This window comes from Desmodus rotundus, chromosome 11 (genome assembly GCF_022682495.2).
Source record: "Desmodus rotundus isolate HL8 chromosome 11, HLdesRot8A.1, whole genome shotgun sequence".
Classification (NCBI taxonomy): Eukaryota; Metazoa; Chordata; class Mammalia; order Chiroptera; family Phyllostomidae; genus Desmodus; species Desmodus rotundus.
Genome location: NC_071397.1, coordinates 19,965,196 through 20,109,374, shown reverse-complemented (window position 1 = coordinate 20,109,374; position 144,179 = coordinate 19,965,196). Strand labels below are relative to the sequence as shown.

At 35.9% G+C, this 144,179-nt stretch overlaps 1 protein-coding gene across 1 annotated transcript; it reads left to right on the top strand.

Annotated features, from left to right (window-relative positions):
• The first annotated feature begins 28,363 nt into the window (after positions 1–28,363).
• On the top strand, positions 28,364–142,539 carry BMP5 (bone morphogenetic protein 5). The gene is made up of 7 exons (XM_024557910.3): positions 28,364–29,572; positions 89,181–89,373; positions 102,918–103,066; positions 125,793–125,987; positions 137,417–137,493; positions 138,728–138,838; positions 142,302–142,539. The coding sequence occupies exons 1-7, from the start codon at positions 29,083–29,085 to the stop codon at positions 142,449–142,451; spliced, it is 1,365 nt and encodes a 454-aa protein (XP_024413678.2). The 5' UTR covers positions 28,364–29,082; the 3' UTR covers positions 142,452–142,539.
• The last annotated feature ends 1,640 nt before the right edge of the window (positions 142,540–144,179 follow it).

Genomic DNA, 144,179 nt, shown 5'->3' with positions numbered 1-144,179 from the left:
ATCCAGTTATGTGGCAAATTTTAAGCATGGAGCATTTAACATAGGGAAATTAAGGGCTTACAAATGTATGGAAGGGGCAGAGGACTAAGCTAGTCCTCCAGGAAAACCTCTCAGAGCATCACAGAAGTGACTTACCAGAATCTTCTCATGCTTCACGTAAGGCTGCTATGGGCTCTCTTACGTTTAAGAGCCTCCCCATGGTGCTGCTATCCAGAGGTTAGAAAGCCGTACCTGCTGCTGCCACACTAGATGCTGGGCACCCAGCCACCTGGAGAGGGAGCAGTGAAATGATTTGCAGCAACATCTCACATCCTTACAACTTTGCTTTCCAGCAGAGAACATTAGTCTCTGATTCAGTCTTTCCTTTCTGAGTATTGTGCAAGTATATCTCATCTGTGGCATCAAATTTGTTTCCAGAATCCTGGGTGCAATATAGACAGAAAAATTTACACCATAAAATTTGGGCAAACAATACACATCAGGGCTACCTGCTCCTCCACCCCAGAGAACAGGGTTTTAAACATTGGCAAACCACTGGCACTTTAACTCAACCCACAGTATTTTCCGTGTTTTGCTCAGAATAGGTAATATATAAATAAAAGTGTAAAGATTAGAATTTTACAAGATAAGATTAGGATTTTCATGAAAGATTTGATGTTGACAGATACAAAGCTATTTCTTTTGTTATTTTTTGTAAAGATTTTCACAAATGAAAGCACTAGAGTTCATAATACCACTCTGGCATCATAGATTAAGGACCTAGGGAAGAAAATTAAATAGCCAGTACTGTGAACCAAATTTTCCCGTATTTATTAAAATATTGTTTCTACTGTCTCTGTCCTGACCCAGTTTTACAGTTTCAAGCTGTCTTGAAATGAAGATACTGTGCAGGTGTAATATGATGTAATGACTAATTTTTTTCTACCATGCAAAAATTATAGATATTATCATGTCCAATTTGAATTGAAAGTATCACTAACAGCTGAGGCAGTTCATTTGCATAAGTATAAATATTATCAGGTTATATATCAATAAAAATTACTCTAATATTAGTCTTTTTAAAAGGTTGTATGTAGGTTGGGGGAGAAGATTTCAATAAGCCCTTAACTTTTTCTTTATAATTAATTAGTTAAAAGTAATTACATTCATTTTTTATTCAAGCCAAAGTAATTCTTTTTTTTTTGCTTTTAAATTTCTAAATTTCTAAGTGCCATATCGTATAAACAGAAGAAAAATCTAAATTCTTAGTTTTCTTAGAATCAAGAAAACTTAGACCTTGTATGGGAAGGCATTCTCCCCTCTCTTAAACTGCAGGTAAGGACACTAAGGAGATAGAAGTTTTAAGAAGAATGGAATTAAATATGCGTTATATACAATAGAATTGATGACAGGAAATAGTTGTGATTATGTGGACTCTATATATTTGCTGAGCACTCAGAAGGAGTCTGACATTATGTTAGCAACACAGATGAAACAGTCATATCATTTTGAGGAGATTCCAGCTGTCTTTCTGTATTCTTTGGGTCTGAAGGTGACTGACACAAATGTTGAAAATTGAGATTCCCCCGGGTAGGGGAGCCTTTATCAGTTATGTTGAGAAATGTTTGAATAAAAGGAAAAATGGTGACTCTATTAAGCAAAGATCTGAGATTATGTTAAATCTAAAGGAAAGAACTCTGGATGTCGGCTGTAGGGTCCGCCTAAAGGACAAGGGTGCAAGCAGCCTGTGTAAAACCTTCCTGCCGGGTACGCAGTGCAAAGCAGACCCTACGAGAAGGGACCGACTTACCTCTGAAAAACTTTATAGCAGGAAATAAAGCGAGCTCTATGAGAGGAGATTCCACAGCCTTAGACTGTGCTTGAGTTTGGGGAGCTTACTTCCCTTGTCACCAGTGAAAGCAGGGAGACTTTCCTGTCAACTGTTCATGCATATTTGCTTGGCTCATTCTTGTTATCATCATGCCAAACAGGAAGGATCAAGCTTGTTTAGATGGGCTGGTTTCCCAAATTTTCCAAGTGAGAGCTTGAGCCAAGAGAAGACTGATACCCCTAAATATAACAAATTCTTGGTGACATTGGCCTTTTTTGATGCTAGAATTACACGAATAAGCAAAACAGACCATGGTTAGTGACAAAAATTCCCTATAAAGTTAATTTGACTTTTTCCTGCTTTTAAAACATTTAATTGACAAGGAAAATGGGGGGATTGAATGGGGATAGGCAGGGGAGAGTAATGGGGAAAATGGAGTCAACTGTAATTGAGCAATGATAAAAAATTTTTTTAAAAGAATAAATTGATCTCAACTGTTTCCAAAAATACTTTAATATTAAGAAAAAGGAACAAATACATGTTTTTAAGAAGAAATCATATTTTTGTAAACTCTTAGAAATTTACTTGTAAGAGGAATCCAACTCCAAATAGTACATTTACCAAATCATGGCATCAGAGAAAATAAAGCTCATATCTACACTTTGGGCTGGTGAGGATCCCTCTCGTGCATTTTAGTAACACTGCACAAGACGTGATCTTGTGGAAAATAACTTGTAAAATATAATTAATGAGGAAAACTATACCCTTGAGTCCTGGAGGAGGCAGAGACAAAGATTTTATGTAAGGAAAGAGAAGTAGCATCATACGTCTTTTTACCCTTCTTGTGAATGAGCAACAGAAAAAAATTATTGAGGTCCAACAATTATTGCTGGTGTATTTGGCCTTTTTAACACATTAATAAAATACCACTAAGAAAGTGTTCTCCTCCAAATTTCACCCCAACCTCAAAAAAAAAAAAAAGAAACAAAAAGTTAGAGAAACTAGAGAAGAGTTTAAATGTACCTGCCTTTTCATATTGGCATGACCTCATAGGCCTGGGCTGCACCTAGGGTCATTACCCTTCATTAGTTCTTGGAGACTAATTGAGAGCAGGACTGGGAGTTTTCTAAGTGGGAAAAAACTGAATAGGTGTTTTGCAAGTGTAAACCGTTTAAATTTTTTAAATAAATAATTTCTAAGTCTATGGGAAATGATCTATTTCAAATCCTCTCAGTTTCTTTAATAAATTGCTTTAAAATTTAACACTCTGGGTAAAATGCTTTAATTTTATTTATCACAATTCCTTCTGAATTCATTATTAAAGTGAATTCCTAAAGATAGAGTTCGTGGCACCATCACTTTATTAATTATATTTATTTTCTGCCTCTCATTTGCTTGCTCTTCTGCTGATAGATACTTTGAGAGTAGTATGACATAGCTTTGCTTTTGTCCTTTGGTTTTCTTTCTATGTTTTTTTTTTAACTTCAGCTAATAAGACCACAAAGATTTTTATCTTAAAAACTGTTTATTTTGGTGTGTGTACTTTTAAAACCTTAATCTTAGTATCTTTTTGCAGAAAGTTGAATACTCAAGTTTGGCTTCCATCTAGTTAGCAAATAAGACTGTGTCATTCCCTGCTGTCATAGGCTTCCTGAATTATTACTGATTTCTTAGTAATAATTCTGAATTATTACTTGGTTTATAAGCTCTCCCTGCCATCGAAATCTCTGTTTGGCTTTTCTGACGAACAGATACTTGCTTCCATGTCTCTTCAAAAACCTGAGGGAGCCTGGGCCCCTTTCCTCAAGAGTGCTCCTTTCCCATTATCTCTTTGGAACTCGACCTCTTTCTCTGAACAAATGAGTCTCGTTTATCTCTAAACCTTACCTTTCAACTCTTTTTTTTGCCTGTGTTTGGGGCCTCTGGAAATATGAGCCTGGGGAAAAGAAAAACAAATACTCTGAACTTTTCCTTCCTCAGAAAGCCTTGGCTCTTACCCTTTCTGCGTCTCTGCGGCAGACACAAAGCCTCCGTATGCATTTCACACAGATCCCTCTCCCCAGAGCTCTTTTATTCCAAAGGAGAGCGAAGAATTTATAGTCATCTGGTGAATTCCAACACAGTATTTCAATTTTTTAAATAGAAATTTTACTGCTTGCTATTTTAGTGAGGCTTATCTTGTTAATCAGTAATATGAATTATACTAGTAATAATGACCACTATCAACTGATTGTTTATATGTGCCTACTACTGAGCTAAGAAGTTTATAGATCCAGTTATGTAAGAAATTTAAATTTATCAAATAACAATTACCCCCCTCATTGTAGGCAATATTGTACTTATGAGCCATGTGGCAGACAGTCAATAAAACATGGTTAGGATCATGGTCCTTGGATCTGGGTTCGATTTTGTGTCTGCCAAGTAGTACGAGTATGACTTTGTATAAGTTATTGCACATTGGTTTATCCAACAAATAGTTTTGAAACATGTGCCATTTATTTTTAAATTACTTTTATTGACTTTATTGGGATGACATTGGTTAATAAAACCATCGAGATTTCAAGTGCACAACTCTGTAACACATCATCTGCACACGGAACCGTGCTCTCACCAAAGTGAAGTTTTAAAGTAATTTCAAAATTTAAAACTATTTGCTGAATGTATATATTGCAGAACCAAAGCCATACCATGAATCCAAAAAAATGATAGCCAACTCACTGAGTTACTGTGGGGAGTAAACAAGACATATATATGCAAGAAACTTAGTACTTAGCACATTCTGGTAGTCAGCTGTGTCCTTCTCCCCTCCCCCAGAATGGTTATTAAGCTACTAACTTGTGGCTTCCTGGGGCCAGAAGTCAGCCGTGATCTCATTCTTCATGTATGGTAATATTTTATAACAATTTCTAGAATTAAACTGGCTAGGATACATATAAACTCATAATCAAATGATAAAGTATAGGCTAGAAATATACTCAATCAGTTCTAAAACAACATCTAAATTTTTACACTTTTCCATTTTGTGTCCCAGAGAAAACCATTATTTTCTCTAGGAAATAGGTGGTTGATTATGGGCCTGATTCTCTCTTTTCAGATAAAATTTAAAAGGCAAAGGCACTGAGGATGGTAACTAGCTGTTGGCTAGTCCCACTGTTTACACTCTCAGATACAGTAGAAGAAGGGGACTTTATGCTTAGAAAATTTTGAGAAAAGTAGCTCGAAAGAGATGGTAAATGCTGACTCATAACGATATTCGGTAGCCCTAATATGTCAAAGAACAAAGATAAGGAAGCAGGGTTTTTTTTTTTTCTTCCTAGATATAATTGTCAAAGTCAGGTCCAAACACCTAAGCACTCAGTTCAAATTTCCAGCCTGCTTTTCCTATGTTTCTATATTTTCCCATGCAACACATCCAGGCGGGACCACTTGCTCCTCTGTGAATATATTATACAAGTTTATGCTTGTAAAATATGCAAATGATGCACTGTGTTGGTATCTCCCCCTCTCCCACCCCACCCCAGTCCTTTCTGTCAACATCGCACTCATCTTTCAAAGTTTAGGTCAAGACCTGCAGCCTCTTTTTTTCCCTTTTTCCTCAGCAATCTTGATGTTGATTTTCCCATAGCAGTTAGGTCTGCATCTCTAGTATGACAATTATTTGAGTCTGTCTTTTCTTATGACTTCTTAAATAGAAAATGTGAGTAATGTATAACATTTATAAAAATCCAGTCATTAGTTAATTTCCCCACAAAGAAAACTGTACTGTTGACTATGTTTTCCTGCCTCAGTCTCCCCGTGGATATCAAATGTCTACAGCTGTGCTTTGCAATATGGTAGCTACTATGTACATGTAGCTATTCAGCTCCTGAAACATGGCTAGTGTGCGCTGAAATGCACTGTATGCATAAAGTACAACACTGTCTTTCAAAGACTTAAAAATTTCAAAATATCTTTGTGACTCACGGACATGGGCAGTAGTGTGGGAATTGACTGTGGGAGTGGGGGGTGGGATCGATGGAGGAGGGCAAAGGGGGGAAAATTGGGACAACTGTTAATAGAATGACAATAAGAATGACTTAATAAAAAAGAAAAATATTTCAAAATATCTTAATTTTTGATGACAATTGACAAGCTAATATATTGGATATATGAGGTTAAATGAGTGTATTATTAAAATTAATTTTACTAGTTTCATTGTACCATTTTAAGCTGTGGCTACTAGAAAATTTAAATTTTCACATGTGCTTCACTGAGTTGCATTATATTTCTACAGGACAGTTCTGGTCTAAATTAGATTCAAGTTGAAGTGCAGAGATAACACAAACACTGGTGGGATGGAGGCAGCTGGGCTCTCCCTTTGTACTCGGCTGCGGGCATTGTGCCTGCGAAGCTCCAGTTCTGCAGGGTGAAAAGCCAGAGCTGAAGATGGAGGACACGGGAGTTGTCCAGTGGGGAATTTCTGGTTCCTTTGTGTGGAGGCTGAGGTGAGGCCACCTTAGCTGCCTCAGATGGCAGCCAGATGAGGACTGTAGCTGGGGCCATGACTGTGGTCCCTGGTGACTTCCATGGACATGTTATGTTTGGTGCTGGGCCTTTGAGGCTGGAGCAGTAATCTCGTGCTATTAACAACTTTCTGTCACTCTCATTAGACTGTAAGATTCTTGAGGAGGTCTGGCATCTTACCATCTCAATTTTCTATTTCACACTAAGTTAACACAAAGTATTTAATATACATAAAAGATACTTCAAGCTATTTGCTGAATCAACTTGGAATTATTTCTTAGTTCAAATCTTTTCATGGGACCATATTCTTAAGTGTTCTTTATGTACTGCTACACTTTTTAGGAAAGTAAGCAAGCAGGACCCTTTGTTTAGCTCCCCAGCAATCCCAAAAGGGATAGAGTCCTTTCACAGTGCTCAGTTCCAAGGTGTGTTTAATGTATATCAGCAGCTCCGCCATTAATGCCATTATTATTTGTGTGTTTTGAAGTCATTGTTAAATGAATTTTTCACAACCCTAATTAATAAGCCTTTTTACATATTATGATCCATAATAATAACAGAGGTGTATTTGACTGTCTTAGTTACTGAACAGTAAGTCATTTTGCAGTTTTGGGCACCTGTTTTTTTTCTCGAGTCTTCTTACACTGATATTGGTCAATTCACATATTTAATGGTGTTATGGAACATGTACTCTATAAGGCTCTGTCAGGACTTAGAAATACACAGGACATATTTTCCATCTTCAAGCTATTTACTGTCTCACTGGGGAGTTAAACACACAACTGCAGCATGCAAGGTGTGTTAAAACTCAGGACTGTTAGGTTGCCAGGAAAGAGTGAGCTCTTCTACTTGAGATCAAAGCGAATATCATCGCGATGACATCTGAACTGTCTGAGACGGTAGGTGGAATTTGGATAAGTGGAGAAGGTGAGAAGGATATTTGTTGGCAGAGAGAAGGACATGAAAAATAGCATACTTTTAGAACAATGAAGTTAAACTCTTTGAGGTGAGCAATTTTGAGGGTTTTTTTCTCTTCGTAAATAAAAATGTTATTTGCCATATTTGTTAAGCAGTAGAAAAGCACCGAGAACATATCGTAAAGGTGTGTGATGTGATCAGAGTGCTACTGCCATGAGATACTGTGAAGCTGTTGTTGATTTAAGGAAGTTTAAGAAGCTACATTACAGAGGAGAGGTGTTAGGAGAGTGAAATAAACAACTGGGGCAAATGTGAAAACTGCCACCTGGAAAAAAAATCACGTCATTTAGAAAATGATTTTGATATTGGTAAGATGGAGAATGAAGAGAAGGTTATAGCCACAGATCTGAGACTGATATAACCAGTGAAAAAATTGTTTTTCAATTTTAAATGCAACAAACTATTCAAATTTTTGCTAACACTAATTTTACCTTTAGTAGCAAAACTCTTCTCTCCTTTCCCTTTTTAGATTTTTTTTTGTAAAATAGTTGTCTTCATTCATTACTTCTGTTACTTGCCTTTCCATACACTTCAAAAATCTGGTTTCCATCATGTAGGTTTCCAAAATCTATACCATCAAAATGTTTTAGGTGAAGTCTTTGATGATCTCTCTGTGGTTTAATAAAGAAGATGCTTTCTATTTCTTATCTTCCTTGACCTCACTGAACTCATTGAGAATGATAGTTAATCCACCCTTTTGAACTCTCTGCTATCTTGGTTTCTGTGACACTACTATCTGTTTCTTTTCCTACGCATCTGGCTCTTTAAAGAACAATGGGTTCTTAATTTGCTTCACACATATTCACGTTCCTTACCTGTTTTCAGCCATTATATATCATTGTTCTACACTGTATTCTCATGGTTTCAACCATCACTTCGAATGTTTTTGGACAAGTATTGATTGAGTACCTATCTTTGCCCAGCATGGGTTGATGCCCCGTATCACCATCTCTTGCTCAGCTCTTTTTCCTGCGCACCACATCTGCTTTCTTGAGTTAATCTCCTGGTTATCTCCCAGGCCCTGCAAAGACAGCATTCTTCACTCTGACCCCTGCTCTATGCCTCTACCTTTTTTCTTAGTGAATGGTAATATCATTCATCCAGCCCTGGCTGGGTAGGTCAGTTGGTTGGAGGGTTGTCCCCATTCTGTACACCAGAAGGTTTTGTGTTCGATTCCTGGTAAAGGCACATACTTGGGTTGAGGGTTTGATCCCTTGTAGGAGTGCATAGTGGGGGCAACCAATCAATGTTTCTCTCTCACATTGATGTTCCTCTCTCTCCCTTCCTCTATCTAAAATCAATAGGCATATTGATCCTTGGGTGAGACACATAATCCTTGGGTGAGGATTAAAAGATATATATAAAATCATTCATCTGGTTGACCCAATTAAAATCTCAGGAGCTGGGCTTGACTCTGCAATTCAGTAGATGGCAGCATAAATAAATACCAATGGCCATAGACCAGATGCCTTTCTTTCATGACAAGGAGTTAAATAACCCATGAAGAGAAAGAGGAGTGGAAGGAAGGAAGGAAAATTGTAAGTAGAAAGCATTTAACTCAGAAATAATCATTTTCTGTAGAATTGACCAAAGTATAATGAGAATAAAAATTGAGATCAAACTGAATTATGGAAAAATGTTATATTTTTGCTTACCTGACTTCATGGTTTAAAATTATGACAAATTACAATATACTTGTTTTTTCATTAAATTGATTGGGATGATATCAGTTAATAAAATTATGTAGGTTGTACGTGTACAATTCTATGATATGTCATCTGTATATTGTATTGTGTACCAACCACCCAAAGTCAAATCTTCCATCACCGTATATTTGACCCCCTTTACCATACTATCTCCCCACCCCCTTCCCTCTGGTAACCACCATATGGTTGTCTGTGTCTATTAATTTTTGTTTGTTTTTATTTGTTTATTTGTTGCTTTCAGTTTTAGATCCCACATTTGAGTGAAATCATATGGTTCTTAGCTTTTTCTGTCTGACTTATTTCACTTAGCCTGGCATTCGCCAGACCCATCCATGCTGTCACATCTTTTCCTGTGGCTGAGTAGTAGTCCAATGCACATATGCACCTCTTCTCCTTTAACCAATCGTCTGTACTTTGGTTGTTTCCATGTCTTGGCCACTGTGAATAATGCTGCTATGGACATAGGTGTGCACATATCTTTGCAAATAAATGCTTTCAAATTTTTCAGGTAGATACCCAGAAGAAGGATTGCTGGGTCCTATGGTAACTTAATTTTTTGAGAAACCTCCATAATGTTTTCCATAGTGGCTGTACTAGTTTGCATTCCCACCAGCAGTGGATGAGGGTTCCTTTTACTGTGCAACCTCTCCATCACTTGTTATTACTTGTCTTGTTGTTAATAGCTATTCTAATAGGTATAAAGTTGTATCTAATATATACCTGGCATTCTTCAGTGGTTTCTCATAACACTTAGGATAAAGTCTCAACACCTATAACATGAGATAAGACCCTTTACCATCTGGGTTATGCTTCCCTCTCCAGCTTTATCCCTGTATTCAATCCTTGCATCCTGCCCTTAAATACACAGGCCTTTTCTGCCCTCTAGGACTCTATATTTGTTTTTACATTTTCCTAGAAGACTCTTTAGCCAGTTTTCCTTTAGTAATTTCCATGAATTAACTTACAATCATTTATAGAATATCTAAAGATGTGCCTAACATTATCTAACACTGAAGTTAGATAGCAAGGTTGCTTTTTCATCCTTGGGACTTATGAAAAAGTCCCAAGGATGAAAAAGCATAAATACCTACTTTCAAGGAGAACATTATCTTCTGAGGTTGAGTAAAAGAGATAAGCGTATTGATAGAGAGGAAATTCACAGAGACACATAATTGGTGGTGTCCCTGGAATTGAGAGGAAGGTCTTGATAGACTTATTTGAAGAGGTGAACATATGACAGTTGCCCATAGTTATTTTTCCAAGTTTTAATGATCAGAAAGTTTTTTTTCCTGCATACACAAAGAAGAAGAATCAGCACCATATATTCAAGAGAAGAAAAAGTATCATAGGTTGACATTGTTATATATTGTAACTATAGTTTCAAATACTGTTGGATTATGTCAGAAAAGTCAAGAATGGGAAATTTATTTTATAATATAATGAGGATATCAGACTTGTTATCTTAGAAAACCATTAAAGTGGTAAAGACAAAATCTTAATACTAGCAGTTGACAAATGCATAGTGACAAAATGGTGGAAATTTGGACAGGAGGGAGAGATGATAATAGTAATGATAATTTGCCAATGATTGGTAGGTAAAAACAGGGAGTTTGTATTATATTCAGGCCAATGTATATTTGGGAAAAAAGCACATTTGTCAGATGACATGGCAAAAAAAAACATTAAAAAAGGAGAGTGCTGGAGGCTGATCCTGGGCGAAGGAGAGTGATAATGGAATCCTTGCAAGTGTAACAGATTGGAGAGATTCAAGGTAACTTTTCACGTGGCATAAAGGAGAAAAGGAAAATAAATGGGGATACAGAACCATGTTGAGATAGAAAGGGAATTAATTCAAAGTTTCTTAAATGATCTCAGTAAATTGTAGAATCAGCTGAAGATGGGTAACGTGAGTGTAGATTTGGTGCAGGAGGTTGAGATGACTAGGCCAGCTCGAGCGCTATGAAGATAGTAAATAACGAGCCAACAAGGGAATAATAATAGTAAACGACTTGTGGTACAGTCAGTGATGAGGGCCCCGCTGGTGCAGCAGGACTCTGTGAACAGAGGCAGAGAATGCAGTCGGTGGGAATGACCTGAAGAAATACCTTGGTTAGGAGAGACGCACTGAATTAGTAACAATTTGGACTATGATGAGTAAGTGAACAGTGAGTGAATGGATAGAGAAATACAGTATTAAGATCAATGGTAAATATACGAATAAAAACAAGTTCAGCAGCTGTGAGGGTAACAGTAGAAGTCAAAGAATGCCAATTATAGTTAGTGAAAAGAGAGAACCTTTGTTATTTGGTGTGTATTTCTCCACATTTTTGTTCCTCTAAAGGCCCATATGAAAGTCATATCATTAGATTCTCTGCAGAATTAGAATTCCCAGACCTCTAGATTTCATAAGTCAATAAAATTTCAATTTTTTCTGACAAATTTGTCAGAAAAATAGCTTTATGTTTGACAATTAAAGACAATAAAAGGAAGAACTTTCATCTGCTTTCACTATAATGTGCTAACATAAAATGCATTTAAATATTAATAAGCAGGTAAGGCAAAATCTCAGTATAAAGAAACAGAAAATGTTTCCAACAAAAACAAAGCGTGCAATTACATTAATGCTTGAACTTAAATTTATATACACATAGAAATGTGTATATATCCATTTATCCATCTTTATTATTGTATCATTATTTCTATAACTTATTTTTTGCTTATTTTCTCATACAAGCTTTGCCTTGGACTGGTAACTAGCATTTGGGTCCTGAAGAAGTGAGTTTTCACCTGAATTCTGAAGGGACAGGCATAACTTGAGTGTGTAAGTATATTCCAGAAGAGTATCCCAGGTAGGAAAAAACAGTAATGTAAAAGCCCGACAGCAAGAGTATGGCAAGTTCGAGGAACTGAAAGAAGGTGAATGTGACTGAAAGGTGGAGCCTGGCATTAAGGGGAAGATGTGAAATCAAGGGAAAAAGGGAATGGGAGGTGAAGTAGTCTGCTCATCTCCACAATTAACTACATTCTCTGATCACCCTGGGAATTTGAACGGTAAGATAGAGAGGGGGTGTACTTGGTTGAATAGTGTCCTCAGAAATAAATGTTTACTCAGAATATTACAATGTCTCTTGTTTTGGAAATAGGGTCCTTGCAGAGGTAGTTAAGGGGGGGTGTTGCTGGTGTAGGGTAGGTCCTGAAGCCAATTAGGATTGGTGCCTTTTTAGGAGAGGAGTCAGAGGCAGCACACCAGGGAGAAGGCCCTAAGAAGAGTGAAGCAGATTTAGAGTCAAATATTTATAGCCAAGGATTTCTGGCAACCACCAGAAAATAAGAGACAAAGAAGAATCCTGCTCCCAGAGCCTTCAGAGAGAGAGCATGGCCCTGCTGCCACCTTCATTTCAGAACTCTGGCACCCGGGACTGTGTTGTGTGTGTTGTTACAAACCCCCCAGTTGCTGGTAATTTGTCAGGGCAGCCTTAGGAGACTAGTGCAGCGAGCTAAAGGCAGCAGACCATTTCTCATTTGCACATTTCCTGTGCTCGCTTTGTATTCTCTTGGCCTAGGGATGTTCAACAACGACCTTTTCTTTAGTAAAGTACTGACGTGGATGCTTCAGACCCATCGCGGACTTCCATCCCCAGGGACCTCTCACCTACTGTCTTGATGTAGATGACACTTTCCCGTGTAGTTTTTTTACTTTTGCTGGCTCTGGGAATCCAGGAGATGCTTTTAAGTTCTCTCTGCTGCAGCTGGTTCACTTTTTAGGTAGCCTTTGTGGGCAAGGCCCTAGCATGACTTAATCTACCGACTCTCCCCCATCTGCGGTCCTCATCTGGTCTATGGAAAACCCTCAAGTATCTTTTGCTTTACTGATCCTGGAACTACAGGTACATCTCAGCTCAGCCAGCTCCCTTGACCCTGCGCCAGAGCCATTCGCCCCAGGACTTTAGCCTTTGACAGTCTCTAGGTGGGAGTAAAACACCGTCTGTTTCAGTTCTCATCGTGAAGGTGCACATGTCAACTTCTCTGAGGGGACTCATCGAAACCCTCTTCGTTAAGTTTGATGTCAGAGGCAGACACCCGCCCCCTCCCCCCACAGTCTTTCCCCTGAAAACAAGGAGGGACCCACCACACATCAGCAGTATTTTCTACTTTTGACCCCATTTCTACTCTTGAGGTAAAGGACTTATGAGTTGTTTAATTGGTTTTTATAGATCTTTGAACATTTTTATGTTTGTTTAGCACCTCTCTTTGATATCTGACATCTGCCATTTTGAGGTGCTGGATAAAGCTTCCACTTTATCATCTTTCTACTTTGGATCAGTTGCTTAATATTTACTTTTTCCTTAGATGTTACTTCTATGAGAGCAGAGACAGTTTCTTCCCCTAATAAATATATTCCAAGTACTATTCTAAATGTCTAATTTGTGATAAGGCAATAAATATTTATTGAATGAATGAATGAAATTGCAGAAGAAACATGTTCCCCTAGTACTAAATTTTAAAATAAAAATTTCATGTGATGCTTTTGATAATTTATTTTCTTTGATGACTAAGATATGTTGGTATCTGTAAAGCTGATTGATGGCAGGCCCATAATCTTTAGCCACCGGACTATCTGATGATATTCTTTAACATTCCATTATGAATGTTGATCAATAATTATCCTACATTAAGGAACATTTTACTCATGTAAGAAACTATTCAACGATGCATGACAAATAACCACCAAACTCAGAGGCTCAAAACAACAAACATTGGTTATTTCATACTTTCTGTGGGCCAAGAGTCTGGCCCCAGCATGAACAGATGCCTGTGGCTCAAGAGCTCTCATTAGATGACAGTTAAGCTATTTGTGGCTGTGGTATCATCTGATGGTGTGATAGGGGTGGATGGAGGGAGGTATTTGCTTCCAAGTTCATTCATGCGGTCGTGAGTAGATCTCAGGTCCTCACCTTGGGGGCCTCTCCGTAGGCTGCCTGAATGTCCTCAAAACAGGACAGCTGGTGACTCAAAAGAGAGACCCAGAGAGTGGAAAAGGGAAGGCACCTAAGGCGGAAGCTACAGTTTTTTTATAACCCAAATTAGAATTAATATCCCATTACTTCGTATTTTCCCCTCTGTTGGAACACTGTGAAGTGATGCTATGTTTGTTTAGTTAGTTTGTGACTAGTTTCTTTATTTCTGGGCTTCAAGATTGTACCACTATCTTGAAAGACTGTATAGTGCCACACAGTCTTTTGTTTTAATTTTTAAAGGAGAACTTTATGACTTCAACTGGGATTCGCAGGTGACATCAAATATCCTTGTTACTTCCCCAGACTGCCCCAGGTATAGTGACTTTATTCCTTTCCTCTATCACTCAGGAGTTGCATCTTCATTTTCCTAGTTTTCTACATAGATCTCAGGTTTTACATATAAATTCATATATGTCCAAGGTTATGATCATATTACAAATAGGTATTTAATCTGCAACCCCTAGAAATAAAGCTTTACTGAGTCTGGGGAGCCTCTGACCATCTACTGAGCCACTTGACAAATCTCTGGTGTTTGCATTTCTTCTTTATTGCCTGCATCTAGGATTTCTCTCTCGTCTTTAAATTCATCTATATGTATTTTCTTATTTCACTTTGATTATATATTATTTACTTATTTCTACTTTTATAGGTGGAGGGGCTCTTTGTTTGTATAGTCGGCCAAGTTGCAGGAACTGAACTGGAGAGAAAAAAGTATAATTTGCTGTCCAACCAGTTCCTTTATTTACTTTATTTATTAATGTTTATCTACATCCCCATTCTTGCTTTTCCTTATTTTGTTTTGTCCCTATGCTTAGAGAACCTCAACATTTCAAGTTCTGCTCCAAATAAAATCTGTCTATATTTAGCCCTTTATTTCTCCTCACACACCAATCAGTTCCTGTATGTGTCTAGGCACCTACTGTAAATTTTTTTTTTTGCCCTGTAACTTAAAATCACATAAAACAGTTAAGAGTGAGAGGCATAAATCCTTTCAGCTGAAAGAAATGCAATTAGTACTTTGGGGGAGTTGGCGTGTGTCACTGCAGAACCCTGGTCTGGTCTGGAGGGTAGTGGCACGGTCTGGCGTGAAGAGAAGCAATAGAACCGCTCCTGACAGAGCCCTGGGGTATAAACGTCTCTTTGTATTTTTCAGTACTAGGTCATTACTTGCCATTCTTCTACAAAATAAACAGGAAAAGCCCTTTCCAGGTTCTAAAGTTCACGAATTTGGGGACAAACTTGCAAAAGAAAACCTAAAATACTTAAAAATAAAGGGCTGCAATTGAGAAACAAAAAAATTTAAAATGGGTGTTTTCGTATCAACAGAGATAGTATTTCTATTTCTAAAAGCTGAAAGTGTGTCTTGATATTTTCATTCAAAAACGCTACAGCAGACTGCAACTTTACAATTCATGTAGCCAAAAGGTGGCAGTGTTCCATTTGATTTCCTTTGGAACCTAATTTTCTAGAGCTATAATTTTCAGATGTATCTGTCTCTAATTTACTTTTAAAACAAATACTAAGCAATATTATTACTATCACATGTGCCAAAAGATAATTATGATTGAAAAGAAAAATATTTTTGACAATAGGAGCTTTATAGAATACTTTGATCTGAACAGCCTCCCCTAAAAAATACGTTTTCAACATCAGCATATGGGCATTTCACATCTAAGATGTTTTGTTTGCTATTAGATGATCCTTTCGCTCTTCTACTCTGTCTTGAATATTGATTGAGTCATTTTACAGCACCGTGCAAAGAGTGATTTATTTTCAGGTCCAACTAGTTAAATGAGGAAAACAGTTTGGCTTTTGTGTTCATTGCAAACAATATATTTTCATCAGTATGATTAAAAGTTTTCTTCAAGAAGCAAATAATGAGTATTTATGGCCATTGATGAGTAGGTGGAAACTATACACAGATATATTAAGCTATTAGTATTATAATGAAAGCAACTAAAATAAATAATTGAAAAGGATTCAGTCCCAAATCTTAAATCTGTTCCAAAATCTTAAATGAAAGCTTACTTGAGGCAAAAATTCTCTTTTACAAGTGTATTCTGGCAAGAATTGGCCTAACAGGCAATTATTATAAACAAAGTCCAGGTTTCTTAATTAAAATACAAAATATTGGCTCTCCTACTTAGCTCGAAATAAGTTGTCTTAAGGAGACTGCAATTACGGTGGCGCCTTCTAATGCCACTGACGGTCAGAGCCTGTCAGTGTTCGTGTGAAACCCCATTTTTTTCTTTTTTAGAGCTTTACAACAGTACTGTGGGTTGTTACTCCGTCAGCTAAGGCTTGACATCAAAATTTTAAAACAGAAGTTCAGGAATTTTGTTTTGAGTTTGGTCTGATCACCAAAAGACTTTCATTTTCATTCTCACGAATATGGGAAAAAGTAAACTCTTGCATTTATTATGGTTACATGTTTGGACTTGGGAATTTTATCTCTATCCATCTACTCTATGTAACTATTATAATTAGCTATGTTTGGCAAATATTTCCAAATACCAATTAATGAATCGTTCATAGCACTTTTAAAACAATGTCTAAAGAAAGCCTTTATGTATTTGAATGATAGCTATTTTCGGTTGGTGAACCAAAATTAGTTTAAATTAGTTTTATAACTGATTTTATCAAAATGAATAAAAATACTTTTTTCATTTATCTGTGTTAGTGACAAAGCCTTTTTGAATGCCTTCACTCATTCTTTTAAAACTGCTTTACAACCTAAACTAAGGAAAATTGCTAGGACAGAACAGGTTTGGCCGGTTTTACTTTTATCTTCTTCCTGGTCTCAGTATTGACAGTGAAGTCGTCTATGGTTGGTCCGTGAGAGGAAGAGAAAGAGCAAAAGTCATGAGCTTATTTTTATAGCTTGAACTCAGACTATGTTTACTTCTATGTAGGATTTTCAAGGTATTTATATAATTTGAAAAAGTAAAACCATATATTTTTCCATTTAAGAAAGTTACTGTTAAAAGCATGCAGTTTTTCATATTTGATATAGTCCATCCAGTGTACTTGGCTAGGTTATAGGTTACATTGGCGTAAGAAAATGTTTTTAGGAGATAAGCATTTTGACCTTTTGCATATTAAATTACAGAATGCATTTTTTGAGCTGTGTTATCAATGTAATAGCAATTTATATAGACCAGTCAAAATCATGACTTACATTTATTAGACTTGGATGCTATATTAATAAGGTAACAAGATGTGCAAATACTTATTAATGTTTACTTAACAGTTGGTATTGTTTAGCTACAGGAAGTTACTTAGTAGATATTTTTAAACAAATGAATGCACATTCATCCTATTGGTTACCTGTGTGCCAAACACTGCTAGGCATGAAGATATGGTAATAAATAAGAAGGTCCTGTCCTCTAGGACTTGGTCATCAGGTAGTGAACTCTAATTGTACCTGACTTTTATTATATACAATATTATGTGCCAGACCCTGTGCTAAGTCTTTTTACATTTATTAGCTCATTTAATCTTCATAAAACCCTAAGGGGTAGGCACTGTTATTATCCCCATTTTACCAGCCAGGAAACTGAGGCAGAGCTAGGAAATAGTGGAGTCCGGATTCACATTCAGTCTGGTTCATGAACACAAACTTTTAAGTGCTGTTTTATCTTGGCTCTTCAATTATAACAAGGCACAGATTCATTCTTTCCCAAAACGTGCAGGTTGAAGACCAGTCCTAGGACGTGTCATGCAAAACAGCCATCATCTCCTTAAATAAATAACTTTACGGTAAGATTTGTTTGGCAAATGCTGCATACTGTAACTTCCCTTTATCACCACTACGTCAAAGTATCTTTGTTTATTCTAAATGTGCACCAACAGCACTAAATGCTTTAGGCCGTCTCTGTATAAAGGTATGGAAGTTGTCCAGGACACCTCTCGATGAAAGCGTTCTGAATGATAAATGCGTCAAACGCTGTCATAGTGATTGCTTTACACTTACGAGAGAACGCTCACATACAGTGTCGTTCAGAATCACAACAATCCTCTAAAGTATTATTACTATTCCATTCATTTTAAAGTGAGGAAATTGAGACAAAAATGTTAAGTGAGCTTTCTCATGTGTAACAAAGTAGGCAGTACCAGAACTATTACTTGAATCGATTCTTCTAATACAAAAACTATGCTCCAAATTGCACAGTGGCAGTGTCTCTGACTGACAGCGCCACATCTTTGCAGGCGTGCTCTGTGTTTTGGACAATCCTTGTCCCCAGCCCTTGGTCATATGTTGCTTACGTGAATCAAAACTGAGCGAACCATCACTTCCTCTCTCTTCACTCACCTCGCTCAGACACAGACTGCCTCCTTCACACTAATGGCAAGCCTCGGTGTAGACAGGCATTTTACATGTTCTTCCTTGTGCAGTAACGAAGCAGTTGTTTACTGAAACCTTTTTTTTTTTTTTTTTTTTTTTTTTGGCACTGCGCTAGGACAAAAATGGGAAGAGATTTGAGGTGGACTGATCAAACAAGGAGGGGGACATCTCTGAGAAGAGAGATGCTTTATGTTTCAAGATGTTAGGAGATTGTGTAGGAAGATAACAGCATAAAATCCCTGGCTTTGTCTAACTTTGTATATTGGTAGACATAACAAGTTTTTTTTTGAAGAATGATCTTTTCATAGTAATTCTCAAATGCTTTTCTCTCCATTAAGTGATTAAATAGGAATACAAACATTGAGTCTCAGTTTATCAGTGCGTGCCAAACAATGGAAAGGCTTACAGGAATCTAAATTCTACAGGGCCACGTGCCCATGACATTAAGTTGTGAAACACACTGGCTATTATGAAGCATTTTCTCATATGTTTTCTCCTTTTAATGGGTTCGGCTACCCATGGTGTAGGTATTGTTTTTTCCCCCACTTCACACATAAAGAAACTTAGATTGAGAAAGATGACCCCTTCTTGTTACTTTTTATTTATGTGGTTCCAAACTGACTTTTTCCAAGGTCATTCAGACAGTAAGTAGCAAAGGCAAGATATAAATCTAGCATTCTTGCTGCCATTCTCTGAACACATGTTTAGTGATAAGATATAGTGAGTACATACTGGAAGATATAAGCATCCAGATGGCATATGAATACTTGCAAAGAAAATACAGGGTCTGGGAGAAGTAAGGCCTGCTTGAGTATGGTAGGTAGGGTAGTAATATGGGTGTAATAACTTATAGTTTTAATTTGAACATTTCACCTAAAATGCCATAGGGTGTGCTTGAGTGTGATCTTGTTATGTTACAGAATTACATGCTTATGATTTTGCAGTAAAAGGTTTTCTAATGGAAAGGGGGTGTTATTTGTGCTGCACCTTGTAGTATACATATTCCAGGGCAATTAAGTTAATAACTTTTAAGCTTATGCCTTATAATTATTAATTGTACCCTTCTAAATTCTGAAACCAGAATTTATGGTTGATTCAGTACTTCGATTTGGTAGAGGTATCATGCCAGCATATTCTTGGGCTTGTAATTGTGGAATCAAACATCCATTAGCGTATATAGGTTTTTAAAAGAAAAGTCTCGGAGTAACTGAACTGCTCCAGAGTTCCATGGAATTAACTTTTGCCACCTACCGAGTGCCCGAAAGCTTGACCAGCTGTGAATGTTGGCACTGAAACCACTCTACCAGACATTGTCAAAAATTGCCTTTGTCTAAAGATAATGAATGAGTCTTTCTCATGGACTTGAGAAGCATGTTTGAAAATATATGTAAATGAGGAATTCCTGAGTAACATTAGAAATTGTAGACAATTTGGCTTAATTTTATTTTTTAAAAATTGATTGGAAGATAACACACAATTAATAAGCATTATATCTAATGCAATTTCTAGGAAAATTCTTAAAGAGCATTTTAGAAGACAGTATTTTATGCTATTGCATATTGGATAAGAACTTCCTCATACGGTAAATGTGTGATGTCAGAATATCAAAATATTGGGAATAAGTCATTATGCTCGGTGTGGACTGTCATCAGGATATAATTTCAGTGGCTATTCAGATTGTTTCCTTGTATTTATACTGTAAGGTTGTATATCTCATTAAAATACAGATTATTATTGTTATCATTAAAAGTTGTGAATGTTTCAGAAGAATGTATATCTTATAGTATAGTATAGAATAAGAATGTATATCTTATTACTCTGAAAACACTGATCTAGTATCGGGCTGATAGGCTCCAAAATTTGCAGCCCTTTCTACAGACGCAGCTTCATAGTAAAATGCATTTGTCAGATGGGGAGAATAGTATTATACTGCAATGTGATGTTATCACTGCCTTGCTAATGAACATGCAGTTGTAGAAAATACAACACTTCTAGAAGAAAGAGGAAAAAACTAGAGATTAGGAGGGAGAAGGGTAGGATTACCCAGCAGGAAGAGAGGGGTGGTGAAAGGTGAGAGATAAAGAAAACAGTTACACACTTGAAAGAGAGTTCTAGATAAGAAAACTAGAGGGGAGAAGGCTTTTAAAAATGGAGACAGTTAGATAAAGGGTTTATTGTAAAATGGAGGAACGGGAGATATCAAGGGAATGCAAGGCTTAAGAAGAGAAAATCAATAGCTTGTTAAATATAGAAAGTAGGAGGGAAAGGAAGAGAGAAAGGAGATCCAGGGTAAGAGGGGACTTCGGATGCACACGCACATCTGAGGAATGTGTGCGCACACATCCACCCCCTGCCCACACACTCACACACACTCACTCACATCCCAAAACCAGGAAGGTAGGAAAGTTTCAGAGCTGCACACATACAGCATCAGCGCGAAGGCCACCGGTTATGTCAGTTTAGATGACAATTTTCACATTGAATTTTAAGGATTGTATAATGGAGCAGGTCTTGTAATTCACATTACATCATAATGCAAGAGACAACTACAAGTGAGAGCAAAGAGTGCTGTGTGATACACAGATGCCATTTTGAGTAATATATTCTTACTCATTCTCTGATACAATAGCATTTTAGTTATTAGAACACTATATTTTAAGCTCTGCATTCAAATATTATTATCTAAGGAAATTATTCTAGAAACAGCTGACCTCTAAGTTTGGAAAGAGCAGGAGGCACATGCCTGCTTTATGTATTGCTACAGTAGGTACTGAATAAGCTGTATTTAGTGTGTAAATGAGTGCAAAAGATTTTCTGCATGCAAGCATTTTGCATCTGTTTAAATAACAATATATTGCTTATCATGGAATCTTAGCAGCAATCAAGGGAAAAATCAAAGGTCTTGTAACTTAGAAATTCTGTTATGATACTGAAACTCTTATCACGTCTGTAGTGGTTTAGATGTTGTCAAGAATATTTGCTAGGGGCTCCCAACTTTGGCTACATATTATTCAGAATTTAAAAATACAGATGCCTGAGCTCCTTCTCAAGAGCTATGATTTAATCGGTCTTTGGTGTGGCCCAGTCATTAGCATTTCTTTACTGTTGTCCCTGTCCCCCATTTGTGATTGTGCAACCTGGTTGGAGAACTTCTGTGTTAGTGCGATATTTTATGCTTACAGCTTGAATATTATTAATAGTTATTGTCCATTGTCTTCACTGTCAGTTGTATTTCCCAAATGTATTATGTTCTGGGAAACAGAGCCATATCACCCAGCTCATGCTGCAGGGTATCAATGGGCCTTGGGTGACATGTGCACACATTTTTCTTCTGTTGCTGATAGACAATTTTTGTGACATAGTTGGGGCTAATTTATTAGGCTCTAAATTTATCCTAAAGCTTTTGATGATGATTCTTTGAAATACTGTTTGTTTCCTGGGGAGAAAAGATGCTATGGAAAAGCAGGGCCATTTAAAGTTAAAGCAGTACAGATAATATTACCTATGCTACTGAAGCAATTTGGCATTAGGTAATTTTTAAATTTCCTTCCAACTGTCTCTTTACAAGCATATCATGATTAGTATGGTATGTAGATTTTATTTTTCACTGAGGATTAACTTGCTATTCAGGGTAATTTGGGATAAATGTGCAGTGGTGTCTTTCATTAAACTATTACATTCCTACGGATTTTGAACTTGTGTATGTGCTTGCTGGTAAGATAACTTGTAAAGTCTAATCTGCAAAAGTGTGAAGTATGAAAAGTGTGGGTCTAAGGGGTTTTTGCTACTCTCCCTCTCGCCTTATCAAGTACCTTTTCCCACACTCCAGGCACTTGCAGACCTCACCTCATCCCAGTGTCCGCTGTGCATCCCAACTCCGTACACAGTAGTCCTCCTCCCTCTCTGGTTTCACTTTCTGCATTTGCAGTGCATGCAGTTGGCCATGGCTGAAAAGTGGAATATTCCAGAAATAGGCACTTCATAAGTTTTAAATTGTGCACCATTCTGATCAGTATGACGAAATCTCATGTTTTCTTGTACTATTCTGCCTGGGACGTGTATCATTCCTTTGTCCGGCATAGCCACACTGTATGTGCCTCCTGCCTGTTAGTGACTTAGTAGCTGTCTCCATTATCAGATTGACTGATGTGGCATCACTGTGCTTGTTCCAGGAATTCTTATTTTTCTTAATAATGGCCCCAAAGCACAAAGTAGTGATGCTGGCAATTCAGATACTCATATGCCAAAGAGAAGCTGGAAGTGCTTCCGTTAAGTGAAAGGGGGAGTACACAGTACAATATATTTTGAGAGGGATCACATTCACACAACCCTTATCATAGTATACTTTTATGATTGTCCTATATTGATATTAGTTATCATCTTACTGTGCCTAATTTATAAGTTAAGTTTTACCATAAATATGTATGTATAGGAAAAAAAACATAGTATACAAGGTCTCTCCAGAAGGTATCCAGCCATGTAATATGAAAAATAGAGACATTTATTGAAGACACAAGATATAAGAAACATTGTACATAGGACAATGATGCCTCAGTCCCCTACAAAGCAGGCACCTTAGGACCACACAATTCTCCCAATCACCATCAGCTGCCCCACCATATTTTCCTGAAATCTCATTGACAGTCTGAAGCCTCTTCCCTTTCAAAGGTGATTTTAGTTTTGAGAAAAGCCAGAAGTTGCAGAGAGCCAAATCTGAGCTGTAGGGGGACTGAGTCACCTGGGTGATTTGATGGTTCACCAAAAAACTCTGCATGAGACACGATGAATGAGCAGACATGTTTGTCATGATGAAGCTGCCATTCACCAGTTGCCCATAGTTGCATCCTTCTCAATCATCCAAATAGTTTCTGTGGAGGAATGTTCAAGCTTAATGCAAAATTCGATGCAGATTTGTTGCTCTCCTTGCTCAATCATGTTGAATGCAATGGCCACACAGTACACATGCTCACTCAACAGCATCTACCGCCCCCACTGACTAGTACAGTGAAGTCATCATTATTCAAGCATGCACATTCCAGTCCACTCTCCTTGGCTGCCAAGTTACATCAATGTGGCATAAACTGTTCTCATTATATTTACAGTGGCTGGACTTTTTCTGGACAGACCTCATATAGGGTTCTGTACTATCGTGGTCTCAGTCACCCACTGGGGGTCTTCACACATAGTGCTGTAGAGAAGGGGAGCCTACTGTATACCTGCTTGAACCTTAGCAGGTGTAGTGTTAACTGATGATTGTGAAACAAAAAGTGGTCACTTTCAGGACTTCTTTCACTGTTATATGGTCCATATAAACAGCACTAAAAACATAAATGAAACAAGTAAGGCACTGCAACTTGGGGAAATGAGGTATTAATTGATAGGAACAGAAGTTGCTCTTCTGGGTCAAGGGCCATTTTAATTCAGTAGGCAATCACCTAATCAGCTCTCTCTGTAATAATAGACCAAGGTGTTTTGCAAGTGCTAACACGATTCATTACATGATGCTTTTCCTTCTAGGTCATTATAATTATCTAGCATTGACCAACGTTAGCACGTCAATTCAAAACTGTGGGATTAGGCATTCAATAGCCAAGTTCCTTATGAAAAGTAGGTAGGGTGAGCCAACCTAATGAGAGGTAACAGTAATTCGTCAACTAGTGTAGTATGCCTAAAGAATCTTTACAGCTGTGCTTTCAGGGAGTACTGACCTTAAAACAAATATCATTTGTTTATTCATGATTGTTTATTCTGGAATATCATTGATCTTTGTTAAGAAAGTCAGTTGTTCAACAAGTATTAATTGAGCTGCTAATATGTACTGTTGCATGCTGGTGATCAAAGTGAACTCACCCCCTACTTTTATGCCCTTTGCATTCTAGTTAATCTCTTAGGAAAAAAGTAGAAATCTTAATTCTAACCACATTTTAATAATTTGATGCCGTTAAATCAAGTGAAATAATAATATCATGTGATTATAAACTCTGTTAAGGTCAGGAACCTCATTGGAATTTTTTGTTGTTACCTAAAGCATACAAACAAGTAGTTACATAGCAGACATTCAGTAAATACTTGTTAACTGAATAAATATTTCCAAGTGCTAAATTGTTGTGAAGGAGTTTTTAAAAAATCCTCACCTGAGGATATGCTTATTGATTTTTATAGGGAAAGGAAGGGAGAGAGAGGGAGAGGGAGGGAGGCGGGAGGGACAGCAGGACAGGGAGAGAGAGACAGAGAGAGACAGAGAGACAGAGAGAAACATCTATTGGTTTCCTCCCACACATGCCCTGACTGTGGTTCAAACCTGAGACCTTCTCGTGTATGGGATGATGCTGTAACCAACTGAATCATGCACCCAGGGTGTGAATGATATTTTAAAATTATAATCTGCTTTATAAATGAAGATGTTTGTTATGGTTTAGCTACATAATGGCTTAATGGTCAACCTACCTATTTAAAATATTCTGTCAATTTGGATAATGGATAAAACATCAGCTGTAATACTTTCACTGATCAAATGTTCAAAGGTCAGTTAACTGGAGTCTATTTTTCAAATAAAATCCTTAGACTGGTATTTTATTAACAATGTTTGATTTTTAATGATTAAATGTTGGTTTATTATCCCTTAAGTAACTACTAGAATACTCTTTTGCCATAACGTAAAACAATCTTAGGAGCATATAATAACATAAAACATACTGAAAAATCCACTGTTCCCTTAAAAATATTCTATCAAGTCATCATCCATTAAAAATAATACCAAACATTTCAAAAACAGTTGTGGTGATTGTATTTTGTTATTCATTTCTACGTTTTCCTTAACAAGTTATTAATGACATAGACGAAAAGAGCAGCCTGCCCATGACTGCAGTCCCTTTCAGGTTCTAGCAAGCAAATTTAAGTCAGACGGTGGTGTTATAGCGCCACTCTGCTTTCCTTTGCATCACTACGATGCACGCCCCTTTCTCTGTTTATATATGCTGTGTTTTTGGCTCAAGAAAGAAAAAAAGAGTTAAGTGAAGGCAATTGAATATCACAGATGCTGCTCTGTTCTGCACTTGTGTGTGTACGCACCAACAAGAGGCTGGACGGGGTGTCTTCTCGAACTCTTCCCTTTACTGCCAGACTCTTCCATCTCCTAAGTGGTCCCTTCCCACCCTTTTCCCTTTCTCCCTCCAACACAGTCTCACATAGCTTTGGCCTAAGAACTTTATGGTCATATTCAAATGATTTGGGGTTGTTTTCCAAGCTTGAGAGATGATGTAGGAATGCAGATACCATTTATATGGGACATCTGTCTTTCACTGCATATCTTTCAAGTAGAAATCTTGTTTCGTGGAGAAACCAATGTAACAACGGAAAACAAGACCTAGAAATGAAAGAGGAAGACCCTCTCAGAACAAAACAGACTTACAAATGCTGCAACTTTTTGTCGAGCAAGTTTCAAAAGACACTTTTGCAGCCTCGAAAGGCTGGGAAATAAAGTCAGTCTATTGGACATAGTCGGTTTGCATACACATGGGTTGGTGTGTCGAATTTTGGGGATGAAAAGAAAAAAATGAACAGAAACAAACGACAGTGGAGAAATGTTTCTACACGCATCCAGTTGTCTTTGCTGGCCTCTAAAAGGTCACGCATATGAGTAAAGACCCCAGTGAAGTAGCACATTTTGTGAGGTGAGTTTTTTTTTTATGAAGAATGCCCTTCTTGAAATTTACTTCTACTTAGAAACAATTCTTGTGTTGCCATTATGTTTCTCCTGTCTCAACTTCTTTCTCAGCATGTATTTATTCAGCATGTTCAATGACTTCTCCACCTTTTAAGTACGTGCTCTCAAATTTGGAATGTTGGTACCACTCAGTTGCAATTCGCTCTCATATACTTAGATACAAATCTACCTGGGAGTCTGAATGATGTGGTGAAACGCTTTCAATTGAAAATGAATCTGACTTTTCCTTTGGTGGTGAGCATTCATTCTGTATTCCTGGGGTTTTTGTTTTCTTTATTTCCATTCTCTCATTGCACATGTTGATCCTTTTGAGAAATGAATGTTTGCCAGATCTAGTCTGAGATGGAAGGGAAGGTAGGGGGCGGGTGGATACTAAAAATTCTGACCAAGATTATTAACAACTGATTTCCAGTATAGAGGTAGGCTATGTGCCTGGTTAAGTAATTAAATTACAGTTACTCTGGTTTATATACATCGTGCTTTGGGAAATGAGTTTTTGAGACTTGTGACCCCTAGACTCAGTTTTATTCTTCGCCGGTATCTTAAGGAAAAAAGCAGCACACGTGAAGGGTAAGCATTGTTCCTTCCTCTGGTGTGGCCAGTTTTTACTTGTAGCTCTGTGCTATGTTCTAGAGCCATGAGCAAATTTATAACCTTGGTGAGTTATCTTAAAGTGTAGAGGAAAAAGTGTTGTGTATTTTTCCTAGGATGTGTTTTATAAATGCAGAGGAGAAACTTTTCATCTCAAAGTGCTTGATTTGAATTTGCACAAATGACTGAAACAGTTCTTCATTTGGTTTGGATATGAAATAAACAACTTCAAGAATTGTAATGGTTTAAACCATTTCTTATTGAAATGGTATTTCTTCCCTCCCAAAATGTCCTGCTATTCACTCGATACCAGTTTTATAAAGGTGCTCCATTTATGTCAGCATGTGGCTCTACTACTATGGCATCCTACATGGCTATTAATAAAGAATTTGCAGTAAGGCAAATACTAAACAGCACCATCAGGTTTTAGTGCAGTTAGTTGTGTAAGAAAAAAATGACGTGTACAATAAGATTCTGCAAGCTTTTTCAGTATCTTGCCTTTACCAATAAACTGAAGATTTGTGAGAAATATGGCTTTGATTTAGACACTCACAGGAAATATTTTTAAAGACATTAAACAAGAAACCGGGTGCTTCAAGGCAGAGTAAAGGAAAAAACATTAAAATTTCATAATCGTTCTAGAATTTACTTGATAAATCTACACTGGTATCAGAATACTCTTCCAGACAATGAAAGTACTGTGAGCCCTTTCAAGGTTAAGTAAGAGCTTGTAAGGAGAATTATAGCTGCACAAAAACATTGTAGACTTCCAAATTTTAAAGGCATTAAACATTAAGGATAAACACATACTTTGCTCATTTCCTCGGATTAAGTATGGCATTTTAAAAAGGTGTGCACTTTCCCCATTATACCCATCAAATTTAAAAAGGCAAATTTCAATCTGTATGTAGTGATGAAGAATATTTGACTTGTGTCTGCTTTCGTGGGTTAAAACAAATCAAAATACTGAGTACAATTAATGGGAAGTACTACCTAATTTTTAAGTCTGTTTGCATTTCAACTGAAAGGACTTAAAAGTTAAGAATTATGACACTATATCTTAGGGTGCTTGTATTTCAACTGTACTGACTTAATGAGAGAAATATTAATATACTTTCTGCCTAAATTTTTGATATTTAAAGACCATTAAACCTAGGCTATCTAATTACCATTATTAAGTTATTATAACTACTGCTTTGATACTTAAAATATAATTACTGGTGATCAATTTTCTACTGTATTTTCTTTTTAAAAGATCTGGCTGTAATTATAAAACAACAAATTAATCTCAATTTACAACTCCTCCTCTTTTTTAATAAGTAAACTTTAATAACTTATAAAAACCAGAAGTAAACTCAAATGTAGAACTGAAACATATCATGTTAATTTAGCCACAACCTGAGACTTAATATAGAAGTGTATTAAATATGTACTATTAAAAGAAAGATCTAAAAGAGTACTATATAAAATTAGCTGCAAAATTTTCAATCTGCTGCTTGAAAATTGGCTTTTTTCCCCTCTAGAATTTATATGCCCCATTCATCACTGTTCTGTGTTAGATGCGTGGCTATAAAATTGCAAAAATGGAGGCTTTTCTGGTAGCAAAAGAGTTAAGTTCTTTTTGCTTTACCAGTTTCAAATTACAATGAGAAGCCTCTTCTTTCCCAGCAGGGTTGTGCTTACATTACTCTTTAGATCTCCCTTGAAGAGGGCTGGTATATTTGTGCCTGCTGGAGGTGGAATTAACAGTAAGAAGGAGAAAGGGATTGAATGGACTTACAGGAAGGTTTTCAAGTAAATACAGGGAAACACATTTGCTTGAATAGTACAACCTTGAGTTGTATTTTACACTAAGACGACACAAAAGATGTTAAAGTTATCACCAAGCTGCCGGACAAATATATATTCCAACACCAAGGTGCAGATCAGCATAGATCTGTGATTCAGAAATCAGGATTTATCTTGGAAAGAGCTTCAGGGTTGAGAAGAACTCAAGAGCAAGTGAAGATAACTCTGGGAGCTACAGCTTATCAGAAGATCAACTTTCATTAATTCAAATACCAAAGGCTTGATTATCATAAATTCATATAGGAATGCCTAGGTCATCTGATCAAATAATTTTAAGCGTCTTCTGCTACATCAATGCAGCAAAAAATCTTAACAACTGTGGATAATTGGAAATTTGAGTTTCAGCTTTCTTAGAAATAACTACTGTTGACGTATTCCAAAATATTTCAAATAGGACAGGAAAGTCAGTGAGGACGTTGTGTTCAGAAATGTCACTGTCATGAAGAATAGGTAAATTTGTTTTTTTCTGCTACTGGGAAATTGCACCTCCTAGAAACTTAGATTTTTTTAAAGAGGACAAGAAGGACTAAAAACATCAACTTTGCTTTTGAACAAAAATGCATCTGACTGTATTTTTCTTTAGGGGTATTGTGGGTTTTCTCTGGAGCTGCTGGGTTCTACTAGGTTATGCAAAAGGAGGTTTGGGAGACAATCATGTTCACTCCAGTTTTATTTATAGAAGACTACGGAACCATGAAAGACGGGAAATACAGAGGGAAATTCTCTCTATCTTGGGTTTGCCTCACAGACCCAGGCCATTTTCACCTGGAAAACAAGCTTCCTCCGCACCTCTCTTTATGCTGGACCTATACAATGCTATGGCCAGTGAAGAAAATCCTGAAGAGTCGGAATACTCAGTCAGGGCATCCCTGGCAGGAGAGACCAGAGGAGCAAGAAAGGGATACCCAGCCTCTCCTAATGGGTATCCTCGTCGAATACAGTTATCTCGAACAACTCCCCTGACCACCCAGAGCCCTCCTCTAGCCAGCTTACATGATACCAACTTTCTGAATGATGCTGACATGGTCATGAGCTTTGTCAACCTAGGTATGTTGTTCATTTCTTTGTTAATCTGTGTTATTACAAGTGGAAGTTTTTCTAATGGTAAAGTAGCTGCCTTGTAGGTGGTCATGTTTATATAAAGTCATTTTCTATAACTCTCCTCTCCAGCTCCTGTTCCCTTTCTTTCATTGATGCAATGTAAGGTTTTGCCTTAGGCAACAAAGTCATATATGTTTTTTATTTTTAATAGAAAAAGCTAAAATTAAACATTTATAGTTGGAGTAGATTTGGGTCTTTTCAGATCTTGTTAAAATATTAACCTTGTTTAATGTATAAATGTATGAATGAACAGGCAATAGTCTTAAAAAAAGGAGAATTTATGAGGATAGCTATGCTCTGGGAAAAAATAATAATAAAATAATTTTTAAAAGCATTTACAGATGGAAAAGTAAAAGTGACACTCTGAACTATTTTTTTGTTAGTAATTTAGGAAATATATAAGTATATATTTATATGCTACTTAAAAGCTCTCATTCAGAGGAGGTGACTACTGCAAAAATATTGAAATGGAATGAACTAAGATCAGTCATGTTGTAAAAGATGACTATCAAATAGCTTCAGGGAGAGATGCTGAAATTCTCTGAAAGACATTTCAGGAGCGAAGCGTTTATCTGACATTGCTTAACTGAAATGATTAAAATATATCGTACCTATGTGATTTTTTTTCAGAAACAAGAGAAATGTAAATCATGCCATGGTGGTCCTTACCTAAACAAAATTTCTTTTTATTTGAGATAAAAATTAATCAAAATTATTTAATTAGTAACATTATTATAGGATCATTTTTTAAATGATCTTTTACTCAATGCTAATACTTCCATGGTGGTTTTTTAAAGATTGGCAACCTCAAATAGTAAATTAATGTCTTAGAATTTATCTTGCATTAATATTAGAGTTTCCCCATTTAAAATTTTACAAGTGCTATAATTTTATTTAAATATTTTAATAGCTGATGCAGGTGAAAATTTACTATCTTCAGACATTCAAAATAATAACAATGTAGAATATATTTATTTTTGAAGACAAAATTTTTCAACAAATTTAATCAATTTGAAACGATGGAGAACATCTTGATGAAAGAACTTTTAGGACTTTGTTTTAAAAATGAAATCTGCTTTGACTTAAAATTGACATTTGATTATACACTTAATTAAATACTTCCTCATAGATCTCAAAAATATTCTTTGAAAAGTCAGATAGCAGCAACTCCTAATAACACATGATGCTTTTATAATATATGTTGCTTAATGTGCTCTGTTCATTTGCTCTCAGCAGTCCTAGCATGAAGGGTAAGGTGCACAATAAATCATATGTTTCATGTTACAAGGGACAAAGCTCTCATTATTAAGTTTTAGTAAGTCATCACTGGTTGCCCTAATTAGGTGTCCTGGACACCTTTTCTTGAACATATAATTAACAGGTTTCATTTGGAACTTTCAATCCATTAAAATATAGCTTAATTCTAAATTAGTTTGATTGTTTTTCCTATAAGTAGCCTACAAATGTGGCTTATGATGATGTATTTTTATTTTTTAGCAAATTTTAAAGCATATTGAATTATTTAAATAAATTTCAATATTTCAATAGAAAAATTTCAACCTAGTATGATTTACACATTAGCAAAATAAATCATTGAAAAAATCAGTTCAGGTCATATAAAATCTGACATATAAGAATGTGTTTTATTATATACTTTAAGAAACAATAGCTCGGTCATGAATCTAATAATATATTCTAACTATATTTTATTATATTTAAATATTTTGATCATTCAGAAATGAAGTGTATTTGTTTTTTAGAAAGGAATTAAGTATGATTTTTAAACCTGTATGCCATTACTTTCTATAAATGAATATAGAATAAGAAAACCCAAAACAATAGTAAACAGTTTCATTCAGTGACTGCTAGAACCAATTTTATCATTTAAGAATGATTATGGTTTTAAAATCAATGAAATTTTTGTTATATTGCTTGCCTTAAAATAACAAGCTAGTTCATTAACCATACCATAAAATGTAATTATTCATTTTACTCTAGAGAAACAATGGAATATAAACTTCAGAACATTTTTATTTATTTATTTTTATCATGCTTGAACTGCTGAGTAATGATTTATCCTCAATAATAAACCATGTTGGTGTTTTAAATTTAATATTCCAACCTAAATGTCCCGTTTCATGTTACATTACTGATAAATTGATTCTGATGCTGAGTTTCTCCAGTAGTCTCTAAGGAAAAAGAACCACAATTTTATTGTATTATCCTCAGACAATGCCTTCTAATATATCCAAACCTTGCAACCTATCATTACTTAGTAAACAGTTTTTCTATATTTCTTCCATAATAAAATAGGTCAAAGCGTACTCAGAAAAGGTCACACTGTAATATCACCATTAACTGTGCCAAGAATCTGAGTGTCCTTATGTAACATTCATTAGCAAATATTGTCCGCAACTTTTTCATGTTCTTAGAAAACTCAAGAGAATTTAATTTAATTTAATTTTTTTAGTGTCTCAAAAGATATGTACATGATGGGGACTTAGGGTAAATGATCAAATTATCAATAGGTAAGGAATTTGTATTGAGGAAGTCACCTGGATATTTAAATATGTGGAAAGAATCTGTTGACATTTCCCATAGTGAGATAAGTTATATAAAAGGGATCTAGTGACACCTTTTTTATTAATGATTGCATGTGCCATTTCAAGTCAAATAATAGATTTTCTACAATAGTTGTCATTCAGAAAGTTATTTTTTCCAATGTAAGCTTTGCTCAAGAACAATCAAGCTTAATTTAAACTCTGAATCCTATTTAACAAAATATCTACTTTTCAAATTTCACATGAAGACAGTTTTTTTGTCCATAAGTGAAAAACAGTGTAGGATTTACTAAAAAGTAAAATGTAAAATAAATTATGTTAAGGTCAATAAAAACAACTAACTATGAAAGTAAACATATTATTTTGACCTTTAAGTTATTCTAGTGACTTATTTTAAAGAAACAGATATTAATTATTAATTATGTGAACAGAAACTTTCCACTCTAATTTTCTCATTATTGTTAGGCCAAATATTGTCCCTTTCCTAGAATCTAGCTTTTCCTGGTTGAATTCTCTGATTGGCCCTGGGGACCTATTGACTGTCAGTGGGATTCTGTCTTAGTTAATGCTACAATATTTTGTTAGAAACAAAAATGTATTTCTAAAAGATTTGTTCTTTTTTTAACCATCTCTTTTTCAAAAATGTTGGGTTATATGTCAAATACCTATGCAAATCAGATGAATGACTAGGTAATTTGCTTGCAATATTTAAGTATAACTCCTGTTTATATAAACATAACCATGTAGTGCATTTCTGAGATCTTTTAGTTAGAAACCAATATTTGATTACTTTTTGAAAGTATAATAGAAATGACATAATGTTTTAGAGGAATTACAAAAAAACAGGAAGTACAGGAAATTTATAGTATACTTAGTCTACATGTAATTTTCTGGTAAAGAAGAGATTTGGATTTATTAATGGCCTTGAATTTCTGAAATACTTCTTAGATTATATTTAGAGAATATATATTAATTTTCAAAATGGAAAATATGTAAATGTGTTTAAATTTATTCATTTTATAATAATATATTTAATATGCTAAGATATGAAATAGAAAAAACTGCTTTCAAAACTTTAAATTAAACCCTTCTCATCTTACTTCCTCAAATCATTAAACTCTCCTGGTACTAGAAGAAAAAAAAAGCTTATGTTATTTGGTTGAAAGATTCGAAAGGCATCACTGATATTTAATGTTGTTTTTGGCTAAAGTCCTCTGCCCAGGTGGAGAGGACTTTATATACAGATCTACCTAAAGATGCCTATCTATGTAATCTCTCCAACTGGGTTATTAACACTTGTGTAACATAAACACACCCATAAACACATGCAAGATTTTTTTTTGACGGAAGAGAAATGGGATGGGGGAGGAAAGATAATCTAAACCCACTAGAGTACATATTCATGTATTATGTCTGGAATCACAAATGCTAATATGGGGCTAAAATATTCTTTAAAATTCTTAACTTTTTAATTGAATTTATTGGGGTGACATTGGTTAGGGGGTAAAAATCTCAACTTCTGAAGGGAGAAGTTGTTGTGGGTGGAGAGCTTTTTCTCTCTTCTTCCAAAACCCTTTGCATTCATTCATGGGACTGAAGGGGGCCTTGTTTTCCTCTAAAGCTATTTTGTTGCTCAGTGGTGGGCATGGCTGTTGAGATACTTACCATTGTCGTTTAAGTAAAAGTGTTTTTGAAAGTTTTCAGGGTCACTCACAAATAGCAAGTTTTAAAAGTTCAATAAGAAGTAAGAGCTGGAAATAGGAAGGTATGATAACATCCTCTAGGAAGGCTTGGGACGTCCTCACCCACCACCCCCAATTTCTACCCTTTCATTCTTCCATTTTCTAAAGTAGTCACCTCCCTCCCTCCTCTCCCTCTACCGCTCTCCCCTTGCTTTGGCCTTTCCTCTTTAGTTCTGTGGTCTCTCTGCCCCAGGCTCTCTTGGCACCCTTCTTCTTACTGCTCTCACCCTTTCTGGGGTCTGCCTTTGGTCCTAGTTTCTTCATAGCTGGAGGCCTAGATTAGCTGCAAATCAATTAGTTACAGTGTGATCATTTAGGTGCAGTGTCCTTTTTTCTCTTTAGTGGAGAAGGAATAGGTTATGAAGTGCCAATTACAGCCTCCACCCATGGGGAGAAAAGCTCCCCAGGGCACCAGAACTGCCCTGGCTGTTGCCACCCCTTGTAATTGTTGCCTTCACCATCCCATTCTTCTTGGCCTCCTCACCTCTCCCTGATGATCCCACTGACAAAGCCTAACAGTTTTTGCCTTTACTATTTTATAGCAGAAATTAAAATTTAAGAGAGGAAATTTAAGGGAAAGTTAAAAAGAGGGAAAAAATAAAACACTGAAGAAGCATTACAAACCGAAACTCTAATCAAAAATCTGATTCTCTTTTAGTTTATAAAACACTTTTGCTTATATTATTTTTATTTAATATTTATATCACTTCTGTGAAGACATTTCCTTCTCCTAAGTTGAGAGGAGATGATGAGAGAGGGTAAAGATGTCAAGATTAACAGGTATGGCACAATGAGAATGAGACAGAGAAATAAATAGAATAGCTGTAAGAGCCCTTGAAAGGAAGAAAATGAGCGGAATGAGTCATTATAGGCTGCTCTTTGGGTGTGCAGGTGGAGGGTGTGTTGGGAAACCCTCAGTCTACCTCACACTGACACAGCAGCTAATTCAACATCCCAGCAACATCAGCTCCAGGGGGAGACCCTTTCATCCTTCCACACTAAAATACCGAAGTGGGGAGGAGGGACGGGCGCTCTCGGTGTCTGTGTACAAGGAGCACACAGACGGGCTACTCACATGTACAGTCATAAATAATGTAGTAGCTCAGCTTGAAAAAACCACAGGTTAAAGGAAGAGGCTTTCCTGACGCACAGAGAAGGGCTGAGATCAGAGGAGCCACTGGAAGGGTCGGCGAGAAACAATGAATCCCTTGTTCTAAGCAATGTTTATGAGTGCTTCTTTGCACCTTAAGTTCATATTTTATTGGCTCAGCTGTGGGGTTTCCCCATTTGCTCATCTCTTAAAATAATGCCCTTGGCCAAGATATTCTTTAAAACACACCAGTCAGCCCTGACAACTGGTTCATTTATTTGGCGGGGAAAGGGATCCGTTGTGATTTTGATGTCAGAGTGGGCTGTTTAAGATTCTGCTATGGATCTTCACGCTATGACAGTAAGATAAAAATAATAGTGGGTGTATTCACCTGCCTTTTTAGAGACATTTACTAGAATTCACGAGGCCACATGGTGGGTGACCCTTTCTATGTCTTGTCTAAATGGTTGTGGTAAATCATAATCTAGAAAAATAGAAACACAATCGATTAAAGTGTAGAATGTTTAAAATGAGAAGAAAATCACTTGTAGATTAGTAAGAAGGATTGGTAGTTGGTTTGGGGAGAAAAGAAAACCTTCACTACTAAAGAAAATGCATATCCTCTACTTGAAAGCAGTGAATTACATAAATATTACATCAAACTTAGAAACCAAGACTTTATATAGTGTTCAATAGTTTGGTATAAAGATTAAACTAGGGTGTGTGTTGTTTTATGATGTCTAAGACAATGAAGCTCTCTGCTTTATAATGGTGTGTCCTCTCATTTTTCTTTCCCCAAACAATGGAGTGTTTGTGCTTGCATGGGAAGACACAACTGGGTATTTTAAAAGTGAATAAATCTAATTAGATTATCTCTTAGATATTGTGTTTGTTTACCTTCTGCCTGGAAGCAAATAACATTTTTTGTTGTTGTTCTTGTTGTCGAACAGCTTTCCTAGAGTTGTTAGGAATAAAGAAAAATGGTTTTAAAATGTTATGATTAACAGATATAAATCTCATTTAGACTTATTTAAGGCTATGAGATGTGTCAAAATCGAAGGGTTTGTGAACGTTTATAAATGCCGTCAGCTATTCTTATGTTGTCGTGACATGAGAAATTCAATGTTACTTGTTCTGCACAGATTCTCTGTCCTTATTGTAACTGTGATCAGCCTTTCTCTATAGGAGACACAGAATATTTTCAGAATCTTAAGTCCATACTACTCAAATGGATTTAAGGTTTAATTTATAATTAAACCAAATGGCTTTCCTCTCTGTGCTTCCATCACAAAGTAGAGAAGCACAGAAGAAGCCAGAACGTCTGAATTGGAATCCCATATGCTCCAATTTCTAGCAGTGTGACCTCTGACAAGTTACTTAAATGTTTTCTGTGCCTCTGGTTTCTTATCTAAAAAGTGCCGATAATAATAGTACTTTCCGCATCCAGTGGGGAAAGGATTTAAATGAGTTAATGTGCACACAATTTTAAGAACAGTATTTGGAACAGAGTGAGACCTCAGTAAAGGGCTGTTATTATTCCTAGAGTTGCATTGTGTCCAACATCTGTGCCGTATTTGCAGGAGTAGCTAAATAACTTGTGAAGCCCAATGCAAAATGAAAATGTGGGGCCCCTTGCTCAAAAATTATTAAGAATTCCATCCAAGGTGATGGCAGCAGAGTAGTAGGCCAAACACGGGCCTTCGGAGTGCAGGGCTCTGTGCAACCCCCCAGGTCCCATGCCAGGGAGGCCAGCCCTGTATGTTTGATTACATATTGTTGGGGCAGGAACCACGGCCTATGCATCCTTTCTAATCCCCAGAGATGTATCAGGGTCCCAGAAGGAAAGAGCCACCAGGAGTAAAATGAATCATTTGTGGAAGTTTTAACTAATGTAACTTTTTAAATGTTGTAGGCAGGGTTTTTTGTTTTTGCTTTTGTTTTTGACAAAACAGGATAATGCAGCACCTGGATCAGAAGGGAAGCCTCCCTTCACTGCTCCTGGGCAGGAAGCTCAGGGGAGAGCTTTTTCTGGAAGGGAGCTTGGCAGGAATGTGGCCTTCCTGAGAGAGATGCCATTCAGCCACCCCCTGATTCTCAGCAGGGAGGGAGACTGAGGAAGAAACTCCAAGGCCCTACTTTTGTGTCATGTTTTCCATTGGGGGGTGGATCTTGAGACACAAACTGAAGATATTTGGCACAAATGCACACATGAATATTGGCTGTGTAGTCACGAGAGCTCTAGAATCACTTCAGTTTCAGTGCAAGTTACTCATCTGTTAACTTTTGTTCTGGTTCATTTATAAAATTCCAGAGATAATCAGAAGTTAGGGGGAGGGTTTATGCACGAATTGGTGAAAGAAAGTGGCAAAAATGCACATGGCATGTGAAAAAAAACCATGTTCAATTGTATTGTATGTGGCTCAGTAATTTCACGGGATATGTTAAAACTATTTTAGAGCAAACTGAACCTTAAAACAAAAACGAAGACGCAGGGAGAAGTAGCACTCTCAGATTACAATAAAAACAGCAGATTGCAATTGCCAATCAGAAAAACTCGGTACGGAAAGCACTACAGCGTATGCAAATATGTAGAGCAAATACAAAGAGAAATATATATTTTTTTACTCTTTAGATCTGTTCATTCTCAGTCCTGCGTCATTCTTCCTGAAATGACCCATGACTGTCTGTTAAAGGTTTTGGAATTCTGAGTGGAATCATATGATATTCTCCAAAGTTAACGTTGCAGGCAGCAATAATGTCACAATGAGGTAAATTGAGATTATGATCTCTGTTCTTGCTACCTTTCCTCTGGCAGAGTTCCTGTGACGGACAGAGGCAGAATTTGATGGAGGCACAAGTATGTCTGCTATTTAGTTCTCATAAATAACCAACCACTAAGCCTTGAGGCCAGATCCTTACCCAGGCCTTTTAATCACAGACATCATTGAATGGAACAGCCCCTCTCCAGTGTAGCCCATGTTCCCTTTCAAAGCCACCAAGGATGGTAATTTTAAACTGGTTTTACTTCTCTAATTATCAAAAGCAGAAGAAAAGATAATTCAACTTGGAAACTGTCTAGGCTTTTCTGCAAATACCCTTGATACAGGCACCAAAACCTTCCTTCGTGGGGAAGAAGTGAAGGTCATTGACTAAATAGCCTTTATGGTTAATTTTTTTATATTAAATATTTTTATTTTTTATTTTCCAATTACAGTTGACGTACAAAATTATATTAGTTTCAGGTATACAACGTAGTGATAACACATTTATGTAACTTATGAAGTATGGGCAATCACCCCAATAAATCCAGTACCCGCCTAACATCATAGTTATTACAGTATTACTGACTATACTTAACAACCCCATGACAATTTGGTAACTACCAATTTGTACTTCTAATCCCTTTACCTTTTTCTCCCACCCCCCACACTCCTGCCATCTGGCAGCCAGCAAAAAGTTCTCTGTATCTGTGAGTCTGTTCTGTTCTGTTCTGTTCTGTTCTGTTCTCTCTGCTTGTTTTAGACTCCACACGCAAGTGAGATCATCTGGCATTTGTCTTTCTCTGTCATACTTATTTCACTTAGCATAATACCCTTTAGGTCCATCCACATTCTTGCAAATGGCAATATTTCATTTTTTTATGGCTGAATCATATCCCACTGTATATATGCACTGCTTCTTCATCCATTCATCTGCTGACGGACTCTTAGGTTGCTTCCATATCTTGCCTGCATAGCGATGCAGTAAACATGGATACATGTCTTTAATTAGTGTTTTGTGTTACTTTAGATAAAGACCCAGAGGTGGAGTTGCTGGCCCTTCTTTGTCTCTTGTGACATACAGCCTTTGTTTTAAAGTCTATTTTGTCTGGTATAAGTATTGCTACCTCAGCTTTTTTTTGTTTGTTTCCATTTTCATGAAATGTCTTTTTCCAGTCTGTATGTGTCTTTGATCTGAAGTGGGTCTCTTGGAGGTAGTATGTGTATGGGTCTTGTTTTCTTATCTCTTCAACTGCCCTATATTCTTTGATTATAACATTTAAATAATTTACATTTAAGGTAACTATTGATAGTATGTAGCTATTGTCATTTTATTATTTACATTTTTGATTTCATTTTTCTTCTTCTTAGAGAAGTTCCCTTAACATTTCTTGTAATATTGGTTTGGTGGTGATTAACTCTTTAGCTTTTTCTTGTCTGGGAAGCTCTTTATCTGTCCTTTGATCCTAAACGATAGCTTTGCTGGGTGGAGTAATCTTATGTGTAGGTCCCTGTTTTTTACCACATTGAATACTCTGTGCCCGTCACCTCTGGCCTACAAAATTTCTGTTGAGACGTCAGCAGACACTTGTGGGAGTTCCCTTGTGGGTAAGTAACTACTTTTCTCTTGCTGGTTTTAAGATTCTTTCTTTGTCTTTAATCTTTGGAATTTTAATTATGGTGTGTCTTGGTGTGGGTCTCTTTGGATTTATCTTGTTTGAAATCTGTGCTTTCTGGACTTATATGTCTATTTCTTTAGCAGGTTAAAAAATTTTCTGTCATTTTCTTCAGATAGGTTCTCAGTCCCTTGCTCTCTCCCTTCTCCTTCTGGTACTCCCATTAAATGCATATTTATTTGCTTACTGTTGTCCCAAAGGCCCCTTAATCTATGCTCATTTTTAAAAATTAATTTGCTGTTCTGATTAGGCGTTTTCTATTTCCTAATCCTCCAAATTGCTGATATGATCCTCTGCTTAATCTTCTGCACTATTGATACCCTATAATGTATTCTTCATTATAATTATTGTATTCTTCATTCCTGAATTTTTATGGTTTCCATGTTTGTTTTTTCATGCTGTTGAAGTTTCTCACTAAGTTCCTTGAGCACCCTTATGACTATTTTTTGAATTCGGTATCTGGTAGTTTGCTTGCCTCCATTTCACTTAGTTCTTTTTCTGAAGCTTCTCCTGTTCTTTCATTTGGAAACTGTTTCTTTGTTTTTTCATTTTGGCTGCTTCCCTGTGTTTGTTTCTATGTATTCTGTAGAGTGAACTTAAGCATAGTAGGTGTCCTGTAAGGCCCAGTGGCATAGCTTCCCTTCACTTGAGCTGGGTGCTTGAGGTGTACCCTCCATGTGGTCTGTGTGCACACTCCAATTGTAGTAGAGCCTTGATGGCTCTTGGCATGTCACTGGGAGGGATTGACAACCTGCTCCCCGGGCCAATAGGCTAGGAGAATCAGCTGTAACTCAGTGGAGGAGCTGCTGTATAGGGGCTGACTTCATGGAGCAGGAGTCCCTTCAGTGGGGCTTTGGTGCCTGCCATTCACCCCTCGAATATGTTGCTTGTAGAGGTGGGTAAGTGGTGTTCTGATGTGATCTGAAGCTGTGCACTAGGTGCACTGGCTCTGGAACCTCCTGGGAAGTACAGGTCAAGCAAGGTCAGCTACTGCCTGTGCTCTGCCCAGGGCCACCTGGCATGGGCTATATAGAGTGATCTGCAGATGGCTGCTGGCTTGGAGGTGCCCAGGAGATGCCAAGCTGCAAACCAAGCCTGGCTGTTGCTAGTACCAGGCCTAGGGCCACTTATCAAGAGGTACAGGGTATGAAGAGGCCAGATTGCTGCTTGTCAGAAACATATTTGGAAAACCCAAAGCATGAGCCAAGAGAGACCATTGTTATAGAAAAGGCTTGGGTGGGTCTCCAAGCTAGGTGAGGCAGGGTCTCAAGGAATCACCAGGGTGAGGCAGACCATGTTAGCTAGGTTAATGGAGATTCATATATGATGCCAGACTGCACCTGCAGCGGGAGGGCTCAGCAAAGGGGCAATATCTCTGCTGTCACTTCTTAGAGAAAGCTGCTGCTGTAGCCCTCATTCTGAAGCCAGGCAACTGAGTTCCTCTCCACATGCTCCTGGCACCTTTCAAGCTGCTCCCCCAACACTGGGGCTCAGAGGAAGTGTGTCCTAGTAAGTCAGTATGAGGGCCCTTTAAGAGGGACCCTGGAACTCTAGGAGTCCTCCATGTCACTCAACCACAATCCTTGCTGATTTTCACAGCCAAAAGTTACAGGAACTTCTCGTCCTGTCACAGGATCCCTGAGCTGGGGGTTCTGGTATGGGGTTAGGGCCCATGGCTCCTTGGGTGAGATCTGCACAGCAGAGGTATCCCTCCCAATATTTAAACCACCATACATGGATTTAAGACCAGCCCCTTTCACTTCTTTGCCTCTCCTGCAAGTCTTAGTGTGGCTTCTTCTGTATATCCTTAGTTACAAGACTTGTTCAGCTAGATTTCAGGCAACTCTGAATGGTTGTTCTGTAGTTGAATTGTAATTTTGATGTGGTTGTAGAAGATTCTGAGTCATCACTGTCATCTTGAATGAAAGCTTCTATGGTTAATGTTTTATAGATGTTTTCTTTGCTCAGAGATAGAGGGATTTTTTAAAAAAATTAATTATAGATGACATACAATAATATCTTAGTTTCAAATGTCCAGCATAATGATTTGATATTTTCATACACTGTTAAGTGATACCATGATCTCTACTTGTTTGTCACCACACATTTATTACAATATCACTGACTATGTGATCCATTTCATACGTCTCCATGACTCATTTATTTTATAACTGAAAGTTCGTAGCTGTAAATCCCCTCTATCTATTTCACCATTGCCACCTCCTCCCCTTTGGAAACCATCAGTTTATTCTCTGTATCTCTGTAAGTCGGTTTTTATTTTGTTTTTTAATCTCTACATATGAGTGAATTATACTGTGATTGCTTTCTCTGTCTGACTAATTTCCCTTAGAATAATACCCTTGAGGTCCTTCTGTGTTGTTGGGAATGGTAAGATTTCACTCATATTAATCTACCAGTGGACACTTAGGTTGCTCCCATGTCATGGCCATTGTAAATAACGCTGCAGTGAACATAGAGGTGTCTGTTTGAATTAGTGTTTTTGATTTATTTAGATAGATACCCAGAAGTAGAATTGCTAGACTGTGTAGTAGTTCTGTTTATAATTTTTTTGAGAAGTTTTTGTACTATTTTCCATAGTGACTCTATCCATGTACATTTTCACCCACAATGCACTAGGGGTCCCTTTCTCCATATTCTCCCTAGCACTTGTACTTTGTTGTCTTTTTAGTAATGGCCATTTTGACAGGTGTGAGGGTATATCTCCTCATTTTTTTTAATTGAATTTTTTCCCATTAACATTTATCCCCATTATATTCCCCACCCCACACAATCACCACACTGTTGTCCATATCTATGAGTCCATTTTCCTTTTTGCTTTATCCCTCTACCTTCTAGGTACCCCCATAGCTGTCATTCTGCTCTCTATGAGTTTGTCTCTAATTTGTTTGTTAATTTAGTTTGTTCATTAGATTCCACATATTTGTACAATAGTATGGTATTTGGCTTTCTCTGACTGGCTTATTTCACTTAGCATAATGTTCTCCAGGTCCATCCACGCTGTCACAAAGGGTGAACATTTATTTCTTACTAACAAGTAGTATTCCATTGTATGAATGTCCCATAGTTGTTTTATCCACTCATCTGCTGTTGGACACTTGGGCTGCTTCCATATTTTGGCAATTGTAAATAATGTTGCAATGAACATAGGGGTGCTTATGTTCTTTTGAATTAGTGTTTTGGTTTTCTTTAGACATATTCCCATAAGTGGGATCACTGGGTTAAAAGCAACTCATGGAATGGGAAAACATATTTGTTGATACATCTGATAAGGGGTTAATATCCAAAATTTATAAAGAACATATGAAACTCAACACACACAGAAAACTCCCAAACAATCCAGTTAAAAAATGGGCCTAGAACCTGAATAGACACTTCTCTAAAAAGGACATACAGAGGGCCAGTAGATATATGAAAAGATGTTCGATGTCAGTAATCGTCAGAGAAATGCAAATTAAAACTGCAATGAGATATCACCTCACACCTGTCAGAATGGCCATCATCAATACATCAACAGACAACACATGCTGGTGAGGATGTGGAGAAAGGGGAACCTTTTTGCACTGTTGGTGGAAATGCAGATTGGTGTACCTGCTGTGTTCTCACAGTGTGAAGATACCTCAAAAAATTTAATATGGATCTGACTGTTGTTTTGATTTGCATTTACCTAATGATTAGTGATATTGAACATCTTTTCTTGTGCCTTTTGGTCATCTTTATATCTTCTTTTTAAAAAATGTTTATTTAGTCCTAGCTTGTGTGGCTCAGTAGTTTGTTGGAGCATCTTCCCATAGCCTGAAGGTTTGCAGGTTCGATTGTCAATCAGGTTGTGGAATAACCAGGTTGAGAGTTTGATCCCTGGTCAGGATGTGTATGAGAAGGCAACCAATACCTGTTCCTTCTTGCATTGATGCATACAAGAAGGCAACTAATAGATGTTTCTCTCTCACATTGATGTATCTCTCTCTCCCCTTCCTCTCTCTCTGAAAGCAATGAAAAAACTCTTCTCAGGTGAGGATAAAAAAATGTATATTCAGGTTTTCTGTGCATTTTTAAATCAGATTGTTTTTGATGTTAAGTTGTTTGAGTTCTTTACATATTTTGATCTACCCCCTTTTTAAATACAACATTTGCAAATATCTTCTCCCATTAAGTAGGTTGACTTTTCATTTTGTTTGCTTTACTATGTAAAAGCCTTTTAATTTAACAAAGTACCATTTGCTTATTTTTGCTTTTGTTGCCCTTGCCTTAGGAGCCACATCCAAAAACAAACAAACAAAAGATTGCTAAAGCCAGTGTCTAAGAATTTACTGCCTACGTTTTCTTCTAGAAGTTTTATAGTTTTTGGTCTTATATTTAAGTCTTTAATCTATTGTGAGTTTATTTTTGTATATGGTCCAGGAAAATAGTCCAGTTTTATTCTTTTACGTGTAACAAAAGAACATGATGGTTTTCTTTTGCTGTTTTTCTCAGCACCCTTTTATTTAAAAGACTGTCTTTTCCCCATTGTATATTTCAGCCTCCTTTGTTGTAGATCAGTTGGCCATATAAGCATGGGTTTATTTCTGGGCTCTCTATTCTGTACTATTGATCTGTGTTTTTGTGCCAGTACCTTACTGTTTTGATTACTATATCTTTGTAATATATTTTGAAATCAGGTGGTATGATACCTTAAGCTTTCTTCTTCTTTCTCAAAATTGCTTTGGGTATTTGGGGTCTTTTGGGTTCCATACAAATTTTAAGATTATTTGTTCTAGTTCTGTAAAGAATACCATTGGAATTTTGATAGCAATTTCACTGAATCTGTAGATTGTTTGAGGACAAGCTACCATACTCAATAGTGAAAAGCTAAGAGCTTTTTCTCTAAGATCAGGAAAAAGCCAAAAATGCCCACTCTTGCCACTTTTATTCAACATAGCATTGGAAGTCCTAGCCAGAAAATTAGGCAAAAAAAAGTAATAAAAAGCATCCAAATTGGAAATAAAGAAATACAGCTGTCACTATTTGCAGATGACATGACACTATATATAGGGAACCATACAGACTCCACCAAAAAATCTATTAGAACTAATAAATAAATTCAGTAAAATTGCAGTATATAAAATTAATGTACAGAAATCTGTTACATTTCTGTGTACCATTAATGAACTATCAGAAAGAGAAATTAAGAAAACAATTCCATTTCCAATTGCATACAAAAGAATAAAGTATTTAGGAACAAGTCTAAGGAGGTAAAAGATCTGTACACTGAAAACCCTAAAAGGAGGAATTTACTTGATTCTTTAACTATCTCAGTAAGTTTTAAGTGTAATGGCTTTGGAGTCATACTGGTTTGAATACCAGCTTTGAATTAACAGTAGCATATTCTCCAACAAATTATTTAACTTTATTGAAACTATTTCCTTGTTTGTAAGATAGAGATTATAATAGAGAATTGTAGTTGGGGCTTAAGTAAATTTATAGGCCTTTAAATCTACATAAGAAAGTGCTCACTTAATGGTTTCCATGACCACTACAACTACGTCTACCAGAGTTGACTCCATGGCATTCTAATGCTAGAGGAGATCCACACTTGGTCTACCAGACTTTGTCAAATAAATGCTTTTGCTAATATTGTGGAACATCATACACATGACTTTTTCTTCATCCAAAAGAAAATGAACCCTTCGATTTTGTTGACTCTGTCTTCAAGTTGGATTGTTGATGGACAGTATTTGCTCATCTGGGTGTCCTGGGAGAGGTCAGTCTACAACGGAGCTCTCAGGCGACTCTGGGGCTTTTGAGCACCCAAAGGCAACACTGTCTGAGATGTGTTGCTGAGAGGTGCTATTCATCTTCCATTTGGTCAAATTCCTAGAACGAACTCATGGTTCTACTTCGGTTCCAGATATTACCAATTTCATTTCCTTGCTTGTTATTGGGAAAGAAACTGATTGCAGGCTAAAGTAATAATATACAATTGGAAAATATTTGGTTGTAAAGAATGGGCACTCTCAAAATGACCCTTTGCATGAAGGGAGAAAAATTGTTGAAGAGTTTTAATACTTATTTTCATAAGCCAACTTGTTTGTTTTTAGTTTTAATTTTTTAAAAGTTGATTGATGATGAAAATGTTGGTAAACTCCTGCACTTTAAATAGGAGAGCCACTCTGTTCAAATAATCATTCAGTCAGAAGCTTTTGCTATTGTATATAAGTCAAATCATGTTTAAGTTTATGATTTTCTAATTTGCAGCTGTTCTTGTTACTATTGATATCATTATTATAATTCTGTTCCTATTTAACACCATTCATCCTTAAGTACTTTGACTTTCCTAGACTATTTGTTTGGGTTGGGTTTTCTTTTTTTACAATGACAGATCTCTTTATTAATTTTATTGAATTGCTTTCTGTTATAATATTTTGAAGTAAGATGAGGGTTATAGATTTGATCCAAAAAGTCACACAAAAGGTCATACCTGTACTGTGGACGTCTTCTATTTATAATATCATAGCATAAAGATTGACTTTTGATATTTTATAATATGTTGAGTGGGAATATATGGATTTATTGGTTTCTAATTACTTGATAACATGCTGAAAAAGACAAGTCATTAGGATGATCTTTGCTAAATTTTTGCTTGTGGTGAGTAAAGTTCATGTGATATGGATTCCAACTGCATGTATTAACATATTCAAATCAACACTTCAGATTTTTATTTTTCATACTGCTGTGTCGAACAGTTATTATTCCACAGTCATTTACTTTGAGGGAGAATTTATCAGAATTAAGTGAAATATTTTTTTGTGTGTATGTGACACATTTAAAGTATATCACATTGTCAGGTATATATAATTTTAAATTGTAGTATACTTATAGCTGTATTAATCAAAGCAACAATAAAAACAATATGTATAATTACTGTGCCAGAAGTTGGCACTATTTAAATTAATTTGCATGTCAGTTGTATGGGTAAACATTTTTCAATTCCCATTTTATTGATGTGAAAATCGAGGCTTTATCAGGGGTTACATAACTTACAAATGTCACCCAAGTGTAAATGGCAGAGTCAATCCTGGATCCTTGCTCTGTCTGGATCCAGACTGGTTTTTTGCCACTACTCTTTAACTAGGTAATCCACTTTTGACAAATATTTTTAAAATGTGCAACTTTAAAATAATTTAATATTTATTTTATTTTTTCCATTACCATTTAGTCCCCTTTTACCTCCCTACCCCCAGCAATCACCACACTGTTGTCCATGAGTCCTTTTTCCTTTTTGCTCAATCCCTCCACCCCTAACCTACCCCCCACCCTAGTGATTAATACATTTTGAAAGCATCTTTATGTGCATTATGTGCTTTCATTATATTATTGCAGTATATTGCACTCCAGGAGGTAGATATGATTCCAATATACATCTGTGGATACTGGAGTCTGAACGGTTATTCATTCAGTCATTTGACAAATATAAGCTGATTACCTACCATTGGGCCAGGCACTGTGCGAAAGACTGTGCCTGTTTTACTGCCAAAATTATAGGGCAAGAAGAGCCAGGCCTAGGCCTAGAATCCCTGATTCTTGTGCCAGGCTTTTTTGCTCAATGTCACATACTTTACAGAAATCACACCAAAATTCCAGCACCAAATAGAATTAAAAATACTAACAAACACTATAAAAAAGAATGTGTTCTTTTGTTATTTAAATAACCAGGTAGAATTAAAATTAGCCTCCTTTGTATAGAGAAAATACCATTTAAACCTCCATCCCTTTAAAGGAAAATTAAAAATCCTGTTACCAGTAAATAGAACCTTTTAATCCAAAAGACATAGAGCAAAAGTAGAACCAAGCTTCAGCAGATCTTAGGGCCTCTGTCAGAAATTTGCTTGTGTAGCTGTAGGGCCTTAGTGACATGGAGGCTCCAGTGATTTTAAAGGAAATATCCAAAAAGGAGGTTTCTGTTGCCTATTGCACATTCCAGAGCATAAGTGTGGCTTAAACACTCATTATTTATTTGTGTTGTACTCAGGAAATAAGGGTAAAAGGTCATACATTTTTCAAAATTAAGTTGTTTGATCTGTCTAAATATTGACCCCTGACCCTTTCTTCCCCCTTCAATTGTGTGCTAACAAGCTTGTGTTCAGGGTTGACTTTGTTGCTGTGCACACTGGCCTTGATGTGAATGCAGGTTATAGTAAGAGTTAATAGAGACACATTTTATAATGTGGAAAATAACAGAGAATTCCAAGAATTGGTATAAAGGCCCCTTTGATACATTGCTTTGAATCTACTCAGGATATTAGGCAGTAAGCAATTATTGCTTTAAGTTGATTGTTGAGAAAAATTGACCAACATTTTATAACTGCTTTACTTTTTACCAAAGATCTGTTGTGATAGTGAAATGAATATTGCAGGAAAATGTGGATCGCATCCTCCTGGTCCATCCACCACCACGGTTATTGGTGTTTACCTCTCAATTCATATCGAGAAAACACCAGATCTTCAAAGTGAACTCATAAAAGTAGAGGAACTTAAAACTTGTAATGACTGCTCTACTGCTAATTCACTCTCCTCCACTGCTAGCATGTATTCAGTGTGCATGAAGTCCAAGACAGTGTGCTACCCGCATATCAAGGGCAAATTTATTTAATTCTCACCAAGTCACCCTGTTTTATAGATGAGCAGAGTAAGACCCAGAGCTGTTAGCTGATGTTGTCCTGTAAGAGGAAGAACTGGGTTCGGGTTCCAGGCTAGTCACTGCTGTGCTGTGGAGTCTTTGCAAATGCCGTTGGGAAGGTTGTCATGGGACATCGAACTATTTGTGAAGTTCTATATATTTTCCCACATTTCATGTTTTGGATTTGGAATATTTTCACCTCATCAGTAATGCCTTGTATTTCAGGGAAATATCTCTACCAGTGGGTTTCAAAAGAGTCTTACACCTGGAGTTGAGCTCTTACAGGCCTTCTTCTGAATTGGGGTGCTGTGGCTTTTTGAAGGAGGCAAATATAATACTCACAAGGCAGGGGGAAAGAAGCACTTGGCAGACACTAAGGGTATTGCATGCAACCTAACTGGTCATTACTGAGGAATTTAAAGGTGACCTGTGTTGATTTTATCTTAAAAGACTTGGCATGAACAGGAGTAACATTTGGCAAAATAGAAAAGAGGAAGAATATCGAAATTGCGAACACTAAAAGGCCTCAAAAGCAGTGATTGGAGATTGGAACAAACTAATAGTGAGTTCATTTAGATACTGGAAAACTACCAACCTGTTGGCCAGTAGAGAAGGCCACACAAGCAGACAGAGCTGCCCTGCAGTTAAATACGAGTCCTTGCCCCAGCTTTTCTACCCAATCCTAAACAGCCCAGTGAATCTCATGAGAAACCTACTGAAGTGAAGTTTGGGCTGCACGACCATTATAACCTACAAGTGAGAGAATTCCTGCTTCTGCGGATAGGAACTCTGGCAAATAGCCTCTGCTTCATCCGGCTGGTTATGGCTGAAATCCCCTCTGTGTTCCATGTAACACTGAACACTCCGCATCTAATACACATCTCTTGATTTGTAGCAGCCACAGCCCTAATCTCTTGCATGTGTAAAGTGAGTTCCTTTCACATAGCTAACTCTCTGCCCCTCTACCGCACAAAATAAATATATTATTTCTGCTCCTTCAGTATCTTATGAATTGAAGGCTAAGCCTTTTGGAAAATTACTTTTTTCCCCCCAAAAGAAAATATTTCTGAGATGACAATATTTCTTAAAGTAAAATGCTGCAGTACACGAGCACACTGGAGTTTCAGCCCTGCTCTGCTCTCAAAATCAAGCAAGGGGAATCGAAAGAAGTGTTGTGAGAAGTAGATATTATTGTTAACATATCAACTTTTATTTAACTGCCTGAGGACTGATCTCTGCTTTGAAAAGCAAGCCAAGAGGTAACTGCAGAGTAAAGAGAAGCATTTAGGATGCCATCTGCTGCTTTTGAAAAGTTCTATTTTTTTTGTCTCTCTTTTTTTCCCCTTAACATGTCCTACACAGTCTACCTACAGGCCTACTATAATCTAAAGAGAGGAGTAAACAATCTCAATAATGATCTCTAATAATTTAGACTGAAATCTCCTTAGGAAATCAAATAATAAAATGATTGTTTACCAATAGGTCAACAATTAAATTTCATTTTAGTTCCACCAACTGCATTGACATATACTAACTACAGCACATGCTGAATCATAATTATTTAAATCTCTCAGGCACTGTCAATCATTTACTCTTTTTACTCAGAATTCTTTGTCAGTATTTCCTAAAGTGTATTTCAATGAAAGCATTTCTACGTCCTTTTAAGAGGTGTTATCTGAAATTTTGTAGTCAAATAAATTTGAACACCGCAGTGGAGCAGTAATTAAATAGGTTTTAATATTTCCAAGACGAGACTTCTCAGTATCTTTACTGTGCAGATGGGTATTGTGAATCTCTGCCAGGAGGAGTTGGTTGCGTGGTTTCGCATGAACACTGGACTCTGGGACTCTCCTAACAGAGCACCACAGGTACCTGGTGTTACAGGAAACTCACTCTGAGAATCATTCTTCCATGTGGACATGCCATTTTATAAATGCCGCTTGGAAATACTACAAGCCAAGCATGATCTAATTGGTTGACATTGTGGTCTCTTTATATTCAAAATTAAGAAGAAGCAGCAAAAAAAGTTTTAATTCCCTCTATAACCAACCATTAAAAAAAGTTTTAATGGTTGGTTCTAGAAACAACCATTATTGATTCTTTTATATATTCCCTTTTATACTTTTAAAATATACTTTTTCATAAAGTTTAGCTATATTTATGCATTGTTGTGTCCTTGTATTATTTTTTATTTTTTTAGTATATGGCTTTTCTGACTTGTTCATTTGCTCTTTGTGAGAACATTTTTAATGACAATAATATTTTAGCTGAGTAATAATATTTCTTTTATTATTGGGCATGCAATTTTCCCAGTTTTCCCTATCATATACTCTATTTCAATGGATATATTTATATATAAGTATTTTTACAAATTTCTGTCAATTTCCTTTGGATCTATTCTTAGAAAATAAGTCATTGGAGCAAAAGGTTTGATTGTTTTCTGAATCTAAAAAGTATTGCTAAATTGTTTTTCACTAAAGTTGTTTCAATTTTTATTTGCACCAATGCTAAATGCTAAGGCTAGATTACAGATTGAAATATAAATTAAATAGGAATATTTAGATTTTCGATGATCTAAAACTTATCTTTTTTTAGATTTGTATTTCTTCTGAACTTAATTTTTGTATACATCTATGGCCATTTACATTTTCTCTTTGGGAAGTTCTATGTTGATGTTTTTATTCTTTTTTTCTCTTTGCCTTATTTTATTGTTATTATGATTATAAATTCTTCTTGTGACTAGATATTCATCATTATTCACTTATTTTTTCCATTTTTCCTTTAATTTTAATTTTTTTTAATAGCCATGGCAAACCACTTTCAAATATTTAGGAGCTTGGGAAACATACCACCCATATTCCATTTTAGAAAGAAATTCTCAAAGGTCCACTATAGCTGGGTTAAAAATTAAAAAGCATGAGGAATTCATAGTCTTAAAGGAGCCACAGTTTGAGAATTAAAATCAACTGAACAAATGGATTGGTCTAAACCTTATGTCCAGATGATCTTCTGAAATTTGATTATAAAACTTGAATTTACATATGGCCTAAGAATAATTGGGATGTGATAGGTGTAGTAGACAAGTATCTCAATTATTATACTACTTAAAGGTGGCATTTTCACATTGGAGGGAGGGAATACTAAGTAAATGAGCACATTATTTTTAATTGACTAGCAATTGTCAACATTTACCCACAAGTTACATACTTTCTAGTTTAGTATCAAGTTTGATTTTTGAGTTGAAGCCTTTTTCACAGAATCTTAAGATGTTTTGGAATCACTTTTGTCACAGAAGTTATATAAATGAGCACTGTGATGTGGCATATTAACAACTCACTTCTATCACCCTGATCTCTTTAGCACCTGCTAGGTTGGTAGCTACATGTGAGGTTATGGCACAGTACCAGGGTATGTCTTCATTTTTGTTTTGGGTAAATGTAATCTCTAAATCTTGGTTTTTCTTTATAGGTGTTCATCATTATATCAACCTCTCTTAGCTTTGGGAATTATTGGGTCATGCATAACAACTTTCTGAGTTTCAGTGCTATGTCATAGGGTAGGTTTTTTTCATTCAACGATGTTTTATTTTTTTTCAGTGCACAAGTCTTTCACCTCTTTCATTACGTTTATTCCTAGGTATTTAATTCTTTTGGGTGCATAGGGTAGTTTTATAAAGAGACACTTAAGTAAAAGTTAGAAATCCAAATTTTAGTGCAGTAGTGTACTAACTGCAAAAATAACTCAACCGAAGTAACAATCATAGAGTAGATAAATTCTGAATCAAGGAGTAAGACATTTCAGGAAGACACAAGCAGAAGAAAGTAGAGGTCAGAATTTTATATTAGTGAGTCTAGGATTTGAGGGAAAATAAATGACATGCAACAGAATAAGTCACTATGATCACCAGCTAAAAAAATCAACAAAACTCTAGTACTACCATCTCTTTGTGTGGAAAGTAATAAATCAAAATGCATAAAACAAAAACTGTTATAAGTGTAAGTAAAAATTGGTAGAAACAAAATTATGGCGTGAATCTTATGATAATTTAAACTGTATAATAGAGCCCACATACCTATATATATACATAAAGTAATGTACTTAAATAATACAGTTAATAAAGTTGAATTGACATATCTCAAGGGTTATACTTTGAAATATATTGACATGTATCAAATTGTATAGAGAATATACTTTTCTGAGAGTCTATGGAACATTTAAATACTAATTAGATGATATGTAATTTTTTTTTAATTAAAAAAAATTATCATTATTTATTTATTTACTTTTATTGTTGTTCAAGTACAGTTGTCTCCATTTCCTCCCCATCACTCCCTCCCACCCCCCTTTGTTTTGTCCACGTGTCCTTTATAGATGCTCCTGAGAGCCCTTGCCCCTTTCCCCCTGATTATCTCCTCCTACCTCCCCTCTGGGTACTGTCAGTTTGTTCTTATACCATATGATACATAAATCTTAAAATATTATAAAAGATATGGTAGTCAACAAGCACATAAAACTATATTCAACATCATCAGTCATTAGGAAAATGCTAATAAGAACCACAAAAGGATACTACTATGCAACATAAAAATGGCTAAAATGGGAGAAGAAAAAAAAAAAACAACAAAACCTCATAACACCTGTGCTACCAAGGATTTGGAGCTCTCCAAAATTGCTGGTTGGAATGCAGAATGATGTAGCCACTTAGAAAATATCTTGGCAGTTTCTTATAATATTACATGTACACTTACCATTGTGACTCAGAAACTGCACTTCTAGCTACTTACGCTAAAGAAATGAAATCTGAGGTTCACACAACAATTGGTACATGAATGTTTGTAGAAGGCCCATTGATAAGTGACCAAAAGCAGAAAGACCTAGATGTCCTCCAGTGGCTGAATGGTTAAGCAAACAGTGGCACAGCCATCAATGGAATTCTTAATAATAAAAAGGAGAGAACTACTGAGAGATGCTAATATATAGATTAACCTAAAATATATTTTTCTAAGGAAAAAGTATTAAAACCAAAAGGCTACATATGGTATAATTTCATTCATAGGAAATTCTATGGAAAGCAAACTATAGAGATGGGGAACAGGTGAGTACTTGCCAAGGATTAAAGGCAGACAAGGCCTGGACTACTAAGGCGCTGTAAGATGGTGATGGAACACTTCTGTGTCTTGACCCTGGTGTCATGGACGTCTTCATTTGTCCAAACCACAGACCTAAGAGCAGGTTTTATTTGTAGAGCATGCTACAAAGAGGTAGATCTTTTATATGCTATGCTATATTTACAATGAAATGTTCATAAAATAGAGAATAACTATCTTTTCTAAAATAAATCTCTTGACTAAAACAATTCTGTGTTTAAGAAACAAGATCTAGAAAATATTGGACATAAAATTTTATCAAAATTTAAGAGTGGTTACCAAAGCTATATTCTATGTGAAATTCATGCCTTTAGGACTTTTATTAAAAATATTGATAGGAATGCAGATTAATAAATCATGCATACTATTCAATGTGCCCCATTAAATCCTGAAAGGACAACATACAGAAATAAAAATAAAACTTACTGAATTAGCAAACAAACTGTACAATTAGTTAATCTAAGAGCTGTTAACTTGGAAGACCAAGTAATCAACAAGTTTCAGGGAAACATTATCAAAATAGAAAAAGATAAATAAAAAGAGAAATGATATATAATTATAAGTATATATTTAACATGTTATGGATTCGTACATTAACTTTATGGTAATAAGTTAAAATATTAATGAGATGGCTTACAAATTAGAAAAATTAGTAGGTAAACAAGTGGTAGTTACTAAAACTTGGCTCAAAACATCATTTTTTAGAAGACGTGGAGATAGGTTACTTTGTGGGTGGGGAATTAAAAATATAAAGAAATAGAAAAGCAAATGCTACATTCACTGTTCCAGAATGCTACAAAGGGCTACATAGTAATTTTTAATTTTTAAAAATTTATTGATATTAGAAAGAAAGGGAAGGAGGGAGAGAGAAACACCGATGTGAGATTGGTTGCCTCCCATACTCACCATGAGTGGGATTCAAACCCACAACCTAGGTATGTGCCTGGACCAACAATGAAACCCACAATGTTTTTATGTACAGGAAAACACTCCAACCAATTGAACTACCCAGCCAGGGCTACACAGTAATTTTTAGTAAATTAGTAAACTTGGATAGAAAAATATGGAAGAGATCTTTTATTGCACAGCAGAAGTCTTAAAGTTATTTGCAAGTAAAAATCAAAATCTTAATTAAAGTATTTTCAAATTGAAATTGAGTAATTTTTAATAGTCATTTATCTTTACCATTGAGTTTGATCATAGTAATGAAAGAATAATTTAGAATCAAGGAATCTGTGAAATAAATTACATATTCTTAATTGATGATAATTAAGAATATATTGATGATAACTACTCTGATTATTTAATACTCTAGATAAGAGTATTATCTAGAGTATTAAATAATCAGAGTAGTTCATTTGAACACCTCATTCCTCTGTGTCAAATTATTTTCAATAATCATGAAATAAATTCAGTAATATAAGGTCACAAAGAAAATACAGTAAAAATGTCTTTATTGAATTATATGTATATCCATACAGTATATACATATATACCTATGCATGTATGTCACTAAATTAAAAAATAAAAAAATTACAGTATAGTAATAAAAGAGATACTGGATTAGCACTTTCAAATTATACAGTGCATTTTTTTGAAACAAATAAAAATAAAAAATACCAATATCAATATATTAGTCAAACATATAAGAAATAATATTAGAGTTTGTTTTCAAGACTGCAAATCTCTCAATGATTTTATTTAAAATCTTTGTATATTTATGTTTAGTAGTAGCATTGTCATTTTTGCCAGTCCGTATTGCTACTTAATCAAAAAATAATTTTTAGAAGTTTTAATTTTAAGAAGCTCTTTTCACATATAGTCATAGATATGCAAAGTAGTTAAGGAAGCCTTAAGTAAAAGGATAAATTAGTTTGAGATTGATAAAGAAAATCTCACTTTACCTTTCCAGAATTTGAAATACTGTCTGTCTGTGTTTTTTAATTAGTTCTAATGGCTTTCAAGGGTTTTTATATTTGAAAATTCTCTGCTAAAATGTCCTCACCAGAAAACTTATAATAGAATTGTTACATTTGGCAAAAACTTCTGAAGTTCATAATGGTTTAGAATGGTTCAAGCTCACTTTGCATGTTATCTGTGTCTCCAAGTGTTGTGGTACTATTACACAGGCCTGCATTTAAACAGCAGGTTAGGTATAAAAAGTGATACCACAGTGATTGGGAAGGAAAAATAATGGCTTAAGTTCTTACTCACGTGCATTGAGGTTGACTGTATAACCAGCAGTTCTCCACATTAACTTCCACATAATGCAATAGTTATTAAAGTATAAATAATAAAAATGCGGTAATTTGAAGCTTACGTATATCTTATGAAAATACAACAGTAGTAGTAGCAATTCTTTTTTAATTTATTGATTTAGAGAGAGAGAGAGAGAGATTTGTTGTTCCACTTATGTATGTATTCATTAGTTGATTCTTACTGGTGCCCTAATTGGGAATTGAACCCACAGCTTGGGCATGTCACTTTTCACTTAGAGAACTTTATTTCTTCTCTTTGGATATGCGAATTGCCCAGCATTACTACTCTTGCATTTTGGCGTCATTATTAAGTAAAACAAAGGTTACATGAACACAAGCACTGAGTTACTGTGACAGTCACTCTGATAACAAACATGGCTTCTAAGTGACCAATAGGGGTGCGGAGAGTGTCTGCGGCATTGATCAGCAGGACAAAGGCACAATTGCTGTCCCGGGCAGGGCGGAGCAAGATGGTGTGAAATTTCATCAGGAGCCTTAGAATGGTGTGCGATTTAAAACTTATAAATCGTTTGTTTCTGGAATTCTCTACGTAATATTTTTGGACTGCAGTAGACTCTGGGTAACTGAAACTGTGGAAAGCAAAAGTGCAGATAAGTGGGGACCAACATAGCAGGATGTATATCCATAAAGCAGGATAGCTAAGAGAGAAATACTACCATATAAAATAATGTACAATCGGTGCATAGTTACAAATCGTAATGGAAATAATATTCATTAGTCAATTAATTTATTAATATTTATTTTTAACCCCAACATCATTTTAATGTTAGGTTTAAAACATAATAATGTGATGTATGTATATATTGCAAAATGATCATCATAATACATTTAGTTAACAGCCATCCCCACACATAGTTATAAAACTTTTTTGTTGTGATGAGAACTTTTAAAGTCTATTCTCTCAGCAACTTTCAAATATATAACATGGTATTGTTAACTTAGCCATCATGTTATACACATTAATGTTGACTTCAATGCACTCATTGGGGGAAGATGTTCTACTATTAATGAAAATGGAAAAAACCCTGGAAAAAATAGCTAGATTTAACTATATCACAAATGGGCAATTAATTTCTCCACCCAAGAAAAGAGGAATAGAATTAGAAGATCAACAATGAACTAGATACAAATTTAGGATAAATATAAATATTACATATAAATGTATAATGATTTTCTATAAATTAACATAAGCCTTAAGACTATAATAGATTAAAGAGGAGGGAATACAATGCAGATATGGGTCAAATTACTGATGAGGAATATATAGCTACTTATACATGTGTTTTGAAAATGTGTCTCAAAAAATGTCAGAAGATATGAACCAACCTTACAATTAGCTTAATTTTGGGTAACTAAATGTATAGTGATTTAATAATTCTATTCTTTATTTAATATAAGTTCCAAAGTTTTCTGTTTTTATTAAGCACCTATTATTTGGAAAGCAAGATATTTTTCATAACACTCCTCCTGAATGGGATCAATTTCAATATAGTGTGGGTAGATATATAAGCAGAAGAACTTTCTAAAAATTTTAATAAGAAATACTTGGTACACACTAAAGTTTATCTCTAAAAATTTTTTTGTAATGGGAAGCATGAAGTTTTGGGTCAATACCACTTCTTTTTCTAAATTTAGTGGAATATTAATGGAAACTTCAGTTCCCTTGTAAACTCATAAACTCAAGGTATTTTTGCAATGAATATACTTCTTAAAATCTAACATAACCCCAAATTAAAAGAAGGCTTTTATACTTTTTAAGATGTACTTTCTGCCATTTACAAGGGAAACAGGTAGACTTTTTTATCATATGCTTTCTATGACATCTGAGATGAGTAATAACGTAACAGTCATGACAAGTAGTTTTTGTAGTACCTCATTCTTTTAGATGGATTTTAATTTTTTGGCCAAAATTATACATGTACATGTTTTACATCATGATATGAAGACTTGTTAAGAAAAAACAAGTACTGTCTATTTTCCAAATTCACAGATTCCTTTAAAGTCCAGTGACTCTGCTGCCCATCCTCCTTCCAGAAATAATCCAATCATATTCCCTAGTGTTGCAAGCCCACTTTGCAGGCCCCTTCCGGAGATACTACCATTCTCTACCTCTGCTAAGGAATTGGCTTTGAACCCCCTCCATAGTCTCGGGAAATCTGTCTGTTCTCTTTCCCCTCAAAGCATTAGCCTACCTCTCTCTTCATTTCGACCAAACCTAGCATAATCCCCGCAGTGACATTAAGTTATAGGCCAAAAAAGAGCCAGAAAGGGTTACCTACACATAACCTCTTTGAAGTCATAAAACACAATTCATCCCCAGTAGGAAAAAGTAGCACAAAGACCTTTAGCAGCTTGGAATAGGGAAAGGAAAATTCGTTAAGAGAAGAAAATTATGAACAGCTTTTTCTTTTCCTTATTCTATTAAATTAACCAAAGATGCAAACAAAGCACAACAGTAACAGTTCATGCTACTGTGTGCTGTTCTCTAAGAAATGTTAAGAAGTATGGGATACAAAACCTCTAGTGTGGCTCAAGGGGTTGGAGTGTCTCCCCATAGACAGAAGGGGCGTGGGTTTTATCCCCAGTCAGGTCACATACCCACATTGTGTGTCTCCTCTTATCCTCATATGAATATATACATGTATGCATGCATGTATGAATATGTGTGTGTACATATATAACATGGCAGTTACAATGTGATATTTGTCTATTTATCAGTTCTTAGTCATTGTTATCATAGCGTTCACTGGTAGACTATAAACCCCATAAGAACAGGGACTGCCAGTTTTGTTCATTGCTGTACACTGGGTCTTGCACATAGTAGGCTCACAATAAATATTTATTAACCTGGAGAAGGGAAACATGTAGGGAGGCTAATCATTATTCTCGAACACTTGGATTACTTTTATAGAGAGGTGGGACTTAATCTGGAATAATGCTCACTTATTGGTGGTCACGTCTGAGTTCAAGATGAGGAAGGTTCTGGTACAGTCCCAGCTGCCCAGACTGAGGTGGATTGTGACAGCTAGTGTTTATTCCGTTACCAAAGGTATTCAAGCAGCATCCGCCTAGTTTCTCAGCTAACATTTAGAGGGGATCGTGCTCAGACAAAATTAACTTTAAGAGCTGATTTACCTCTATACTCTTTTGTGACTAACAGAAGAAATAATGACCCCCGAAGCATCTTTTGTCACATCTGATACATGACTCATATTTAGAATCACAACATCTTAGCGCTGAGAAATGGGTTCTGATACAAAATGAAGTTAAAAGTTGGGAGATAATATTATGCCTGCAATGAAACCCTCTGTGGACACCCACAGATTGCAGCATGAAGTCCCAGCCCTTCAGTTATCAACAAATATTTATTGAGGTCCAGATATGTACCAGGCACTCTTTTCAATCCTGGGGTTCCATCAGGACATGAGATAAACAAGGTCTTTCTTCTCACTGTGATTCCATCCATCATTTTGGAGCAAGCCTTTCATATCTGTATATACATTGACTTTATGAATAGTATGAATATATTGAATTATGAGCAGTGTAGCAATCAGCTAAGGTTTGTGTGTTATTTCTAAATGACAAAGATAGAGACTAAAATGTAGTGACAGGGATGTAGTGTTTTCTTTGTTTAAAAATTTGCATTCTTTTGGTCTTTGAATGATTACAGCAAAGTGCCAGCAACGGGTCAACCAGAACCAGGACTCGGCCGGTTTTTTGCAGGATATTTATTCCTACATTAGGGTGGTCTTCCAGGAAACAGAACAACAAACAGAACATTTTACAAGCACTGTTATAGAAATATACACAAAGAACCATTATGGTTAAAAGCAGAAACTTTGGGCCTCACACAGGGAAGTCTACTTGTAATTTAGTCTGCACCAGCAGTGTTGGTTAAGAAAAGTAAGTTGGTGTCTTTAAAAAGATTTTAATTTTTTAAATAATAACTTAAGAGTTAATGTGCGTGTGTTGGAATCATTTATCCTTCTAAAGAAAATTAACTGTAATAGGATTAAAAAGCACTCTTCACTGATGATATTAGTGATCTCTATGAAAAAAGCTATGGGAGTGATGTGATTTGCCTTAAAGTCCTGTTTTGAAATTCTGCTGTTTTTATTTTCACAATATTGAGATATATCACTGATATAATAATATTCTATAGAAAGAAGAACTTTCTGTATCTTGCACAAATTTTTAACCCCCTATTGAATGTTCCCACAGGAAAAAAAGAACAAACAAACCCAAAACCTAGTTATAAACCCATTTAACCTTAAAATAAAAATATTATCATGTTTTTACATACATTGATTTTTCCATTAATGTATCTATCTTGTAAGTTAAAAGATGTTTGCACTTTTTGTACTGGGGATTTTACGAAGCACCTTTTTCCATTTTTATAAATAAAATGGCCGATGGCAATGCAACTATATCAGCCTACAGTTGAGGCTGTTGTACTCCTGGGGATGTAGATTCTGACTGTTTCCACTGTACCTATAAATTACTTCATAACGATGATTTTTTACTGATGGTTTGGAAACTATGAGAGTGGGTAGGATGCCTTCTCTATGAGTTTCACTTCATGACAGAAAGTAACACGTGACAAAATGCTCCTGGACATGACAGGAAGTGCTGGGTTGCGTGGGCTGGCAATGAAAGGATGGGATGAGCCCTCGTAGGTTTTAGCTTGGGCCTGGAAAGACGACTGGAGTGCCTCGGTGTATTTTTACAATGGACTGTATTTTGAATCTCAGTTCCACCACTTTCTAGCTGTGCAGACTTGAGTAAGGACATACCTTGGAACTTCAGATTTCACGTGTATAAAATTGGGGCTGTAACTCTCACTCTACGAGATAATTGTGGGTCTACCGTGCTGGGGACAAGCCTGCTCCACAGTCAACCCTCAGGTTACCACCCCTGCCCAATAGCAGGGATCGCATCTTGGAATTACCTTTTAACTATAAATACTTGTTCTTGAATGAAAGTCATGAAAATTTAATCTACCTATGCAAAATTATAAAATATGAGCTAATGCTTAAATGTGATATAAAAGAAGAATAAAAAGAAAATAATTTATTTCTAAGTATTGCATATTTAACTATATAAATACTTGGGTCTTCAGTAGATGAAACAATAAGATAGTTGCTCACACCTACTGGGAATGAAAACATTTAAATTTAAGAGATGTGATGTAGGAATCCATTCTGTTCAAAAAAAGACATTGACATGAAAGAGCAGACATTCAGGGAAATACGTAAATTAGTGTGAGGATAAATAATAAGAAACTGGGCCATTTGCATATCATAAGAGAAAGAGGATGGTCGTAAGTGTGTGGATAAAAGGCAAGTTTAATTGAAGACAGGATGCATACCCCCCCCAAAAAAAAGACCAACTATTGAGGTGGAGAAACCAAGTGACTATTATCATTTCTCCAATTAGGGGGTAAATAACACTATCGTGACCCCTTCAGGCTGTCATCTTTTTAAACTACTTTGGGCACCGTATTTCTGAAATATGTAAACAGGACCATCCCAAGCAACTACCATGCATTTTCAGTAATAATACGTAAAGTATTAACAAAATAAAAAGCATTCAATCAGTACTGGTATTTCCCTTTCCATTTAATTTACTATTGCCACATGATTTTTAAATATACATTGACTTGAGTATAGAGTAGCAAGGAAATCATTCAAAGATTTCAAGACAATGCCTTTATTCTACTTAAACTTCCCTTTCCATGTTGAATTACTGATGTTTCATGTAAGCTCTTATAAAAATCTTCGATATTATTATGTACTAAGGAATGGCCACTTTACATTTGTGGAGGTTTAGTCTGGTAGCATTTCAAAGGCGGTGTGCGGCCTGAGACAACTCTTCCCTGTGAGGGATTCTTGCGTTGCTTTTTCCTGTTAAAGTTCAGGGCTCTGTAAATATCCAAGACTGTCTCTAGGGACAGGGTGGCTTCCTGAGATTTCCTGTGCCTTAGAACATCGGGAGTGAGGGGTGGGGTCCGGGCAAAGAGGAAATTGGATTTGGTGTCCTTCTTCCCAAATACTTTGTTCAATGAAAATATGAGATGAGGAACTAAAATAGCCCCCTAAAACTATAGTACATGCTTCGCAAGATGACCTAGGGGAATCTGATAAAGCCCAGAGTGGGCATAGCATACCCTCCAAATCACTGAGGGACAGAGCACTGTAACCTCTTTGCTGTATGAGAGGAACCAATTCCCACTTCCCTGTGTTTCTCTGAAAGACTTCTCACTGTGGTTTTGTGATAGTTCAACCTCATATTTTAATCCATGTAAGTATATTGGCCATAAAGTAATAGTAGCCATCCTCTGTATTGGGGGGTGGAGGATAAGTTCCAGGACCCATCCCCCACCCCCACCCCCACTGTACCAAAATCCACACAAGCGGGTGCTCAAGTTCTTTAGTAACATTTGCACATAACCTGTGCATGCCCTCCCTTATAGTTCAAACCATTTCTAGATTACTTATAAAACCTAACACAATAAAAATGCTATGTGAGTAGTGGGGGTTAGGGTCAAGGAGAAGAAGCAATTGCATTTGGTGTCCTTCTTCCTAAATACTTTATACTGTGCCGTTTAAGGAATGATGACAAGAAAAATTGTATGTGTGCAGTAGACACGACCATCCTAGACTTGACTACATGGCACATCTCAGCAACAGAGTAATACTTTCTTAGAATATTTTCAGTCCACGGTTGTTGAGTGCAAGACTGCAGAGGGCCCACGGTACATTACTGCTATCTCACATAGATTTGTATGATGAGTAAAACAAATCTTAAAGATGATAGGAGCCACTCATCTTTACAATAAATGAAGTATTGCACATTCATACGTTGCATGGAAATCCTTCCACTTTCTGATTATATCACTGCCACAAGTCCTCCAGACATAATTTTGTTTCAAGAGTTACTCCACAGATCTATTTTAGGTTTTAGGTGAATTTGCTACAATGAGTTAGTTACTTGCAGACGTCAAGTAATTTGTATGGTAAAATCACATCTTGGAATAAATCATAAAGATCCATATTTATTCTTCATTGTCTCAGCATATCTGATTTGTAGTGCAACTTGAATTTTGGGGCAAAAATATAAATGTCATTATAAGTGTCAAATGAAGTAAATATGACAGATCCTGTTGTGCGCATGTGCAGTGTAAAGATGTCAGTCATGAAATTTGGTGAATGTCCTCTAGGGGCTTTCCTATTTTAGTATGTTTCCGATAACTTGTAGAATAGTATTTGTTTATGATTTTCCATGTGTATGGGAAATAATAAATACAACTGACAGTCACATACATGGTAAATTAAACTGAAGCTATGTGATATATACAAGGTGTCCCTTTTTTGCTTTTGAAATGAACTTAAAATGAATTGAACATGTCAGAGTCCATATTTCAAAATGTGTATTTTCAGCTAAACATCTAAAAATATTTGGATGTTTTTTAGAAAATATTTTGGCAAGTGTTAAACAGAATTAATCCTTTTTTCTTGTTTTATGTCTTTATGAAAACGTAAGTGCTACTCTGTAGAATTTCAAAATTACTTACAGCAAGAGCTAAACCATACATTTACTAGATTTTTAAATGCTGAGAATCAAATTTTTAGTGAATCATGTAATTTAAAAAATTATTCATAAAATTATTGGTATTCCTTTATTGAATACCCATTGAATTTTAAAGATCTTCTGTGAGTCTGAAGTTTGGGAAACAATGCAAACTGCTAATTTGTAGAACTCTAAAAATAACTGTCAAGCAAAGAAGTGTGTTATAAAAAGGAAATTACTTCTAGTGAAAAATACATAACATCAAAAATGAGTTTACAAATATGTATAATCTGTTGGAGGTATAAAATTGTGTAGCTTCATGATAAAATATCTTCCCTCTGCTAATAGCTTTTATTTTGAATTTTTAAAAAAAATTTGCTGTCTTTAGACTGATGTCAAAGAAAAGAAATCCTGACACTATGTTAATTCAGTTGTCACAGTCAAAACTGGATGAATGAGGCATGACGGCATGATGACAGCAGCACAGTGACGAGAACTGATGAAGTATAAGCGGCCCATCTCCGAGCTCTGCTTGCCAGGTCTTCTGAACGCAGTATCTTAGTGAGGGGAATGGCTTCATTGAGAAGACAGATCAACCAACCCCTAGGGTCTGGCTGTGTTCACATAAATAATATAAAGCTTTATCCAAAGGATGGTGGGTGAAGATGCCATCATCTCACTTTTTAAATAATTAAAACAATATGTTTCTTTGCAAGATATTAAGGGTATACTCAGGGTAGGATTATTGAGAGTACCAACTTCGGAGTCAGGCAAACCTGCATTTGAGGCTGGGCTCAGGCAGTATAGGAAAGCTTGTTTATTTCTTCAAAACCTATTTATCAAGTAAACTCTATGTTTCAAAATGCATTAGATTTGATCGTGTGCCATATAAGTCACTTTGCTTTTTCAGATTCATTATTTTTTCTCTCCGATTATCAAATTACTCCACTCTGCAGTGTGAAGAATAATTCCTCCATTTTACTGAATAAATAATTATATAAAACTTCACCTCAAAACTAATACCTAATTTTTGTTATTACAATTAAAATATTCTCCCAAGGTATAAACTAGTCTATTATTTATTTCTGTTTTCATTAGTTTTTGTTTTAGATGATATTTAAAACAGTCTAATTTAGAAAATATGTTAAAATCAAATGAAATAATAATTATTAAAGGATCTCTAAGTGAACAGATTACATTGGAAAAATCAGTCAAATTTCATTCCCATAACTACCATGGTATTAATATCTACTCTAAAAGATTACTAATATTTTATCTATTAATGCATTTTTACAAAACAGCTCAATAGAATAGGACTCTAAGATTTGCTCTTCCTGTGGTTTCTGTATATGTAAATATTTGTTAAAGCCTTTTCTGAGTTGTATGAAATTTCAACATGCAGTTAAGGACAAGAGATGCTGAGCATATTTTTCTTGATAATTATAAATTTACACAGAGGTCTGGCAACAAAATCACCATGTAAGTATGTGATTTTATAGATGTTTCTGTGGAGTAATAATAGGGTAGAGAAATATTTTTAAAAAGATATGAATAACTTGGAGAAGGTCCAGATCTGGAGAACACCCGTAGGGGTTTTTAAAGTGGTATTTAATGAGACAGCTTAAAGAGACTGGAATGATTTATCCCAAAGTAAACCACCTACTTATGATCCATCCATATATCTATCTATCTATCCCCTATCTATCTATCTATCAATCAATCATCTGTCATCTATCTATATGTCTGAATTAGTTATGAAAGATATAAACAATTCTTTTAAAATATCTGCTAGTTATACAGTTTTACCTTACTTTCCACACCAAAACTAGCAAAATGTTGTCTTACAAATTTGAGAAATTTTGCTTATAATTAATTTATTATTTCATTATTAATTTATTATCCACAATATTTCTTCCAAATTTAATTGTTATGCCCTTCAAGTTCAATAGAATACATTTTAAAATTATAGAGTGATATAGTATTTAAATAGATATATGGACTCCCTAACACTGATGTTTCACACAAGAACATGGAATTGCAAAAGTACAGCTGTATGAGTTTGAAATCCATAGTGTTCTCTGGAATGCGTTAGTTGGCACCAGTTTGGAGGGAGAGGGGGCAAACTAGGTAATCTTGGAGGTCTCCCAGTGATACCTACTCATGTGTTTGGGTGGGGGGTTTCACATCTCTACAGCCCAGAGCCTGGCAACTGGGAGTCTATGTAGTCAGTAGACAAATTTCATTCTTACCACCATTCATCAAATAACCTGGGTCACCAAGACTTATCACGTTAGATTTTTTATGCTGGACAATGGAACTATTACTTCTAGACCTAAAGGCCTCTAGAGTGATGAAGGAAGGCTTTTGTTTGTTTTGGCTTTTGAAATAAGCTCTCTAGTCATTGCAAAATAGTTCTATGTGTGTATGTAGTCCAGGAATTGGTTAATGTTGACTACTTAATGCTAAAAAATGTGTTGCAATAATTCAATAACAATCAGTTTTAAGGTTAGTTTGAATTTTTGTTATAGATTTTTATATAGTGTTTCATAAAATATATCTTAATTCATTGTATTTCATACTTTATTAATAAACAACTGTAATTCTAGTAATTATTCATTCATCCTCTGGTATTTTTATGAGAATGTTTAGATATTTTAATCCAATTTACAAGTATGTTCATCTGTTTTGTTTTTGTTGGGAAATTGAGCAGCCTACACTTAAATAAAAAAAATGAGATGGCGTTATGATTTCATTTAATATTTAAGAAAGAAAGAAGAAACTCAGTAGTTTCTTTGCTAAATCATAGCATGTTAAATATATATCAACAGTAGCGTACATTGTATGCCTATTATTCTAAGCTAGTACTGTTTAACTTTAAATTCATCTCTCACTTTGGTTTTAAATTTAAATTGAAAACTTTGTAACACTTTTCCTCAAATAGTTTCTGACAGAAAATTCCTTTCTTAGTCCCTTGCCACTGAAGTGTTTTTCATGTATTGCAAATCTGTTCTATCTATTGCCTTTTCTCTTGAACACAATGGAGACTATAGTTGGAATTCTAGAAAGAAAAAAAAAATGGGTTAATGGAATTGGACAGAATCCAAGCCTCAGACAGAGGGAGATGGAAAATAGAACTATATACCCCTGAGCCCTGAATAATGTAGTTTAGTTTTTAGCACAAAAGTAGTGTCTATAGTATGTATTTGGCTCCCCTTTCCCTGTACAAATTCCAATTGAGCATTATGTACAAAATAGGTACTCAGTAAATATGAATGAAATAAGATTTGCAATTTGAGTTTATTTTTAAGATAGTGTGTAGCACAAAAGGTAAAAGAGCATTGCTTAACCAAGTCAAAGTTTTTTTTGGTGCATATGCATTTTAAATGAGAGATGGGCCTCCTCATTTAGGAAGTTTTGCCTCGTGCATGTAATGCCCTTGCTTTTGATGAAATCTTGGGTTTTCTTTTGTTTTCATTGTTAGGGATTGGGTTGGGTACATTTGGGACAGGGTCTTGGTTCTCATGCAATTGTTTTTTAGATATTATATTGACTACAAGGTGAATATTTCCCTCTAAATGGGATTGTGTCAAAAGACTAAAGAGGGACTGCTATTCACAAGAAAGTGTTTTCAAACTAACACACCCAGAGTTTTGTGCCACTCGTTTGGTGTGTTCTGAGTACCCATAGTCTGTTACCGAAATCGCATCTGTGCTGCCAACTTCAATTGTTCTTTTATTTTTTAGATAAATCAGAAGGGTATATAAACCATGAGCTTCACTATTTTTTGGGGGGGATATATTTCCCATGACACCTAGTTATCTGCCATGTGCAAAGATTAATGAAATGACAGTTGATTGAATTTTTATAGCTATAATCTAAAAACATGGATATAATCCTGAAAACAGAAACATAGACTAGCCAAATGCAAGTTTTCTTTTGAGACAATTCAGAACCTTTGTTTATTAACAAAAATAAAGATGCCCTATGTGTCACAGACGAGAAGCAAGTGATATTAAACACATGGGTGTATAGGTTTATTTATTAATCTAATGCAGATAACATTAATAAGATTAACCTTTATGAAATTCTTATTTCAGAGTATAGTTAGAGGTGAATGAAAAGCAGGATTCAAAGAGAGAGAAGAGGAAATGTCTGTTCATGAAATTTAAGTTGAAGTGGCTGTGGAGAGGGAAAAAATGTGGTGTTTGCAGGGGGGGAGGGAGTAGGTACAGGTAGAAGAGGGTATGGGGGGATAAAGGGCAATGGAAAAAATAAAATAAAATAATATTAACACCACAACAAAGTAAAAGGAGGACAGACAATTTCGTATTTCAAAAAGCAAGACACTGATCACAGATGAAAAAATGTTCTAATTAACATTGGTTTCATGCTACTTTCCATGATCTTTATTTTTTCCAGAATTAAGTTACCTCAGACTGTAGACGGTTGCAGGCAGGAAGACATTTGGTTCTTTGTTGCCCCTCTCCTCTCTGTTTTCCATCTTCTCTGCCTAAAATGGCTACTAAATAATAAATATTCAGTAAGTCTAGCTAAATATCTTTTTCTTCCCTCACTAAATACATATTCTATTAAATAAAATTATGTGCCCTTGCTGGTGTATCTTAGTAGATTGAGCGCAGGCCTGAGAACCATACGGTCCCCGGTTTGATTCCCAGTCAGGGCACATGCCTCGGTTGCAGGCCAGGTCCCCAGTAGGGGGTGTGTGAGAGGCAACCACACATTGATGTTTCTCTCCCTCTCTGTCTCCCTCCCTTCCCCTCTCTCTAAAAATAAATAAATAAAATCTTTTAAAAAATAAATAAAATTATGTGCACTTTTAGCATGTCATAAATGTTAGTAGGTATAATTTTATAATTACTGAATGTATGAATATTATAAGATTTGTAAATATATATCTAAGCTTCATAAATACATTAGTATTCCATAATTGAATATGGAATATCTTCTGTTATTTTGAGTAAAAGAGAGACACTATGATTCTTATTTCTTTTTTAAAATGTCTTACAGGGTTTTTTTTTTTTTGTAAATTATACCCTAATAAAGCTGGAGAAAAAAATCAATTCACAATCAACTCAATAAAAAAGTACAGAAAATGTGGAGACACTTCAACTAATAAGACATACAGCTGGCCAACAAGCCTATGAGAAAGTTATAGCTTTTAATTATGTTCCATCATTGCTATAGCTAATGGGCGATTTTGCTTTATTCTGAGTTTGCTCGCCTGTCTACATGTTCTAAGACATCCCTTGAATTTGTCAGATGATGGACAGTAATGAGCTTTATGAATCCCTTACTCTTTCAGATGTATCCTCTTTCTCTTCCAAAAAGTTCCCTCATCCATTTCCATTAATATTGTCAGCTCTCTTCTATTTAATAATTATTTACTCCACAATTTTCAGCTTTAGCTGGTTTCTTTCGAAAGCAAAAAAAAAAAAAAAAAGAAAGAAAGAAAAAAAAAAGACAACTAGTTATAACTGGAAATATGCTTTGAGATGACTTTTGTGTTCACTGTGAGTTAAGAGCAGGGTCCAGTAGAATGCTTAGTAATGCTCACATGCTTTCAGGGCTATGCCTTTGTGTTCTTGTGAACACACACTGAGGGGTGAGAAAATAAAACAGAGCTTCAAGTGCTATTTTCTGTTTATGTACAGGAGCAATGTGCTGTGATCCATGAAGATTACTTAAAATGTTCCCTAGTGGGAGGTATTTCAAATCACTCTATAATTACTTGTAAATGAAAGATGTACAAAGAAAAAGTGAGTAAAAATTTTGAATTAGTATATACATTGAGGCAAAGCATAAAGATAAAAGTTCAAAAAGAAACTTAATAGGCTCTTGGAATGTTTCTTTTTTTCTTATTCCTCTCTTTATTTTTTGTCATTCTTTATGTTTATTCTGTTACATTGTCCCAATTTTTCCACCTTTGCCCTCCTCCACCCATCACACCCCTTCTCCCACAGTCAATCCCCACACTGTTGTCCATGTCCATGGGTCATTCATACCTGTTCTTTGTCTAGTCTCTTCCCCTGCTTTCCACCCTTATCCCCCTCCCCCCTCCCCTCTGGTCATTGTCAGTCTGTTCCATGCTTTCCTGTCTGTGGTTCTATTTTGTTTGTTAGTTTATTTTGTTTACTAGATTCCTCCTATAGGTGAGATCATATGGTATTTGTCTTTCACTCACTGGCTTATTTCACTTAGCATAATGTTCTCCAGTTCCATCCATGCTCTCACAGAAGGTAGGAGTTTCTTCTCTCTTTCTGAAGCACAGTGTTCCATTGTGTAAATGTGCCACAGTTTTTTGACCCACTCTTCTTCTGATGGGCACACAGGCTGTTTCTAGCACTTGGCTATTATAAATTGTACTTCTATGAACATTGGGGTGCATAGGTTCTTTTGAATTGGTGATTCTGGATTCTTAGGGTATATCCCCAGCAGCAGAAGCTCTGGGTCAAAAGGCAATTCCATTTTTAGTTTTATGAGGAAATTCCACAGTGCTGTACCAGTCTGCAATCCCACCAACAGTGTACTAGGGTTCCCTTTTCTCCACAACCTTGCCAGCACTTGTTTGTTGATTTATTAATGATGGCCATTCTGACTGGTGTGAGATGATATCTCATTGTGGTTTTAATTCTCATCTCTCTGATGGCTAGTTATGTTGATCATCTTTTCATATGTCTATGGGCCATCTGTTTGTCCTCCTTAGAGAAGTGTCTATTCATGTTCTTTGCCCATTTTAAAATCAGGTTGTCTTCCTGGTGTGGAGTTGGATGAGTTCTTTTTGGAGATCAAACCCTTGTCCAATGTACCATTGGCAAATATGACCTCTCACATGGTCAATTCCCTTTTCATTTTTAAAAAGATTTTATTTATTTTTATGGATAGAGGAAGGGAGGAAGAGAGGGAGAGAAACATCAATGTGTGGTTGCCTCTTATGTGTCCCACACCAGGCACCCAGACCACAACCCAGGCATGTGCCCTAACTGGAAATTGAACCAGCTACCCTTTGGTTCACAGGCTGGCACTCAATCCACTGAGCCACACGAGCCAACATGGTTCCCTTTTCATGTTGATGATGGTTTCTCTAGAGGCATTGATGTGGTCAGTCCTAGATTTGAAACCACGCTCCATGGATTAATATCTATGTCAACTTGGGTGTCATTTTTCTCTATCTCAAGAACATCTTTTATATTTTACCAGATATATTTCACATATAAGAAAATGTAAAACCAATTAAATAAAACTAATAGAAAGCCCTGGATATTTAAATAAATGTGTTTAGGTGCATGCTTCCAGAAGGTGAGCTAAACAGAACTACTAAATGAAATTCTGATAGTTTGCTTGAAAGTTTTTAAAGACTCCTTTCTGTATTACCCTGGGGGACTTAGGGGTGTTTGACTGTGGTGGAGCTAAGTATGGTCCAGTCAACTGAAACTTGGTGAGAGATCTTCTCTCTAATGGCAGCTTCTAGACTCACCATAGTCCACAGTCAGCTCTGAGGATGATGGCAAAAAAAAAAAAAAAAGAAGGAAAAAACCCACATTTTTCTGGGAAGAAGTGATTATTCTTAAATGACCCAAGCAGCAGGGGTCTGAGGAGAGAGCAGCAGCTTCATAAATATGTGTCAGGAAAGCTACTTATAGTTGCAAGTCTGATCTGGCCTCACTTAGACTTTGTAGAGTTCGAAGGATGGTACCAGATCTTTGTGATGCTAGCCTTAACACATCTTTCTGTTGAGTCATCCCACTCCAATATGGACTGTTTGCCTTCAATGCCTGGAGCATAGCTGTCATCCTGAGAGCTCCCTTCATAATCATTCTGGGAATTATCTTTGTTTCTCTTGTGCTAAAACTTCTCTTTCCTATACCCATGACTTCAGCTTCTTTCTGGCTTACTTGTTTTGGCAGATCAAATTCTTCAGGAAACTCCTAAAATTTTTTTTTTGGGGGGAATCAAACTTGTGATACCTTTCATGTTCAAAAGTATCTTTATTAAACCTTCATATTTGATGGATAATTTAATTGAATATGATATTCTAGGGTAGAAATAATTTATCCTCATGATTTTGAAGGCATTGTTGCCTTGTCTTCTGGATTTTAGTGTTCTTTTTGAGATGCCTAAAGCCATTTTGATTCCTGATTTCTCCTATATAAATGATTTCTGTTCTGTGTCTGGAAGCTTATTGAATCTTCTATTTGTCCACAAAGCAGACATTTTCAATCTTGAAACTTTTGCACTTTGGATTAGTGAACTGAATTCTTTGATGATTTTCTCTTTTTTTTCTCCTGATCTCTCTTTATGGAATCATTTTTATTAGGGCTCATTCGAAACTAATTCCTTCCTTCCTTCCTTCCTTCCTTCCTTCCTTCCTTCCTTCCTTCCTTCCTTCCTTCCTTCCTTCCTTCCTTCCTCCCTTCCTTCCTTCCTTCCTTTGTCTCTTATTTTCTACTCCTTTAAGTAATTGCTCTCCTTCTTGGAAAATTCTCCAAATTAATCTTTCAAACTCAGATTGATTTTCAGCTTTATTTCCAAAAGATGTTTTAGCATTGATTTTTTTTACAGTATCTTCTTCATGTCTCATGGGTGCAAAAGCTTCTCTTAGCTCTCAAAGGGCATTAGGTAGTTTTTAAGTGTTTTTTCAAAGTTCTTTCAAATGTCTTACTTTAAAAATTCTATTTTTGATTCTGTATTTCAAAGTAGAGAATTTTCTCAGGTACCTGGGGATCTTTGCTTGTCTCCTCTTATTTAATAGTGAAAAACTGAAAACAATTAGCAGCTTTTAACATACAGGTGGAACTTAGTATCATTTTCTCTATAAGATATTCTTGCTTTGCCTTTTTTTTTTTTGAAACTTAGTCTTTCTTCTTGGAATGGCCATATTTCAATGGCAGGACTCAGAAGATACAGGCCTGGCTATCAATATTCTGGGGACTAAGTGGGGGAAAAGTCCTGGGAACTGTGTGTGTGTGTGTGTATGATGTGTATGTATGTACATACAGTATGTATAGTATGTACATGTATAGAAGAATGGTGATGCCACCATTCTCCTCTCTCCAGAAAACTTCCAAACTGCACATGTGCAGAAGAGCAGTCATTCAGCAACACAGATGTAGAGGATGATCTAAGAAATCACCTGATTTTAAAAAATGCATTTATCGAATTTGAGAGAGAGAGAGAGAAGGAGAGGGAGAGAGATTTGTTGTTTCACTTATTTATGTATTCACTGGTCAATTCTTATAGGAGCCTGTCCTGGGATCAAACCACAACCTTGGTGTGGCAGTAAGATGTTCTAAGCAACTGAGCTACCTGCTAGAGCAAAATTCACCTCCATCTTAAACATCGAATACTTAAACATCCTTTTTTTACCCTGTACTCATACCTGCTTGTTATACTCACTTCTATATGTATCGCCAGTTCATAACCATTTTGAGGTGGTTTAAATAAGGTTAATGCTCAGCTTTTCTTATTGCTGAATTTAACTCTTTATATAATAGTACAAAAATTAGTTGGATGGAGGACCACATATAATTAAGAATAAGTCAAACTTTTAGCAAGAAAAGCATCAGAAAACAGTCCATCTGATAAAATTAGATTGGCTACTTGAGAAGATATTACATTTGAGTCTAAAATGAGATTGTCAGACTGCGAGCTCAGAATAGTTACTGTTCCAGCTGTGTATCTTAAGAAATTTAGAAGCTTTGTATAGTTTGAACTCAAAACCAGGTACAGCTCAATGATTCTTAGCTAAATTTTGCTCTAACTTTTGTGGTTGACATAAAATCCCAATACAAAGGAAAAGCCCAAGGGCATGAAACCAGATCAACCAAAATATGAGACTGTTCATATGAATGAATACTCTCTGTCCTGAAACCACTAAGGATCCCTTGACTCACTCTAATTACAATGTGGTCCCATTCACTATTGTGTGAATTTTTATTGATTTTGTCAACTGTTACATCTTTACTAAATCCAGCACAAATTCCAATTTTAGAAAACATCTTTTAATACAATGTATTGATTCATCTAAGACTTTTAATATGGTGTTATAAAGAAATGTTAAACAAGTCATGTATTATGTATTCCAGTCTCTATCTGTAAATATACAGACTGATGAAATAAATTTTCACTTTCAAGGATGGCATTAAAAAAATACCATATAAAAGTGGTTATAATGAATTTTTAAAACAAAAAAGAAACTAACATCAACAAAACATTTTCTAAGGGAACAAGTATTTTTATTTTTTTCATTCTTTGATTGTTGTTCAAGTACAGTTGTCTCCATTTTCTCCCCACCACTCCCCTCATTCCACCCATCCCTACCTGCCACCATGGATCCTACCCCCCCTTTGGCTTTGTCCATGGGTCCTTTATACATGTTACTTGATGACCCTTCCCCCCTTTTCTCTTTTCCCCCATTATCTTCTCCCCCCTCCCCTCTGGTTACTGTCAGTTTGTTCTTTATTTCCATGTCTCTGGTAATATTGGCTTGCTTGTTTGTTTTGTTGATTAGGTTCCACTTATAGGTGAGATCATGTGGTATTTGCCTTTCAGAGCCTGGCTTATTTCACTTAGCATAATGCTCTCCAGTTCCATCCATGCTGTCGCAAAGGGTAGGAGCTCCTTCTCTCTTTCTGCTGCACAGTATTCCATTGTGCAAATGTACCATAGTTTATTGATTCACTCATTTACTGATGGGCACTTAGGTTGCTTCCAACACTTGGCTATTGTAAATAGTGCTGCTGTGAACATTGGGGTGCATAGGTTCTTTTGAAGAGGGCTTAAGGGAACTGCAGGACAATGAGAACAGCTACTTTTAATATTTCAGGAAGAAGATGATTAAAACATTATGAGCATACTACCAAAAATTTTATCTCACATATATTTATTGTGGAGGAATAAATTTCTTAACTGTTTTTGTAGAGAAAAATAAATGAGAATATAGGAATTTTTATATTATATTCTAAAAGATATAAATATTATCTTCTATAACACATGATTTATTCTGAAAATTATTTTAAATACAATTCTATTAATAACCATAAAGAAGAATAATGTTATTTAACTTTTCTATTTATTTTAAAAATTATTTTAAAGATTTTATTGATTCTTAGAGAGAGGGGAAGGAAGAGAGAAAGAGAGGGAGAGGAACCTCAGTCAGATGCCTCTCACATGTGTCCCCCAAACAGGGACTGGGCCTGCAACCCAGGCATGTGCCTCGACTGGGAATCGACCTGTTGTCCTTTTGCTTTGCAGGATGATGCCAAACCATCTTAGCTACACGCATCAAGGAATCTATTACTATTTTATCCTTTGCCAAGTGTAATATATCTATTTAAGCATCATAAAAATTCTATTAGTCTAACATATGTTTTTAAGTACCGAGATAGCTAATAGAAACTGAAAATAGATATATAAACATTAGGATTCTAAGCTATCAAGTTTTCATTATTTATTTAAATTATTTTCAAAGAAGAAAAAATACATCATTAGGAATAATAGTATTTTGTCACACGAGCAGGATTCATTTAAGGATAAATGGTCGAGGGGTTCTGTTTTTGGCTAAGTTGGATTAATAGGGTCTACATTTACTCTTTCTTCTGAAACAACCCAAATAAAACAAAAGGAATCCAAATCAGACCTCTGTTTTTGTATTATGTATTCCGCATACCTATCAGACACATACTGTGTGCCAGATACTGAGTTAGGAGCCAACCTGTGCAGTAATCAGCCTGTAAAAGTGCTGCTGTTGTCCAGCTTAAACTCTAGTGGGGAGACAGAAAGCAAAGGATCACTTCTTAGGGGAAAACACAGGCAACCAATAGCAATTTGTGGTTTCTTGCCTAAGCAGAACAGGTAAATCAGCTACCCTTTTATTACTAGAGAGTATATATGTAATATATTCTTATACATCATTTTATTCCTTTTCTTAAAAACCCATACAACCAAGTAATTGTGTCTCTAATAATGTTACACATCATTAAGTGTGACCACATTTCTCTATGACCTTCTTCCATGCACCAAACCTCACTGATGCAACCCATTGGGTGGATAAAAATATATAGTTTGCTTTTGTTTCAAAATGACAGATTGAACCACAGACTGAACTTCAGTGAACTCTATAAAACTTATACCAATTTAAAATATAAAGCAGTAAATTTGAGACATTTATTTGCTCTGCTACAAAAATCTCATATCTTTTGTACTATGGAAACTTAGTCCTAAACCTCCTTCATTTTTTTCCCCATAGAGAAATTCCAAACACATTTAACATAAAAGTTTTCTAGTTTTGCTTCCTTTCCATTAAGTATAATTTTGGGGGGTAAAATATTTGTAAAATTCTCTAAAATGAGCATTGAATACACTGAAAGTATGCTCTGAAAAAAATCGTACCTTAGTATATCATAAAAATATGCAAGCCCTAAGTGTTTAGGGTGAGTGGCTTCACTTTGACATGATGTGTATAAGGAAAAACAGATTATCTCTGAATTATAAGCAGAGGAAGTGAGAATGGATTTCGGGCTGGGGGAACAGCTATTAAGGGGCTAATAGACGTTTGATGTCTGCCTTCTCACAGTAGCACAATAGCTAATTCCTGTGACTCCTGACCTTTCGGTGTCTCCGGACCAAGCACTGGCATTAATCTAGTGCTTATCTGTCACCCACCACATTGGATAGTCCGGTCTCTGTTTTCAATTATCAGTCATTAGAGAAGGCACTGAAAAATTTCAGAAGAACACTCACAAAACCTTTGACCTGGTTTTGTCAGATAACCGCAAATATTCACTGCAGATAAACTATTATTTCATTGTGTTCAAGATATAAAGGAAGCTTCTTTGTGTGTACTGATGTACTGTAACCTCTGCCACCTTCAGGTGGTTAAAATGGATTTTTATTTTAACTTATGGAGAGGAAGGATTCACAAAGTCTTTCAGTGAAATCTGGTGAGATTAGCTGACCTCTAGCTGTCAGGCAATCTGGAAAACCCACAGATATTTCCACTAAAGAAAACATGAGAAATAAATATTTACCAAAAGGCGATATCAGACAGCATGCCTTCCCGTTGATATGTTACAGGCAAACGCACATTTCTCAAATATTTGTACACAGTGTGATTAAAACACATTATTGATATACTAAATATATTTTCTCATCATTAAGTAATCATTTTTTATTTTACAAAATGAATTAATCATGCATCATCTGTATTCTAAATTAATTCTTGAAATTTAATATTAATATTCAACACAGGAAAGTTAAATATTTGTTTTAAATTTCAATTAATAATTTCCTATAGAAAAGGTCTATTTTATATATATATGTCTATTTTATATATATGTATGTGTATATATATACACATACTTCAGGATGCATTGTTTTCTCCAGGGATAAAAATAACTACGTGACTTCAGACTCATTTAAAGAACAGTTGTGTCAGAATAAGCAAATTTGAGCTGATGGGCAATACATAAACATCCAAATATGTGCTCCTTTGTTCTCTACCTTGTATACGTGAAATATGTAGACAAGGTAGCAAGTAAATACAATTATTTTCTATGTCTCCACTGTTGTAGAAATCCAGGCTGAAGATTTTTTAACTTCCTTATAAGTTATTTTTCAAAAGGCAATAACATAAGTCCCACTTAATAAACCTATATTTTAGATAAATAAATTGACATTTTGATAATCAAAGTGGCTGTGTTTTTGGACAGGTAGCAATTTCATATAATTAAACTTTTATTGACCATTTACTATACAAAAAGTCCTGTTTCAGGTATGTGCAGAAATACAAAGAAACAACAACAAAAAATGGTATTTCTCTGAAGTATCTCACTCATGGAGAAAATATAAAGTGGCAGAATAATTATAATGCAGGTGGAAATGATTAATATGATAGCTATGCTTTCAGAGATCTTTATGTTCCAGACCCTATGTGAAAATTCTCTATCTCAAATATCATGCAATGTTTATAGCACACTGTGAGGTAGGGCTTTTATCTACCTTCATTTTAAAGATGGATAAACACATAGGGAAGAGTAGATTTCCTAGTATCACACTCATTATTAAGTTAGAGAACTGAGATTGAATTCAAGTGTTTCTCACTTCTGAGCTGGGACTTTTAACTGTGGTACATATTATTTCCATTACCAAAGGGAGACACAGAAAAAGTGCTGTTGGGATCCCAGCAGGACAATTAATTTGGATAGAAATAGTCAAAGCTGTGTTTGTGGGAATAGAACTGGAAATACTAAGTAGAGGTAGAATTTGGATCTCTGAAAATCAGAAAAACATTTCAATTACTGGAGAGGATGAGCAAAATGATGAAGTTAGGTAAGGGAGATAATTATTGAGGGATCATTAATTCATTCAACTTTCATTCATAACTATTTGGGTGTTGACTGTGTGCTTGCTTGTGTTAGCTGATAATGATTAAAAAAATAAGTTCTTGTCATTAATTACTATAGTATGCATCAATGGGATGGGAATACTGGAAAATATTGATCAATTCCCAGACAACTCTTGCTATTCCTCACATTCTACCCCTGACCCCATAGGCCCCATAATGTGCATGGACAATAAAATATCTGTTTTTTATTACTTTGGCCATAAGCTAGCATGTTTCTTTTTACCTGTATGAACTCTTTGCTGTACTCAGCATAATTCTTTTAGACCAAACTCAAAGTGATCTCCTTTGAAGCCTCCTGCTTAATGTTTTGTTCCATTTTATTCTGCTTTATGTTACACATATCCCTCATGAGCATCCCCACAATTATATCATAATTGTACTTTTCCATGTCTGTTATTTTTTATTCTGAGCTCCTATCTCTTTGCTTCTTATTTATATCTCCTTAATTGTGGGGTTTGGACCAGTTAGCCTATAAATATTTTGGCACAGAACAAATGTGGAAGTAGAGTAGCTATTTTCAGGATGATCAACATTAGTGGGAAAGAGAAAGGCAGCCTCCTGACAGACAGGAAGTAGGCTGAACCTGTCAGCTAGGACGTGGAGTTGCTAGGAGCTGGCTCAGCCCTCACAGTTCTGTTGGGGAGCATACTGGACAAGACCATTCTGAGACCATAAGGGAGGAAGTCAAAAAGAGGACCATTTCACAGTCATATCTGAGCACAGATTAAAAACAAGACCATTGTTCAAATCTTGAAAATGACCCTTGTTAATATGAATGACTGCGGCTTCTTTGCGAATTTTACTTCTTTATTCTACTTCTCTTCATGCAAAGTCCTAGAAAAACTCATTACAATATCAAATATTACCTTTGTTTCCTGAGGGCACCCAGTTCCAGAGCAAAGCTGTGCTTCTTTGAATCATTGCCCAAATCACTCTACACAATCCCAACGAAGTCTTTCTGACAGCTTCTACCAGGGATCTTTATGGCATCTGTCCCATGACATATGTTGAAACAAGTCAATAAACCCAACTGTGTTCTTCTATGTAGGTATATTTCCAGTGTTCTACTTTCTCGGGTATCAACATAATGTAGAGAGAGAGATTGAACATACAGGAGAAAAATTGCTAAGAATGAGCCCAGGAAATTGGGAGCAAGGCTCAAGTGGAAATACTGGCTTTGGAATAAAAGAAAAAAAACTTTGCCCTGAGACCAAAGTGACAGTCACTAGTAGTTGAAATTCTGGGGCACTGAACATTAAATTTGGAGTCATAAAACTGAGATACTGTTCCTGGCTTTGTAGTCAATAGTTAACTCAGTTTGTGACATTGAAGAAGTTAATTTTTTTGTCTGTCCTGTGGAAAAGAAAATGGAGGCTCTATCTATTGCATCAAATAAGGGAGAAGAAATAAAAATTTGAAATATATTAATTTTATGAAATCATCAATTTATTATTCATTATTATCTTAATAATTAAATATATTAATTTTCTTTTTTTTCATTTTTTAACTTTTTTTTATTGATGTTTGAATACACTTGTCTCCATTTTCCCACCACTTTCCCCTGCCCACCTCCCACCCTCAATCCCACCCCCCCCTTGGCTCTGGCCATGGCCCCTCATTCATATTCATTTATATCCTTTTCCCTTCTTTCCTACTTTTCCTCTCTCCTCCCCTCTGGTTACTGTCAGTTTGTTGTTGGATTTCAATGTCTCTGGCTGTATTTTGCTTGCCAGTTTGTTTTGTTAATTAAGTTCTACTTATAGGTGAGATCTTATGGTATTTGTCTTTCACAACCTGGCTTACTTCACTTAGCCTAATACTTTCCAGTTCCATCCATGTTGTTGTGAAGGGTATAAGCTCCTTATTTCTTTCTGCTATGTAGTATTCCATTGTGTCAACGTACCATAGTTTATTGATCCACTCATTTACTGATGGGCACTTAGGCTGTTTCCAGCACTTGACTATTGTAAATTGTGCTGCTATGAACATTGGGGTGCATAGGTTCTTTTGAATTAGTGTTTCAGGGTTCTTAGGGTATAAACCCAGCAGTGTTTCTTGAGGAAATTCCATACTGTTTTCCACAGTGGCTGCACCAGTTTGCATTCTCGCTAACAGTGCACTAGGGTTCCCTTTTCTCCACAACCCTGCCAGCACTTGTTGATTTGTTTATATTGGCCACTCTGACTGGTGTGAAGTGATATCTCATTGTGGTTTCAATTTTCATCTCTCTGATGGCTAGTGATGCTGAGCATCCTTTCACATGTCTCTGGGCCCTCTGTATGTCCTTCTTGGAGAAGTGTCTGTTTAAGTCCTTTGCCCATTTGTTAATTGGGTTGTTTGTCTTCCTGGTGTGGAGTTGTGTGAGTTCTTTATATATTTTGGAGATCAAACCCTTGTCCTAGATATCATTGGCAAATATATTTTTCCCATATAGTTGGTTCCCTTTTCATTTTGCTGATTTCTTTAGCCATGCAGAAACTTTTTATTTTCATGAAGTCCCATTTGTTTATTCTTTCCTTTATGTCCCTTGCTCTAGGGGACATATTGGTGAAAATATTGCTGCGTGGAATATGAGATTTTCCTGCCTACCTTCTCCTCTAGGACTTTTATGGTATCACAACTTATATTTAAGTCTTTTATCCATCTTGATTTTGGTAACGTACATGGTGTAAGTTGGTGGTTGAGTTTCATTTTTTTGTATGTAGCTGTCCAGATCTCCCAACACCGTTTGTTGAAGAGACTATTTTGATTCCATTTTATGTTTCTTCCCCCTTTGTCAAATACTGATTGACCATAGAGACATGGGTTTATTCTGTTCCATTGATCTATATGTCTGTTCTTATACCCAAAGCAATTTATAGATTCAATGCAATCCCTATTAAAATACCAATGACATATTTCACAGATATAGAACAAACACTTCAAAATTTATAAGGAACCATAAATGACCCTGAATAGCAATTCTGAGAAAGAACAAAGTAGATGGGATTACCATACCTGACATTAAACTATATTATAAGGCCATGGTAATCAAAACAGCCTGGTACTGGCATAATATATCAATTTTCATACCAGCATTTGATATGGATAGTTGTTATTGTTACACTATTCTAAATAACCATTGAGGGCTGATTGCTGAGACTATCCAATCTAAGGAAATAGACCGTGAGACATCTTCATCCCAATTATTCCAAAGCTCTCTTTATATAAGACTTTATTCTTTGTGTGTCTAAATTGGCTATATATATTAAAGCAAAATAATAAAAAATATCAGATCATTAATTACATTTTTAAATTTCAAAGTTATATGCACTAAATTTTAATTTTTCTTTAAAAATTAATGTGTTTATCCTATTACAGTATTTAAATTATTTAACCATCTCACCTTTCTTTTGATATTTTCCTTCTTTATAAAACTATATTCATGAACCATTTATGAGAATAAGTAAGAGTGTTTTAACTATTTTAACATTTGAAAGTACATTGAAATTGTTCTTTGAAACAAAACGTGTAGGGGAACAATTTTCTCTCCTCCAGGTCACACTTTGTTATGGTGTTAAGAGGCTGTTAGGGTTTCTGGAATCTGGAGTTTACCACACTCTCTGGAATGGTTATCCATTCAAGGAAACATATAATGTGCATTTACTGACCAATGAACAGGCCTTTATGGGACCAAGTTTATGTTTCTCAGTGGACTAGTGGGTGAGGATGTTTTGTGAAGTGACACATTTTGATAGACATATGATATATTTGCTTTTTTTCTTTTATTTTAAAATGCAACAGAGGTATGTAATAATTCTATGAATAATCTCTTAATGATTTTCTGCACTCAGCAGCAAACAGTGATGTGAATTCTTTCAACAGCTGGCTAAGCTCCTGGGAGAATGCTATCTTTGCCTTTCAGCTACTGATTCTATTTGTGTCTTCCAAGTTACAGCCCTTGTGTGGGAGATTAAGATTGATTGTCCATGAATGCATCTCCTTAAAAATATAGATAAATCACCAAAGAGATAAAACTGCAGTTCTCTATTAATTACTTTTACTCTTCAGATATTGTGGACTTGAAAATATATAGTCATGACATTTCTATCCAATTTCTATTAATGATAAAGTCATTCACAGAGGTGTTTGTTTGGAAAAAAGAGAGTCTGTAATCAGTCATTAACTTCTGTTAAGTTATATCTCAACAATAAAAGGTTTCAGTGTATGTCTTTAACCACAAGAAGTTTAATCTTTGCAGAACTTTGGCAATTTAGAGCACTTAGAATGCAGTTTGATTCTTATGTAAATGGAATCCTGTGTCTTTTCACTATCAGCCCATTAATCAGGGAATGTGAATCCTTTGATTCATATTTTATCTCTTGGATGCTTTGATGTTACCACTTTTTAAACAAAAATATAATAAATTTGTTCTCTGGTTACATCAGTGAATGTGAGCTTTCAGTTGTTTTAGGTAGTTCACATAGATGGAAAATTTTTCTATATACAAAAACCTGCTTCCTCGGAGCAGAAGCAAAGTATAGTCACCATATTCACTACAACTGTGTTTTGAGTGGTGAGCTGTTTACATGTTGCTGAATTTTTAATGGTTTATTTTCAGTGAGGTTGGGTGTGTGTCTATGCAGTAAAGCAAATCTTTTAAATTTGTGTAGAGAGCACTCTTAGCAACCATCAGCTCAAAAAAAAAAGCAACCCTATATTGATGAACTTATTTTAATGGTCATATTCATTGGAGTATACTTAGCAGTCTTCAAAACAAGCATGTACCATAAACGACAATGGAGAAGGGCATGTGGCATTAAGTGCAATGTATGTGTGATTGCTTGGCAAAATAGAGCCTTTCCATCTTGCTACATATGCAAGCAGACAGAAAACAGCAGCCTGGGCAGGTCATTGTGTACTCTTCAAATACGATTTTCATAGGTGAATTTACTGATCCAATATGGGTGCTGTAAATCTAGTTATATTTGTTCCTAAGTTCTCTTTCCACTTCTTGTGAGGAAAATGGTGTCTGTGACAAAGAAATGGTCTCCACTGGAGAAAAGTGATAACCTTCTGATCTTACTGTGTTTTAACACTTGTCTTTCTGTCTCCTTGACAAGTCTGGGTTGTGACTTGAATGAGCTCACCCTCCTGCTATTTTGGTTTTATTTGTTTTTCATCCTTTGTCCAGTAACTAAGAGAGTCTTTTCTACTACCAAATAGGAATGTAATTATGATTTTTATGGAATTTTGCATATTTTAATCTGGTAATTTTATTAAAGATGATTATAAAGATTTTTTAGGATACTGATATATAATGTGTAAATTAAACAACAAATTGAATGAATCAAATACTTAACACAACATGATTAAAAAACAAGAATAATATACATATAAATATTTTCATCTTTATCACTTGTCTTTTAAGCTTTCCAAGCCATTCGCAACTGCAATGGGTAATAGCACACTGTAATATGCATATGTGACAAAGAGTATGCTTAATATTGACCCAAATCATTACCATATAGAGGGGGCATAGTTATCTCCTATAAAAAGTTTACATTTGGGGAATATAATATGTGTGTGTATATTCTTTTTCATCTGTTATGGAAGTGTTGTTTTTGGTAGCGAATATGTTCGAAAAAGGGTGGAACATGAAGGGATCCAGATGGTGAGTTACAATTATTTTAAAATATGGTTGTAGTACAAGGATGACCTCATGTATGAGTATAAATATTAGATAATATTAATTTGCTTATGAAGCAATCACTTGTTTATTCATTTTCTTACATAAGATATAGAATCCATATGAAATAAGGGAATATAATACAACATTTGCTAGGATTGATTGGAAGGAGTGAGTTCTAGAAGAATGAGCAGAATTCACAAAGTACAGCATCCATAGAGCAGGAGCATCTTAGAGGAGAATCAAAGTATTGAAAGAAGACCAACTTCCCTGAGTGATAATTAGATAAATCGAACAAACAAAACTAAACCAGGAAGAACAAACAAGCAAACTGCCTGATGTAGAGGGCTGGGGATGTGAAATCTTGACTTTTGGATCCAATCTGTTCTTTCCCAATAATATATTGTGGTTGCTTAGGCCCATTATAGAAACCTATGGACACACATAACATTGTGTGGATTAAACAAAATATGTTTTAATGAAATAAATGAAAGTTAAATAAATTATTACATCTTTAGTCAATGGGGAATGCAGTAAAGATGATACCGAGTAAGAAGATGGAACCTGATTTTGATCCGTTTATGTAGTTTTCATTCAATCAATATTTATTAAAAGACATCTTTGAATTAGGCAATGTATTATGTTACATGTTAATTACATATTGATGGTCAAACCCCTTATTCTCTATCTTATTTGCCACATTTTTTGTGTATTATTGAAAAACATTGCATAAATATATTAACAATGACCTAGTCTCAAAGTACAGAACAGCAGGATGTCATTATGTAGGTGGTACGGACATTGAACAAAGATTTATAAAGAGCTTTGGAAGACAGACATCTGTTACCACCTAGCTGTCATCACCCAATTTCTCATTCTTAAATCAGGGATATTAATATTTGATCCTCCCTAGCATTACTCTTTGAGGTAATTGAGATTACCTTGTGAATATTTGTGAGCATCATTAGGAGTACTAGGCTATATAAATACAAGTTCTATTCCATTACTCACTCCAACACGTCCCATGAAATTTACTAGTGATATTATAATTCAAAGCAGTAGGATATAGGACTTTGAATCACTGGACAAATCTGCACTGCAACTTTATTCTATGTGGTATATTTAATATAAATTTTTATTAAACTCTTTGAAAATTTGCCCCCTTAAGGGGTTAGGTTAAATAGCCTGGATTATAAAGCTGAAATTTTATAATAACAGTTGAAATTCTAGCTTTCCTCTTTATTACACTAACATCTCACAGGGGATTCCAGAACAGTAGATGACTTTACATAATATATATTCAAAACTCATCTGCATTTTCCAGGTGCCTGCCTGAGATTGGGTCCTAACAAACTCATGACTCAGCCCTTAGTTCCAGGACTATAGTTTTTTGGTCTAAATTTCAAATATGAAATAGATTGTTAATGAAAAATGTCACCACTTAGAATTTTGAATATTTACTTTCAAAATAGACAAAATATATTTCTGAATGGCTGGCTGGTGTATATGTCATAAAGTATGCAACTCCTCAAGCGGAGCTGGGACAGTGCCACCTTGTTGAACAAATGAACATTTCTAGAGCAAAGCAATAAATATTCATATTAAAGTGGAATAAATAGAAACTTTCAATGACCTTAAATCAGTTAATTTCCAACTTTTCTGCCAAATGAACTTGAAGCCAAACTTTTCATTTTCAGAGCTTTTTGGATTTTGAACTTGTGAATATGAGGTTTTAGATCTTCATTAAAGCATAACTACTTCATAAATTAGGACAAAGTAATAAATAGTACATAAGCAGAGGTGGTATATTTGACATTTAAGAACCATAGCCTGGTAGCATTGAATGCTTGGGTTCAAACTTTTTGGCAAGGTACTTATTCTCTATACCTCCTCAGTTTCCTCATCTTCAGAATGAGGATAATGATGGAACCTACATCATAGGTTGTTATGAAGTGTAATATGTTACTCTTTAAAAGTACTTAGAACAGTGCCTGGCATCTAAATTAGTGCTATTTAAAGCTGTTTCATATAAAACATGACTATTTCATAATGTCACCTACTTTACTTAAATTAAGATCAGAAAAGAACAAGTTTACATCGAATTAAATTTATTCTCTCTAAACAAAAGTTGTGGCTAGCTTTGTAGCTTTATATTCATACATATACTTTCTGTTACTAGATACCCAGTTTCTAGGTATTTTCTGTCCTTACCTTTCCCTCTGAAATGGCTCAGTCAGGAGAAGAGACAAATGGGGATGAAGGGGCCAAGTTCATGGCAGTTTACATTATTACCAGCAGAAGCTAACACAGAAAAGAGGTTTGCATTATGGACCAAAATAGGATTCTAAAAATAAGGGTGTCTTCCTTATTTAAAGAAAAGTTGATACATAATCTTCCTGGGAATGGACCTCCCTTAGGACTAAGAAAATGATATTTTAAGAAAATGAAACTTCATGGATCATGTGAGGCTGTGTTAAAGTGAGCCACACAGCCCAGTTGCAACATCCTTGCCAAGCTCCATAGGTCAAAAGTGCTTCAAGGTGGAGCTTCTAGTTCTCCCTTTGCTGGCTTAGGTACCTGTGGTGAAGGTGGGGATGAGATCCTTGCTCTCCTAAACCACTGCCTACTCTTGTGGGGAAAGTAAACCAGAGGTTATTTTGGATAATGAAGGCAAAGAATACTGGGGGCCCTTGTCATGAGCTTCCTCTCAGATGTGGAGCCCATGTGACACTGAAACCCAGAGCTCCAGCAGCCACTGGTCCCACCCTCATTCCTAGATGGTCTAGTTTCTCTCTTTCTTAATGTTAACCTTTTCTTTAGTTTAGGATCCCAAGTTTCATATATTTATAGTAGTGTTGACATAACTTCAATTAATCTCTTAAAGATATTTTTCTATCTTAATCCATTTTGGAACTTGGTAAATTTATTTATACAGCATATATTTTCTTATTTTCTTGGAACCCAATTTTAGCAAGGAAACATGTCACTGGAAAAATTTAAAAAATATTGTAGGCTGTAATTATGAGACACCTTGCATACTGTGTTTTCCAGTGGACTTTTTAATAATCCTGTTCTATATTAACTACATAACTGAGATTTTGAAAAACTTACTAATACTGAGAAACTGAACTCCATCAAATGATATTGCGTCACTGAAAATGAACCCTTTGAACAGGTATTTTTGTAAGAAAGTTTTGGTACCCAGTAAATAAAGACCGTATCAAGTAATAAGTTATTTTACAAAGCCAGATTAATCATATGCTGGGCATCTACTCTGCTGATTTCTTCACCAGCCCTTAATATTCTCAAGAGGAACTTCTGGCCAAGATGGAGGTGTAGGTAGACACACTGTGCCTCCTCACACAACCAAAAGAAGGACAACAAATTTAAAAACAAAAAAACAACCAGAACTGACAGAAAATCAAACTGTATGGAAGTCTGACAACCAAGCAGTTAAAGAAGAAACATTCATCCGGACCGGTAGGAGGGGTGGAGACCGGCAACCAGGCAGAGAGGACTCCCAGCAAGACTGCAGCCGGCAGACTGGGCAGTCCCACATCTGTGTGCGGATAAACCAGGATGAACAACTGGTGAGTGAGACAGACCTTACAACCCAGAGCTCCAGCTTGGGGAAATAAAACCTCAAACATCTGATTGAAAACACCTGTGGGGGTTGAGGTGGCAGTGGGAGAAACTTGAAGCCTCATAGGAGAGTTCGATGGAGAGACCCACAGGGTCCTAGAATGTAGACAAGACCACCCACCTGGGAATCAATAGCAGAAGGGCCCAATTTGCTTGTGGGTAGTGGGGGAAGTGACTGAAAACCTACAGAGAGCAGAGCAAGTGCCATTATCTTGGACCCCTCCCCCACATACAGCGTCACAAGGCAGCAACATGGGTTGCCCTGCCCTAGTGAACACCTAAGGCTCTGCCCCTTGCTACATAACAGGCCCACTGAGACAACAAGAACAACAACAAAAAAGGGCCAAATGAAAGAACAGATCAATCCTCCAGGAAAAATACAACTAAGCAATGAAGAGATAGCCAGCCTATCAGATGCACAGTTCAAAACACTGGTAATCAGGATGCTCACAGAATTGGTTGAATTTGGTCACAAATTAGATGAAAAGATGAAGGCTATGCTAAGTGAAACAAAGGAAAATGTACAGGGAACCAATAGTGATGATGCGAAGGAAACTGGAACTCAAATCAATGGTATGGACCAGAAGGAAGAAAGAAACATCCAACCAGAAAAGAATGAAGCAACAAGAATTCAAAAAAATGAGGAGATGCTTAGGAATCTCCACAACATCTTTAAATGTTCCAACATCTGAATTATAGGGGTACCAGAAGGAGAAGAGGAAGAACAAAAAATTGAAAACTTATTTGAACAAATAATGAAGGAGAACTTCCCCAATCTGGCAAAGGAAATAGACTTCCAGGAAGTCCAGGAAGCTCAGAGAGTCCCAAAGAAGTTGGGCCCAAGGAAGCACACACCAAGGCACTTCATAGTTAAGTTACACAAGAATAAAGATAAGGAGAGAATCTTAAAAGCAGCAAGAGAAAAGGAGACAGTTACTACAAAGGAGTTCCCATACGACTATCAGCTGATTTCTCAAAAGAAACTTTGCAGGCAAGAAGGGGTTGGAAAGGAGTATTTAAAATCATGAAAGGCAAGGACCTACATCCCAGATTACTGTATCCAGCAAAGCTATCATTTAGAATGGAAAGGCAGATAAAGTGCTTCCTAGATAAGGTCAAGTTAAAGGAGTTCATCATCACCAAGCCCTTATTATGTGCAATGTTAAAGGGACTTATCTAAGAAAAAGATCAAAATTATGAACAGTAAAATGATGACAAACTCACAGTTATTAACAAGCAAACCAAAAACAAAAACAAACTAAGCAAACATCTAGAACAGGAACAGAATCACAGAAATGGAGATCACATGGAGGGTTATCAGTGGGGAAGTGGGAGGGGAGAGAACGAGGGAAAAGGTACAGAGAATAAGTAGAGTAAATAGTAGGTAGAAGGTAGACAGGAGGAGATTAAGAATAGTATAGGAAATGTAGAAGCCAAAGAATTTATATATATGACTCATGGACATGAACTAAGGTGGGGGGGGGAATGCGAGTGGGAGGGAGTACGCAGGGCAGAGGGGAATAAAGGGGGGAAAATGGGACAACTGTAATAGCATAATCAATAAAACATATTAAAAAAATAAACCCAAGAGGAGATATTCTGACTTTATTTGGTAGGGAAGTTGCTGAAGGGGAGAAATATATTCCCCTTCAATCCTGAGTGAGAGCAGAGCGAGGCCGTTAGGAGACTGTCCACTGTACCAATGGTGAGGAGGTTATACTAGACAATCTATGGGAACTCATGAAAGTGCATGTTAAAAAAATTCACGTGCTGAAAGGAGAAGAAAAACTTTTCTGGGGAAGACATTTTAGCAACAATCTTTATTCTGAAAATGAATTTGTTTTATGTGTTGGGCCTCTAAAATGTTGTAAACACTGTCCGTGTGTGCCTGCAGTTCCTCAGTCTTTCTTCCTGTTTTCTCCCTTGGCTGTGCTAAATCTCACCACCACCTTCACCTGGAACTCTGGACTTTTCTGTAACATAGTCCTCATTCTTGCATGAACCCTCTGTGTTCTGGTCCTTGATACATACTAGTAAGCACTTTACAACCTTCACGTTTAAGAAATGTTTTTGGATAGCCTTTCCATTTAGGATCCAGGAATTTGTATTAAACCACAGAGGTTATGTTGCTTTTGAAGTAATGGCTGTTGGTTTGTAAAGTTTCCTTCAACTGGAAACACATATAAATCTGCGGTTTTAGTGTTTTCCCAGTTTTATAATATCCTGCTTGTTTGTTTTAATTACAAAGCTGGAGAATTTACCATTAATTTCCATATTTTATAAAGGGCTCACATTCTCTCTCTCCTTTTTCCTTTTATTTTTCAGTTGAAAGAGACAAGGATTTTTCTCACCAGCGAAGGCATTACAAAGAATTCCGGTTTGATCTTACTCAAATTCCTCATGGAGAAGCAGTTACAGCAGCTGAATTCCGGATATACAAGGACCGGAGCAACAATCGATTTGAAAATGAAACAATAAAGATTAGCATATATCAGATCATCAAGGAATATGCAAACAGGTATGGACTTTCTATCTAACTTATTTTAGCAAACAAATGTTAACTATAGTAGAATTAATTGGTAACCCATGTGGTCTATCAAAGCTTTGGGTGCAATGGCATTGAAGGCCAGGTACAGACCCATTCAAAGCAGTTGATCTGGAAAGTGTCTTCTATATTCCACACCTTTTCCCTAATTCTGACACCGATATCCATGTGCTACATGGTTGCGTGTTTCCACATATGGGTTTTCCAGGCCTCTTGTGTCATTTTGTACATGAGAAAACTTCCATTTTATTCTGTACACACGAACTTCATAATTAAGATGATTTAAATCACCTGGCGTTTTGTAAGTTAGCGAAAAGAAACTTGGTTTTCACTGGCATTAAATGTAAATTGTATGTGTTCTTAGGTGTATTTTTAAATTAAATTTATTGGGGTGACATTAGTTAATAAAATTATATAGGTTTCAAGTGTACAGTTCTAAAATACATTATTTGTGCATTGCATTGTGTGTTCACCACCCAAAGTCAAATCTCCTTCTGTCACCATATGTGATCCCGTTCACCCTTTACTAACTTTTTCCTGGTCCCCTGTTCCTCTAGGAACTACCGTATCGTTATCTGTGTCTATGAGTTTTTGTTTGTTTCTTTGTCTTATTTTGTTCATTGCTTTGGGTCAAAGAAGAAATAAAAAAGAGATCAAAAGATACATGGAAACAAATGAGAATGGCAATATGACATATCAAAACTCTTGGGATGCAACCCCCTACAGTGTGGCTCAGCTGGTCGGAATGTGGTGTCACACACCAAAAGGTTGGGGGTTTGATTCTTGGTCACTGCACGTACCTAAGTTGCTGGTTCGATCTCTGGTTGTGGTGCGTATGGGAGGCAACCAATTCCACCTATCGAGGTTTCCTTCTTACATTTTTTTCTTTCTCCTTCAAATTTTAGTAGCATATTTAAAAAAAATTTAGGATGCAGCAAAAGCCGTAATAAGAAGAAAGTTTTATTATTATAGGACTATTTCAAGAAACAATGAAAATCCCAAATAAAAAAACTTAAACATTACATCTTAAAAAAACTAGAAAAAGAACAAATGCAGCCCAACATCAGCAGAAGGAAGGAAATAATAAAATTAAAGTGGAATTAAATAAAATAGAGAACAAAAAGACAATATAAAAAAATAATGCAATCAAGAGCTTCATAAAGAGATTAATAAGATTGACAAACCTCTAGCTAGACTCACTAAGGAAAAAAGGGGAAAAGACTCACATGAACAAAATCAGAAATAAAAGTGGAGAAGTTGCAACAGACACCACAGAAATACAAAGGATCATACAAGAATACTGTGAAAGACTATATGCCACCAAATTCAGTAACCTAGAAGACACAGACAAGTTCTTATAAATTTATATATAACCTTCCTAGACTGAGTCATAAAGAACTGGAAAATCTAGATTGAACATTATTCATGCTGTTGATCTAAGACATCATATTTGCAATAGGTTTGACAGTTAATGTCTTCTGTTTCTACAGTATTTAATTCAAAATGGTACAAAAATGGACAGAGAATCAGAAATACTGAATGTAAGAAAATCTCAGTTGATAACCACTGCAAATGAGCCATCAAAGAGAATACAGCAGGGAGCTTAGTGGAGCTCTCAGACCCTGCATGCAATGACACAATTGCTCAGGTAACACCTTTTACAGGTGATTTGCCACCTCTGTTGGAAAGTTCTTACATTTAGAACAATCTAACAATAGCCAGGGGGGAGTGGGGTGGGGACAGTGGGAAGAGGGGATTACAGGAACTACTATAAAGGACACATGGACAAAATCAAGGGGGAGGGTGGAGGTGGGGGAAGGAGGTGGGTTCAGCTGGGGTGGGGTGGAGGGATGGGGAGAAAAGGCATACAACTGTAATTGAATAACAATAAAAATTTTTAAAAAAGAGAAAGTTCTTACATTAAAAAAAAAACTGTATTGAAATGTTATTTTGAGGTCAACTCCATCTCTGGTAGTTTCTATTCATTAGATCTAGATGTGCCCTTTGGTGAAATACAATGTCCTGTTTTTGATGAGACAACTACTTCAAGAGAGTTACCACAACCCGTCTAAGGCCCCTTTGTCTCCTTGTTGAATGTTTCTAGTTCCTGACATTTAGATTTGTTTCTGTCTTCTGGAGTGCCAGGGTTTCCCAATGGGTGTTCCATGGAACACTACTGCCTCTACAATACTCATTGAAGAAAAAATAAAAAGTCTGAGGTCAATTGAATTTGAAAAGTCTACCAGTTAGTCCATCCTCTAGGAGGATATCAGAATATTAAAGTCTTGGGAAGGCTTTGTAATAAAGAGACCTACCTAGTCTTGCTAAAAACTATTTGATAAGGAATCTTTTTCTCTGGATGTGTAATACTTAATATCCTATAAACCTCTGGTTCAGCAGGACATAATTTAATAAACTGATCTGTATAAGAGATCTGTCCTCAAAAAGTCCAGCTATTATTAATAGAATAAGAACAGCTGCACATCATCTAACCTGGCAGCCAAGGAGAGTGGACTGGAATGCACATGTGTGAACAATGATGGCTCCGCTGTACTAGTCAGTGGGGGCAGTGGATGTCATTGAGTGAGCATGTGTACTGTGTGGCCATCACATTCAAATGACTGAGCAAGTAGAGCAACGAATCTGCATCAAATTTTGCATTAAACTTGAACGTTCTGAGAAAACTATTTTGATGATTCAGAATGTTGCAACTATGGGCAATGGATGATTGGCAGTTTCATCACAACAATGCACCCGCTCATGCATCACATCTGGTGCAGGTTTGTTTGGCAAAACATCAAATCACCCAGGTGACTCAGCCCAGCTATAGCCCATATTTGGTGCCCTGTGACTGCTGGCTTTTCCCAAAACTAAAATCACCTTTGAAAAGGAAGAGATTTCAGACCATCGATGAAATTCAGGAAAATGCAACAGGGCAGCTGATGGCAGTTGGAAGAACTGTGTGAGGTCCCAAGGTGCCTGCTTTGAAGGGGTCTGAGACATCATTGTTCTATGTACAATGTTTCTTGTATCTTCAATAAATGTCTCTATGTTTCACATTACATGGTTGGATACCTTCTGGGCAGACCTCGTACACTGCTATTTTAAGAGCAGTAATTCTAAGGTAGAAAGTTCTGTGCTCCTTTATCAATTTTAATAATTACTAGCTATTTGTATGTGGGTGAGGTGGGTTTTTTTTAATCTTAATCCAGTAGTTCCATTTATAAAATGGGGATATTAATTTCTCTTAGAGACAGGGCCTGGCTTATTACATTATATTTAATACTAAATAATGATGGTATCTTTCAAAATAAAGTGACAAGAATTGCAAATAATATTTCAAATACATATTTCTGTGTCTGTTTTTCCCCTTGGACTATCAGCTGTTTAAAAAGAGGTAGTGTCTTAAATAATTTTATTATTTATTTTATCTCCAGCACTATAAATTTGTTTCATATGCTTTAAAGTTCTGAAATCATTATTAACCATGACTGGAGTACTACTTTCACTAACATATTCTAAAATGCTTGATTATTTTTGCTTGTGGTCATTCACACTTACATTTTTATGCATGTTGAATGTTGAATTTGCACATGATTATTTCACATACAAAGTTTTTTTTTTTTTTTCAAGAAGTGTTGTTATGTCAGATCTCTATTTTCTGGAATATATTTACTGATTTTTAAAAATCTATGTACAGACTTTTACATTGATCATGATTAAAAGTCTTAATTTTATGTAGGTCATTTTTCTGTCTTCTTAGGATATTGTTTGAATATCATCCATTGAACTAGCAACGCCTTTGAGCTGTTCTAAGTATGTGAACTGTATAATTTAAGACATGATAACAATGATGGGAATAGGGGTAATAGAGTCTATTCATAGTAATTTATAGATTTTTTCTGAATGAATCCATGTAGATTTTTACTAATAATACTTTTTGGGAATATTTATGGCTATTGATGCTTAGCTTTTCAGACTTCATAGTTTTGGGAAGTTGCATAAAATATGGGACAAATGTATATCTTGAAACTTTGGTATTTCTTCAATTATACCCATTTAAAAATATTGCTCTCATATTTTTTTTGTTAAAAGAACATTTATTTATTTATTTATCTACAACTACATCTACATGTTCTTTAGGTTGTTGGGTATAATTTGGCTAGGTCTTTATATACTTTAATTTTTAATTAAATTTATTGGCATGACATTGGTTAATAAGATCATATAGGTTTCTATTGTGCACACAATGCAATACACAGATCATGTACCATAGAAATGTACTCATCACGTATTTTCACGTGCTTAAATCTACTCTAACGTCTAAGGTTTTACGGATATTTTTCCTGAGTTTCTGAAAAATGATTTCTAAAATGTAAAGTACACACATATCTTCAGTTGGTGTTCTCTTGCTTTGTCGTTCCAAACTCTAGATGGCATAGATTAAGTAGATTCTATCCAATATACAAAATATTATTTTGAAAAATTAATTTTATAAATTCAATTTGGTATTAATTCAGGTCCACCAAGTTCACATTTTTACCCATTTGCTATTATGGCTTGTGGCTACATTATTATTTTCATCCTGCAGGGTTATGCCATACCTACTGTCTCCGGTGGTGTTTGTTTTTGCTAATGTGTCTGGGCTTTTTTGCTCCGATTATCTTTTTCAGTCTCTGAAACATACACGCTCACACATGCATAGCCTTCATTTCCATTTTACACAGAGTTGATCAGGTGAGAGATCTCTGGCAGACTATCTCCCTTTTCTTTGAAACAATCCCTCGTTCATTGCCAGACCTTCGTGAATCTGCAAGGTGAGAAAATGCAGTCTTCTGCCCGTCATGTTTATAGATCCAGGGTTCACGTTTGGCATTTTACTTTCTCTTCCAAAGGAAGATATTTAAGGGATAAAAATTATAGGAACAATACAAACTCCTCTTAGAATATTTCAGGTTTCCACGTAGGATTCCAGTGTCACCATAGGAAATGGTAATGCACAGCAATAAGCTCATAGGCTTTGGAAATCATACATGGGAAAACTGGTGTACATCTTGGAATCTCAGCTTATAAATCTGAAAAGAATAAAAACAAAAATAAGTGTTTCAGAACAATGAATGATATTTCTGGTCTTTGGGCAAGACTAATGTTTATCACAATGCAATGATCATAGTTCACACTTAATAGAAATATTAGTTAATATATAATATATTCCTCAGTGTAATAGGAACATTTATATCAGTAGGGTTTAGAGGGTTGTATACATAGGGTAAACATAAGTAGGTGGTTATTATAATAACAGTAGCTAACATTTGCTGACACCTACTTTTTTTTAAAGATGAAGTAAGCAAAATGATGCTTATAAAAATATATGTATGATGTTTGATTCATATAGAAGGAATTTCTATACTTTTACACATAGTAATAAAATTAACACCACCCAACCTAACAGCAATACTATTGGAGCTGTCTGTGAACTTGTCCCTGAAAACATGTTTTAGATAAAGTCAAACTCTTCTGTAAAATACAGTTGACATGGTATGGGGATTGGAAACTGCTTATTTATAATTTATTTTACAGAAATATCAGAGATGTAGAAAGGTAAGACAATTTATGTATAAATGTTTATCCCAATATTATTATTTACAATTGCATACATTGAGAAAACCAGTTTTAATCAGAAAAGAAAAAGTTACATTCCATTTCCTGAAAAATGGAAATGCTGTGCTTTATATCACAAGTAGAAATTGTGTATTAAATATATTTAGTAACTGCCTTGGCTGGTGTTGCTCAGAGGATTGAGCATCGGCTCAATGAACAGAAAAGTCACTGGTTCAATTCCCAGTCAGGGCATGTGCCTGTGTTGCAGGCCGGGTCCCAGTTGGGGGTGTGCAAGAGGCAACCAGTCAGTGTTTCTCTCACACGTGGATGTTTCTCTGCCTCTTTCTCCCTCCCTCCCCTCTCTCTAAAAAAGTGAATAATTAAAATCTTTGAAAAGATATTTAGTAACCTTGGAAAGTTCTCAGACTGTACTGTTCATGGACCTAAAGCAGGAAACTTAATTATACACATTATTTTATTAATTTTAAATAAATTCATGTGGAAAACAGAATGGAAAGAAGAATCAAGTGCTCATTGCTGGCTTGTGGGTAATTTTAAATTTTAATTTCTCCCCTTTCCTGTACTTTCCATTTTTTATAATAAACATTATCATTATAATCAGAAACATGCATTTTATTTGAGAGAAAAGATAATGAAACTTTATATCACAAATTTCTTTATAAATTAGCATTCGCACTTCCCCAGTTCAAGAGGTGAAAAATCAAAACAAAAAAACCCAAAAATTAAGATTTCAAAATAAATTGCTTGTTGTTTTTCTTAAGCTATGGAAGACATTTTTTCCCCCACAGAAAATGAAGATAAAAAAAATGCTGTTTTTTCTTTATTCTATGGAAATTTTTTCTGCCAGTTGGGAACGTTGACTTCAATTCTCTGAAAGAGAGGGGAAATAGGTGAAAAATACTTCATTTACATATCTCACATGATCAGAATGAACATTTAATTTGAAAAAGTAATTTTAAAATCTTATTGCTATTGATTACCTGTGGTTTCATTTATTTCTTAAATCAAGAAGTGAAAATGGAAGTAAGGAGAAGAAACCAGTAGTCCTGGCCATTTTCAAAGACAGGGTCACCTCTTAAAACATCTATCTCAAACTTGTGAATTTTATCTACTTAGTATTTTGAACTAAACTCAGAAACAATTGAAAAACCAGTGTGAACTGTACACTTTAATGCAGCGCATTGGACAGTGCATATTTGTGTGTGTGTGTTTATGTATAAATTTTGAGTCCTCACAATAATTCAAACTAATGTTTTTTAGGTATGTTTTATATTCAAGGCATGGATCTATTAATCATCTAGTCTATTTATACAATCAAATAAACAACAATTATGTCATCTCTTTACCTGCTTATTTATCTTAGTAAGGCTTAAAACTCTTAAAAGTATATATTTTATTTTACCATCTACCATAGCCCCCACGTATCCTTACTCATATTTAAATGTGTGTAATTTAAAGGAGTGTTCTGATATTTATCCAAATCTTTATTTTTCTTGGTCAAAAGTTAACACACTTTGCATCATTTCACTTATTTAATCTTTTCATAAAGGTTGACAGCCCCAAATTCTATATAGAAGGCAATGCTCTTCAGTCACACCTCATATATCTGGCGCTATTGGGAAATGAGGTTTCCACATGATTGAATTTTCCAGATAATTCAGCTGAGTTCGGCATGCTTTTGCTGAGTGCCTACCATGTGGCAAGTGCATGGGGCATAGGCCGAGTACGTAAGATCTCAAGAGCTCCTAGCCTGAGGGCTGGGGGCTGTGGTAGGCCTGCTGCGCACAGACTTTAATAACTATAATACAATGTGCTGAGAATTATGATGTAAGTATGCACTAAGTGTTGTGGAAACACACATGAAGGGAAAATTAATTCTCCATGTGGGAGGGTAAGGGACCTCAGGGGAAGCCACTGAGTGGGCTTCACCTTTGTTGGGTCTTTTGAGATGCGTGAGAACTGCTGAGAGAGAAAGAGAGAGGGAGAGAGAGAGAGAGAGAGAGTTGGTCCCTAGAAGAAATATTCCTCAGTGTTAAATTGTTTAAATTTATAAAGAAATTAAATAATGCACATAAAATGATCAATACCAGTAACACTACTACAATGAATAACAGCAAATACCTGCCCATTTAACGGGCACTTTCCATGTGTCTGGCACTGGGCTAAGTGCTTCACTTGAATTAATTTTTTCACAAGTATATGTATTTATATATTCCCCAAAGAAAATCTGCTATGTATAACTCAACCTTTTCCTAGTGCTCTGCTATGAATATAAATTTCTGTACTCCATTGTAAAAACATTTTAAGCTCGCTTGCTCGATGTCATTAGCCACCTTTACTACTTGGATATATTTAGCTGAGCTGTCATCATTCCAGTTCACAGTCAGCTGCATATTTACATCATCTCCCCACTCCTGCTTCTCTAAGATTTGTGATTCTTGTGTGGACTTACTTCAGACTGCGCATCGACAATTTCTTCTCAGGAGGATTTCATGGGCTCCGGAAGCAGTGTCCCAGAGCAGGACACGCAGACGGTGGATGCCGCTTTCTCTGACTCTACAGGACAGCACCCCAGGGCAGCTCGTGTTCCCTCAGCGTGCTGGGATCCTGCTCTATTTCAGTGGTTCTCAACGGGGGGAGCTGGCCCCCAGGAGACATTTAGCAATTTCTGGAGACATTTTTAGTTGTCGTAATTGCTGATTCTAACACTTTTAAGCTAAAGCTGCTCATGAGAGAAGCTTTTGACGTTATAGACTCCGGAGAAAGCCATTTATTAATCTGTATTCTCTTGAAAATGTGCTCTGTCATAAAGCTCTAATTGACTTCCTTAAGTGGTATGGTGGCATTTATGTTACAGACCCAGAGAAAGATGTATGCTTTTTCCTTGGGTGGCCATCATTACATTTTTACTAAATTTAATTAGCTTTTCAAAGATAAAAGGAGATGGAAGGAGGTGAAATACTTATGAGTAGAACTTTTGGGAATAGCGGAGATGTCACTGTGGGCTGTAAAGTTCATTTCTAACAAAAATGGAGTAATAGTACAATGTGTCCTCTAAAATTTGTCCATGTATCTTTCACACAATTTCCCAAAGAAAGTTTTTCTTGGCCAGGTGTACATAATGGCTTTACTTTTGAACTGTTTCTTCTCCTTCTCTCTTTCCCTCTCTGTATATACATATATATGTAATATATAATACATGTTTGTACATGTACATGTACATGTATTATTTATATATATATATATACACTTAAATGACATAAATGTGTTTTGGTAAGAAAATTACAATTATAGTAATTTTAATAGCATTTTTTATTTCTGTTCTTATCTCTGCCATAGACTTATGAGGTAGATATTATTTTAATGCTCATTTAAAGAAGAAAAATAGAAGCTCAGAAAAGTAACTTAATTATTTTTTCTAATAACAAGCAAAGACTAAGTATATAGCAAGTCATTGTTAAAATTAAACAGATACCAACTTCAACTGTAACTGTGATTCTTTGCTTTATAAAGGTAAACTTGTAATGAGACTCCGCAAGGATCTGAGTCCTATAACTTGTTCAAGCAATAAGATACCAATAAGAAATGTTTGCTAATCACATTTAGAAACAAGCAAGATCATTTATTTGCTACAAGTCTGTGATACAGAACCCTTGATAAAACTGATTTCAGCAGAAGATGAATGGGGTTCCATCCAAGGACACATCCAGTGCCTGTTAGTTTACCCAATTCCCCTGCTAAGAAATGATTTAACTTATGAAGATGTTTTACATGTGAACCCCAAGGATACTGTCATAGAACGGTACCAAAGCATACATGTATACTTATTTTGGAACCTTTAGTGTTGTCTATGAACATTTCTTCTTGTGTTCAAATAATGCTAGATGTTCTATTTTATAAATATGAATTTAAGTATGTCCTATAAATATCCTCATGTTTCTTGCATTAACTAAAATGTCTCTGCTTGGTTTTGTTTTCTCCTACCCTGAACTGCACAGTACTTCACTTCTTCGTATCTTAGCCAAGCTCACAGTTTGGAGGTTCTATGTGCAAATTTAAGGGGTTTGTAGGGGCATGCTCCCTCCAATCCTGTAGGCGAGAATCCTTTTTGGCCTCTTCCATCTTCTGGTAGTCACAGAAGTTCCTTGGCTTGTGTCAACATAGTTTCCATCTCTGCGTTGCTTTGATATGCTGTCATCCACTGTGTGCTTTTAGCACTGTGTCTCTTCTGCAGCTTCTTCTAAGGATAGCAGCCATGATGGATTAGAGCCCACCCTAATGACTTCATCATAACTTGATTACAACGGCAAAGACTCTGTTTCCAAATAAAATCTCATTCACAGGAACTAGGACTTCACATGTCTTTTTGAAGGACACAATACAACTCATACCAGGGAGCATGTCAGTTACTGTTACTTCAAAAGAAATAAAGCCATTGTGGATGAAAAGGAATATGGGATTTACTACATGATTTGATTTTCTACTGTTGTGGGGCCCAGTTAAACAATTTGTGGAAGACTGCTGCTTTTGCATGTGGTGGTGGTGTTAAGGTTTGGAGCACAAAATTATGTGCCTCATGAAAAGGGAATATTTGGATACAGAGACATGCACCGAGAAGGAAGATGATATGAACACAGGGAGAAGACAGCTAACTCTAAGCCAAGGAGAGAAGCCTGGAACACATTCTCTCACAGCCCTCACAGCAACCAACCACACTGATACCTTCAATGTGGACTTCTAGCCTCCAGACCGGAGATAATAAATTTCTGTTGTTTAAACCACCCAATCTGTGGAACTTTGTTAAGGCAGCCTTAGGAAAGTAATGAAATATTTGCTTATATACAGGGTTCGGCAGAAGTAACGCCTGCTTGAGTGTGGTTGGTAGGGTAATAACATGGGTGAAATAATTTATAGTTTTAATTTGAATATTTCACCTAAAATGTCATATGGTGTGCTTGAGTGTGATGTTGTTATTTTACAGAATTACATGCTTACAATTTTGTAATAAAAAATTTTGTAATAAAAACAGGGCATTATTTGTGCTGGACCCTGTACATCCATGTAAATGGACTTTTTTATTGGCTAGAATGTAGATTTTAATTTTAGTTGCATTATTATAATTGTATAAAATATAAGAAAGTATATTATGGATTTAATTCTGCTATAAATGAATACATTTTTCTACATATATTTTCTCTCTACTGTATTCCTTTTAAATGCATTAATATTTTAGATTTTTTAATACAGGAGAATTCATAAAAATTTCTTTTTAATACAAGAAAATTTGTAGACATTTCTTTTAAAATGTCTGGTAAAAATGGTAAGACAGGGCAACTTTAACAAGTTTATTTTATATTGTTTTTAGGAATTATTTACTCTATTCTACCATTTCCGGTGAGATGAGTGCTATTTCTTAGCAGAGTAATTTCATACTTCAAAAAAAAAATCTACAGAATGGGTGGGGATTTTTTTAAGTTGCTAAATGAATGAAAATTATGGAATTATTACCATTGTAACTCTTTCTAATATATTTGATTTTCCCCAAACATATTCTCTTGTCTGTAGATAATTCAGAAGGGCTTCTTATATAAGAGAGGTGAAATTAAAGAATACTTATTATCAAAAGTAAAATTTTAAAAAAGTAAAAATAAAGTAGGTTTGCTCAAGAATAGGAAACTATAAAGCTTATGAAAGCAATTGAACCTTCACAACTTTTCAGAGGTGAACTAAAAATACATGAATTTTTCAAGCATACTCTTTGCCTAGCTTTACCTCCCAATGAATTGGGATTTATATTACTAAAATTCAGATATTTGCAGTTTGCTTGAATACTTTGGTTGATGCTTTTTCAATATATATATCTATCGAAACTAGAACCATTTTTCCTATAGACACACTTGGCAGTTTTGAGATTTGGACATGGGTTCTTTGGGGATTTTTTTTTCTAGAAAAATAGAACATTTTAAAATCATAGAGAATCCCATCTTAATAATACCTACAGATATTTGTTGAAACTGTTGTTAAAATTTACATTTGTTCTTTGTTTTTTAGGGGTTTACTTTTTCATGCCAAGGGATGTTATTATAAGTTTTACAGGATTTATTAGAACATTTTTACCATGCTTCAGTCGAAAGCAGGCTTGAAAGCAGGATAGCACTTTGGTATTTCCTAAGATGCAAGATGACTCCTTCTTTTGTTTATGAGATAAAGTTAATTGTCTCAAAGATATTTACTAAATATCTCAAAATTATAAGGATAGCCTTCGGTTGGAGCTTGTTTATTTGGTGGGTTTTCGAAGTTAGAAGGAAGAGGGAGAATTTGGCATTCCACCCTACTGTGAATATCATGGGTTTAAAAAATTCGATGGGGACTCTGAAACTTTTCATTGCTTTGTGGTATATGATTGTCCTATGTCTGCAGTACTCAAATTGAATCATGTGTTAGACATAAAAAAAGTGTCTGCAACCTTCCTTTGGTAAACACTGTGATTAAAAATTGCGAAGGAAAATGAAAGTTGCATAGTTTGAAGTAGGTTAGCCGAACAGTTTAATTGATCATAATCCGTTTATTTTACCTTCTCTAGGTTAATGGAGGAATGGCACAAATCTAGTTGAAATAAAGAAAGGAAGATGTGGCTTCTAAAATACTGTGAACATTTTCGCTTCTGTTAAAAAGTTTAATTTTTAATTATAGAACATTTTATCTAAAAAATTAACATATGTGCATGATTTGATTTCATGATTCACAATTCGCTTTCTACATTTCATCAGCCACCTTTGAAATGACTTCTGTAATGCAGATAGATGGCAAACACAGGGAAACAGTATTTAACACAGCTTATTAGAACATAGTTCTGAGTTTCCTCATACGTATAATAAGCTCTTTAACAGATTCAGCAGAGTATAAAAGGTCATAAAATGCATAATAGTGTATTTCTGTTTTGCTTTGAAGGTCTTCCAATGTTTTACCATTAACCTATATGAGCCTCGGTTTCATCAGCCTAAAAGAGCTGTTGTAAAGATTTAAGTGTCAGAAATATGTGACATTTAGCTCAGAGGCTGCCTGTAGTAAGTAAGAATATAATAAAATAATTCATCAAAATTCAACAAGCATTCGTACATTTGTAAACATAATGCTGAAGTTAAGGGATAAATGCTAATATCAATAACATTATGGAGATTTTTCTTAAACATACAAGTTCATATTCATAGCTATTACTGTCCCCGGGGGACTTCTGCATGCAGAATATGTTAAAGCAAGTTGGGGTAGATTTTTTTTACTGAATCCATGAAATTTATCGCTTAATCAAATAATGCAGTCTCTGACCCTCTCTTAAACCTTTGGTATCCATAAAATAATTTATACATAAAAATGGAAAATGAAGTAAAAATTTAAAATATGTACAACAAAATGGAAAAATATATAATGAAAATTGACACAAATGGAAAACTATCTCTGTGGTCTATCCCTTTGAGAATCCACATTCATCCAAACCACAGAAACTACTTTCACTTCCATCTCTACAGGCAGTTTAATCCTTGCCTGTGAACTTGCTAGTGAGGAGAGCTACTTACAGATAGTGGTTTCAGGGAACATTGATTATTGGGGACCAAATCGAGCTCACTAAATCAGTTTGTAAAGGCCAGCGTAGAGCAGGAAAATGAAAATTGCTTTCAGATATTACTAATCTGTACCAGGTTTGGGGTTAGGAGTCTAGCAATAAAAAAGTTTCTGTATCTTATTACTCATCATTTGAGTCACTTGTTTCCCTTGTTCTTTAATTAACTCCTGTTATTTTACAAAGTGACTTTGTAATGTTTTCACTTAAGAATAGGAAGTGATGGTTTTCGTTCAAACCTTTAACTTTTTTTTATTGTTGCCCTTTTTCTCCTTAGGGATGCAGATCTGTTTTTGTTAGACACAAGAAAGGCCCAAGCTTTAGATGTGGGCTGGCTTGTCTTTGACATCACGGTGACCAGCAACCACTGGGTGATTAATCCACAGAACAATTTGGGCTTACAGCTCTGTGCAGAAACAGGAGATGGTAAGCACTGACTTTCATGTACTTTGCGGCTCTGGTTTTGACACATTGAGAGTTACAGGGTTTTTTTGTTGTTCTTGTTCAATTTAACCAATAGGTTTTATACTTACAATGTGCAAGGTGGTGTATTCCGTAAGATAGTGTACTGTATTAATTAGTTAATTGGTTTATGAACACATTTACTCAACACACATTTATTGTCAAGCTCTGTGGCCGGGGCAGAGAGGCAAAGAAAAAGTAGGTACTGTTCCTGCTCTCAAGGAGTTTTTAATCTTGTATTGAAAACATATATGCAAATAAGGAGAAATAATTAATATAATAATATCAAAAGAAAACTATACGCAAAGTGCTGTGAGGTGATGATAACAAAATTATATAACTTGTAAACATGAATTGAATTATATGTTAAGTAAGAATGAATATCACTGTGTAAATTATATCTCAAAATCTGCTAAAATAACAAAGGAATATATATTTTCAAAGGTGCTAGGGAAACAGACAAAAGAGCTCCTAATAATAACAGAAGGTAGAAGGGAGGTTGGGGATTCAACAGAGTCACAAAATAAACCCACAGAAAATAATACCGAGTTAGCTCTTAACATATTATAATATTTGGTCAAAGACAGCAGCTCCAGAATCATTTATGGGAGGGGTCTGTAGGAAATCTTCATTTGTAAGAAACCCCAGAAGTTACTCTTATGCTCACAAGTATTCATTGAGCAACTATGTGCTCTGTGCCTGGCCAGATGCTAGAGGTGAAACGGTGAGCCAATGCAGAGATGGCTTCCTGAGGCTTGAAGAGGCACAAGGTAGTAACCACATATTAATACTGTTGAACGTGTGTCACTGCACAACGAGTAGAGTCGGGTAGACTTATGAGTATTGAACAGTGAGAGAATTCAAGCTATAATCTTGACTTCTAAAGGTTGGGAACATGTGATTAGGGAAGAAGGGTAGCCATTTCAGGGAGATGGAAAAGCATTTGCAGGCTGTGGTGAAGCGGGTCCCGGCACATTGGACTAGGGCGCCAGGGAAGCCCTGGCCAGCTCATTCAGAGTATCGTTGGTCTTTGATCGCTCAAAGAGTCACAATTTTTAAGATTCAAATCTGGACTTCCAGGTTATTTAAAATTGTATTCGTCATGGTAGAAGTCTAGAACATAATTTATTTAATGATTTATTAGCTTGATTAGTATTTTTTTAAGTAGTAGAAATGTCCCAAGTAGGCCTACATTGTGTTCTTGCCCCATACCCTGCAAATGTTAGGGTCAGGCCTAGGGAGGGTTATGGGTTGGCCAAAAAGCCCACTTAGTTTTCTCTGTGAAATAAAATATACATTTTTCATTTTCACCAATAACTGTATTAATTTGGATATTTGAGTACACTGGCTATCTCCCACATGTATTACATTGATTGTTTTCAGTAAATGTCTTGATTTGATTGCTATCAACTTCAACTGCTCTACCTGACTGGGGAGCAACATCCAGTGAGACATCTCCAGCGCGAAACTTCCAAAACCACTTCTGACATGTTCCATCAGTGACACCACCTTCTCCACACACTGCACAACTCTTTTTGTGTGTCAGTTGTGTTTTTACCTTTCTTGACATAATGAAGCACAATGTGCCAAAAATGTTGCATATTTTCTTTCATCTTCAATATTAAAATGGCTATACAAAATCTACCAATTTTGCAAAGTGAAATAGCAAATGATTTCACTTAGCATAAGTGAAATAAGCCAGGCAGTGAAAGACAAATATCATCTGATATCTCCTATAAGTGGAACCTAATCAACAAAACAAACAAGCGAGCAGAATAGAACCAGAGACATGGAAATAAAGAGCAAACTGACAGTGACCAGAGGGGTGGGGGTAGGGAGATAACAGGGGAGAGAAGGGGAAAGGAAGACTTATACTCAAGTCAAGGAACATGTATAAAGGACCCATGGACAAAGACAACGGGGGAGGATTGTTTGTGGGAGGTGGGTGGGTAGGGCCAGGGAGAGTAATGGGGGAAAAATGGGGACAACTGTATTTGAACAATAAAAAAGTTAAAAAGGAAAAGGAAAAAATGCACGCTGATATGACAGCTGTCATATACAATTTAACAAAATTGTTTTGAATAAACTTAAAGGCAACTAAGCACTCCTTTCCCTAAGAGCCATCTTGGGGGAAAAAACCAATGAACTTTTTGACCAACTGATAGTTTTCAAAGGGATAATAATTAGAGAACACACCTCATTAAATTTTACTGCTTTTAGTTTTTCACAGGATCAGGCAATAAGCACCTTAATCGTAGAATCTGTCTCACTCCTTTCTCCTTGCCTTATTTACTGAACTACAGCTAAGCCTAAGATGTATCTGTCTTTGATCTCTTTTAAGGGGTTCATTATTGTAAGCAATAGGACTTCATGTGCTATTGTCTTACTTATAAGTAAATTCACACCCTGAGAATAATAACATAACCAATGTGGTCACTCCAAGGTTTTGTATAAGGAATCACAGGTCGACAGCCATAAATTAAGTATATTCCAGAGTTAGGGTAGTGAAGGTTTCATGGGCCTCAGATCTTGACTGAAAAAAGAATGTTTTTGCTGAAAGTGTTATAGACAAGTTTCACGCCCTCCCCCAATCCAGACTTTCCATAGATTTTAATTACTATGCTGAATTTTTAATAAACTGTATATATTTTGAATGATAGGTTATTTTTTAGTTGTGGCTTTGAGATTAGTGTTAAGGATTTTCAGAATTCAAGTGTTATAAATGTGGACTGAGAAAAGCCCATATTTAAATAATCTTTCCAAAATCCTTACAATGTTAAGCTACTGTACATTTATGGTGAGAAGTGGGACTGGGAATTTGGCAGTGTCAGGGTGAGCCAGTCGTTTCTTCCCTGGTATGTGGCCCAAACACCAAAACAATTAAATTAGTGGAATGTGCTTCTCCCAGTCTTCTCCTTGGGGATGTGCTCGAAATGTCGACCTAAACAACTCAAGAGATCTATGAAACATGATCAGCCTGTTGCCTTTTAATTCTGTCCCCCACCTACTTGAAAATTCTGAAATTTCTCTTTTGTTTTTTCACTCCTCTTCTATTGGTTCTTTTTCCTTTGCTATCTATATAATTTCAATTTATCTTCTTCTCAATTTATCTTCTTCTCTACCAGAAGTATTTCATATTTTTAGTTTCCCTCCCCTCTGGATTTATTGCTCTTATATTTTAAGCATAAATTTACTTTAAATTGCTGTTGTATTACTTATGGTTTTAAGGCCCCCAAATAAACTAACATTTCATATCTTTCAAAGGTTTCCAAATTCCTCATTTAAGAGTTAGGTTTATACAGAAGAGTTAGGACATATACAGAACTTTGTTGCTCTTCTTTGTCTCTTTAATACAGTCTACTATAAAATATTAAATGGTTAAATGTGCTAGACAAGTTGGCTTTTTGCATTTAAGCAATACTTAAAACAGGTTTGAACCAGAGGTAGAGCATACATGGCCTTAGCAAAGCAAGTGACCTTCTCAGTGCCTTAATTTTGTTAATGGCAACCTCATGGAGAATATACATGTGATGTTTCTCTATAAATATGGATAACCAGATGCTCCATTCATTACTACTGCTGATGTTCTTAACATAATATTGTGCTATTGCTTCAAACGGGGCAGACATACCATCTTTTATTTGAAATAATGGATTCTAAATATGTTTACTTCTTAGCAAAAGTCACTGGAAGTTATAAAAGAATGATACTCAGCAAAGTCTGCTTTCAAATTCATTTGTTGACTATTTTTCATTTATTTGTTTGTTCAACATAAAATTGTTGATTGCCTGTGTATGCAAGACAAAAGTTAAAGGTCAATATAACTTGGGAGACACAGACATATGTAGTTAATCTTGGAAAGAATAAGGTACCATAAATGCTAAAAAATAGTGGTAAAATCAAGACACTAGAAGAAAACAGAAAGGACCATGGTTCAGGTGGCATTTAAACTAGGTAAGCTGGGTAAGATTTCCAGAAATGGAGTGAAAGAGGCGGGAGTTGTGGCAGTACATGGAGTGATGGTGAGGCCGGGAGGAGAGAAATCATTCCTGGATCAGGAAACAATGTGAGTAAATAGATCGAATGGGAAAAAGTCAATAGTCCAGAGTTAGCTAGAACCACTTTCATGCGTAAAATATGATTGCAGATGCTATTAGGAAAGTGATTTGGAGGCCAATCATGGAAGGCACATTAAATTTAACTTATGTATAATATATTCTTGTAGCTTGCTCGCACTTCATAAAAGAATGAGTCTTGCTGCTTTAATCAATCACAGCAACACCATCGTGATTACATGTTGGAATGAATATCAGTTTCATGAGGTCATGGGATGTGTATTTCTTGTTCACAATTACACCCTCAGTGCTTAGTACAATGCAGATTGTAGGTATTAAAAACACGTCTTGAATGATCATTGAATGAGCTTGTGATTTAAAAGGCTCTTTCAAACCACCTGACACTGAACATGTTACTCTTAAAAAGACATTCCATACTGTAAATTTTGGGTGATTATTAGCCAAACCAGTTTGGTGTAACACAGGAGAAGAATTTTGTACCGCAAACCACAGTACAGTAGTTAAAATAGTTTCAATCATAAGGTGAGGAGAAATTCACTGATGAATATTATTAAATTTTACTTATCTTTCTTCTGCAAAGAAAAAAATTGCAGAGGCCTAAATGTATTTTGGAAATCAAAAGACTGTTGAAATCAAAAGTAGCATTATGATTTCTCAGAGGACCTGTGGAAAATATGTTAGTTTGTGAAATGTTCTTTTTAGAAATCTGACAAATGAACTGCCATGGATTTGGCAGGAGAGTTTGAGAATATTCTACTGATATATTTTTTCATACAGAGTAGATTATCCTCTGAGTTTCATAGGTCTGTTTCAGCAAAATAAAGCGATCATAGGAGCAAGTAAACAAGCAAAAAACTGCTGCTATTTAATGGACAAATACAGAGATTCCAGACAAGTGGTTGTATCCAATCATGCAAAATCAAAGTTCTCAAGCAGTCTCTCGTGGTTATTAACAAACCTCCATGATAAAATATATACTCTTTTTTAAAAGCAAATAAGTCAGCTTAGGTCTGTCTTGTAATTTATTGTTAGATTTTCAATTGCCTAAATTATAAAATATATATTAATTATATGACTTATTAGGACTTTATGAAAATTGTTATTGAAAATCGGTAAGTATTAACATTATCTTATACACGTGCACACACACAGGTTTATTACAGAGCAGTTTAATCTAGGTCAAAGACGGGTTTTTCACCCTGAACCCTGTAATCTTCCGTTGTGTGATGCTTTATATAGTTTAACCTTCCAAGTAAATAGATTCTTTTTTCAAACTTGGGTTTATAGAATAATTTAGAGATGGGAAAACAAAGATAGTATTTTTAGGATCATTAGACTGTCTTTTTGAAAAGCCTGTTTTCAGACGTTTTAGGTTTGGCAATACTCAGAATGAATTTTGCCAATGACTTTTTTCCTCCCTATTCAAACCCACTAATACATCAAGGAAAATTCGATCCGTATGTTTCTCATTCATTTGTATTCAAGTCATCAAAGTGTTGTTTTGTGAAGGTATTGTTTAACATCCAAGAAACATTGTAAGGTTCTTTTTTTTTAATAAGACTCTAAAATCCATTTTTCTTCAAACAAAGTTGTGGCATAATTTCCAAGCATATAAAGGTAAAGATTCAGATTTAAAGTCAGAGATTTCAAAGTTTTACTATGTTTTTTAGCCAATTTCAGAATTATAACTGTCAAATTAAATTCCATTTTAATTGATGCTTATGTATAATTTGAATAAATTTAGAGTCATTGCTACAGCTAACTTAGAATTTAAAGTTTTGGTAACTCATTTGAATAAGAAGGATAAGTCAATAGCTCTATTCTGGAAATATAAATTCTAAGATGAAATCATTTGGATAGCTAGATTTCAATATTGGCTCTTACAAAATATTTCATGTTTTAGCCATAGCATCAGCAAAATGAGTGCTGTAGTAATTACCTTACAAGGACAGGGTAAGGCCATATTAGATGATAGGGTCTAGAATACCACGTAATAGGACAGGAACGCAGGTCTTCATGCCCAGTCGTCCACACGGTCATTCACAGGGGCTTTTTATTCACTCCAGGTGGCACTCCTTCAACTTGGGATCAGTTAGTTTTTGTAGAAGTTTTATATATGTTTTAAGGAAGTTTTAGATAAATTCACTAATAATAGTCCACCAAAGACAGCTAAGATTATTGAATATGTTCTTAAATTTTGATTTGGTAGCACAGTGTATATGCAGTTACTAATAACTTTGGTTGATGAAATGATTATTGATAAGAAACTTTAAAATATATTCTGATCTAGGGTATGAAGCCAAGAGAAATGAATGTTCAGAGATATGTGTCAAGATTAATTGCTTGCTTATGTTGGTTTTGTACTCGTAGATACCACTGAATATCAAATTATTAGTGCTATGGTACTATCGTATTATTAGTAATATGGTACTTTTCTTGAGTCCCAACCATTTTATCCTTAAAAAAATAGTGTAGTTATTTTGGGGATAACTAATTACATCAAAAATATAAGTGAAACAAGCTTCCTGTCACTCAGTAGGGTTACATAGAGAGATAAGTACCATCAGGAAAACTTTACAACCCGAGATGCCTCAATGTAAATTACTAGTAATTGACTAGTAAACCTATTAGCAAACTTACATGTCAACATGACTTCTTACAAAGATTGTAGAATTACAAGCAGTATTTTAATCCTCATAGAATACACGGTTAAAGAAATATTAACAGCCTATGGTAAAGAGTAGTGGCCTGATAGTTCCTAATATATGCATGTTGTGTTACTATTTATAGAAAATTGCACACAACCCCCTATTATGTAAATATTTCCTATAAAAGAATCAGAAAACTGAAGCTACCTTTGAAATGATTGGAAGAACATCAGAGAAGATGTCAAGGAAAGAAACCATTGTAATGATTGTCTTCTTCTCAGACTATACCTCCTGTTGGTCATCAGCTGTATTTCTCAGACTTTGTAAATGGGTAAAGTTATATTTTTTTCTCTTGTTAATACACAAGAGTTTTCTCTATTCTGTTTTTGAAATTATATATATATATCACATATATATATATAGATAGATAGATAGATAGATAGATAGATATCATATATATATATATGAGCTTTCCTAAAAGCTCCAAGGATTTAATCTTCTTTTATTTCCTTATCATTATTGTGAAAAGTTAAAAGTCTTAACTTTCATTTCAGTTATCAATACAATGAAATTAAAAGTGAGTATTTAAAAAACTTTTATTACCCAGGGTTTTTGCATGTTATCTACTCTGTGACATATGACATTTTTGTTGTTGTTCATTCCTAGAAATGGACAACAGCTACATCTACATTAATAGTAAGGAATAGGATTAGTCATTTTTCTACCACTTTGAAGTGTTTTTTAGTCCTATTGTTTTTTATTAGTTACAGAGTAATTGAACATACTGATAAAAATTTTCTTCAAAACTGCAGTGTTCTGTGATATCTCCTAAACGTGCTATTATAAATGAAAGTATTTGGTTAAGTAAGTTTGTCGTGTTACCCTTAGGGTCCCTAGGACAGTCTTTTTTACCTCAGGAGAAAGTTTCCAAGTTAAGCCCCTGTGTTGTCAGATGACTATTTATCTTTGTCAAGGGTCAAATGTTAATGTGGCTGGTTAATCTGAATATCAGCTGATATAGTGCTAATAAGTAGCAAAAGAAATTTGGAGATCAAAGGTGATATATTTTTTGTCCTGCTGACTACAGTTTCTCATTATTATTTATCTAAGTTCAGAAAGTTCACTTATATCCACTTACTAGAGGATCTTTTAAACATTTTGAGATTTGATAATATTCTCTTCCCTTATCTGAACTCCATCTTATGAGACAATCAAGTCATTTTTGTTCACAAAAGCATATGGCTCCCTTTTGCTGAATTTATGGTGATGACAATTGGTTTCAAATAAATAAATGAGAGTCTACATCAGTGAAACTGCAAGACTCACATATTTTGCTAAATGTTCTGGAAGGAAAAAAGGAACATGTACTCCTACAATGTTCCTAGGTAAATATTAGTATAAAAGAAGTAGTTCTTTATGTGCTGTTTAATGTTAAGGATAATCAGAGCATACTTGCTTGGCTTTTGGATGAATGGAGAAAGAAGGGGAAGGGTCAAGTCAAGGAACATGAATAAAGGGCCCATGGACAAAGGCAATGGGGGGGATCGAATTTGGGAGGTGGGAGAGGATAAAGTGGGGAAGAGTAATGGGGGAAAATGGGGACAACTATAATTGAACAATAAAAATAAATAAAAGAATAAATTGGGAGAATAGATAAGAAATATTCATTTTCAAACACTTACCTAAGTAAAATAAATAGGTAAAGTTGTATTTTTTTCAAGCAATCTAGAAATTAAATCAGTGTGCAAAACAGGAGGATTTAAGGCACAAGGAAAAAAGGTGCTTAAGAAATGGAAATTAATGGCTGTGGAGCTGTTTGTATTGTGAAGGAGTCAGCTACATGTGAATGGAAGAATTCACCACTTATTTGACCTTTTGTCTAGGGATTATTGTATTGCATGAGGTAATTTATCAGGTGATTGTAATTTAGAAGCATACACTTACATTTTAATCATTATACGTATATAAGCATTATTTTCAGAGGCCATGGTGAATAGAAATGTACTGTCATAAAAGTGCCTGATACTGGTTACATTCAAACTCAAACCCAAGATATTATATAAAATCAGAGATGGAGAAACTGGTAAAGGGAAGCAACACATTCTATGCACATTCTTTCAGGGTAAGTGTGTGTGTGTCGAAAGAGAATATCGAGGTAGAAACACATTCACAAGTTATCATGTAAGGAGTCAGATATAAGTTCACAGTTGAAAATCTATCACTATTAAGGTTTCTGGAGAGCTCTTATTAAAGCATTTAGTGTATTTCCTTTTACTTTTTTCCCCCTTTTACTTTAACTGCCACAGAAATTTTCTCAGTATCATAACAAAGCAAAATCTACTTGTTTCCAGAGCATATTACAGTTGCATTTCAAAACACTAAAACATAAATTAATGTATGGCAATGTATCAGTTTCTAAAATTTTTGGTTTTGGTATGAATCAAGCTATGAAGAGAGTTTTAAAACATAGCTAAATATACATTGGTCTTTTTATGTGAATGATTAAAAACTTGAGAATTCCTTTATTTTGTATAGTAAAAATGACTAGATGTCTACTGAAAATAAATATGACATAGATTTTCCTTGGTGTCTAAAATCAGTATTTGTTGATTTTCCAAACCCATGTAAGCTGTGACCTATGGGTTTTCTAACTCATATAATGTCTTAAAGTACATCAAAGAACATAAATTTTCCTGTATGCTTTAGATTTTTTGCTATTTTCTGCTGCATAAAGATGAGCAAAATCATCAATATGGCTTTCATGCTCAGAGTAACTAAACATAAATATTGAAACACTGCTAAATTTCTACTTTGTTCAACCCAAGATCTTACTAATTTTCTTATTAATCATAAAGGATTTTCATAAACTATACTTTATTTTCAAATTCTATCCAAACTTATTTTCTGTCTAATTGAAAATCTGCTGTTTATATACCCTGTTTTTTATAGTATTTTTTATCAACATCAATTACTCTTCCATGCTAATATCTCATTTTTTTTTCTTTTTCATGATTAAATCCAGGTTTTACTTCCTAGGTACATCTTTAGTTCATTTTAAATAAATATTCAAACCATGTATTTGCTGTGAGGGTTGATCAAGATAATTTTAAACTAAAAGAAACTAACATTTCCTGAGACCTTACTAAATGCTAGGCATTTTGTTAAGCTCTTTAAATGGAATATGTCCTTTATTTTCATCATTATCCCATTTTTTGCATGAGTAAACTTAGCCTGAGTTTAAGAATCTTGTCTATGAGTCTAAAAATGATTTGTTTTCAGAGCCAGGTCTTAGATGCTATGACTCTCACAAATTATATGCAGTCTGTGTAAATTCTAAATAAAAATGTATTTTTATAATTTCCAAAGAAAACAATGCTATTACTAATGATTGTTGTGGAACAAAATTAAATTTTATGTTGGATATGTTGGGATTTATCTGTGGGCTTTTATATTTTGTCTGGAATTTAAATGTGATCTGGCCCCAAAAACGTAATAGCAGTTTTATCATATTTTTTGTTTTCCTGATCTAACTACAGACTTCAATAGTTCTCTTAGCTCCTTACACAATTAAAGTTAATTTGATAAATTTATAAATTGAAAAGAAGGAAAAGTGACTTTTCTCTTGCCAGGGATTGACTTCAACATGTAATTAAATTTAGCCAAATTTGATTTCTTTATTTTTAATTTGATAACTAACTTCCCCCTTCCTTTGTGCCCTGTGTTGCTCACTCATGCATTTTGATGGATTCTCCTTTTCTTGTTTCCTCTCCTTCTCTGCTTTACTCTCCCTTAATCCGATCTCCCCATCAAGGAATCCTTGTATCCACCTCTTCCCAACTCTTTTCAAGCGTCAGCTGCTCAACTTTGTGATTTAAACCAGGGTGCCCCAAACTCACCCTGAGTCTAGTCAAGAATGTAGTTTCCAAAAAACTTATTAGTTTATTATTTTGCAAAAGTCAGTATGAAATCAGTCCTTTCTCTCATCAGAACATCCCTTCTCCCAGCATCAAAGCTGACAGTGAATTGGTATTGCTACAACTTTAAAGAGGTCTTGGACTACCTGAATTTTGTTTGGGGGAGCAAAACATTGGGAAAATTTTTTTAAAAAGAAAAATCTCTGGCAATGAAACACATGTTTAACTTGTCAGTGTGCTTAGCTCCCCCCGCACCTCCTCCCCCCGCTGCCACCCCATATAAGCAGAGCTTCATTGGATGAACCAGAACTGCTTTCCTAAAAAGCTCTTATTTTGAACAAAATTGTTTCAGTCTTCAAATTTACAGATAGCTGAGTTCTGTTGACAATGAAGCACCATGATTCTGATTTATTGAATGTCTATATCTATTTTTGATATCTTTATTATATTTTTTGTTAGAACTCTGAAATGGGCCTCTCACAGCCTAGTTTGGTCTTATATAATAATTCATAGTGAGAAAAAATAATTTTCCTTTATAAACAGATGTTGATTATAGAATATATTCAGTAATAACTTGTAAAACTTGAGGTTGCTCTTTTACCATGTCCATTTTATACACAATATTTCAAAACTAGCTTTTAAAGTTCATTTCCTTTGTTTTAACTTATAGTATGTTTATATTTGAATGAGAGCTACATGCTAACCATAATTTGCTTATCCAAATTTTACCATCACAACACAAAGACATACAAAAAACAAAAGGATTTTGAAATCAATGATTTGAAAGCAAGCAGAGACAAAGAGGAGTTAGTCTGGCATCATTATCTGGTGCAGGATGTATTTGACCATCTTTTAGATTTCCCTTAATGCAAATGGATGTGGAAGTGTTGGGCTACATCTGCGTTTCTGTTTTTGATTTTCCCTAATTCAGAACAGCCCCAATCTTACCCAACAAATGCCAATGTCAGGAACATATTCCAGTTTTTGTTGTTTGTTCTATTCCTCATTCTAGACTCTCATAACCCTGGTTTAACTAATAATCCGAGGGATAAATATGTTCATGCTTATATCCATTTAGGACCATGAAGATTATGAAATTCTCCTTATTTTTTGCCATATACCAGCATTAACTCTGTTTTTCCCATTGTTCTTTCCGCTGTAAGTTTAACTTATTGTTGGTACATATTTCTTAAAGACATACTGCAAAAATAACAGCAGCGCTGCTTTTGCATCACGAGCAGGAAGCACGATGGGAAGAAGAGAGAACCTTTAGTCCGTGTGAGATGTCAGGAGCCTCTGTGGTTCTGTGCTGTTGAGAGTTAAACTTTGGCACACCTGGTGTAAGCTCACAGGGGATGAAAAAAGAAAGCAGAACCAAAAGCATCTAACAAGCAGGCTCACTAGTGTATGTTGTAAGTGGTGATCAAAAGTTAAAATTAGAGGGAAATTATTTTGATAGGAAAATTACACATCCTAGTTCCTTAAAAGTAAATGCACACCAATTTCTTTGTAGTGTGACAAGTTTCAATTTGAGTGGAATAGAAACCAGGGAAACCACCTGCCCTTTCATGGCTGGCAAGGAGTGTCTGATTTTGAACTTATCAAAACAAACAGCTATAACACTGTTCTTGACAGACACAGTTTGTGGGTCACTGACAGACCTATGAGATGGATGGTTTTCCTCCAGTCTTAAGGTAAAAAGCAGAGACTAAGATGAAAGTATCAGTCCTTAACAATCCCTGCCTAACAAAGGGAAACACTGTATTTAAAGGAATAACACAGTACTGTAGGGTTGATAGGGTTGAGTTAAACATCTGACCCTTCTTGAGCTTTCATTCATTTGAAACATAGCCATTGTTTTGTTATGAGTAAATATGATAATGTATGTAAATCAGTATACCTTACTTCAATAGATGACAACTGCTGCTTCTCTCTTAACTTCAGAAATATTGAATTAGCTAACCTTCTCAATTCCCAGTTCCTCTGATGCTTTGAAAGGCGTGCTTATTATTACTTTTGGGTACAAGCTATAATCAAATGATTTCTCTTTGAAGTAATTCAACTGATAGATATATAAAAGTTCTAGTTATGTTGAGATCAGATGATGCTGATGACCCAAGCTGATCCAAAGGTGAGCACTCTAGAAATCCAACTATTGTTTTGCATGTGGACAGCTCAGAAGGATGCTTGGTTCTGGGGGCCACCATGGAATCCAAGTGGTGTAAGATCTCACCTTGGGACTGGTCCTATGTGGGGCGGGCCAGTGTACCTTCTTGCCATAGCCAAAGATATGAGAAGTTGAAGAAAAGTTCTATTTTTCTTCACTCAGTAGAATGTTTTGGGGTCCAATCTTCATATGTATAAGAAATAATCATGTCCCAAATGTCTTAACTCAATTTTTTTTTTTAGCAAAAGTGGACACATCATGGCATAGGCATTAGACAGCTCCGTATCAGTTCTTTACTGCAAATCTGGGAAAATACCTTTTACTCTTTTCACTCTTTCTCTTTACTAGGGATCAAAATAACATATTTCTCTTCCATTCTGGTAGTAGTAGCCTATTGTAAAGATTCTAGAAGAATAATAGTTTGTGGTTATTTCACGGATTCATGTGTCAAATTGAAAGGGAAGGTGAAACATTTTTTTTTTTTTTTTTCGATTTTTTTTTTAAATATATTTATTGATTATGCTATTACAGTTGTCCCATTTCCCCCCCACTCCACTCCATCCTGCCCACCCCCCTCCCTCCCACATTCCCCGTCTATAGTTCATGTCCATAGGTCATACTTATAAGTTCTTTGGTTTCTACATTTCCTACACTATTTTTACCCTCCCCCTGTCTATTTTCCACCTATCATCTATGCTACTTATTCTCTGTACCTTTCCCCCTCTCTCCCTCTCCCACTCCCTTAATGACAACCCTCGTGTTCTAGTTGTTTGCCTAGTTTGCTCTCGTTTTTGTTTTATGTGTGGCCGTTAATAACTGTGAGTTTGCTGTCATTTTTACTGTTCCTATTTTTGATCTTCTTTTTCTTAGGTAACTCCCTTTAACATTTCATATAATAAGGGCTTGGTGATGATGAGCTTCTTTAACTTGACCTTATCTGAGAAGCACTTTATCTTCCCTTCCATTCTAAGTGATAGCTTTGCTGGATACAGTAATCTTGGATGTAGATCCTTGCGTTTAATCTTGGGTAATGTAATTATGATGTGCCTTGGCATGTTCCTCCTTGGGTCCAGCTTCTTTGGGACTCTCTGAACTTCCTGGACTTCCCGGAAGTCTATTTCCTTTGCCAGATTAGGGAAGTTCTCCTTCATTATTTGTTCAAATAAGTTTTCAATTTTTTGTTCTTCCTCTTCTCCTTCTGGCACCCCTATAATTCGGATGTTGGAACGTTTCAAGGTGTCCTGGAGGTTCCTAAGCCTCTCCTCATTTTTCCAAGTTCTTGTTTCTTCATTCTTTTCTGTTTGGATGTTTGTTTCTTCCTTCTGGTCCACACCATTGATTTGAGTCCCAGTTTCCTTCTCATCACTATTGGTTCCCTGTACATTTTCCTTTGTTTCTCTTAGCATAGGCTTCATTTTTTCATCTGTTTTTCGAATAGATTCAACCAAGTCTGTGAGCATATTGATAACCAGTGCTTTGAACTGTGCATCTGATAGGTTGGCTATCTCTTCGTCGCTTAGTTGTATTTTTTCTGGAGCTTTGAAGTGTTCTGTCATTTGGGCCATTTTTTTTTTTTTTTGTCTTGGCGTGTCTGTTACTTTAAGGGGCGGAGCCTTAGGTGTTCACCGGGGCGGGGTAACGCTGGTCGCTGAGCTGTGACGCTGTACGAGGGGGAGGGGCCGAGTGGGAGCAATGGCGCCAGCCTCACTCTCCTCCGGATTTCAATCCTTCACTCCGCTACCCACAATCAAACTGGGCCACTCTGGTGCTGGTTCCCGAGTAAGTGGGCCTGTGCGCACTCTCGGCCCCTGTGGGTCTCTCCAACAACCTCTCCTGTGAGGCTGGGAGTCTCTCCTGCTGCTGCCCCAACCCCCAGGTGCACTTTCAATCAGAGGTTTGAGGCTTTATTTCCCGGAGCTGGAGCCCTGGGTTGCACAGTCTGCTTCTCTGCCCACCGTTCGTCCAGTTTATCTGTGGGCGAATGTGGTGCCGCAAGGTGCTACCCGCCACTCTGCCTGCCCCACTCTCCGCCACTCTGAGTCCGGCCCTCTCGGTTTATCTGCGCAGATGTGGGGCCGCAGGGTCTGCTAGTGCTTGGACTGCCTGCGCCATTTGTCCCACACTCCGCCAGTCTCAGTCCCGCCACAGCCACGCGAGTCCTTTCCACCCCGGTGCCCGTCTCTGCCCCTCCTACCAGTCTGGATGAATGGTTATTTTCTATTTTCTTGGTGTTGGTCCCCCTTGCTGTTCGATTCTCTGTCAGTTCTGGTTGTGCGAGGAGGCGCAGTGTGTCTACCTACGCCGCCATCTTGGTTCTCCTGGAAGGTGAAACATTTAATGAACCATATTTTTCGGTATGATAAAAATCTTTTGCATAATATGTCATATAAGCTGGTAAAACTAATGTTTTCTTTAGACATGCATAAATTTCTCAAGCAACTGAGTTAAGTTCATTTTGAAGACCACTTTCTCCCACTATAGATAAAATGCAGAGAATAAAATTCATTCACTATTTATGAACAAATTAACATGAGTTGGAAGCCTAAAATCTTTTCTTTAATGATATACTAACATATAAAAGTTTTTAAAGGCCCTATTTGTTGATTTATGCTGAAAATCTTCATCAGTATATTCATTTAAATCTCCTATGATTTTTAAAGGAAAGAAGTGTGTGCACTCTTTATTTTAAAAAGTCACATAATGGAGAAAAAAACTAAAAACAATTCACTTTTCCCAAGATCTTCTGAAAAGAATGTTTCTACTTTCTTAAAATAAAAGAGGGCTGTAAGAGGAGCTGCTGACCATTCTTTTGGGTCATGTGACAGATGCTATCTGTAAAGCTTGTAGGGCCTCAGGGGAAAGGTGCCTTATATGGAGGGGCAAAAGGAGGTTTACAATTGTTCATATGGAAAATAATACAATAATAGTACCAGAATAAACTCTGTGTTTTGCATACTCACAACTGTAAACCTACTTTTGTCTCACCCTGTATGAAGAGCAGAGCTATTAAAAAGTAAATGCTTCCCTGGTTGGTGTGGCTTGGTTGATTGGAGCTTTGTACCATAACCCAGAAGGTCGCAATTTTGATTCCTGTTCAGGGCACATGCCTAGGTTGTGGGTTTGGTCCCTGGTTGGGGCAGGTAGGAGAGGCAACTGGTCGATGTTTTTCTCTCACATTGATGTTTTTCTCCTTCTCTCTCCCTTCTTCCCTCTAAAATCAGTGAGCATCTCCTTGAGTGAGGATAAAAAATAAGTAAGAAAATAAGTAATGCTTATGTGAAGGTAAATTGAAATTCTTAGTCTGAGATTCATATTCCACTATCTGAAAATATGGCCCAAGTTACAGTATGCCTTCTCATTTCAAAATGAAGTTCCATGAAAAGAGACCAATTGGTTTCCTCACCTCAGTCCCACCCTCAGTGCATAAAACATTTGAGTGTTCTGGACAGGTTCCGCAACTAGGACACACCTCTGGCCTTGCTGCTTTATGGTTCTCAGACTTTCTTTCCTCAGGCCCTTCCTCCTGGAGTTCCATGAGCTTTGGTTCTCAACTGTTCGCCTTTCCCCCCATCAATCACGCCTTTAGTCAGCATGCTGAGATGTTTCTGACCAAATATCCCCTTTTCCAATCCCCACCATGTTTTCAAACTGAAGGGCTTCATAGTCCCATCTACAAAATTTTTAGAAGGAGTTTCAACTTTTAAAACAGTATCTTCTTCCTTTGAACTTGTCTACCTCACACACCCCAGTCATAGAAGAAAATGGATTCCTTCTACTGTCATGTCAGGAGGAATTATAACCACATTTCTTATCTGCAGGTAACCCTCAACTCCCGCTTCATGTCAGGGCATCAGGATTCAGTTCCCGGTCTCCCTCTGTGAATCACGTAGCTCCACCGTGTCTTTCCCCCTTTAACATCGGCCACAGAATCTTATCCCTATTCACATATATTATTGCATTTGTTCCTTCTTTTGTTTTTGATTCTTTTTAATACTGACACTAGAATTGTAAATATAGACTATTTAATATAAAATAAAGTGGCTATTTTTAATTTACTCCTTTAAATATCACTATGAAGAAGAGAATGAGAAGCTGTAGCACAGGCATTGCATGGAGAGCTTGGTTTGTTAGAGCCCCAGAATTACGATAAAGAATCACTCAAAAATCTTACTACCTTGTACTCTGGCACCCCTATAAATTTAATTTAAAAATGTTTCTAAATACCACTTAACTATGAGTTTCCAGCATCACTGAAATAGTTTAATAGCCTAGACTTTCTTTGTTTTTGCATGTATAAGGCAATGTAAACCATCTTAAAACAAAGTTCTGACACAAATGTATAATTCTGTTTGTGGTATTTCAAATCCATGCACTTATATCTGGCAATAAGTCTATGCTTTTTTCTCTAAAACTAGAAACTATGCAAATTTTTCATCAAATTATAACAGAGTTGAAATTCAGAGCTAAATTGCAAAATGCTTAATTTAAGTTTATGCTGAGTTAAATGTATATGGAATTTAAGTAAACAAAATTGTATCTTCCCCACATTCCTTAATATCTGACTTAAAATGATTTAGTCTGTATGCTGGGTAGAGAATTCTGCACATTTTAAATAATCTGTTTCTAAAAGGGTTAAAATTCCAGTAGAATTTAGAGTTAAGAAACGATAATTTAAGAGCACCAGAATCAAATTTAATCACAGATTAAAAATAAGCAAAGATCAGGAGACTATGTGAATGAGAAACAACATATTGATTTATTTTCTATGAAACTGTTCATAAAGGATGCTGCAAGAATCTCTTTTGAAATGAAGGAAATATAATTTGTACACAAGTTCTATCACAGGTGTTTTGGGTTAAGCAGTCAATTACTGTGGGTTTATAGGAGAAAAAAAAACAAACTGGAATTTATGCTTAACATTGTAGAGAGATATGAACGTTTAGACTCTGATAAAGCCTCAAATGAATGTTTTCCAAACTGTATATTCTGGAGGGAAACTAAATGCTCCTATTTGGAACCACTTATCCTTGTAACATCAACATGTCTCTAAAGAGCTGTTTTATGTCAGAGTCTCCTTTAATAACCCTGTTTTTTAAAGAAATAAACATTTTGAAAGTCACATTTTCCAAAAAGAATGGTCTGAAATACAAAACCAGTGAGTTTGGGATGGACCTCTGGTTGGCCAGCTTACCTGCTCTGTGACTTTAAAAGTGAAATGGTGTGTCCTTAGGCAGATGTGAATGCAATTCCCTGACCCCGGTGCTTCTGCAAAGTCTTAAGGGTCAGAGTAGCAGATCCGCAGTCTTGAATCCCCAGCTTCAGTTATGACAGAATTTAGTGAGTATGAGCCCCAGCGTCACATACGTCCCTCTTGATTGCTGCGCGAAGAGAATAATCATTTCTTTTTAGGAGATGTCATCCTAGCCCCATCTTCATTCACTCTGTAGTTAATCCAACTGAGAAATTATAAGACCAAATATTTGCTGTTCAAATTGTTTCTCTTCCCTTGGTACTTGTGTGATCATTTTGAGAGAAGATAAGATGGCCAAGATATGAATAGTTCTAAAAGTTTTTTACATGCAAAAAGATTTAATGAGTATTTTTTGTATAAATGCAAAAAACAAATATGACTACCAATATCAAAGTTTGGAATTTCATTTTTGTTCTCATTACCCCTCTCATTTTATAATCCCCAAATTCTATGATATACAAACCTGGGATAATTGGGCACAATGTTTCTTTGGGTCTAGCTGCCATCAGTGAAATCACTGGACTTCTGGTATATTCTTCAAAGAACCTTCTTATCTCCTCCCTCCTCCTGTTTGTACAGGAGACCCCGAGTGTATTTAAGCTTGAACAACTCCCAGCAACCAACTTCTTCTCCTGTACTTGTTATCACCCTACCCATTGAACAGATCACCTCCCTTGCATCTGCCTAGTGTATGACATTAAGCCATGGGTACTATGCAAGAGAAGTGTCTTCTTGATCAAACAGCCGCTTCATGCCATCGCTGGCACTGTCTGTCACTTTGGTACAGTTGTTGGTACACCTTAAAAGCCCCAATGTCCTGCTCATCTTTGAACCACTGCCACTCTCTGAAACTCATGCTAATGATGACTACAGTGTAGGAGATAAACTTGGACCCACATTCTGTCGTCCTGTGCCCTTGTGGTGGTGCTGGCATGCCTCTCCTCTGACATAGGGAGAACGTGTGTTTCACCCCTTGTGTCACATTGTTAACCAAGCTCCAAAGTAGTGATGTCTTGCCTCCCCAGTATTTTACAGGGACTTTCAGTAAAAGCAGTTCTGTTAGGTTTTGTTGAATTCTCTTGGTTTTTTTTAGGAGTTAGTCATGCAAATTTATTGAAGCGGCACAGGAAGGATCTCTGAGTTACAGACATAAAACCACTGCTTCCTTATACTCACTGGGACATTGCTCTGAATCAGTGAATTAAGGACTCACCTTTTCCTTAGGATGACTTTCCCATGAGGTTACTCCATCCTCATTCAAATATTTGCCCAGTGAATTATGCCTACCAGTGTTCTGGCGCTGCCTAGATATGTCTGAATCCTAAGGTGACTAAGCATGGGATCAAGCTGATGTTCTTACTACCCTTTTAATTTAATACTCTTTTCCTATCTCATCCCATTTTTATTTTTACTGTATATTCATTGTTTAATCTTTACACATTATCTACCTATCATTCTATATATTTTAAACTAGAAACCATAAATAAGGATCAGCTTGTAAAAGTAAATCCACGGTGATACGTACCTCCATATAGTTTTCCTAGATCAAGATGTTTAAGGCAGTCTTCTTTATTTATGTGTTTGCAATACCTGAAATATACTGTACATTTAACAATAAAATTCGACATGTTCAACTACATTTGATAAAAGATTCACTACTTTCAATACATGTGATAGAGTCTGTGATCCCATTAGCACTTCTAACAAAAGCAACTATCCAACCACTTAAAAGGTTTAGTCTACATAATCAGTGTAGGTATATTGTGTCTGAAGGGGTAGGTCAAATAGTTAAGCTATGGTGTAGCTCAAGACCAAGAGTAACTGAGCAAGCCTTAACTTATGGAATCTTAATAGTCACCTCATTGCTGAAGTAAAGAGGAAACCAAGAGGAAACTTAATAATACCAAAAGTTATTTTAAAGGGAGTTCACATTGGTGCAAATGGTACTTTGCTTCACACACAATATCCACCTTTGTAAAGCCCACGAAACCCCTATTTGTAACATGCACACATCTTTACAGTTTTCAGAATATAAATCTTTAGAGCAGTATTACATCTCTACAGATAAAAATCAAAATATTGAAAGTCTGTAGAATAATAAAAGAAACCCTCTAGAAAACCAAAGGAAACTTGGAACTTTGTGTTAAGTGCTTATTTAACTATAAAAGGGTCTGTGTGTGTTGTAATGAATGGAAAACCGATTTTACTGCATTCCGTTTGTGAACATCTTGCAGCCACCTATTTCGGTATTAGAAAGACCATATATTAAAAATGATTTCTGCAGTCATCAATGTATACAAGTAAAAATTTAGTTTCTGTTAAATTAACACTTCATTAAAAAATCAAAATAAAAGCTCAACAAATACTTTTTATGTTGTACTCCAAGACAGGGAAAGAAATCAGAAATTTGAAGAACAGATTGCCAGTTATTCTATTTCATAACAGTTAAGTTTCTCAGTTCTTTTTTTTTTTTTCCTTTTGCTGAGCTCTCTGTCACTGGAAACATCTTAAACCAATTTCAAGTGCTACACCTGAATAAACATGTTGTAAAAGTGTTTATGTATTGAAGTGGGTCAGTTCAAGGTATGGTATTTGGCTGGAACTTCTAATTTCTCTTTTTACAGCAAAAGGGCTGCCAGAAGGAGGAAGTCTGAGCTGAATTAATACATTTGTTACAGTGGAAGTAGAATGGAAACTGCTCTGACCACAAATCAAACTGCCTCTTTCATTTATGCCAGTGATAGAGTTTTTCTAAGAAATATAGACTCTGGCATAAAGCCACTGTAAGTTTGCATTTAAAAGAGAAACCTATATGCTTATTTGTTTAAGGTTTACTGCTTTGATTATTTGTAAGTTCTTTCTTCGGTAGGACTGCGAGTAGTGGCATTTGTAAGGTGGAATACCATTCTAATACTTGTTAGGAACCAAACAGGTTTTGCCAGTATGTTGCAGAATGCTTGTTGAGGACCCTGATGCTGCCTGGATTGCTGAACACTTTTTTTTAAAATCAGTACCTCCACATTTAAAGGACCTCTGTGTCTGTCCCAACAGCTGCACAGCCTCAAATGACACGGTCTCATTTTCTGACGGTAGAAGGTCTCTGCACAATACAAGTATACACAAAAGTGTTTATGCTGCCAAAATAAATTTTGTTAAGAGTGAGAGTTTACTTGCTAAAATGCCATTGATGCAATTTCGGGGACTTGTTTTCCTTTTCTTTCTTCTAAGGTAGGTCAGGCCTTATAATGGACTGAGGTTGCTGCACAGTCTTTACTGAATAAATACTTTAAGAAAACATGCCCATCCCCCATGGGGTGAAACGGAGTCAATCACACACATATTCCAAACCACATTATATGTCACTCCTCAAAGATTGCTAATTTCTGTATGTCAAGTAGAAAATTTGCATGAGTTTTGAGTAATTTTCAACTAAATTTACAACTTAATGTTACAGAGTTCATTCTCTTTGGGTGATTTGAATAGAACTAGATATCAGCTAATGGTTTTCTTCTATACATTATAGTATTAATATACATTATATATTTATATATATTTTTGGCGATTACTTTAGAGAGGATAACAAGAGTGAGTTGTCAGAGGGGGAAATAATAGTATGTAACTCCTATTTGTAGAAACAAATAGCTCACGTAAATCAGTAAAATGCCTAGCACATGCATATCAAGTGCTCCAAAACATTTCCCATTGTAATAATTATAAATGATCATTACTAGCCCAATGGGAGAGGTTCTTTATTAGATCTACTTCTAGTCTCTAAGCCACCTTGCCTTCGAACTCACTCCTGTACAGGCCCCTCTTCTCTGATTCCCAGCCACACCATTTGGCTCAGAAAGGTCTGGGGTGCAGCTGGTTCAGAGATGAAGGTCACTCTGCAAGCCCACCTGGCATTTTTCTCCTTTCTGAAAGTCTCCAGCCTTGGTTTGCTTCTTCTGAAATCCTTTCAGAAAACATTCAGTTGTGTCAAAACTCTGAAGGGGAAATTCTGAAGTGTTCATGTTTACTTCAAATTATTTCACATTGAGAAAACACTGGCGCTTAAAACAAGGCTCCATCCCCAGCAGGAGCTTCCGAAATGACCTTTGAAGAGCTTGAAGTAGAGCACAGCTTTGAAAAGTCTGCTGGGCACAGGCCAGAGGTGATGGGGGGCGGCCATCAGCACTAATTAATGCTTGAAAGGCTTGAAAGAAGCTGGAGAAAGTAGAAATATCCAACCAGCCATTCAGCTTTTATCACTTAGAGGAAAATTATAGGGAATTTAATGCAGAAGAGCCCATAACTAATATTTTGAAATTGTTACTTCATGTGGACATTTCCAGGCTGATGGTAGTCAAGCCTTCCCACGGATAGTATTGCCGGCTTCCAGGTCTGAGAATATCTGTTAGTGGAGGCAGCCCGAGGGTGTTCTGTGGTGGAAGAATGATGCAAAATGAAAATCCAAGCATGGATAATTGTCTGGAATAGTAAACTCCCAATGTTTATAAGACTATCTGGCCTGCAAAGAAAACATTCTGATAATGTTTTAAAACTTTTTTTCTTAAAGTACCCTCAGAATTCACTCGTATCAGGTAAACATCTTTTTTTTTTTAACAAACCAAGTGCTTGTATTTCTGTTCTAGGACGCAGTATCAACGTTAAATCTGCTGGGCTTGTGGGGAGGCATGGGCCTCAGTCAAAGCAGCCATTCATGGTGGCTTTCTTCAAGGCAAGTGAGGTACTTCTTCGATCGGTGAGAGCGGCCAGCAAACGGAAAAACCAAAACCGCAGTAAATCCAGCTCCCATCAGGACCCCTCCAGAATGTCCAGTGTTGGAGGTAAGTTAAACCCAGAGCCGAAGTTGTGCACAGAGAGTTATGGGGTCACATGTTGCAAATCAAGTAGCCACAATAAATTCACCCTCTGGATATACCTTTATTTGGTTTATTAAATCATGCAGCAATGTTTCTAGCATCCCCAGAATGTTTCATCAGTGAATCACTCAGTAATTCATTTTAAAATAAGTATGGCTTGCCTTCATATGTTGAAAGATTCGGTTCAAATTAAAATCAAGCTGGCAGTAATAAAATTATGAAATGGCTACATCAACAAAGTCTAGCCAAAGCTGAATTGCCCAACTTGCTGAGCTGACTTCCCCAGAGCCTCTCAAGTGTGGATAGGTAACCAGGTAAATTCAGCACAAAAATACTTCTTTTGTGCTTCAAACAATGCATGTGAATAGGCAGTTGAAATTTTTTTCTGACATTAGCAGCAGAAATTAAGATAATGTTTATATTTCCATTAATTATTTGGAGGGCTATTGTCTAGATAATCTGCTGTAAGTGTGTGTATGTACACACACACACATATATATAAAATCTAACAATAAATATTACAAATGCACAATTGACCCCAATGAGTTTGCAGTTTAGTCCATTCATTGGTAGAAAGGAGGTAGAAGTGCAGTTGATCTAACCATGTCTGACTGCCAAAGTATGAAATGATTTCATCATATTATTTAGGCCAATAAATGCCTTGGTTAGTCCAGGCTACAGACAGATTTTTCCTAAGCTGTTTTTAGATAAAAATGATGGCTATTTTATTCCAAGAAATTATCTTTATCTATAAAAAATAAGTCTATTTGAAGGGGAAAACCTACCCTGGAACATCTCAACTTAGTTAAACATGTTGGTTCATTTGTAAAATGTGTATTCTTCTATGTTAATGGTCACCACATGTGAGGCACAGTAGATGAGCTGGGGAAAAAAAACAGACATAATCCCTGCACATATTTTTTCAGCAAATTAGAATGCTTCACTCTTTCAAAAAGACACATTCAGACAGTGTTTGCCATGCTTCCTGAAATCTTCATTTTTTTCTCTTGAGTCATTTGAAACTGATAACTCATACAAGAACCCATACGCTGTTTATTTGTTTTTTAAGTCTGGCACTGTCAACAAAAATACTAAATGGGATTCATTGAAACTTCCTAAAGTATGGGCACCAGGAGAATCATGGTAGAAATAAATCAATTGGGTGTATTTAACAACAGAAGCAGATGGAGGGTTTCTGTGTGGAAATACATTATACTGAATTATAGAGTGATGTACTCAAATAATTTTCTGACAAATAAGTTTGACCATCTTTTTCACTTGAAAATAAAGCATGATAGTAGTACCGTATTATCAAGCTATTTTATGAAGATCTTCACAAGATCTTTCTATTTAGTTTGGCAAAAATTGTAATTGGTTAATATGAAAGATGGAGAAAAATAACTTTCTAAGACCTTTCCTTCCTTATAAATACTAGCCTGTCAAAGTTGTATATTTTTCTTTTCATGTAGAATGGTCTGAAATTGGTTGAAATATTTTTAATTTAATGTAGCAGACTGCATTAAGGAAAAGGTTTGTTAAACCTTGAATAGAATAGTAAATATTTTCTGAGAAAATTACAAAGAGAAAAGCATAAGTTGCATACTTATTATTAGAGTTCAGAACAACTCCAGCAGAGGCGTTCTGGAGACCAAAATCATCAAAGTCCTTTTCCCTATTGGCGAACTCTATTTATCTTCTCTCTCGGACCACAAGTAACAAATGTCCTTCTATAACTAGAGATGAATAAAACATATGGAGCAGAAATCACGTAACTTTTCACCAGTTTCCTAACACCATTTAGAGTACAAAATTATTCTAATATAGACCAATATTTTCTTTTTAAAAAGTTTGTCATTGGCAACCATTTCTGTGAAATATGTGGTAGATGGTTTTGGAGCGAGTTCATATTTTGATAATAAAAAGGAAGAAAGTAGCTGGTTTGTGTCTATGAGACTTAACCTTTCAATAGGTAGTAATCAAGCAGACGGGGAAAAAGTCTCATAGAATTTGGCCTAAAAGACAGGGTTTTAAGGAAAGGGAATGCTAATATAAACACAAAATTTGATACTTTGGAGACTTGAAATGCCAGCAAAAATTTTAAAATTATCCAAATATAAATAATAAATGCTGTAACAGTACTGGGCTTTTACAATAAAATACTGTGCAAAGATTCCAAGGCTAAGAAAAGAGGGGGGGACTGAGTTTTAGTAGAAGTTTGCCCGCTTGCATTTTTTTTTAACAAATCAAATAATCAAATAGTGAAAGTCTGAATTACTGCAGGGGAATTAAAACCCAGGTTATTCTTTCTGTCTTTAACCCATTTCTTTCCTATTTCAAAGATTCTTGCCTTCCAATTGCTCAATACCTCCTTATTATTTTGTACTCCTATGGGGCAGCCTAGAACCATGTCTAGCATAAAACAGAAAGCCCCAACATACTTGTTATTCAGGTTAATGTGTTGGCCAAATGGACAAAACTAACCTCCTCTTTTAGGTGAATATACATGGAACAATGAACAACAGCTCCCAGATTTTGTGCAGAAACTGCCCTTCTTTGTTCCTCTCAGTTTTTTGGCAAGAAGATTGAGCAGACATGTTTTGGGAGAAATAGCCTTTTTCATGATGAGGCGGCAATGGATGTTTATTGGAATTTGGGTGTAGGGGAAAATGGAAGCTGTAGCTAAATTTTAGGTAAGCCACTCTATAAGATACAAAGGCACTGGGATGATAAAATGTGAAAGAACCCACTGAGAGAAAGGTGCTGTCCTATATCGTTGCTGACAAGGATAGAGCGTTAAGAATTTTGAAAAACTGAAAGGGCAAATGGCAAGTCCAGGTTTCCTGCAGAGCTGGTTGGAAAGATTGCTTATTGTGTGAAACCATGGTAATTTCTTAGCACAAGTCTTTCAAAAGAGTCACTAAAATGAAAATTTTGTGCACTTATTCTCAACTCCAATAGGCACTGCCTCTTGCCTAATAGATAAAATGTAAAGTAATGCCTGTTGGACAAAAGTATTAATCAAAACCAGGAAGAACAATTGGAATTAATTGTTTAGAATGTTTTATAGCATATAATTAATATAAAGTTTTATTATGTAAAAATAGTCAAGTCATAAATGAGGCTCAAGTTTTCCTTTGATCACTTAATGCTTTTGAGATAGGTCAGCCTGATGTAGATACCAACAGGGTTCGTGCACTTCCAAACCTTTTCATCCACACACAGCCCCATTTGGAGAATATACTGTTGTTATGGGATTTTAGCGACACAGTTGGTACAATTTATGTATTTTTAAAGACTTTTAAGAGCAGTTTTAGGTTCATACCAGAATTGAGGGATGTTACAGATTTCCTATGTGTTCCTCGTCCCCACTCACGCACAGCCTTCCCCATTGTCAACATCATGCACCAGAGTGGCACATTTGCTACCAGAGGTGGACCCCATTGACACACCCTAATCACCCCAAGTCTGTACTTTCCCTTAGGGTCCTTTCCTGGTGTTGTGCACTAGGCAGGTCTGGACAGTGTATGATGACATGTATCCCGTGTTATACTGTCATAGGGGGTGTTTTCACTGACTGAAGACTCCTCTGCCCTCTGCCTATTTATCCCTCCCTCCAGCAACCACCGATCTTTTCATTGTCTCTGTGGTGTTGCCTTGTTCAGAATGCCATGTACACTTGGTTTTTTTCTATTTTTTAAACAAAAGATCTCCACCATCTTTCAAATTGGTGACTTCACTCTTGGTGACCTCTGATGCAAAATATTCAATAGTGCTTATATCAGAGTTTATTTAATCATATCAGTCTTACAAGATTTTTGATTCTAAATGAGGGCTCTCAAAATCGATGTTGCAATGAAAATCCTGCAAGGCTGCACAGCATAGTATAATTCCTAAGCTGCCTGGTTCTTATAGTAATTTATACTAAATGCTTCTATCTGTACCCTGAGTTGTGCAGAAGTTTGGAAATCCCGTCTAAAACAACAATTATTTTGGTGCATAAAATATCTAACTCACTCCGTCTATCTACCAATCCATCTATAGTTATCTATCATGTACACATCATCGCATCATTTAATCTTGGGGCCACTACTTACTAGTTGTATAATCCTGGGCAAGATATGTCACCTCTCTGCTTCTAATTCTTCTTAGATAAAGTGAGAATGTTAATAGCATCTGACCCATAGGGTAAGATTATATGAGTTTGGATGATTAAATGAGTTAATATGTACAAAGAACTGAGAACCATGGTACAATACATGCTTATTATAGTGTTAGCCATTATCATTGTTATATATGGTTTCATTTTTCAGAACTGGTACATAAAGAACTCAGATTCCGCCCTGGCTGGTGTAGCTCAGTGGATTGAGTGTGGACCTGTGAACTAAAGGGTCGCTGGTCTGATTCCCAATCAGGGCACATGCCTGTGTTGTGGGCCAGGTCCCCAATTAGGGGGCTCATGAGAGGCAACCACACATTGATGTTTCTCTCCCTCTCTCCTTCTCTCCTCTCTCTCTAAATATAAATAAAAATCTAAAAAAAACTTAAAAAAAGGAACTCAGATTCTTTTTTTACTTTATTTTTTATGTTTTAGTTTTTACTTGTTTATTCTATTACAGTTGTTCCAATTTCTTTCTCTTTCCCTTTTTGCCCATCCATCCAGCCCACCTCTCTTGCCCACATTCAATCTCCTTTCCAATGCCATGTCCATAAGTCATTCATACATGTTCTTTGACCAGTCCCTTCCCCTCCCTTCCACCATTCACCCTCTCCCTTCTCCCCTCCTACAGCTATCAGTCTGTTTCGTGTTTCTATGTCATTGGTTCTATTTTTTTCATTAGTTTATTTTGTTCAATAGATTCCAGTTATAGTGAGGTCATATGGTATTTGTCTTTCATTGACTGGCTTATTTTACTTAGCATAACAGTCTCCAGTTCCCTCCATGCTGTCACAAAAGGTAGGATGACTTCACAGGTGAATTTTACCAAACATTCAAAGAAGAACTAACGCCTATCTTTCTCAAACTATTCCAAAAAATTCAAGAAGAAGGAAGACTCCCAAGCTCTTTTTATGAGGCCAGTATTATCCTAATTCCAAAACCAGGTAAAGACACAACAAAGAAAGAAATTTACAGGCCAATATTTCTGATAAATATAGATGCTAAAATGCTCAAGAACTCTGATCCTTAAATTAGAGAAAACTAGACATTCCTTCTCTCCCTCTCTCTCTAATAAGTAGCCATCCCTTGTCCCTTACTAGGATTTCTTGGCCTTTGAGAATTCAGAAGCAAGAGAGATTTTAGAATCTTTAACCTAATTTGGCCAATCTATCTGAGCGATTACTTATATAATATCAAAAAAATTGTCAATAGACATTTATGTATTTTCCATGATCACATTTTTGCCTAAAAATAATCGACAGAAAGAATATAACTACATGATTTATTATATAATAATATTCATTCAGTGTTAAATAAGCACATGTTGTAGTGACAAGCCCAGTATTAACTATATGTTAAAAAAGATGGATAGCCCTGGCTGGTGTGGCTCAGTGGATTAAGTGCCAGCCTGCAAACCAAAGGGTCACTGGCTCGATCCCCAGCCAGAGCACATGCCTGAGGTGGGGGCTATGTCCCCTGTTGGGGGCACGTGAGAGGCAACTGCATATTGATGTTTCTCTCTCTCTCTTTCTCCTTCCTTTCCCCTCTCTCTAAAAATAAATGAATAAAATATTTTAAAAGAAAGATGGATAGCATCAGAACCTTCCTTCTTAAAAAGCACTGTCACATACAGTGGGAAAGACATGCATGTTAGTAATTATTAAGAAATCAATTCTATCAAAGTTGGTATAAGGTAGTGTGAGGCGTGTAAGCTTAGAGAACCTAAGCAAGTTCCACCCTGGTGTAGCCCAGAGGACTTCATGAGGCACTTGTATGAGAATAGACATTTTCCAGAAATGGAGCACTGGGTGAAGCCATTTCAGACTGATATGCACTGTTATAGAGCCAAATACCAGTGTCAGGTGGCTGGTTATGCGATTATTCCCATGTGAGAGGAGTGTGATATCAGTGAGAAAATTATGAAGAAAGCAAGTTATGAAAAGTAGGTATGTGATGATGAGGAGCTATGGTGTCCTTATAAAGGCAATTAAAAAAAGAGTCATAAAAAAGATACACATTTTTAAAAGTTAAATTTGGCATCAGAGTGAAGGATGGAATGCCAAGAGAGGAAAGTGAAATCCCAAATATGATTAGGGGCCTAGTCCAACACCCCAAGCAATAAAGATTACAGATTGGAGAGAGTGAAAGTAGAAACCAAAACATGTGGAATGAGGCCAGTCGGGGCTGGGTGAAAACGGGTCTCTGGAGATGGGAGTTTCCAGAATAAGTGGAAGGTGCAGAAACAGATGTGGGTATGAGCCCAAATTGTTAGATGACGCATAGGACTTGATAATGCCGTAGAAGATAAGGAAAGAAAAAAAATCAAGGGTAGAGCCTTCAGTGGGAACATCAGCACTTCAAGTATTAAATAAAGAGAAAGAGCAATTTTATGAAAGAGACCAATGACTGACAGAGATGTAGGAGAGAAGAGATAAAGTATTACCCACCATTAAGTTACCAGGAGAGGATGTTGAAGAAGTACGAGATAACCAAGTGTATAAAGGGCTTCCAACAGGTTAACTAGTCTAGAAATGGGTCAGTTTAGTGAGGCTTTGTGGACCAATTTAATGAAGGATATAAGGGAGAAAGAAAGAAAATCAAAAAACTTAACTGAATTTTCTGGCTTGGGCCTCTAGATTATTGGTGATCCTGTTCATCAAAATAGTCAACATTGAAGGAGTGAAGTCAGAAGTAAAAATAGTGAGTAGGAGGCATCTGGGAAACTTGTTTAGAGATATCTGCAAGGCTGTCTGAAGCTCAGGTTTGTGGACAGGTTTTTGTGCAGTGAGCTCTAAGGTGAGAAGGTTGAGTCATCCACAGAGATGCTTTGCTAAGCAGAGTTAAGCAAACACACCAGAGAGTTATTATTTGGGGGGGTCTGTTCTGCATCACACATTCATGCAGAGAAAAACACAGTTATTCCTTCACAAATAAATAACACTAATTCCTACTGGGTTGTACATACGGTCAAGTGAGGAGTTCACTGGATTTTGAAATCCCTCATCTCGGTGGGGGGACTTGGTATTGTTTTAGGTTTGTCATGAATTTCTCTACCCCTAAGGCCAAAACGTACTGTTTCTGCTGCTTTACCTCTTCTTGTATCTTCATTCACTTGTCATTTCCACTTTCTATAAACTAATTAAAATCCTGATGCTGTAGGTACTGACTTCCTTTATGTCCTGCTCCTTGGGGGAAGTGAGCGTTGGAATGCTAATATCTTGTCTTTTACTTTGAAACACAATATCTCATATTTGGCTTAAGCCACTGTCGTGCTTAAATTTTAAATTCTATTTTGGATATTTTTCTGGTTTTTGTTTTTACATATTTGTCTATATTTAATCTAGTAGAGAAGCTAATGCTAGATTTTAAAGAAAAAAAAAACCCCATATTGGTATATACAGTTTTTTGGACTTGATCTTCTTTTGTACCCTTCAGAGCTACCCTAGCCTCTGTTTATGTATTTGGTTGCTTTTCAGGTATGAGCAGCCAGACCATTGAAGCTTTGTGTAGATCTCATGATTTTTTTTATCCACTTTTAATCTCCATGTATTTTATTTTGATTTTTTGTAATGATTTTTTTCTAGAACAAAATATTTTTTAAAAATCAAACTAAGAAAAAATTTGAATTTTTACTCATTTCAGAAACTAACTGTAAAGAAATTGCCATAAAGTATTTAACAGTGCTTCCAATGTTTTGGCACTGATTTCCCGATATTATTACCATAAAGAGACAAAACAGAGAAATGATGTATTTCTGATAGCTGCATTGTGGTCGAGGAATGTTAGCAAATTTTTCTAGCGTTGACTGTGGTACCAGAACGTTTTTGTAATTTCTGGCACAATTCTTCCTTTGTGGGCAGGTTCATCAACAGTAGCATTTTGTCCATTTTATTTTAATATCTGAAGGACTGCCAATCAATATTTTTTAAAGATATAAATCTCATTTCCTTCCCTTCCTCCCACAGTTTATTCAGCCAGCCATTTATAGTAAACCTAGCAGCAGACTTTGCTGGTTTGGGTACAACCTTTACTTCACTCAGTATCCATTAATTTTTATTTCTGACAGAACAAGCATATGGTCCTAACGCTCTATGAAATCAGACTCTTGGAACCAGGTTCTGTTATAAATTTCATTGCTCGTTACCTTTATGCGATGTTACATTATATACATCACTTAGCCGGCATGAAAGGCCGCATAGATGGAACAGATATATTTTGACATTTAAGTTTTCTTTCTTTTTTTATAAACATGGAATTCAAATAACCACATGCATAGCTTATGGTTTTTCACATGTACTTGTGTGTGTTATTGGCTACAAAGTCTTTATTCATATTCAATGTTTTTAATTAATACAGGGATAAACAAATAAATATTTTCCTTATTGTCTAACATAAGAGTTGGCAAAATAAGGCCTGAGAGACAAATTCAGCCCATTGCTTGTTTTTGTACAGCCCAGTTGCTAAGAGTATTTTTTATATTTTAGATGGTTGAAAAAGACTCAAAAGAAGAATAATACTTTTTTTTCACCTAGAATTCATATAAAATTCAAATTTTAGTGTCTATAAGTGAACTTTATTGGAATATAGCCATATCCATGCATTTACATATTGACTATGGGTGGTACTTTCATGTTCTAGCAGCAATGATGAGCTGTTGTAAGGGAGGGAACGCTATTGCTTAAAATATTGACTATCTTTTTAGAGAAAATGGTTGCTGACCCATTGTCTAATACAGAGCTGACTTTCTTTTATCCTAAATACCAATAAATTTATACAATCAAACTAATACCATAACTGATTTTTCCCTAAAAATAATATAGGGAACTTGCCCATTTCGTGTTATTGTACATAGTGTTATAATACGCTTGCCCATTGCCTAACGAAAGTTAACATGTGCTATTCTGATTGAGGGAGAAATTTATCCAAAGAATAAGAGTGCCGAGTTTCAAATAAATTCTCTCTCCTCCATCTTCTATCATCATCAACATATTAATTTGTTTAATGAAGGTAATTGTACAGTGGGAATATCTATCAACTAGAAGGCAAGGTGTCTCTAGGCTCAAAAATTAAACATTGTCTTATTTTGTAGACTAACATTAAATAAATAATGAGTTGAAGTAACTGTGAAAGGCAGATGACAGAGTCCACTAAGAGAGGTTCCTGGAATCTTTGATGTGCCTACATTTTCTTTAGAGGTTGAGGATAGTTAAGCTGAAAGGGGATATCTGACCACAGATTGCTCTGCATAGTAAACAGCTACATTGAACTTCCAGAGATGACTGTCAGAGTAAATGTAGCATTGATTTCCAGGAGAAAAACTTAGCTGTCGTCTCTGAAAATAAATGATTTTGCTGGCTCCTTTACCCTAAATGCTTCCCTATTTCATATTTCAGGTTGGAAATAATCAACATGGGTTAGCTTTTAAAATGCTGTTGGTACAAAGTGTGAACAAACTTGAAGACAACATAAAAAAGCCATGGACACAGATAACAGAGTGCTGAATGGCTACAGGGAAGGGGGAGCGGGGGATGGGAGGAGGGACCAAAGGGAGAGAAAATGGGGACATCTGTAATAGTGTCAACAAAAAAAAAATAAAGGAAAAAATGGGGGGAAAAGACAATATAGAAAGATTTTCTGAAAAGTTCTCTGTTGCTTCAATATTTTGTTTTATTCCAAAAGCAAGATTAGGGCTCTCCATTTAGCCTTAAATATATTAAATAATTATAAAAAGTTATGGGTTTTTAAGGTTATATTCCAAATACATAATGGAAATAGTGTATTTTTTTGCTTCAAATTATTTGTGGAAGACTCTGATTAATTAATTCATTAATACCTCAAATATTTTTTGACTACTTCCTGTGTGCCAGGCACTGTCCCTGACACTTGAGATTCACCAGTGAACTGAACAGAACCAAGTGAGACTTTTTGCCCTTGTGGAGTTGACAGTCTAGTAGGAGGAAATAGACAAGAACCAAAGTGCATAATAAATGAGTAAATGACATAGCATGTTAAAGAGGATAAGTGAAATGGAAAGAACTTAGAGCAGAGGGAGGGAGGTCAGGGATGTCTAGCTGGTTTATGGTAGTCAGTGAAGCCCTCGTTGACAAGATGATGCTTAAGTGAAGAGTTGAGGAAGCTGTAGGTATTAACTATATAGATATCCAAAGGCAGAGCATTTCAGAGAGAAAGGATAGTGAGAGCGAAGGGCCTAAGATGAGGGAAGGCTAACGTGTATGAAACAGCAAGGAGGTGTCATGGCCAGAGTGGAGAGAAGGAGAGGAGAAGAAGGAAATGAGTCAGAGAAGTAACGGAGCCAAATCACATAGCCTTATAAGCCACTGTGAGGATATTTCATTCTCATGGTTATGGGGAACCATCATGGGACTTTTTGCTAGGGAGTGATATAATTCAGTTGACTTATTAAAATGGTCTACTTGGCTGCTTTGTTGAAGGGGAGCCAGGGCAGAAGCAGGGAAAATATAAATGAGGATATTGCAATAATTCAGGTGAGAGAGGATGGTGGCTTGCACAAGGACCTGTCATCAAGGTGGTGGGAATGGGTGGATTTTGGACACATTTGAAGGTAAAATGTGTAGGATTTCCTAAAAGATTATATGTGGGAGAGAAAAAAGGAGTATTTTTTGACTTCAAATATTTTTTGGTTTTGTAAAAAAATGTTACACCTCTCCCTTCTTCACTGCTATCAGTCAAGAATGAGAGGTAGGGCAGGTTTTAGGACAACCTAAAGGTTAACTTTGGGTCTCCTGAGTTTAAAATATTGATTAAAATAAAATCAACTCCGTATGATCCCAAGTGGTACTTTCCCTATGTCTTCCTCAGGGACGATGTTAAAGAATATCGTATAAATATTTCATATATATAAATATGTCAAGTGCCACTATGGGTGTGCACAAATTAATGAATGAGCAGTCACTGAGCACCTAGTATTCAATGAATGACAGGCATCAGGTTGCATACCATACACAGAGGGAGGTCTAACCAAATCCTTGTTAGACCCCAAAAGGTGAATGGTGTTGTTTACATGTGCAGAAGAGACTCAGGACAGGTGACCTACCTGAAGTTCACATGGTTAGTAAGTTGCTCTAGCTTTAGGAATCAAGCTCATTATTTTACAACTTCAAATATAGCCTCTTTTTAAATAGTGAGTTTACAAAAGAAATATGATTAGTATATCCAATAAACTGCCATTTGTTTAAAATCTGATTTTTATCTTCAGATTATAATACAAGTGAACAAAAACAAGCCTGTAAAAAGCATGAACTCTACGTGAGTTTCCGGGATCTGGGGTGGCAGGTAAGGATGATCCATCAATTCTGGTGCTTCTGTTCTGCTTTATAATAATTCCTGACTATTCAATATGTGGATTATCTACATTATTTTTATTTAGCCATTATTCTTTCACTATTGAAACATAATTATTAGTTTTACAGTAAAAAGAAAAACTGTTGAAGAAGAAATGATATCTATAATATATAGAAAATGAAAAAGGTACTGTTGTCTAAATATTTCAAACTTTTAATTTTAAAACTATTTTTTTCAGATTAACTCAAGCAATTTCCTCTGCCACCAATTTCTCCAAACTATCAGTCTAAGAAATAGAATTCTCAATTATACTGTCTCTGTCATAAAAAAAAATCAGACAACCATTTCTTTCCTGAACTTAAATCAGACAACTATTTTTTTTCCTGAACTTTTAGCTCCTTTTTACATTTGCTTCATAAACATATGATAAGCTTCACAAACAGGGTGAAAACCTCTGGAATACTAAGTAAGAGACTCCGAAACAATCTTTATAATAATCACTTAAACTGAAGTTTTTTAGATTATATTGTCCTATTACAATGACTTTCAGAATATGGACTATTTTATTGAGAAGTAATATTGCAATGGAAACATTTTCAAATTTTACATTTGAGCCAAGTTTTACCTCTCTGGAAAAAAATTAGGGCAATTATTACATATGCCAATTTTTTAGCTTCCTAAAATTTTTAATGTGTAAAATTTTGAGGAATTTTCTCCAATTCATTTCTTCTAAAGAGACTATAAAGTTAATTCACGGATGAAAAGAAAAACAGTACAAGGAACAAGTATTCAAGCTTTAGGAGGTTGATAAGCTTCTGAAACCAGGAATGATATATTAAGAAGTAATGAGAATTATCTTGTTTATACTTTTTTTTCTGGTTCATTTGAACTTTCCAGAGTTCATCGTTTCCTGTTTAAAGAATATTTAGAATGCTATTCCATGATTATGGTTTTATTCATGAATGCATGGGTTTATACATACTATGAATATTGTACATAGCAATCTCTTGCGAGAAATTACAGAGGACATTTTCTTGTGAAAATATTTATAATTTTTTGGTAAACTTTAATGTAGAAATAAATCAAAGGCTTGGAGGAGGCTATCCTTTTAGACTAATTGTTGGGCCAAGAAGAGAAAGAAACTATCAAAATTTATATGTATTTGAGGATTTTTAAGAATTATTTTTTGATGATATTACTTATTTCTTCTTTTTGTGCATTTTAGGACTGGATTATAGCACCAGAAGGATATGCTGCATTTTATTGTGATGGAGAATGTTCTTTTCCACTCAATGCCCATATGAATGCCACCAACCACGCCATAGTTCAAACTCTGGTATGCTTTATTTTTGTAGGATTGAAACTGGTTTAAAATGGAAGACTCATGTAAAGTTATTTTAAAGGAAAGCATCCACTTGTAGTTATCAATGCATTATTTTCTCTTCTCAAACTCCTTTGGCACTTTTTAGACCCCAAGTAACACATTATGGGGATGGTCAGAAAATTCGGGCTGGTTTAAAGAATGATCCTGACTCCAGATTGGGGAAGACTCAGTGCGGAAGGTTGGAGTAATCACACGATGTGGTCATTCCATCCCGACTTCTTCACTGTGCAGCATGACTAAGCACACAGGTTCCCAGGGACTGCTCCTAACCTAGCAATTCATTAGTAATCATTGCAAAAACATTGAATAATCACTGTAGTGAATTTCATCTGAGGGTTTTTACTCTAATTATTTAAGGATATTCCATAACACACTGTGGCATTAAGAAAATTCTTAATGTAGAATATAAGTAGAAGACACATTTCTATTTCTTGATAGTTTTTTGTGTGTAATCTTTAAGGTGGAAATTAATCTTCCTTTTTTTCCCCATCTGGACTCAGGAATTCAGAGTCATTTAATCTGTAATAACCTCAGCTTATTTTTGTGAAAAGATAATGAAATGTTGACTTCATGGTCTCTAAATGGTTGTACTGTATTTAGTGAGCTCATGAAATCTCTCGAGACTCTGATGTACCTGCCTTACGGTGTGTGACTCACTGATGTGGTGGAGGGACAACCTCTGGAACACTGAGTGAGAGGCTCCTAGAAGGTGCAATAGACTGTATGATATAATTCCAAATTAATGTTTTGATTAATATGAAACATTTTTGTAATTAGTAGAGAAGGAAAGGAACAAATTACTTTAGACTCCAGATGTAATGGTGGAAATTGGGTTGTTTGGTAGATGGCAGTAAGAGAGCAGTAGCTATTGGGAAAAAAAATCTATCTTTGTGGACAAGGCTTGTTTATGACCAAGAAAAAAAGAGTAACTATTAGAGTTTGTGAGGAGTTGGCACTTCCAGAAGTCCCTTTTCTTTTCATAATTAATTTAAAATTTTAAGCTGATGAAAAGAGTAACTTAGCTTCCTTCTGAATAAGGAATGGTGTATACACAGATTCCATTTTTGAATGCCCATGTTTTGCTGGTGTCTTCACTGACTTCATAGGAACTACAGACTAGCTAGACACCAAACACACGTCTATGACAACGAGGACATGGCATTGCCAAACATTTTGGAAAAAACTGTGGTGTCAAAGAAACAGAGATAAACCACACATGTATTTTGAAAGGTAGCCATTCATAAATTTTCTTCTTTTTCTGATTCTTAACTAATAAGATTGCCTACTTCCCTGCCGTATACCAAGTATAGAAAAAATTCCTGGAGGAATTTTGAGGTTTGCTGTGCCTTCACCTTTGCTATCTGTAAAGATAAGTACTTCCTGGTACAGAATAACATTTCTAGGGGGTGCGCAGTAGGCCTGCTCTGTAAGGGTGTTTGTGTATTCACACTTCCACCGGTAAAAAAAAGCTCTCTGTGAAGTGTAGCTTTTTATCCACCTCTGTGAAAATCCGCACGACTGGAAGTGGATGGCATTGCAGGAATGCTGCTGTTTGACGCCTTCAGAGGAGAGCCAGGGTACATCACTGTCTTTCTGTGATGTCGCCGAGGAACAGCCACTATCAGCTCATAAAAAGTGCTACTTAATTTCTCAGAAACTTCTTTGCCTCTTTTTTACTGCCATTCCAATGACTCAGAAAGTAGACTTTTGCTTCCTGAGATATGTGTATAATGCAACCATGTTTCCCTCAGGCTCAGCAATGCTTAATTATTGGGGGGGGGGGAAGCCTATAAACACTACCCTTTCTCTTCTTTTTCTTTTTTTAAAATAAATATATAATTACATATTGTCAGCTTTTAGGGCTGTAGTCTAGAAGGCAGTGTCGAAAAACAACATTTAAAAAAGATCTAACATGCATTTGGAACAAGACCCTGCTCCGCATCACTGTCCTGGGATGTGGGACATAAGTCACCACAAAACTTGAAGCGTGCATGGGAAGTTCGATTTCTTCCCCTGGCATTGTGCGCTCTCTGTGTTTGTTCTATGAAGGACCTGAAACAAGCAGACAGGCATGTTTGTTGTTAACAGAGAGCAAGTTGTTAAAAGAGAGAATATGTTTGAGAAACCATTCAAGAACCATCTTTTTTTCTCAGCAACTGCTTCGTAAGGCAGCCAAGCTCCATTGAAATGAGGTTGTCAGCCAGGCCTGCGTGTGCTAAGGAAGACAAAACTGATGAGGGATGCAAGCTGTATCTGAAGTTTGTAGAAACTATGCAACTTTTAGCCTTGTGAGGTCTTAGGAAATTTCAAGTTCACGTTAGATCACCTCATTTTTCCTGCTGTTTCTGTCCACATTCAGGGCTCTTATATCATTTCAGCCAAGACATGGTACAGCCAAACTCTAAGAGGCTATATTTGCTTTTTGTAGATCCCTTAGGACTCATCAGTGGGACTTCCCATAAAGTCCTCCGAGGGAAGGACGAGGGTAGATGGATAGAAACGGGGGAACCAGGTTCTGGCTCCTTGCTCAAACCGCAGGCGGACTGCCAGTCTGATCAGAATGAGAGTAAACCCTTTAAGTTATTTCATTTTCCATGTGCCGCCACCTTTTTTTTTAGGCTTTTGGGGGAGGTGGGTATTCAATTTGTGAAATATCTATGCTCTTCACTTCTGATTTAGCTTAGCCTGCTCCGTGGAGTTTGTCTAGGGAAGAAAGAAACTAAAAGGATATTAATCTCTGGCCAATCTGCTAAGAAATTCTGTGGAGATACTCATGAACCAGCAATAACTTAGTGAAAGAACATTTCTTTATGGTAGTAAGTTAAAAAAAATTGTGGAGAAGAGTTGAAATTGTGGCTTTAAAGCAAGTATTGGAAGATACCTGGAGTTTATTTTGCTGTGATATTTAAGCTTCCTTTACCACAGAAAATTAAGTGTTGGCACAAATTTTATGACTTATTGTTTAATTACCCTTTGAAAAGTAATTTGTAGACTCAAGTCTTTCTACAGTCCAATTGTGTGGCTTTATTGATTTGCATTTATAACTTCTGTATTTCTCATGAAGTAAACAGAAGTTGTTTTAACCAAAAGCAACTCAGTGCTAGTTGCCATGTTCTTTTTCCCAGGAAAATTTCCACTGCTTTTTGCATAGAGGGAATTTTCCTTACTTGTTTGAACATTTTTCAAGCCTCCAGCACATAATTAGAACTGCTGGTTTGATTCTAGGTATTAATGCTTAAGAATACATCCTTTACTACGAGTTCCCTACCCCGCTCCTGCTATTGAACACAAAGAGGAGAATAGTAGCTGAAAGGTGGGCATGATTGTGAGCGATAAGGCAAGCATATTATTTTAAAGCTGCAGACAAAATATCTATGTTATTTCTTAAAAAAACAAAACAATTTTTCTTTCTCAGGTTCATCTGATGTTTCCTGAACACGTGCCAAAGCCTTGTTGTGCTCCGACCAAATTAAACGCCATCTCTGTGCTGTATTTTGATGACAGCTCCAATGTCATTTTGAAAAAATACAGAAATATGGTGGTGCGCTCTTGTGGCTGCCACTAATGCTAAATAATAATAGGAATAAGAAAAAGATCTGTATTTAGGTTTATGGATACAATAAAAAGTATACTTTCAGACAAAAGGAGAATTTTGTAAAATTAGTCTGGCTCATTTCATCTCTCTGCCTATGTACAATATCATGTATATAGTTACTTTTATTTATTTAAAGGTATATATTCTCCTTTGTGGATACCTTATCATTAAAATCTATTTTATAGGTCACTACATTATACAGTAGATTACCCAGTCTAACTTTCAATGATATATGCTAAGTCCAGTTCAATTGTTTAAATTTTTTTTTCTAATACAATTTTTATAGAACTTTGGAATTAGAACTCATTTGATTGTTAAATAATTTTGAAGTAGATCGAATGCATTTGGTTATGTTGAACAAATGAAAACTATAATAGGATATTTATAGAAATCAAACTTTAAAAATAAACCCAAACAAAGATGCTTAAACACATTTTTTTTTGAGTTTTCTGCTTCATTAGATAAAGTGAAATATTGTACTGGATTTGAAAAAATAAATGGTAGGCAGAACATAGAACCTGACAGATTGCACATAATTGTTATGACTGTTTGCTTTAACAGGATTGGTGTAACTCTAGGGGCACGTTCCTTCTTGGCTTGTGAAAGGTAGATTTTGCAAAGAGCTCAAAGCTTCGGGAACTCAGTGGAGACAGGCTTGAGCCTCTGTCCATAACTTTCCAAGTTAATACTAAAAAATTGCAGTACAACCTTCTTACCTCAAATAAATCATGTCTGCCTACTATCTAGAACAGTGCTGCTGCAGATTTTTTTCCCTGATTTAAAAGGAGTCCAAAATAAAGAAAAATTTACATGGGCTTCATTTCGCTCCCCACAGACAAGAGTCACCGCATGCATAAAATATACTGGAGCAAGATGCCGACAGAGCCATTTTCTCTAGCTCTCCTTTATAACGGAGTCCGCTGATTGATGTGATGTGAGGGATTTTATTTAGAGTGAAAGCACTGAAACTAAACTGGGGGAAATTACCAAAAATCCCAGAATGGCTTTGACAGAATTGCCATTTTGAAAGAACAGCTGAAATCCATTTTTCATATCTTTGAGAATGAGCTCAATGAAAACCTTATTTTGTAAAGGGATTTTGTAAACCCTCCTCCAAGCACAAATAATCCCAAATGGGAAGGTTCTGTTGTGTATATGTGCATGTGTGTTCTTCCCTCTGAAATTAATTTATTTTCTCTCTCCATTTCTCTCTCTGCCTTCTCAGGCTTTTTGTTAACGTACACTGATTTCTTAAAGAATGACACTTAGATGGATAACTGGTTATTTATGGTGGCTCCATGGTTATGCCTATTTATAGTTCATCTATGAGGGGGGACCCCCCAAAAAACAGAATTATCTTCTGGAGGGTGGGCCCCTTGTAGTACAGGCTTCCACTGCTAGGTGAACGAGGAACCCATCTGTGTCAGTGTACCAGCTGGCGTTGTTGCGAGAGGCTGCATTTGGCCTCTGCAAATTTTTTTTGAAGACTCTTTCAACATGTTTGCCCATTTCATGATGGGTAATTTAGGAGCTCACCTGCCCACACCTCACTGAGTGTTCAGCAATTTTTGACCAAAAACAGCATGACCCCTGTGCCCTCCCCTCCCTGTTCACTCGATCTTGCCCCAAGCAACATTTTTTTTTTTTTTTTGCTTGTTTCCCTGGGTGAGAAAAGTTCTCAAACATTTTGCCAATGTG

Excerpts from the sequence above, each read along its gene's own strand:
- BMP5 (XM_024557910.3), top strand. The coding sequence starts at position 29,083 with ATGCATCTGACTGTATTTTTCTTTAGGGGTATTGTGGGTTTTCTCTGG. Across the intron at positions 103,067-125,792 it reads CTGTGCAGAAACAGGAGATG|GACGCAGTATCAACGTTAAA; the intron begins GTAAGCACTGAC and ends TTTCTGTTCTAG. Across the intron at positions 137,494-138,727 it reads TCCGGGATCTGGGGTGGCAG|GACTGGATTATAGCACCAGA; the intron begins GTAAGGATGATC and ends TGTGCATTTTAG.